Genomic DNA, 144,179 nt, shown 5'->3' with positions numbered 1-144,179 from the left:
TGCTGGCACTGATGGGGAAGAGAAAAATTTGTATGTGTTCATAAGTTACTTAGCAACTTTTATGCAATGTCCATTGACATGTTGCTGGACAGTATAGCCTCCATTTCAGCTCGAAGCTCAGGGTAGCTGTTGTAAGTTGATGGCAGCTCCACAGTTGGGCCATAAGTATGGGCAACTGGCCGCCGTGCTAGCCCTTCCAAAGAGGTGAATGTGACTTGAATTTCTTTTACACAGATGACATCATATCCGATAAGAAATCTCATCAGCTTCCGGAGACCTCTTTCATCCAATCCCCTTATGTACTGAAGTAAAAATCTCAAACTTTGGTTCTCTGCTGAGTGTGCTGGAGAAGCTGTTATCATCTTAATCACCTTTCGTGTTGGTGGTTTAATGTCCTCATACAGTTTCTTCATATCCTGTACACTGGGAAAAAACTTCCTGAGTATTGGTCTCGCAACCTTTGCTATATTATCCAGTGCATATTTTGGGTGCTGGATCATTTCCTTGTGGGCAAGCTGAATAAGCATGGCTCTCAAGTTATCTTGTATTGGTACTGTTCTTACTCCCATGCAATCCATAAGATCAAGAAGCTCTTCTTCGTCATTGCCGACAACAGCATCTTGCAAAGCTCTGGACAAGAGATCACGTTCAGACTGACTAAGATACAACATCAGGGAGTCAAACAGTAAATCAGCTGAAACAGAGTGTTCACCAAACACGAATGCTGCTGTAAAGGCCTCTGCCAGGCGAAATGGAAAATACCCATGGTCTTTCAGTCCCTTGGCCAATATCCTGCCAACAGACTTCCATTCCTCCTCTTGCCATTTTGGGGATAGTGATGGCACCCTCACATCTGCACCTTCTGCTGCACAGTCTAGAAATTCTGTCCAGAAGGCAGCATATACATCCCTGGAGACACCATCAGCATCTGCCCCCATTTCATCAATGAAGCTGTATTTCAAAGAGTAGGTCATCAGTGCTTCATCTTTGAACTGGGCAATCAGTTCATCTACAAGAGTCACTCTGTGAAGTTTCACTGTCACATGCAAAAGTTCACCAGCAGGACTCGGTGGTCTAGCTGAAGCTGTCTCAGCATCAGTAGGAGATGAGGTGTAGGTGGGGGTGCTTATTTGCTCCTCTTCTATTGCAAGGACTGGATCATGCATGAGTGTATCATCAAGATCACCTAACGGCCCACCTGTCAAGGGACCAAAAATGACCTCTGATGTATCACAAAGAGATGTAAGATCAATAATCTGAAGAGCTGCAGAAGAAAGAACAGCTGACAGTGTGGCAGTGCCTTGATCATCATCTTTGACTGTGTGTGTACTTGATTTTCACTGTTATCTCTTTTCTGAGGGCTGCATGGTGGTGCAGTGGTTAGCACTGTGGCCTCACAGCAAGAAGGTGCTGGGTTTGAGTCCCGGCTCGGGCGTGGGATCTTTCTTTGTGGAGTTTGCATGTTCTCCCCGTGCCTGCGTGGGTTCTCTCCGGGTACTCCGGCTTCCTCCCACCGTCCAAAGACATGCAATTGGGGACTAGGCTGATTGGATTCTCTAAAAATTGACCGTAGGTATGAATGTGAGAGCAAATGGTTGTTCGTCTCTGTTGGCCCTGCGGTGGACTGGCGACCTGTCCAGGGTGTACCCCGCCTCTCGCCCGTAGATGCTGGGATAGGCTCCAGCCCCCCCGTGACCCTTACTTGTAAGGAATGAGTGGAAGATGACGATGGATGGATCTCTTTTCTGTGTGAGCTGGCCACCCTCTTCCATTGCATCTCTGTCTTGTCCAGATTCAGTTGTGTTTTCATGTTACTCATCTGTTTGTATATCAGCTTCTTCCTGGGTCATCTTCACTGGTCAGGGTCTTTCTGAAAAAATAAAATCTTAACAACCCCAATTTGTGTGTCTCATAGTGCTCTCCCACACTAACATCCTCATCAACTTGTGCTTCCTGAAAGTTAACTATATCATGACTGAACTCTTCCCATTTTCCCATCATTGAGTTTTCCATCCATCGTCATCTTCCGCTTATTCCTACACATTCAGGGTCGCGGGGGGGCTGGAGCCTATCCCAGCGTCAACGGGCGAGAGGTGGGGTACACCCTGGACAGGTCGCCAGTCCATCGCAGGGCCAACATAGAGAGACAGACAACCATTCACACTCACAGCCACACTTACAGTCAATTTAGAGAATCCAATCAGCCTAGTCCCCAAATTGCATGTCTTTGGACGGTGGGAGGAAGCCGGAGTACCCAGAGAGAACCGACGCAGACACGGGGAGAATATGCAAACTCCACACAGAAAGATCCCGCGCCCGAGCCGGGACTTGAACCCGGAACCTTCTTGCTGTGAGGCCACAGTGCTAACCACTGCACCACCGTGCAGCCCTCATTGAGTTTTCATTTGGGAAAAACAGTGTTTTAGCTTGTGTCAAAATCTCAGTTTTAGTGGCACTCTTGTTAATATCAAGAACTCTGAAAAATATCCACAGACCATCACCTTGGGGGAGCCCAGGGGTTGAAGATGTAGCCATTGCTGGCTCTGCAAAAATAAAGAAAAGAGGCCGACTCTATATAAATATTTGTTGCCCCAAAAATTAACACGTTTAAAACTGTCAAGGCCAATTATGTCATTATATATATATATATATAAATATATAAATATATAAATACATATATATATATATATATATTTCATTTTGTGATGAAAGCCTTCTCTGGTTATTCATAAACAATAACATTACTCTGATAGTACAGAGGACTAAACTCAGCAGCTCAAAGTAAGCTGTTATTCAGAGTATTATTGTTATTATTATGATTACTATTCAAATATTCAATAAAACCCAGATTTGAGCTTTGCAACATAGGGTATGAATAACTCGTTTTACCTGTAAGCAGGTGCAAAAAACGTTTTAAATTGTTTTATTGAACATAATGGGCCTATACAAATAATTGTATGCAAGAACGTTTCAGGCAGGGTACTTCATCACTGTGTTTCAGGTATGCATGCATGTATGTATTAAATGCATAGCAAAGGAGATGGACCCCATGTGCAAACCACAGCAACTCAAAACACTTGTCATGCTGCGTCAATGGTGTCAATAGTAACTAGTCTACTGGCAATGTTCTGTTTGTTTACATGTTTACGTGCCCCATGTTAAACAACTTCTGAGTTAATATTCTCATGTTATGTCTCTAGTGTTAGCGTATGGATTACTATTAGCATATAACCTGACGTTATAACGAATGACTTGTTCTACTTGTGCCAAACCAATATAGCTAATGAAAGAAAGGCGATTAACTTTTCATGAGCAACAATATCCAGCATGATGGACACAAAACTGTTAGCTTAGCTGACAACTGAAATCATACCCATGGACATTTTCGTCTATTCTTGGCTGCTACATTGAGCAAGGCTTACAATAGAAGGATAAAGTCTAAAACAAAAACAAGACCTACCGTACCCTGTGTTGACCCGGTATGGTACAAAGTTGAAGATGGGGCATGTGCGGGGCACCCAGTTGCCTGGGTTACCATACATCCACCGGGAGTCTCTTGCAGGGTTTTCTCACGGGATTTTGAAGTATTACGATAATTCAGAAAAAAAAAAAACAAAAACAGGGCTTAAAGCGGAAGAAAATGGATTGATTGATTTAAGTTTTGATTTTCCCCTTTTATCCATTCAATTTATGTTAAAGTCCCTAAACAGCATACGTTCAAAATAGTTATCAACAACAGACAGAAGGCTACACAGTTCTTTGTAGAAATTTACATCATGAGGAGTATTATAAAGCATAACTACATTAAATTTCATATTTGATAATTACATTAGATTGCATTGAATATCTCAACTCGTCTTGTCTCATCTCGTCATCCTGCACTTATCTGGGTCCGGGTCGTGATGGAAACAGCCCCAGCAAGGAAGCCCAGACTGTCCTCGCCCCAGCCGCTTCCACCAGCTCTTCTGGGGAATCCTGAGGCATTCCCAGGCCAGCCGACGTACTGTATGTAATCTGTATCCTGGGTTGGCCCCGAGGCCTCCTCCCGGTCTGACATGCCTCGAAGACTTCCCGAGAGAGGCGTCCAGGAGCCATCCTCACCAGATGCCTGAACCACCTTAACTGACTCCTCTTGACTGGAGGAGCAGCGGCTCGACTGTGAGTCCCTCCCAGATAACTGAGCTTTTTGGCCTGTCTCAAAGGGAGAACCCAGCCACCCTGCGGAGGAAACTCATTTTGGCCGCTTGTATTCGCGATCTTGTTCTTTCGGTCATTATCCAGCGCTTATGACCATAGGTGAGGGTTGGAACATAGACTGACCCTAAGGACCCTAGGAGCTATGCTGTCAGGGGCATTTTGCCCCTGGTGAGGTCACCCAATGCAGACTGGTCCTAGCGAATGTCCAGACAAAGAACGGTTCAAAAGACCCTTCTTAGGAAGGAAAACAAAGAGACTGTGTACCCAGCTCAGGGGCCCCGCCCTGGAACCAGGCACAAGGTTTGGGGCCCGTGAGTAAGCACCTGGTGGTCGAGCCTTAGCCCATGGGGCCCAGCCCGAAAAGGTTACATGGACTTGTCCCCCCTTGGAACCTCCACCTACAGGAGTAAGCAGAAGGGTTTGGTGCAGTGTGGTTTGGGCAGACCAAGGTGGGGGCCTTGGCTTTCTGATCCCCAGACATGAAAGCTAGCTTTTGGTCAATCTACATTGAATACATTCAATCCTAGACACTCCAAGTTCACATTAAAATCAAGCTCTAAGCTCTTAAAATGTGCCACATGTTTAGTTACTCCTCTGCCTCCTTTAGTGATACTTATTAGTGTGTTAAATGTAGTTTGTTTGTAGCGTTGGAGGCGAGGCTTAGCGGGGTTGAATTGGATCAGTGGCGGCTTCACACCGATGGATTCAAATAATTCGTCGCTAGAGCTAGCCAGTCCCTGTTAGCTGGTGTGGACCTCCTTAGCTTAGCTCCTAGCTTAGTCCTGACTAGCGCTCCCATGGCAACTCCTGAGCAGCCAGGAAACCAGGGCGGCTGGGTGAAGGAAGCATAGTCCTAAGCAGAGGCCTACTGTCAGTGACCAGCTACCACTTCATGTCTCTAACACTTGGCAACACACACGCTGTGAACTCTGGTAATTGGAAGTTCCATTCTGAGAAACGTGAAATTGGCGACACCGGCAACCATAGTCGTGTATTCCAGGGGCCAGAGCGGATGACATCAAGTCAAATTTAAAACTGCTGGCTAAAAGTAAACATAAATACAAAGAAATTATTATTCATGTCAGCGGTAATGATATCCGACTATGCCAGTCGGAGGTCACAAAAATTAATATTGAGTCAGTGTGTATGTTTGCAAAGACGATGTCGGACTCTGTAGTTTTCTCTGGACCCCTGCCTAGTCGGACCAGCGGCAACATGTTGACCCACATGTCATCGTTCAACCGCTGCCTGTAGAGGTGGTGTCCAGTAAACCAAGTGGGCTTCATGGATAATTGGAAAACTTTTTGGAGGAGGGTCTGATTAGGAGAGACGGCATTCATCCCACGTTGGATGGAGCTGCTCTCATTTCTAGAAATACTGTATGGCCCACTTTATAATCAAACCAAAACTCTGGCAACCAGAGTTCAGACCAGGAAGCAGAACTGTCATCTTACACGCTTCTCTGTGTGTCTACTAGTGCAGTTACCCACCCAAAACGCCATAGAGAATGTGTCTGTCCCCCGTACATGTCAGTTTATTCACTCCAATTCTACTTGTAGAGGAGTCAATCAGAAAAACCTAATCAAAATTAACACAACCACCAAATTATCTCAAAAGAATATAGACCTTAGATGTGGACTATTAAATATCAGATTTCTGATGCCAAAAACTGAATTAGTGAATGAATTAATATCTGACAATTGTATTAACCTGCTCTGTCTCACTTAAACCTGGCTGTGTGTTCATGAGTATGTTCGTCTAAATGAATCCACTCCTCCCAGTCACATTAACACTTATATTCCTCTAGGCTTTGGCCGAGGAGGTGGAGTTGCCGCCATTTTTGACAGAAATTGAGTAATAAAGCCCCAACCCAAAATAAGTTTCAATTTATTTGACAGCCTGATCCAGCCTGGAAAACTCTATAGCCGCTTTTATTTATTATTGTTTACCGTCCTCCTAGTCCTTACTCTGAATTCTTATCGGAATTCTCAGAGTTTACATCCAGTTTAGTTCTTAAAACAGATAGTCATAATTGTAGGTGACTTCAATATTCATGTGGATGTTGATAATGACAGTCTGGGTGCTGCATTTATATCTCTTCTAGACTCAATTGGTTTCCATCAGTCTACACATGAACCTACTCACTGTCACAACCATACCCTCAACCATGTCCCAACATATGGAATTGAAGCTGGACATCTAGCTGTATTTCCACAGACCTCTTTTATCTGACCATCAATTTATCACTTTCAAATTTGTACTAATCAACTACACTCCACTAAGGAAAACTATAGTTAGGGCCTGAGCCTGAAGGTATTATGTTTGCTCGTCAGAGCAACACATTAGCAGCACTAAAAACACTAAAAACACACACTAAACAGTGTCCCAGCCCCCCCCCCCCCCCCCACCCCAGCACCCATGAGGCAGCTCAGCCAGATGGCTTGGAGCCAGTTTTCACATACACACCCATTCAAAACCTGGTACCACACTGTTGTTGCTGTCATTATGTGCATAACGCGCATAACAATGCGCATAACGTGCATAATATAATTTAACCCCCTGAACACGTATGAAATTTGCTGAAATTCGGCACACTTGTCCGGTCTGGCGAAATATTCACTAATCCAAAAAAAAAACACCACAAAAGTCTACAGCGCCACCTATAGAGCCACACAACTAAAAGATAATTTTTTCTAATTTGGAGCGCTATAACTCCTCCCACGAAAGTCCCATAACCATGGGACCAACATCGTTGGACTCGTCTCATGAAGACGCAAAATTCATACACTCCGACCCCTCACCTATCTACAACAGAATGTCCACAAATTGGACAAAACTGTCAAAATGAGGACTTTTTTACTCCCCAAACAAAATCTATCTCCTCCTAGGGCATTAATGGTATCGCTTCCAAACTTTCACACATTACTTTCCCAACTGTGCTGATTAAATTTGCTAAAGGTTTTTCTATGAATTACTCGGTTTGGATTTTATAAACCATCATAGTGGGGGAGACACGTTTCACGCTTACAATGGAAGCCTATGGGGAGACCGTGTCCTCTCAGGGTACATACTGTCAAACAAACCCTTCTCACATCTACACCATACATCCCACAGCTTTAACAAACACATCACTGCATTCCTGATAAAAATCCCTACAAAAATATGGTATTATGTGTCACTTTTGACCAACGTATGCTGACTTATTCCACTTTTCCACACTACAATTCTGTTCATCCTCCTCTGCTCTCCACTCTAGCACAGATCGAAGACAGAGCAGCGGGGGAGCGGTTCTTAAAGGGCCAGCTCTCAGCTCTGCTCTCACTCTCTGCATCAGACTCAGGCTTCTAACTCCTAAACTACAAGGCCTACAGATTTGACCAAGACACCATTGGATTCGGGCTGGTATCAGCAATGCGGCCGCAGGCCCTAACAACGCTGCTTGCAGCTTTTATTATATTTTCCAGATGTTTTTCTGATTTGGCTGTAGCTAGATTTAAGGAAGCAATTCCATTGGCACTAAATTCAGTGTCATGTCCCATTATAACAGAGGATGCTGTTGTCATCCTTAGTCCCTCCCAAATAGATAATTTTATTGATAATCCAACAGGCACCTTATGAACAACTCTGAACTCTATTGCCCCACTAAAAAAGAAAACCATGAAACAAAGGAAACAAGCACACTGGTACAATTCTAAAAGAGAGGCCCCACAACCATGAATCCAAACAAGTAGAGGTCCTCGATATCCTCCATGGAGAGTGGCGTCAAGCATGCGACACACCAGCTTTCACAGGAATCGAAGACCTAGCCCGCAGGATGGGTTCCGTCCAGGCAGGCATGCTCCTGCGATCCTGATTTTCTTGTCGAAATTATGGTGTCAATCACGTTGAGAGACCAGCTGATCAATTTCATGATTATTCAAGAGTAATTTGAAGTGGAGAGTTCACAGCTGAGTTGAGATAGAAGTTGAGACAGAGATAGAGACAAGACAGAAAGGAGGAAAGAGGAGGAGTGCAACTGCTCTCGCCAAGTCCCAACCCACAAGAACATATCATTGGCATTAAAGGAACAGTACGAAATTGGGTTAGGTCATACATACTAGGTCGATCTCAGTTCGTACTCACTAATGATAATCCCTCTGAAACCACAGTCAGTTACAGTGTTCCAAAAGGGTCTGTGTATCTGCTACCACTAGGTCAAATAATGAGGAAACATTCTATTAGTTTTCACTGTTATGCAGACAATATGCAGCTGTACTTATCAATGCATCCACATGAAACCAATCAGCTGACTAAACTGGAGGCCTGTCTAAAGGAAATAAAAACATGGATGACCCATAATTTTCTTTTATTTAACTCTAATAAAACTGAAATTATTGTGCTGGGCCCAAAACACCTTAGAAACACCCTATCTAATGAGATTGGTACTCTGGATGGCATTACCCTGGACCCCAGCACTACTGTAAGGAACCTTGGAGTTCTCTTTGATCAGGATCTGTACTTTAACTCCCATATTAAGCAAATCTTTAGGACTGCTTTCTTTCATTTACGTAATGTTGCTAGGATCAGGCACATCCTGTTTCAAAAAGATGAAGAAACACTAGTTCATACTTTTGTCACTTCCAGGCTGGATTACTGCAATTCCCTCCTATCAGGCTGCACCAGTAAGTACCCAAAGACTTTCCAACTTGTCCAAAACACTGATGCCTGCATATCAACTAGAGCAGGTAGAAGAGACCATGTCTCTCTTGTACTGGCTTCTCTGCATTGGCTCCCTGTCATATTCAGAATCGAATGTAAAATTCTCCTTCTAGCATACAAAGTCCTCAACAGTCAGGCAAATTCATCTTTGACAGAGCTCATAGTCCCCTATTATCCAAATAGAACCCTTCGCTCCCGGGACTCAGGGTTACTTGTGGTTCCTCGAGTTTCTAAAAGTAGAATGGGTTGGAGAAACAATTTGGTTTTCAGGGCCCTCCTTTCTCAAGAAAGACATCAGAGCTAACCCTACTCAGTCAGACTCCTTTGCTCATTGAAGTCCCCTCATATCCAGAACCCTTCGCTCTCAGGATGCAGGGTTACTTGTGGTCCCCAGAGTAAAGTAGAATGGGAATCAGAGGTTTCAGCTATCAAGCTCCCCTCCTGTGGAACCTTCTCCCAATTTCGGTCCGGGATGCAGACACCCTCTCTATGTTTAAGAGCAGACTTAAGACCTTCCTTTTTGATAAAGCTTATAGTTAGGGCTGCTTAGGCTGGCCCTTAGATCAGGGATAGGCAACTGGCGGCCCACAGGCTGCACACGGCCTGTACCCTCACCTGATGCAGCCCTTAGATTAATTTTTGAAAATGATAAAAAAAAGTGTCCTTTGCGGCACTGAATCAGTTGTAATGACACACTTTTTCACATTTCAAAATTTCCCATCCTCCTATCCCAGACAGTTGCCAGCATATCACCTTTAGCATACTTCATTCATTAATACGGCCTCTTTCAGCAGAGGTAGAAGCTATTCTACTTTTTGATCTTTTCTTGTGGTGTGGTGAATTTGCAATCTCCTCCTCCCATTCATATGCATCCACGATCTCTGCGACTCTAATATTTCTTTTTCTCCTTCCACATTCATTGTTTTCTTCAAACACTCTAAAACCTATATCCACAGTTCAGGTCACTCCATCACAATTGCACACGATGACAAATGCATTTCCTCTCACTAAATATTGGTCCTTTAAGCACCTTCACTCACTACTTGATGCCTCTGGTCTTTCACCCACAAGATACTCATGTCATGCTCTGCATTTTGGCTTTCACTGCTGGTCAGAGCAGTATTCCTTGCTTCTGGAGCAGTATTCCATTAAGATATTAGATAGATGGGCCCAACTCTACTTTCCAGGGTAGACTCAGACACCTTCCTACAGAGCACTCTGCCAGAATCTTCTGCAGCTTGAATCGCACTGTTCACAGAGTCTGTACCAACACCTTCATCTGAAAAAAATCATGTCATTGCATATCCTTTTGGTGAAGTCTCATCTAGTTGAACTAGGAATTCCCCCATCCTCAAAAGAGTTTGGAAATTCATTTTTTTAACATAGTACAGTGTATATCAAATTCTTAAAATTGTCACGTCTTGTGCTCCTATGAGGCTCCTGAATGCAGCTTTTAAAAGTAAAATTAAACATTCTTAGTTACACTAAAGACCCAGTGAAAGAGCCTCAAGGACCCCTGGGGGTCAATTGGACCACACACTGGAAGACACTTCATATTATTGCCAAGGCAAGTAACAAAATATAAAAGAGGAAAGAAAAAAAACCATTTAGGCTTAACCCCAAAATTTCAAAATCCACCAGTTGGTGTAAAAATGCATGAAAAAGTAACAAAATAAATCTGATTATAATGATGTCAACCCATAACAGGATAAGCGGTAGAAAATGGATGGATGGATGGATGGATATTGATGTCACATGTGGCAACTTAACAGTAACAATATAGCAAAAAAATGAAATTAAAATGGCAGCATATGTCCAGTAAATGATTTAACTGGATCAATTGAACCTTAAGATGCTCCTTAGAGGTATTTTTATTGAAAACCTTGTCAGCTGTTCAGGCCAAATCATATTTTCCCTCCTCCTTTCTTTAAAAAAAAACAAAACAAAACACACTGGACCTAAAAGAAACTGATGAAAATCCATCTTCGGGATTCTCATGTGAGGAAACAAAGCTGATCCTGAATTAGTGTGGGAACTAACCTCTGGGCTGTTTGTTGATCCACTGAATCTACTGATCTTGCAATTATCCTGAAACACAACCTGCCGTCACCTGGGCTCCTGCTGCCTTGTCCAATGCTAATGCCAAACATTCTCACTGTCAGGTAGTAGGCAGGAAACTCCCGGTGGACCTCTGTCCTTCCCCAGCATCTCCAGCATCTCCTCTGGGTCTTTATTTGTAACAGGAGAAGCTACATATGTTGAGGGGGAGGGTTTTTGTCTGTTGCATGATCCGAATAAATCTTACCAAACTTGAGTCATAGTAAAAACACTTTTTCATTTTTTAATAATTACTGGCTATTAAAAAAAAAAAACATCATGCATGAACCCAATGATTTACTTCATGAAGTAGAGATGCAACCAGATTCAAATATGATGCCAGATAACCATGAATAATTGTTTTCCTAACTAATTTTTACATACTGCTACTATTAAAATCATTTTGTTATCATATGCCATTTTTTCATCGTTGCATATCAATGGCCCCCAAATAAAAAAGTAAATCATTCATGAGATATATAGTGGCTGTACGGGGGCCTTACAGCAAGGAGGTTCCGAGTTCGAGTCCCTGCTTGGGCGTGGGATCTTTCTGTGTGGAGTTTGCATGTTCTCCCCGTGCCTCCGTGGGTTCTCTCCGGGTACTCCGGCTTCCTCCAACCGTCCACAGACATGCAATTTGGGGACTAGGCTGATTGGATTCTCTAAATTGACCGTAGGTATGACTGTGAGTGTGAATGATTGTTAGTCTCTGTATGTTGGCCCTGCGATGGACTGGCGACCTGTCCAGGGTGAACCCCACCTCTCGCCCGTAGATGCTGGGATAGGCTCCAGCCCCCCCGCGACCCTTACTAGTGAGGAATAAGCGGAAGATGACGATGGATGGATGGAGATATATAGTTGTGCAGGCCCAGTCATATTAATATTCACAACTATTTCAGCTACGGTGATACAACACAAATTCAAGTCTACATCATCATCATTTTTAATCACCCATGCTGGTTTGAAATTTAGTAAAGAACAAAAATTTAAACAGATCATTTTCAGACTGAGCAGAAACAGATACAGAGAGATACAGATAATATCTTGTTACACTCTTAAAATGTAGCATGTTCATGCATAAATTATTTTCTTTCCACACAACATCTCTATGAAGCAAGGCATTTTATTTTATTTTTAAAAACCAGGATGTGATTTCCGGAATGACACACTATCCTTGGTTATTGTTTCATACTCTTAATATTAAATTTGAGTGCCCTAGTGACCCTAGGAGCTATGCTGTCGGGGGCATTTTGCCCCTGGTAGGGTCACCCAAGGCAGACTGGTCCTAGGCGAAGGGCCAGACAAAGAACGATTCAACAGACCCTTCATGGAAAAACCAGCAAGTGCTACATGTACCCTGCCCGGAGGGGCACCGGGGCCCCGCCCTGGAGCCAGGCCCAGGGTGGGGGCTCGAAGGCGAGCGCCTGGTGTCCGGGCCCGGCCCGAAGAGGAGACACAGGCACGTCCTCCCTTGGACTCACCACTCATCGGGGGAACCGGAGGGGTCCGGTGCAATGTGGTTTGGGTGGCAGTTTCAGGCAGGTGCCTCGGCTGTCTGAACCACAGACATGGAAGCTGGCTTTTGGGACATGGAACGTTACCTCTCTGGTGGGGAAGGAGCTGGAGCTGGTGGAAGAGGTTGAGCGTTACCGGCTAGATATAGTCGGCCTCACCTCGACACATAGCTCTGGGTCCGGAACCCGAGTCCTTGAGAGGGGTTGGACTTTCTCTTTTGCTGGAGTTGCTCCGGGTGAGAGGCGGAGGGCGGGGGTGGGCTTTTTGGTTGCCCCTCGACTCTCTGCCTGTACGTTGGGGTTTACCCCCGTGGACGAAAGGGTTGCTTCCCTGCGCCTTCGGGTCGGGGAACGGGTCCTGACTGTGGTCTGCGCATATGCGCCGAACACTAGTTCAGAGTACCCACCCTTTTTGGAGTCCTTGGGAAGGGTACTGGATGGTGCCCCGGCTGGGGACTCCATTGTCCTACTGGGAGACTTCAACGCTCACGTGGGCAATGACAGCATGACCTGGAGAGGTGTGATTGGGAGGAACGGCAGGCCCGACCTGAACCCGAGTGATGTTCAGTTATTGGACTTATGTGCAAGTCGCAGTTTGGCCATAACGAACACCATGTTCGAGCATAAGGATGCCCACCGGTGCACTTGGCACCAGGACACCCTAGGTCGCAGGTCTATGATCGATTTTATAGTCGTATCATTTAACCTGCGACCACATGGTCTGGACACTCGGGTGAAGAGAGGAGCTGAGCTGTCAACTGATCACCACCTGGTGGTGAGTTGGATCAGATGGCAGGGGAAGATGCCGCGCAGACCTGGCAGGCCCAAACGAGTAGTGAGGGTTTGTTGGGAACGCCTGGCAGAAGAACCAGTCAGAACGATCTTTCACTCCCACCTCCGGCAGAGCTTTGATCACATCACGGGGGTAGTGGGGGACATTGAGTCCGAATGGGCCATGTTCCGCTCTGCCATTGTCGAGGCGGCTGCTGTGAGCTGTGGCTGCAAGGCTGCTGGGGCCGGCCGCGGGGGTAATCCTCGAACCCGCTGGTGGACACCAGAGGTGAGGGGAGCCGTCAGGCTGAAGAAGGAGGCTTACAGGGCATGGCTGGCCTGTGGGTCTCCAGAGACAGCTGACCGGTACCGGCAGGCCAAACGGTGTGCAGCTGTGGCGGTCGCCAAAGCAAAAACTCGGGCGTGGGAAGAGTTCGGTGAGGCATTGGGGAACGACTATCGGTCGGCTCCAAAAAGGTTCTGGCAAACCGTTTACAGTGGGGGTGGGAGGCTGCTGACGTCAACTGGGGAAATAATTGGGCGGTGGAAGGAATACTTTGAGGAACTCCTCAATCCCACCAGCACGTACTCCGTGGAGGAGACAGAGTCTGGGGAGTGCTTGGGGGGGGGTCGTCCAATCTCTGGGGCAGAAGTCGCCGAGGCAGTTAAACAACTCCGCGGTGGCAGAGCCCGGGGGGTGGATGAGATCCGCCCTGGGTATCTCAAGGCTCTGGATGTCGTGGGGCTGTCTTGGCTGACACGTCTCTGCAACATTGCGTGGACATCGGGGGAAGTGCCTTTGGAGTGGCAGACCGGGGTGGTGGTCCCCGTCTTTAAGAAAGGGGACCAGAGGGTGTGTTCCAACTATCGGGGGATCACACTTCTCAGCCTCCCTGGTATGGTCTACACCAGGGTACTGGAGAGGAGGGTCAGGGCAATAGTCGAACCTCAGATTGAGGAGGAGCAGTGTGGTTTTCGTCCTGGCCGTGGAACCATGGATCAGCTCTTCACCCTCGCTAGGGTGCTGGAGGGGGCATGGGAGTTTGCCCAACCAGTCCACATGTGCTTTGTGGACTTGGAGAAGGCTTACGACCGTGTTCCCAGGAGCATACTGTGGGGGGTACACCGGGAGTACAGGGTGGATGGCCCTTTACAAAGGGCCATTCGGTCATTCTACCGGAGGAGTGAGAGTCTGGTCCGTGTGGCCGGTAGTAAGTCGGACTTGTTCCCATTGAGGGTTGGACTCCGCCAAGGCTGCCCTTTGTCACCGGTTCTGTTCATAACTTTTATGGACAGAATTTCTAGGCGCTGCCGGGTGGTGGAGGGGGTTGAGTTTGGTGGCGGGAGGATGTCGTCTTTGCTGTTTGCGGATGACGTGGTCCTCTTAGCGCCATTGGGCCACGACCTCCAGCTCTTGCTGGGACAGTTTGCAGCCGAATGTGAAGCGGCTGGGATGAGAATCAGCACCTCCAAGTCTGAGGCCATGGTCCTCAGCCGGAAAAGGGTGGTTTGCCCACTCTGGGTCGGGGGGGCGGTCTTACCTCAGGTGGAGGAGTTTAAGTATCTCGGGGTCTTGTTCATGAGTGAGGGTAAGATGGAGCGGGAGATTGACAGGCGGATTGGGGCGGCATCCGCAGTCTTGCAGTTGCTAAACCAGTCTGTTGTGGTGAAGAGGGAGCTTAGCCAAAAGGCGAGGCTCTCGATTTACCGGTCAATCTACGTTCCAATCCTCACCTATGGTCATGAGCTTTGGGTAATGACCGAAAGAACAAGATCGCGAATACAAGCGGCCGAAATGAGTTTCCTCCGCAGGGTGGCTGGGCTCTCCCTTAGAGATAGGGTGAGAAGCTCAGTCATTCGGGAGGGACTCAGAGTAGAACCGCTGCTCCTCCATGTTGAGAGGAGCCAGTTGAGGTGGTTTGGGCATCTGGTGAGGATGCCTCCTGGGCGCCTCCCTCTGGAGGTTTTCCAGGCATGTCCAACTGGGAGGAGGCCGACCCAGGACACGGTGGAGGGATTATATCTCTCGGCTGGCCTGGGAACGCCTCGGGATCCTCCCGGAAGAGCTGGTTGAAGTGGCTGGGGAGAGGGTAGCCTGGGCTTCCTTGCTGAGACTGCTGCCCCCGCGACCCGGACCCACCGGATGAAGCGGAGGACGACGAAGACGAAGACGAAGACAACATCTCTATGAAGCAAGGCATTTTATTTTATTTTTAAAAACCAGGATGTGATTTCCGGAATGACACACTATCCTTGGTTATTGTTTCATACTCTTAATATTAAGTTTCACATTGTTTAATATTCTCAAACAGCACTGGTCAGCTCAAGCTGTGTAAATGTGGTTCAAAAATAAACTATATGTTAGAAACTGTAGGTCTGTGACCTCCTGTCCTCCCAGAACCAAGGAGGATGGGGACTTGAGCACCGCCCACTGTTCCTCCCACTTTACAAACAGAGGCCTGGATGAGGCCTTCCCTCCTTTCCTATGTCTCCAGACTGTGTGTGTGTTGGTGCTCACCTGAGTTTGCCATACGTCTTTGAGTTTGTTTCACTGTGAGTAAAGTATATGCACTATGATGTTCATGATATGTAAGTTGTTGGTTAGTACATTAACATGCCTAAAGTTAATGAGTAATGTTTGGTTTATTTGCCTTATGGATATTGTTTCTTGCATGTTGATCTAGAACAGCGTTTCTCAAAGTGTGTGGTGTGCCCCCCCGGGGAGGCGCGGAGGCGTTCCAGGGGGGGCGCAAGTCACCCGACATCCAAACATTATTTCCCCCCTCACCTTTCGCTTTGTTTATGGTTCCGCCGGGAAAAAAATTTGACGTCCAAACATTAATTCTCCCCCTCCCCTTTTCCCCCCGGTGAGGGGGGAACTAATGTTTGGACGTCTGAATTTTTTTCGCGGGGGAACCAAAGCGCACTTTAAATCTCTTTCATAGCAACTGTTGTCAGGTCTGTTTTTAAAATGGAGAGATATTTGACAGGGATGAAACACATTTTATTACATTTTTCTAGTTCTGAAAAACTAAAGGAATGTTTGTAATTTTTAATAGGTCAATAAGGTTAAACATGGCCTATTTTGTCAAAAAATTTGGTGTGGGGGGAATGACAGAAAAAGTTTGAGAACCACTGATCTAGAATATAAACTCTATTTAATTTGCATGCATCAGGCATAATTTATCACTTAATTTATTTCTTTTAGAACCATGGCACTCAGTGGCATCACTTCTTAACAAGCTGACAAGTAAACAAATAAACAATTATTTATTGAAGCTTCGTTTCCTGGTGGTTTGTGGCTCCAGTTGAACCATAATATCCAACAAATTGGTCCTTCAAGATGGACACTGAGCCACACTCCACACAGTGACCTAAAATGGCTGATTCAGAGACTGTTAGTATTAATCCTGATGAACCCACTGATGAAGCTCAGGCTCATTCTACTGAGTTTATGCATGGAGACCAAGGTGGAAAAGACTTAACCCAGCCTGACATGGATAAGGTTCCCCCTGTACTGTCTCAAACATCACCTAGGCCATCTTCACCCACTCACCAAACAGAGCCTGCCCTTCCACCTGAAGTATTAGTTGGCCCTTTGCCATCAGTATATCAAGCAATTCTAGATAACCCTCTCACAAAGTCCATCAGCCATGAGAGACCCATGTTTTTGTCCCAGTCTCTCACCCAAAGGCTGCTGGGATAGGCTCCAGCACCCCCCCCCCCCGACCCTTAGCAGGATAAGCTCTATGGATGAATGAATGAAAATGTTTTTGTTTTGTTAATGTACTTTGAGCATCACAGGAATTTATCTCAGGCCCTCTTTCATGACCCTGTTAAAATCAGTTATGATTAGCAGTCAGTCAATTAATATCATCATGTAAGTCAATGATGTTGAGGGGTGCAAAACGTGGTGAAAATTTGTGGTGACAACAGTTTTGCTCTTCTGGTGCTGCCTTCATCATTTCATCCTGACATAAACTGCTCAGCTGCTGTCAATGACAAGATGGCAAGTACTCTGCTTATGCAAACATATCCAATGAACAGACCCTAAACATATATTTTTGTTTAAAAGTTAGGTTTATTTGAGGCTTTAAATTGCCCATAAGTGTGAATATTACTGTAAATGTATGTCAGTCTGTATGTGTTGGCCCTGTCCAGGCTGTACCACACCTTTTGCCCAATAACAGAGGGATAGGTTCCAGTCCCCTGTATAGACATTGAGTGGAAGTCTGTGTTTCTAAATCAAGACCTGTGTTGTTTTGTTTTAATGTTATGAAAATTGAATGTAACATTTTAGAGGTGTATGTCATGGCGATACCTGTGATTCCGCGTCACCTGGAGGGTCCCACCTGCAGTGAGAGTGTCCAAGACAGTTATACTCTGTACGAGTGGTCACTAACAACCTGATCAGAGGTTTAATGACTGCCTGGCAGGTCTGGGAAAAGATTATTGAGGTGTTTCTCAGAGCACCTTCAGGGATTTCAGACTTGAGGCTGCTGCAGCAGCGTGGCCAAAACCACAGCTGGTCCCTGGGGAAGAAAAGAGAGGTACTCACCTTGAAGACCTGGAGGAAGAGGTGGTGTGTGAATGAAACCTGCGGAAAACACACACACACACACACAGAAACATGTTCCGTGGGTTCATGTACAGTTTCTATCATTGCTATTGGTACAGTTTGGCAAGGTAATTTAATTGGACTTGGATCGTTATTGTATATTGACCCAGTAAACAAGAACTGGGAAACAACTGATTTATTGAGGGACATACTGTATGTCTGCCTCCAGAGTGGTATGTCCCGTACAGTTGTTGTAATCAATCATTGACTCATCATTTGAGTCTTACTTGAAAAATACAGATTTCAGTTGAACTAACATATTTACGTACGTTTTTAAAAGTCTAGATTTAGTTGGACGAACAAAAGAAGTCAACTTTTTTCGCATCATGTAAACATGAAATCTCCAATGCAGATTCAACAGCCACCAGAAACTGTCCCCAACTACAAACCTTCAGCAGTAAGTCAAATATCGGCTGAACAGAGAACAATAGTTTTCATAATCAGTGAAATGTAATAAAACATCAAATCTTGATAGCCATAGCTGCTTTCACAATAGATTATATTTTTTATGATTATGTAATAAAACATAAAATCTTGATAGCCATAGCTGCTTTCACAATAAATTATATTTTTTATGGTTTTGGTCTGAACCAGGGATGTGAAAAGACATGTTGAGAGGATGTTAACCCTGAGAAAAAGCCCCACCAAACCCCACTACCCCATCATTCCTGATCTATCAGCATGTGTCTGTGTTGTCAAATATGGTCATTTAACTGACCACAGTTCATTAAACTCTCAAATTGTTTTAAATTCAAAGGATGAATTAAATAACAAAGTACAATTGCTCATATAATTTCTTATAACTGTTTCAAGGAGCACAATGATTTTGTGGTGCTTAACATCATTTGATAATTAAAAATGTTTACCTGAGGGATGATCAAATCATTTCACCATTCATGGATGAATGGTCATTCATCTAATTATTTGTAATCAACAGCAGAAGCTTTGTAATACATTAAAATATTTTGAGTAAACATCTTTTTAAACCAGTAATGTTCAAACCATAATGTTCAAATTGAACCATAAACTACTTAAAAAATTATAATTATGAGCTGATAATCATCATTTAAAATAAAAAAAATTGGAATAGATTTAGTAAATCTTAGTAAATCTAAGTAAGGGTCATGGGGGGCCTGGAGTCTACATATATATATATATATATATATATATATATATATATATATATATATATATATATATATATATATACACACACATACATACAGTATATATATATACAGTATATATAATGTGTATATATGTATAAATATAAGTGTGTATATATGATATAAGTGTATATATGTATTATATATATATATATATATATATATATATATAATACATATATTATGTGTGTGTGTGTGTGTGTGTGTGTGTGTGTGTGTGTGTGTGTGTGTGTGTGTGTCTCCTCAAGGGAGTGAAGAGCCAATGATCCACTGGACATTTGTGTTGAGGATGAAGGTGGAGGATGTGGAGGAGCCCATCCTGAGGTGCTGGGGACTGTTGGTCAAGAAGTCCTTGATCCATAGACAGAGGGAGGCACCAATTTGCAGTGTCTGCAGCTTGTTGATCAGTCAGCTGAAGTGATTGAGTTGAAAGCCAAGCTCAAGTCAACAAACAGCTTCCTGGCGTAGGTGTTGGGTCTTTCCATGTGGCTGTGGGCAGTGTGGAGGGTGAAGGAGATGGTTTAGTCTGTGGACTTGTTGGACCTGTAGGTGAACTGGTGTTGGTCAAAGCCAGGTGGGATATGGGCCTTGACATGTTGTAAGGTAAGGCAAGGCAAATTTATTTGTATAGCACCATTCATACACAAGGCAATTCATTTACACATTAAAAATTACATTTACAGAGGTAAAGAGAGAATTGAAAGTTAAAAACAGTTTAAAATCGAATACGTGAATTAAAACATTCAAAAGTCATTCAAACAAAAGTCAATAAAACAGTTTAAAATCAATTCGACAGCAGACAAATCAATATTAAATCAATCCATCAATACCAAATCACCCAGATCAATACCATATCAATACTATAAGAAGGCTGCAGTAAACAGCAGTGTTTTCAGCCCTGATTTAAATGAGCTCAGAGTTTGTGCACACCTCAGAGGTTCAGGGAGTTTGTTCCACAGTTGTGGACCACAGAAGCTGAAAGCAGCTTCACCCTGCTTGGTTCTGACCCTGGGGACACTGAGTAAACCTGTCCCTGATGACCTGAGGGGTCTGGATGCTTCATACCCAGTTAGCAGCTCTGACATGTATTTAGGCCTAAGCCCATTCAGTGACTTATAGACCAGTAACAGGATTTTAAACTCAATCCTTTGACACACAGGGAGCCAGTGCAGTGATTTAAGGACACGTGTAATATGGTCCATTTTCTTACTGTTGGTCAGGACTCTGGCGGCAGCATTCTGGATGAGCTGCAGGTGCTTGATTGATTTTTTACTGAGACCTGTAGAGACACCATTACCATGAGCTAGCCTACTAAGAATAAATGCATGGATGAGTTTTTCCATGTATTGTTTAGAGAGAAATCCTTTGATGCGTGCAATGTTTTTGAGATGATAATAGGCTGATTTAGTGATAGTTTTTATGTGGTTCTTAAAATTCAGGTCTGAGTCCATAACAACACCAAGGTTTCCAGCTTGGTCGGTGGTTTGTAGTGTCATTGAGTCAAGTTGGCTGCTGACCTCAAGCCTTGTGTTTTTTGGACCAAACACAATGACTTCTGTCTTTTCTGCATTGAGCTGGAGAAAATTCTTGCCCATCCAATGACTGACCTGTAGGATACAGTCAGTGAATGCAGTGGACTGTAATCGCATGGTGACACTGTAATATAAAGTTGTGTGTCATCAGCATATGAGTGGTAAGAGATGTTAATGTGCTCTATGACCTGGGCCAGTGGGAGCATATAGATGTTGAACAAAAGTGACCCAAGAATAGAGCCTTGCGGGACTCCACGTGATCTTTGTTCGCTCAGATTCACAGTTTCCAAGCAAGACAAAGAAGTCATAATCTTCTAGGTAAGATCTGAGCCAATTTAGCACCGAACCAGAAAGTCCATCCCACCTCTCCAGTCTGTCAAGCAAAAGGTTGTGATCGACTGTGTCGAATGCGCAGTAAGGTCTAGTTGTACCAATACTGATATTCTAGATGCACCAGTATTAAGGCGTATGTCATTTAACACCTTAATAAGTGCAGTTTCAGTGCTGTGGTGTGGTCGAAAACATGACTGGAAAGCACTGAAGAGATTGTTTTGGGTCAAGAAAGAATGAATTTGTTGATAGACAACTCTCTCAATGATCTTTGACAAAAACGCAAGGTTAGATATGGGTCTGTAGTTACTTATTACTGAAGCATCCAGATTAGGCTTTTTTAAGAGGGGTTTGATTACTGCAGTTTTCAGTGCCCTGGGAAATTGCCCTGACAGAAGAGAAGCATTTACTATCTTCAATACATCTGATGAAATGCAATGAAAAACACTTTTCAGCAAGCTTGTAGGCATCATATCAAGGCAGCACGTCGTGGATTTTAAATTCTGAACTGTTTCTGTCAGAGTTGCATGGTCTATGGGTTGAAATGTTTCTAGATTTCTGAGAAACTGAGGAGGAACTGGTGACATAACTAAGCTGCAAAGTCATTGCATGACTTGTTGGACAGCAGTTCAGCAGGAATAGATGCCAAAGGATTTGTCAGTCTGTAGACAACCGTGAATAAGGTGCGGGCATTGGTGTTATTTTTGGATTATGGTAGCAGGCAAGGCACATTGGGATTTTGGCTTGCTACAGTGAAAGGTTAAAGATGTTGGTGAAAACTGTAGCAAGCTGCCGTGCACACAGTTTCAGCACCCTCCCTGATACTCCATCAGGTCCTTTCCATGGTGTGACATTGTCTGTGCAGGAACTGATGTATGCGAGTACAGAGCATCTGTGGAGCTCAATGTCTGGCTCCTCAAAGAGCTCCCATATGGTGCCCTCAAAACAGTCCTGCAAGGATAGTGTGGCCTCCTAAGTCCAGCACTGCACTGGCTCATACTGTTGCTTAGACCTGCAGATGAGGGGCTTGTAAGCTGGTGTCAGGAACAGGGAAAGATGGTCTGAGTGTCCAAGGTGAGGGGAGGAGCAGACTTTGTAGGCTCCAGAGATGTTGGTGTAGACCTGGTCTAGTGTTTTGCCCTTCCTTGTTTTAACGTCCACATTCTTATCACAAGCTAAAAAGCTTTAGACATCATACATAATTAAGTTATCTCTTATCTAGTATGATAAAACAGTCCTCATAACACAGAGGTGGAAAATTATCTTGCATGTAGCCTGCTATGTTATCCAGCAAGCTAGTTAAGGTTTATTCATATAGTAGCATCATATAAGAACATCATAAAAAGCAATATTGCGCAACTGTGACCACATCATCCCGTGGTTGTAGTGTGCCATTCATCATTTACTTTCATGTCAGGAAAATACTCGCCCATAGGGCTCTCACAAGAGCAACAAGTGACACAGGCATCATCTGGGCCAGGGTATCCACCATGCATAAAAGTTCCCCATAAATGTTTGGGTTATTTAAATTGGCAACTTACTACTCCTTTTAATCTAAATACAGTAATTTGACTTAAAAAGAGGGCTGCACGGTGGTGCAGTGGTTAGCACTGTGGCCTCACAGCAAGAAGGTTCTGGGTTCGAGTCCCGGCTCGGGCACGGGATCTTTCTGTGTGGAGTTTGCATGTTCTCCCCATGCCTGCGTGGGTTATCTCCGGGTACTCCGGCTTCCTCCCACCGTCCAAAGGCATGCAATTTGGGGACTAGGCTGATTGGATTCTCTAAATTGACTGTAGGTATGAATGTGAGTGTGAATGGTTGCTCATCTCTGTATGTTGGCCCTGCGATGGACTGGTGACCTGTCCGGGGTGTACCCCGCCTCTCGCCCGTAGATTCTGGGATAGGCTCCAGCCCCCCCGCGACTCTTACTAGTAAGGAATAAGCGGAAGATGACGATGGATGGACTCAAAAAGAACACACCAACTTTTCAGGAAATGCTTTTGTCATCCCCAGAGCCAGACAAGAAGTTAAAAGCCTTCTTTCTTCTGTGCTGCTTTTCAGAGCTGAGACCCTTAGAAACCAGCTTGCCACTGGTTAACTGAGCACAGTAGTTGGTAGTGGGTGGTTTATGTAAGCATATCTCTATTAAAAGTCCTCAAACTGATTGGGTTCAGCATTTTGATTTTTCCAGGCGTAAACCTCCTCATCATCTCTTACTAAAGCCAGCCATGATTAGTTGCAGCAGTCAACAAATTTGGTTTTGTTGACCGAAGTTTTACATCACAACACCCAGTAGTTTGTTAGGAAAGTAGTTCTGACTATAAGGAGAGAAGGAAAGAAATGTATGGTTCAACATAGGATGGAAAATAAAAGCATTTCTAAAAAAAGTTGTCATGTTCTTTTGTATCAATAAAACTTCCACTGTGTACCTGAATTGACCTTGTTTCAAAAATATGAAAACAATTTGTATAATAATAACACGGGACACTGATGTATTGCTTTGATTCGTATCTTTGTTTACTTTGAACCAGGTAGAGCATGTTACACGCATTGCATTGTGGGAGCTAAGCATCCTGGGAATAGTAGTCCTACTACTACTACAACATCTTCCCCTTAAAACTAAACTTTTTCTCCATTTAAATAAACTGTTGTGCAACTTCTCTGTGTTTTACTTATGAACTAAAACTGAAACACAATATATCATTTTTATCAACATTTTAACTTTAGCATAATTTTGTGTTTTAACTCAAGACTTATGAACTGTAACATCCCAAATCTCTTTTTTTTCATGGGAACATAACCTGTCAATATTCAATTCATTTACAATTCCAGTTTGTCAGGCGGCTTTGTCACCCAACCAACTCTGGTAACAGTCCCTATAGGTTGGAGAGGACTTCTGTTTCTCCTGAGGAGACCCCTGTCAGTCTCTACCATATAAGACCTCGGAGTGTTGGCTGATCTGACAACTGCTCCTGTGGTTAGGGTTTTTTCAGTGGAAATCCTGACCTTTTGACCAGCAGTCAGTTCTGGGAGAGATCTTGAGCGGTGTCTCAGGTTGTAGTTTGTGGCCTGCCAATGCCTTCACTTCTCTTCCTTCATGCCAAAGGCCTGCAGGTCTGGCCACTTAGGATCCAGCTTGGTCGTTGATTGGGTTAGAGATGTATGCAGGTTTCTTCCCAGCAGCAGCTGTGCTGGTGAGAACCTGTGCACTAATGCGGTGGACCTGTAGGCCAGCAGTGCTCTGCTGTAAACGCTGTCTTTTTTCCACAAGTCTTTGATGGTCTGTACAGTGTGTTCCGCCTCCCCATTCACTTGAGGGTAGCGGGGGCTGCTTGCGATATGTATGAAATTGTTCTCTTTTGCAAACTCTCTGAACACTGATGATGAAAAGTGCGGCCCGTTGTCTGATATGACAAACTCTGCAGTCCCGTGCCTGGCAAAGACCTCCTTTATAGCCCTGATTGTCACCTTAGCCGAAGTGCTTCTTAGCTCTGCAATCTCAATGTATCTTGAGAAATAGTCTATGAACAACAAGTAATCTCTCTTGGACCACTGAAATAGATCCATACCAATTTTCTGCCACGGATGGTCCGGCAGAGGAGTAGGCACCTGTAGTTCTTGGAGCTGTGATCTGTGTTTCTGACATAGTTCGCACCTTTCCACCATTTGTCCTATCTGGGTGGAAATGCCAGTCCACCAGACGGATTCTTTTGCCCGCGCTCTGCATTTTGAGATCCCCTGATGTCCTTCATGCAGCCGCTGTAGCACATCTGCTCTTAAGGGGGGGGGGGGTGGAATAACAAGTCTCTTTCCTTTCATAAGGAGGCCGTGAGTGATGTGGAGATCCACTCTGTCCTGGCAGTACGGGTTGATGTGTGGGTCAGCCTCACCATTCTCCAGCCACCCTGTGAGACAGTGTTCTGTCAATTTTGTGCACACTTTATCTTGTTTCTGTGCCTTTTTGATCTCCTCCAGCCTTGTCTCTGTAGCTGGGAGAGAAGATAGAACACAGTCCACAAAAACCTCAACCTCCTTCTCCAGCTGTAGTTCTCCAGCTGTAGGTGGACCCTCCAGGGGAGCTCTGGAGAGCGCATCTGCTGTGATAAGTTGCTTCCCTGTAACATGGATGATGGTGTATGAAAACCACAGCAGCCGCAGACGAAACCTCAGGATCCGAGGCGGGAGGTCGTCTAACCCTCTTGTGCTCAACAGTGGAACTAATGCCTTGTGATCTGTCTTTAGCATGAGATGCAGACCTAACAGGTAAGATGCGAGTCTCTGACAAGCCCATGTAGCTGCCGATGCCTCTTTTTCTATTTACGCGTAGCGCTTCTCTGTGTCTGTGAATCCTCTAGAAATATATGTCACTGGTCGCCATGAACCATCAGTCTGTTGCTGGGTGAGAGCATCTCCCAAGCCGTATGGTGATGAATCTGCAGCAACCTTTGTCTCAGCAGTGTTGGAGTACTGGGCTAACACATCTGGAGAGCTCAGTATTTGTTTCAGTTTCCGCAAGGCTGTTTCCTGGGGCTCTGCCCATATCCATTCATTCCTCTCTTTCTGCAGTTGTTTTAGTGGTGTGGTTAATGTGTCCAGCTGCAGCAAGAATTTGGCAAGGTAATTTGCCATGCCCATGAGGCGCCGCATGTCCTCCACACGTGGCCTGTGGTAGCTGCTGGATAGCCTTGACTTTACTCGGATCAGGCTCGATGCCTTTTGCAGAGACTTTGTGGCCCACAAAGATGACTTCTTCTCTTGCAAATTCACATTTTTTATTCAGCGTGAGACCCTCCTGTTGTATCTTCTTATGCATGCGGTGCCATCTTTGGTCATGCTCCTGCCTGTCCCTGCCATACATGAGGATGTCGTCCGCATGACAGAGCACTCCATTGCAACTGTCCAACATCTGTGACATTCTCCTCTGAAAATGTTCCTGAGTGGATGCAATACCAAAAGTGAGTCGGTTGAATTGGTATCTCCCGAAAGGAGTGATGAAGGTCATGAGGGGCCATGATTCTGGTGTGAGAGGAATCCGCCAAAATCCAAATCAAGCGTCCAGTTTGGTGAAAACTTTGGCATTTTTCATCATTGCCAGTGTTTGGTCCACAGCTGGAAGAATGTGACACTCTCTTTTCACGACTGAATTCAGGGGTGTGAGATCCACACAGATCCTTGGTGGTTTCTTTTCTGGTTTGGGAATGATAACCATTCTTGAACGTCATTCAGTTGGCTCCATCACCGTGGAGATAACTCCCATGTCTTGCATTCTTTTCAACTCTGCCTGCACTGCGTCTCTGAGTGGCAAGGGGAACCTTCTGTGTGCGGAGAGAGCAACTGGTGTGGCACCTTGGACAAGCTCTATGTGGTAAGGCTCTTTTAATTTACCTAGTCCCTGGAAAACATCTGGATAGGCTGCTCTAAAGTCTGTCTCTGTTTCCATGACAGCATCTACTCTCTCTACAAGCTTTAAAGCTATTAGAGCTGGTCTACTTAGAAGTGCACGTTCCTTCCCTGACACTATGTAGATGTCTTAAGAGGTGCTGTGCCCTTTTGCTGCCATTTTTGCTTTGAAGCAGCCTTTTACCTTAAGTGGGTATCTACCTGGCTCTAGCAGGAGACTTTTTAGGCTCCTGCAGTTTTCCGTCTCTCTCTGGTACAATCTCTCAGTTACTAATGTTAGATCTGCCCCACAGTCTAGCTTAAACTCAACATTCTCCCCATTTATCGGGATTCTTTCCATCCATGGTTCGGATTTTTCAGTTCCTATGTCTCCAAGAAAATAATAGTCATCAGTGTCTGTGTCGCCCTGAATTTCTATGACTTTGCACAGGCCTACCGCATCCCCTGAGCGACATACTGCAGTAAAATGTCCTTTTTTTTCCCACATTGGTGTTGATGATGACATCCATGTTTGCTTTGTTGTCTCCCATTATTTCACTGTGGAGTATAGTCTGTTGTTTCTTTACTGTTTCACTTTGTCAGACTTTTTGTATGACTTTAGCAAGTGTCAGGTCAGAGTCAATTTGTAGCTGTTCAGACAGTCTTTTGTCTCTTATCCCAGCTACCATTCTGTCCCTCATGAGCTCTTCTTTCAGTACTCCAAAGCCACAATTTTCAGCAAGTTTGTGCACTGTTGGGATATAAGCCTCACCGTCATGCTGAGTCTGTTGTTGAACTGTGCTCTCTCGAATATTATGTTGTGCTTTCCGATGTAGTGCTGATCAAATGCTGCTTTGAGAGCCACTAATTTATTTTTATCTGCATCAGTCAATGGTAACACTGCTAGCACATCATCCGCTGCATCACCCATTGCATGCAAGAGTGAATTCACCTGGCATTCTTCCTCCTTTTTATCAATGGCCGTTGCGATCTCAAACCTGCAGATCCACTGCGGCCATTCTGCTGAGCTTAAAAAGTTGAGCAGGTCTGGGGTTGTTAGTTGTACAGCTGTCGCCATCTGCGTTGATTCCCTCGTCCTTTCACGTTCGTAGTCTGGGTCCTCGGATGTGCCGTCTCTCTTGATTCACTCACCGGTTTGCTGGTGCTAATGAGGTAGTGCTCCGCTCGGGGCTCTGCCGTCATCTTCATAGCGGTCAGTTCCGGTTTAAGCTGCACGAAATGTTTGTATTCGCCAGCTAACACTTACTGAAACTACCTCGGAGACTTACAGTTCACGACTTCTGACACCATGTATAATAACAACACAGGACACCGATGTGTTGCTTCGAGTCATATCTCTGTTTACTGTGAATCAGGTCGAGCATGTTACATGCATTGCATTGTGGGAGCTAAGCATCCTGGCAAGAGTAGTCCTACTTCTACGACACAATTCACCCTGTGTTCACTTGTAAATCACATGATGGAGGTTCAATAAAATGATGGTTATGGCGGTGTGTCACTGTTCCTGTTAGACTTTTAGTTTTCTTGTTAAATACCAACCAAGGTTGGTCAGTTGTATTTGGCAAGCAGGCCAAGAAAACACATCAGTGAAGAGTCAGTGATGTTTGCCAGCTACCAGCTAGAAACCATAAATATTTTAACATTGAGACCTAAACAACAACTAGGAAGTAAAACAGCATGAAAAAACAAAAACATGTTGTGTCCCATAACATCATATTGTTTTATCTGAGTGAGGCATGCTGCTGTTTAACATTTGAACTCACATGATTATAAATGTGATTCCTGATTAAATTCCCAGTCTTCCATTTTGGTGGTGATGCGGGCAGTAAGCCTTATTTATCCCACAGTTGAAATGAAATTATCCCTGCTGGAACGACGCTTGATTCAGAGATGAAGAAAGGAGTGATGAGTATTTTCAGGACCAGCTGATCTAAATATTCTCAGATTCAGAAACACACAACTCCTTTTTCTTCTGAATGTCAATCATCATCTTTTTTATTAAGCGATTAGTTAAGAAAAGAAAAACACTGTGATTTGGCGGCAGGGATCTCCAGGAAGCGAGCAGCGACTTGATTGCAGCGTGGTTCGGCCCCTCGCCATCGACGGCCCTCATCGGCTGAATGCCGGTAATCATTTGTCTGATTTGATACAAGGGGGAACAATCTGAGTCGTCATGATTAATGCTGATTTGGATGGATAGATGGCTGAATGGACCCCCACCCTTCTTTCTTCCATCACCAGTATCACCACCAGTCGACCTCCCTGAGGAGACAGTGGCCAGCTGAAATATTATTACTCACCAACGACCTCCAATCAGCTAATGGCTAGTTAGCAGTCAGGACTCTGGAACAAATCCAACTTCCTACACAGAAACAGAGGCTGAAAGCTGAATGCTTGTTTGGATCCAAATAGGAAGAGAACACCTAGAAACACAGAAAATGCAGCAGATCTGAGAGTTTATTAGATTCAGTCAGACATGTTTATTTAGAAAAGTTAACTAACTAAATATGCAAAATGCAGACTTTGTAGACAATTTTTTTAAAGTTATTTTTTTTCAACTTCATTTTAGCTGCCAAGGAGGTGATGTGGTCATGTGATATTTTGATGAAGTTATAGAGCTTATGGTGAGGAACAATTGAGCAGATTTTGGATTTGAGCCAGATGATCTTATGACAACATGTTGCCAAGGGGGCAGGGGGTATATGCTCCTAATGCCCTCTAACTGTTAATGTAGAGTATGATGAAGCTATACTTCAACTAACCCCATGTTACCAGCGGCAGCACCAATGGAAGCGTGCTGCTTCAGGTTTGTATTTAGTCCTGGTTCTAGTTGAAGCTTTGTTGTGTTTTTGTCTGAAGCATGTGTTCTCCTCATGGCCTTTTGGAGGCATCAACAATATACATAATGTTAATATAATTCAGTGTTACTGGTAATATGCCAGAGTTTTACATGTTTCAGCTGTTTAAATGTGAATGCTTGACAACTGAATGTGTTGAACTCACATCATCATATTTCTATTCACTAAAGCAGCAGTCCGATGTGACGGGCAGAGGCCCCTCTGACTCGGCCTGCGTCAGCTCCAATCAGCTGCTGGTTGACGGTTGTCAAAGCAACGGGTTGAAAAGGTGTTTGATGTGGGGAAACACAACAGTCAAGCTGCCCTCGCTCCCCAAACCAACCAATCCACTGCTGCCCCTGACACTAACATGTGACAGTGCTTAGCCCTGCCCACCGCAGGCAGAGGCCTATCTCTCAGTCACGAGACATTTTAATCTCATGGAGCAGTAGAGAGGAAGTTAGGAAGCAGACAAAAAAAGTTGCATGGGAACAAGATAAAGGCAGGCTGAAGAATGTTTCATGTCAATTTGAAGAGGTAAAGGTCACTAGCATTTGTTAAACCTGAATGATTCATGATTTGATCAACTGTTTCTTTGTGTTATTTATGGTGTCAGCTTTGTTCATCTATATGAAATAAATGTAAGAATTTTATGTGCTTCCTGTTCTGCATTTTCAGCAACTGCCACAACACACAGCAGTATTTAGATACGTGACATCATTAAAATGTCAAAGCAGTAAAGCGAACGAGGCAGTCTGACTGATGAAGAGTCAGAGCTGTTATTTCTCCTCCACTTGTCTTTGTGTCCTCATCGTCTCGCTGGAAAGGTCAATTGTTTCGCTCTTTTCTGATCTAAATTATTTTTCACCTCAGTCACACAGGCAGTTGCAAGAAATAAATGTCTCCTAAATGTCTGATTTTGTCATTCAGGACTAACAGTGTGTTCTGAATTTCCTCAGCAGAAAACAAGATTCAGCGATAAAATAGCAATGTGCCAAGCACCAGTGCATTTGGCTTTTAAAGGGAGTGGGAAATGATGCTGTATTTGGTTACATTTATGTTGCCCGTAAAACACACCTATGAGTAATGTAGAGATTAAAAACATCCTCCTTGTGCCCGGATGATTTATTAGCATTGGACATGCCAGTGCTATGTGCTTTACAGTGTTTAAATAACACTAGGTATTCACATAAATGTTCCCAGTGTCGATAATTACAACAAATGTACAGGTTATGCTATTCAGAAATAAGTTTTAAGGATGGATAGAAACATCATTTGATTAGCCAATTTTTTGGGAAAGAGATGTGTTGAATATATGCATAGAAGAATATAGAGTTAGCTACAGAAATTGCCTGCCAGCTAAATCTTATCCTTTTAGCTTGGGTTTGCTAGCACACGGTGTCTCTACACAGATCAAACTTCGCAGGAAGGTTCAATTTGTCAAATATATTCACTACTGACTGGAAGAAAAGGGAATAAGGAGCATCACAAACTCATCAGAGATCACAGATTTTAACAATTAACTGACTTCCAGTTGACACAGATATGTTATCAAAGTTTGAAATTGAGGCTTAAGGGCCTGTCAGACCAATTGGACAAAAAATCTGCCTGATAATGCTCAAGCTAACATCCTGTCAGGATCAGGAACAATTTTTGTAAGTCATGGAACAGAGTCATAAAAATAACCCCCCAATTGTTTGTCTAATAAAATCCTGTTATGTTTTAAGGTAGTTCTTGGCTATAAGGTCACATTAGCTTCCTGATTTAGCCGCTAGCTGATCTGGTTCACTTGCGGATGGAAAGTAGAGAGACAAAGAGTAATTTAATTGCCTCGGTGAAGGCCGCAGCAGTGTGAGAAACCAATCTGAGAGCTATTATCTTCCTTCTCTCATCAAATTGGAAGCAGGTCTGATTTGGCCTTAATCGAGCTAATCTCCCCTGCTGCTCCTCCATCAAACTAACTGCAGCTCAAATAATCTCCCTGTCACACCAAGAATATTGGTCATTTTCTTTTAGCACCAGGACTCTTATTATGAGCCATCACTAATTTTCTCTCTGTCTCACTATGGGGTTCTTAGGAAGGAGGAGATGGAGGAGGGGGCCTGAGTATCACCACGGTGATTACAGTTACCTAGACGACGATCCAGCGGTGGTCCTGGGGTCACGGCCAGGTGGCGTAACAGAGAACAGAGGCAGAACTGAAATTGCATTCCATTAGTGGTAATACAGAGACATTAAGTGTCTGGGCTGCTAACGGCTACAGTCGCTAATTCATCCAATCAGCTTGTAAGCAGACGCCTCGTGAAGTCATAACGATCTTGCCGCCTCTCTTTGCTGGCTATTAGTGATCATGCGATTGACAACAGCCAACGCTTTGTTTTAAACAGACAGAGAAGAGAAAGGCCAAGAGGAGAAACAACTGCAAGAAAGATTTGTCATGTTTTATTTCTTCCCTATATTAAATGTCTAGTGTGTTGTTTTAAAGGTTTACCTTGAACTTTTATTGTTGGAGAGAAAATCAATTACAATATATATGTAGCGAACAGGGTTTAGTTGCAGACAAGAATTAATAGTGATATTATTTGCAATGGTATGGAGCACAAAACATGCCATACTGTATTCATAGCTTCAGAAACAGAAAAAGAAAGCTTCTTCATCCAACCCATTTTGTATTAAGATTGAATCTGCTTCATATGAATAAATGCAGAAAGGACAATTCATGTGCAATGTGATTATTGTTAAAATTTTAAAAGTGTCAGACATATTCAGCTAAAACAAATTAAGAATATGGAAAAAAAAAAAATTTTACCTGCAGGATAATTAAATTGTTGGATTACAATTGTTCATACGCGGGTCTAAAAAAAGAGGAAATAAGGAGAGAGCTTATTATCGTTCAGATAGACCATCTCTTTCTTCCGTCAACCTCAACAGCAATAAAATTAACCCAACCATATGGTCAAAGATACATAAAATAAAAACTAAATGCTGTCATATCATCATCCACTAAACAGCCATTGAGCTGTGTTTGGACACCTGCCAAAATAGATTTTACTATAATCTAAATGTAATAAACAAATCGAAATAATGACATCACAATGTTTATTTTTAAGTCATATAAATTTATACTTCATCAGATGTGTCTGTGAGCTAACAACTTCTAAACATGGTATATTTATAAATCAAGTTTGTGTACTTTGATAGGTTTTTGCTTTGGGGACCCAGCTCTCTAACTTCAACATTCTGGTCCTCATTTGTATCATAAATTTCGTGGGGGTATCTGATGTTGTGGTTGCCTCACTAACTGATGGGCCAGCTTCACGATTCAGCACTGAACTTTAAGACCACGGTCTTTATCATCGTTGTAGGTATCAAACGCATGATGTTGATGCTGAATGATATCCTAGTGTATTTACTTGCCTTGAAGCCTCAGATTCTGTCACACTGAAAGTGTACATATATCAGGCTAATGATCGTACTACTCAAGGTTAATAGATTTGTGCTGCATAGAGTGGCTTCAATAAACCTGGAAGATAGCAAAAATCAGTCACTCAATGTTTAAGCCTACAAGATGGCAAGGCAGCAAAATTCTGCCTGTTAGCATGATTGCTAGCATCACTGTCTCCTACACAAATGTTACCTGACTTGGAGCTTTCAAACAAATCTTTATTGATCATTGTCAAAAAGTAAAGTGGGTGATATGAGACTATAAAGCGTGAACTGTTGTTCTACCTGCTTTTAAAACCAGCCACCACTCTAATTGCTTCGTCCCCTTTGCAATGTGTCTTTTAAATTAATTTTTTTTTTTAATTATCTATGTGACTCTAAATCGACCCTAGGTGTGGCTGTGAGTGGTTGTCTGTCTATATATGTTGGCCCTGTGATGGACTGGCGACCCACGACCCGTAACAGGATAGGTGGTAGAAAATGAATGGATGGATGAATGAATGGATGGATGGATGGATGGATTATTTTGTATTATTTGTACATCGTCTCCCTTATGTGCAACTTTTAGCTTTTCTGGCTGCATGGTGTACAAGAATGCTTAGGTACTGTTAGGGATTGTTTCGGGACAATCTGTTCTTAACTAGTTGCCTGTGAATACCTCTGGTCATCACTACTGTATGGTGCTTAATATTCCCCTGGCCAGTGTGGTTTCTGGTTACCAAAGTTGTTTTATTCATGAAGTCTAAAAATTCCTCCGTTTAACGCTATTATCCCAGTGTGCTCCATGTCCCACACATGGATCTATACTGCAGGTTCACCATCAAGCGATTTTGGCAAGTAAACAGCGTAAACTGTCAGGTGGTGTGTGTGTTCAAAACCAGCCAAGTCTTTTCAAATCCTCCCCTGGGAGCAAAACAGCAGCAGTGACAGAAAATCGATGCAGCTGACAGAGCATGAAAGAGTCAGTGCACACAGCAAGAGAGAGGCCACATGGTTGTCACACGCAGTAGTTAAACCTCCACCTCTGAAAAATACAACTTTGAGCACACAGAGATAAACTTAGAAAAAACTCAGGCCCCCTACACCATGAAAAATAGATACTGTAGGTCATGAGAAACCTCAAAAATGATGACCAAGAATGTCAAAGCAATGTTGTTCCTCCATGTAAGGAGAAGCAGACACTATTGATAATCCAGATCTCAAAATTTTAAATAGGGCCCAACTGATTTTGGACTTTGGGGCTGATGCAGATTGTTCTGATGGAATTTTCTGTTTGTCCCTCTGTATCTGCAGGTCAGAAAGTCAAATTATTCCCAGTGTAAGACAGCTCCTCCTGCCTTGCATAACACGGATGAAAGGATCACTATCCTTGTAGCTCAAATATACTCATATTGCACACTGTAGGCTGTACTTCAAGGACAACTGACTGATGAGAGTCAGGTCAGTCAAAATTGGGCACCAGTTTCCAGGTGTTCAGATGGATAGATATATAGATGATATATACATATAGTTAGTGATAAGGCAGGGCTAGAGCTTACATGGAGACAGAAGTGTTTTTGATACTTGCAATAACCAGTAATTTCTCAAAATACATTATATTATATGGGCAATATTTAAACCATGGGAATGATAGACAACTCAGATTCAGTAGTGACATGCTTAAGTTATTTGGCTGATGTTTGCATTGATCATAGATGTCTGAAATGACATGAACAAAAATAAATATTCATGTGAATAATTCAAATAAAAATAAACAATCGAACAACCAAATTCCCAAAAATGAAGTGAGCTGTGCATCTGCTTTGTGTTCATTGTGAACATGGCTTCAGCCTGACCAACTCCTGACACTTAAACAGCATCACTTACTGTAAGTTATTTAGCATGATAATGTTGCCACAGTGTCATGGTTTGTGGCTTTGGTTTCGTGGATCAGTCACATGTCCTTGAAAGAGAGAAATGCCTTAAATCAAATAGATAATGGTCTTCAATATTGATTGGTGAGTCATACCTATTTTCAGCATCTTTGTACATTAGACAGTTACAGCAGATAGCTTCTTCCATCCTAAATAATGACTCTCATCTCTTACAGAGTGAGTCCATAGTCCCTAGGTAGGAGGTAGATTTTTAGTCACCAAACCCAAGACTAAACGTCACTGAAACAACATTGTTTCTGCTTCATCAAATTTAACAAGCTGTAGCTTATTCCGAGGTTGTTGTTTTTTTTAATCAGGTCTTTTAGTGGTGAGACCTTTAGTGCTGTTTGCACTTTATGGTTTGTTGGGTCGTCTTATGTTTATGTTAGTTTCGTCTTTGGATGGATGGATGGATGTCATCTCACAGCAAATCTAAGTTAACCTGAACCTGAAACTGAACCCCGGTGGGCCATAGGCACAGTCAACATTATTTTACATCATACTGTGACAAATAGTGACATTTATCAAGTCTTTGAGATTACCACTTTAAGAATGTCAATTATCCCAAGCGCAGCACAGTGGTGTATTGGTTAGCACTGTCGCCTCACAGCAAGAAGGTTCTGGGTTCGAGCCCCGGCTCGAACACAGGGTCTTTTTGTGTGGAGTTTGCATGTTCTCCCTGTGCCTGCTTGGGTTCTCTCTGGGTACTCCGGCTTCCTACTACAGTCCAAAGACATGCAAGAGGTACCTTGGTTCATTGGATACTCTAAATTGACGGTAGGTGTGGCTGTGAGCGTGAATGTTTGTCTGTCTATATATGTTGGCTCTGCAGTGGGCTGGCGACCCGTCCAGGGTGAACCCCGCCTCTCACCCGAAAGCTGCTGGGATAGGCTCCAGTCCCCCTGCGACCCTTAACAGAATAAGCAGTATAAAATGGATGGATGGATGGATGGAATTATCCCAAGCATCTTTTTCCAAATTATATTCTGTAAAAAAACAAAAACAAAACAAAACAAAACAAACAAAAAAAAACAGTTTACTTGTCAGACAACACTTCTACCAAAATATCTATCTCTAATCTAATATCTAATATCTATGATCATCCAATATTGACTGATATATTAGATGTACTGATACAGTACAGTACTCAGGCTCTTCTGAGGAACTTTTTAAAATAGTAATGAAATATTTCGGAATGACTTCACATTTTAAAAATAGATACATGAAAAAAACGAAGCCAGAAATCATGAAAACTTTTTGAAAATGTCACTAGTCCCAAAATAATTGCTATGAATCTCTAAATGATGTCTAGGTATCTAAATGAGGACACTAAAATTGTATCAATTTTCTTAAAATTACAAAATTAATCGCAATATTGATAAGCTTAAATTCCATGTTGATTTATTTTAAAAGCTGTGTGAAAATAATGAGAATCCATCAAAATATTTACGTAGGATCAAAAATAATGAGTTCCAAATGACTTAAGATATTGACTTCTAATGCGTGAGTTCATTCATCTTTAAATTTTTGGTCTTTGTGGATTTTCAAAATCTTTTGAAACTTTTCTTATCTTCATTTCAGTTTACGAACTGCATCTCATTTTTATTACTATTAATCATCCATTCATCTGTCTGTCACAGGGCCAACATATATAGACAAACAACCTTTCATACTCATAGTCACACCTATGGTCAATTTAGAGTCACCAATTAACCTTGCTTGCATGTCTCTTTAGTGTGGGAGGAAGCCAGAGTACCTGGATGAGCACCCACACAGGCACAGGAAGAGCATGCAAACTCCATCCATCCATCCATCCATCCATCCATTGTCTATACTGCTTATCCATTAAAGGTCGTGGGAGGGCTGGAGCCTATCTCAGCTGACATTGGGCGAGAGCTGGGTTCACCCTGGATGGGTCATATTACTATGATCGTTATTATTATATTATTTTTATTTACTTTTTTCTTTCTGAATCCATAATATAAGAATACTACTTATAGCTCACCACAGGGCCTAAAATACTACATCAAGAATGTGATAAAGTCTGTTGTTACCACCTCCTGGATTCTAATTGGACAGTAATCTTTCAGCCTCAATTACTCGGTTTCATAGCTTCCTCAGTGGAACTGATGTACACAAGCTTACACACAAATTAACAAGGACCAAAAGAACTGACAGGAACCCAGTTAACCCATCAGTCTCAAAGAGGAAAATGAAATGTAAAAAGATCTCCTCATCTCATTTTTCAGTGTTTTCTGGTAGGTTCTTCCTCCTCTCCTCTTGTAAACCACCATCTTAAGCTGTATCAGCTCATTTCTGTTGTCTCTCTGTGGCGATCAATAATGTTTCATCTCAACCAAACAACAAACATCTCCGAGGACACAAGAAGCAAGCGGGCGGTGGAGTGATAATTGAGAGTCTCGATTTGTCTTGTTTTTGCTTGTCTGTTGTCTTTTCTGCTGTTGTGTGTAATCAACATGTGAGCAAGCACAACGGACAGACGGAGGGATAGAGGGAGGGCTGCTCATGTTGTCTCATCTCATTTTGTTTCCTAACAGACACAACTAAACATTCTGACGCTGGGAAACCGTCATTCAGTGTGCCGGCAGAGAGTGGCTGAAGGATGAAGTTACTACGGCAACAAACCCATCATCCCTCTGTCTACAAGCGAAGCGAGATGAGCTGATACAGAGTAAGGATGAAGAGAAGCGATAAAGAGAGATGATGGTGGGGGAAAGAAACCACAGCAAAAACACAATGGAAAATTTTCAGATTTTGTTCCATTTCTAAGAATAAACTTACGCGCGTTTTGGATTTTCAAAATCTTCTGTCATTCCTGATTTGGTTTATTGTAATGCGAAGAATTAACAAACTTCTTAAGTGTCTCTTAAATTATCATGTATTTGAGGAGCAAACAATCTTGGACACTCAACAAAAACCACAAAAATATACATTTGGTACAAGTATATGTGTGTGTCCACTTGGTGGGGCTAAAATTAAGATAAACTCATTTGCATGAAAAACCCTGGCAGGAATTCATTCCACAATGAATAAATATTTCATGGTATAGGCCACACCCACCTCGTGCTTTTTCATGTGTTCTCATTTTATTCCTATGAATTTTTTTTTTCAAATTAAGACAAGCATGATCATAGATATTCAGAATTTTGTGACTTAACGTTTCATTGAAATCTCACCATTGTAATTTAATTGAGAATAGAAGATAAAGACGTTTTTCCTCCTCTGGACAGTTTTTTGTTGTTCCCCATTCATGCACTTTGCAAAATATGGTGCCACTCACCCATTAGTTGGCACTTTGACACAAATGTGTACAATTTAAAAACATTCTTTTCGGCTGTGTCTGAGGGTCTAAGTCAGACCTCCGCAAAATTATGCAATAAAAACGCAAAATATGCAAGATATAATGGAAAGACTTGCGAACAAAAAAAGTTCTGTCAAGCCTTAAAGGAACATGCCATCTTGTTAGGAAATGCTCTTATTGTCCATCGCTCCCAGAGCCAGGCAAGAATATAGATAACCTATTCTCTAAAATACACTGGCACTGAACAGCACATCAAAACAGCAGCCTCTATTATTCTCTATGTACCACCCACATTGGTGGCAGTATGCTCACGGCCCCAGCTTTACTTAACACCACTGTTTCAGCTCTATGTCTTGAAAAAATCACAGTAAAGCAAGTCTACTCTTGTTTTGTCTTATACCATCTTATTTTATTTTGTCTTGTTTTATCTTAAGTTATTTTTCCTCACCTTATCTTACTGCCATCACAACAATGCAGCTTTGGTTTGTTTTTAAACTGTAGGTAGCTGAGAGCCACATAAAACAAATAGTTTTTTAAATAGTTTGCTTAGCTTAGTTCAATGAATAGGAGTCGTGTTATCATCTGTTTAGTACGAAGGTCATCTTAGTGCTCCCTACCTTCCTACCTTCATGACCCTTTATCATGAAGATTATGATTTTCTGTCAAATTGCCTTTTTCTGGTGGCAATTCAGCTTTACTAGTTTTGATATTTGACCATTCAACACAGTGAATTTGACTGAATCTGTGTATTGCAAAATTTTATGAATCTGGTGGTCCTGATATTTTTTTTCATCATTATGTGCAATAGAAATATGTTTGTAATGATTCTGTGACCCCAGAGACATATTTTTCACTCTTTGTAAGGCCCCAACCCGTATGTTAAGCACTGCTGTTGGTCAAATAGAAACGATCCTTTCATGCACAAATAGATCCTGGTTCTGATTAAGATTTTTCCATGAGAAACACGAGCGGTCCTGGTTCCTGTCACAAAACTCCAGCTCATCCATAGTCTCTGACACAGAACTGATTAGAAATAGGATACTGAGTCCAGATCAGGATTCTGACACATGCAAAAACAATGTGTTGATGTGATCTGATAAGAAAAAGAAAAATGCCCGATTTGCCTAATAAAGCTGCAAGGTGCTGTTTTATTAGGAATGATCATTTCAGGCCAATAAACCTCTTTGAGTTGAAAAAGAGAGGAAAAAAGAAATAGAGGGGCAATGAATCGTTGAGAGAGAGAGAGAGAGCGAGCAAGAGAGAGAGAGAGAGAGAGAGAGAGAGAGAGAGAGAGAGAGAGACATATGGTGGCTGGTTGTTCTCGGAGTTTTCTGCCTGGCGGCGTCAACCTGACAGCTCGCCTCACCGCTCGGAACAATACGCGAACACAACATGTAAAAATAGACGTAAAAGGTAGAGACAATAGAATCAGGCTGAGGAAATATAGACGGAGATGATACCCCCGGTTGTGTCAGTAATGGCGAGGAGCCCAACTATAACTCACATTAAATAATAGAAATTTGAATTAATTTAAAACTATACATGGAATTTAAATACAAAAATCATTAAATACGATACGCAGTTAAGTGATTATAATTCAAAATTAAGAGGAGATGTAAAATAGTTTTCACAGACTTTCGTCATTAATATGCTACAAACAGACGGACACATACATTTTTATTAAACTTTTTGTGGTGGCGCATGTGCAGAGGATGAACAAACATGCTGGAAATGCATTTTCATTTTTGTCACATCTTATAAATTTGTAATCGTTTTGTAACAATCTTTAGACTCTTTTTTTTTGCCTTAATGGATAAAGCGTTTTCATTATTCTCTCAAGAAATAGTTTATCCAGTAAAATCGGAAAGCTTGGCAGATCGTTTCATATGTCGGAATAAATTGAGAATGAACGTTTGTAAACCAAAAGAATTTAATTACATAGTTGGTCATTTAATCAGAAAATTAGTTTTGGACCAAGGATTTCTCATTTCATCGCTTTCTTAAAATAAACGCCTAAGTCATTTTTTTTTCAGTTTTTCAAAAAACAAATAAATGAAACAAAACATCATAGGAGTTGTTTTAGGCAAAAAAAATTTTTTTAAATTATTTTACGAAGGTGACGGTTTGTATTATTGCAAATTTTCATTTCCCTGTAAAATTTAAATTTTGTATGAATATAATTGAAAATTGTCCCTTGTGATTTATACTTAGAGTATATTTTCTTGTAACTGATTCTTTTTTCATTGATATTTTTTCTATATTCATTCATGGAATTATACATTTTTGTGAAAGAAATCAAGTGAATTTGAGGCAGGTAAAAAAAATGGATGATTAAGACCTGGAAATCCACAAGAAAAAAAAATATCACAGTTACAACAAAAATAAATCCATAATTATATAACCAAACTATCTTTGGTTATATAAATTCCTATGCTGACCAAAAACAGTTCAAACACGGCTAAATTAGGCTATATTTCACAGAAAAGCTGAAATAATAATAATGACAACCCCTAACTGAACTTCAAATTGAAAAAAAAAGGATCAATGTTAATTTCTTTATTCTGAAATTCTTCAGATACATATTTAATTGGCGTGTCCAGGTTGAAACCGCAAGGCTTCCGTTCGACTGATGAGGTGTTGCGTGTTTGGTTGTGCGGTTTCCTCGCCGCCTCAGCAAATAGGAGACTCTCAACACAAAGAAGCAAGGCATATTCTCCAGACTTAAGCTTCCATCTGCTGCAGGAAACAGACCAAGAGAAACGAGGAAGCTCGTTGTGAAAGCGGATGAAAATATGGAATTCAAATGTGTGAAATAATGAAAAAAAAAATTAAAGTACAGCAAATACTGTTAATAATGAAAGCTGTCTTTATTAGTTTTTCTCTTCTTTAATATAATGTGTCATATATTTCTCTATGTTTAATAACAGCTGCTTACAAATAGTCATTTGTGGATTATTTTTAATACAATAAATTCTTCAGTGTCTTTCGGGATTTATACCAGTAAGTCTTTGACACTTTTGAATTTGGACTGTTGCACTTGATTATTTTGAAAAGCTCACATTCTAAATAAAAATGAAATAACAGAATGAATAAATATATCACAAAAAATTATATTCTCATTAATATTCTTATTATTCTTCCTGTTAAAATGTTTGAATAAAATTATTCATAAAATTATAATGACAAATTCTGTGATTACTAAATATTATACGAATATGCATTTTTGGAAATTAAATATATCGAGAGAACATAGCTTTCATACAATTCTCCTATATTAAATATTTAATATATATTTAATATTCCAATATTATTACACATTTGATAAACATAGAGTTACAATGTTCAATATCTATTGAGTTAAGTATGAAAAACATATATTAAATTGAGTTAAAATATCGAAACTGAATTGCTGATAGATGTAAAATGTAATATGGAGTCAAAGATGATACATAGCCCCAGTTTCACTGGAAGGTTTCGGTCATCGTGCGATTCTGCTGCTGCACAGACGCAAAGATTTTACACTTAACAGTTTAAAAGTCACTTTCTGGTTTCACGTACGTGATCTGAAGGTACAGGATGTCAGATGCGTGTTATCCATTATATATATATATATATATATATATATATATATATATATATATATATATATATATATATATATATATATATTTGTATATGTATGTATAGTACTTCGTCTCGAAAATAATTCCCTGTGTTTCCCTCTCATGGCGTCAGTGTGCTTTTTAAAATTGGCATATAGGGTGGCTTGTTTGTTTTTGTTGTGTGCTGTTTCTTAAATGTGTGTGTTCGTGCTCATGTGGCCTCCGGTGTCCCAACAAGCACCGCGGTAGGTGTTGCGAGGCGCTTTCCACGACACAAACACACACCAGAAAACACACTCACATGGGAAACACACAGCATAACATGGATGAGAAAGACAGAAATACACATAAGCAGAGAAACACACACAAGGACAACAAACATAAAAATAGCTACACACACACACACGCACGCACGTACACGCACACACACACGTACACAAAGCGAGAGCGAGTGACAGCACGGATGAAGCACTTTGCCTCTCGTCGGGTGCCATCTTGTGGCGGTAGCTTCCTGGGGAGGCACTGAGGTTTTTGTTTTTCTGGTAAAACATAATGAATCCAAGGACCTATTTTTGTGGGTCAGAAAATGAGTTCTAACCTGCACTGCCTATATAAAAGTATGATTTTTTTTTTTATCCTGAATTCTTAAAGTCTATATAGTTGGAAAAAGAAAACAAAACAATGCTGAGGTGCTGAGTGCTGAAATACTCCACAGATGAGAGACCTTATTTGAAATTTGATTAAAAAAAGACAAAAATACACTTACTTGAAATTTCAATTCAAATTAAAAATACATCAAGATTAGGGCAATACTTTAACGCATTCATTATAAATATTAAAATATTTCGACATGCTATGTTATGTGAGCAGATTTTTAGTTTTGTTAAGGATGCAAGAGACAACATTTTGACAAAAACAAAGGTGCAGAATGAAAGTCTTAATTTACTTGATAAAAACATGACCGTTTCTTAGTGGTTAGTTAGTTAGTGGTGAAATAATTATTTAATAAATATAATCGGGTCCAGAATGTTCATTATATTTACATTCCACCGAGTTGGCTTACAAACCGTTAAAGATCCCTGAGACATTAACATAGACACATTGCTGTCACGTGTTATTATTGTGTCGTCACCAACCACAGGAGCTCAAGAGGTGCCAGGTGTTGGTTGCATTTCTGCAGTTTTCTTAGCTCAAAGACCAAAAAAGGCTAGAAAGCCATGCAGTGGTTGCTGCTTTTCTGCTGACAGGTAAACTAATGTTTACTAACTAACAACACCAATTGTTCAAGTTAGCAACTTTATGTTTTTATTGTAAGTGTGTGACAACATCACAAAATGTAGTACCACATTAATTATCAGTCTTATTGCCGTTTGTCCAACTCTGAACTAAAGTGTCTGGCTGTGTTAACCTATGCAATGAATAGATAGTACAGCAAGCTAGATAGACAGTATAGCAAGAGCTAGTGAGTAACCTTCTAACTGGCAGGTATAATTGTTGTTCACTGCACCTTTAATGTTCAGCAATTATAAATTGCCAATAGATTTTTTTTTATATTATCAAAACTGTTTAACCATCATTTATTGTCAAATAAAGTCGTATTAAATATGTATAAGACTGGAATACCTCTCAGTTCTTTACCTCAGTTCACCAGAACTACATTTCAGATTCTATGAAAAGCTAATATAATTCTCATGAATCGAGGAAAAATTGCAGAAATGGAACATAAAACTGTTTTTCTATGTGTCAATGGGCCAACTGGTCAATCATAATCTTACTTTTTTAATCAAATTTATATTAAAAAAAAGCTATCTTGGAGAGGGTTTAATTCACTGTTTAAATTAGTATCTACATATTTTTTCACTACAGTCTGTGACATCAGTGTAACTGCTCACAAAAATGGAAAAACAATTTAAAGAAATCGTTAAAATTTGGCAGAATATGTGATGATATGATGAAAGACAACATATCCATTTGTAGGATTATCAGTATCAAATTATAATCCAACATAATTTATTCATGGCTTTTTCTATGTGATTTTGAAAAAAAAAATCAAGTGAAGTTGTTTGGGAGGGTGGTGATCAGCAAATAAATAAACAACACAAAACTAAAACGGCAACAACTGGACCCTTGTGTACATCTGGGTGTGCAGCAGTTGAGTGGGGAACCAAATTGTGTGCATGTGAGTAAAACACAAAGGCAGGTTGGCATTTTTTTTGACAGTTTGGCCTGGTGTTATTGCAAAATTTCATGAGGCTTTGAGCATTTTTCTCAATTCATTGTTTTTTTTCCAGGGGGCTCTCGCATCAGTTTACGGGCCCTAATTACTGAAGAGGACTAAAAGAATAATTATTTTTTAATATTTAGAAACACACACACACACACACACACACACACACACACACACACACACACACACACACACACATATCCAAAAAAGGAATGAAAGAGGGAAAAAATGAAAACAAATTGCTAAAACAATATTTACTATGTGTGTGTGCAGACATGTTTTATGTTTGGTATATAATCACTATTTACGTCTCCGTTAGAGTGTTGGATGAGTGATGGTGGATCTGACTTCTTGTGTTTAAAAGCTCATTAAACCAAAAATATCTCTTGACAAAGGAGTCTCTATTGATTCCTTTTTTTTGGGGTACAGAGCATAGGAGCATTTGAAAACCATGTTGTCTTAACACTATGGTGAAACCAAAGACATTAAGTACATAACTAAGCAGCAAAAAATTGAAGAAGTAAGCAGAAAAGGATATACTGTCAGAGTGGTAATGCTCGTGGCTTGGAAGTAAAATGTATTATAACAGCTTGTCTATTGGTGTTCTACTAGCATTGTAGCTGAAATAGCTTTACACTTTCGGCATAGTCTAGATAGTTGAGCCACACACTCATGGATGAATGAATAGATCTGACAGCAGTCAAATTCAATGTTCTATTCTCTTTACTGTAAAATATGTGAGATTCTGCACTGAAATGTCAAAAAAAATGTTAAATTTAAAAATTGCAGTTGTTCTAAAAGGTCTGTATTTCTGTAGAGGCCTGTGCCATGGATTTATTTGTGTGTGCTGCACAGATTATGATGTCTAATCCGTCACTCAGATCTGTTGACCCTCTCCACTTGTCTCTCTAAAGAGCTGCTTCCGCTCCCTTCCCCCTGAGACCTTTTCTTTGTCACCGACCATCGCAATCAAACCTGCCCTTGCAGGAAAAGTAAAAGCTCTCACAGGAAGCAATCCCCCCCCCCACTGACAGAGTTTTTTTCTTCATGACATTGGTAGACTTCATAATAGAGGCGTGGAAAACATGGATCAGAGTCTGGTTCATCACAATGGAGCTGGGAAAGTGCCAAAATTATGACCATCAGGGAACCTTAATGTGAAAGCTGATTAAGTCTCTAATAAAATGGTAATGATTATCCCATCCAGTGAGGTCACCTGCTTACCAGCAACCTCCTGGATCAGTAACTCATTTCACTGGTCAATGGTATAGCCAGCAAGCAGCAGAGCAGGAGCATTCCAGCAGGAAAGTGAAGCCATCATGGAAATGCCAAATACTGCAGTTCATCCTGTGACCACTTGAGGCTGGTTCTAAGAATGAGTCAATCCACATGTGCAAATGCAAAAATATAAAAATATTATTGAATTTCCACTATTCTCAAAGCAAGTTATGATTCCATGATAACAGTCTACAACATAGTGAAATCAGCACATAAAAATAAATTGCTGTGCACACAGTCAGTATCAGGGAGAGCAGCTAATCACTAATATGAGAAACATAAGTATGGTTCGTGGTCAGTCTTCATCTCCAAACATCCCCATCAATAGTGTTGCAGTGTTTGCTCCTTTAAGAGTAGCCCAGCACATTTGATGTGAATAGTGTGCAGAAATCGAGTGAGATGCTCCAGCTGCAGATGCCGTCAGCATGAGGACTAACAGGCCTACCTCTTCACTTTAAGCAGGCAAAAAATGTGATTTGGGTGGACCTAAGTTTTTGCATTCACTTAAAAATGGTATGCCTTAACTGTACATATATTCCCTCTTCATATATGGTCAATGATTGCCTGGCTAGTCATTACCATTGCCAGGAAAGTCTTTTGCATCCTCAGGGGAGGGACTAATCATAAACATTCCCAGGGTGTTGACTTGAACTCCAAGTCTCGTGACTAGTGACTAGTTACTGCCATTCCATGGCTAGTCAGAGTGGTAGTATCCCAAGGGTAATCACTAACCATATAATGTTAGTAAATAGTGTAGTCAGTAGCTTTGGAGTCATAGTTATTGATAATGTCAAGTGGAGTGGCTGGCCTTGGAACGCTTATCTTCAGCACTAGTGGCAGCACGGTTGGAGGATGTGGGCTTTAGTACTGTACACTTGCATATGTGTGCCAAGTGTGGTTTCACACACTTGGCTGAACATAAAGCAAGTGAGTTAACTCTAGCAAAGGCAAAAAAAGTTTGTAGATAGAAGACTTGCAGTATTTCAACGTGATGAGCACAAGAATTTTTCAACAATTTTTTCTTATGTGCTGTCTTCAAATGCCAGATTTTCAACCATAACTGACACAGAACAGGTCACCTTAAACTCTATCTGCAGCTATGCTAGCTGATAACACACTGAAACAAAATTATGAAGTTATGAAATTTAATCAATATTAATTCAACCATTTTCTAAAAGGCAGTCTACACATACACTTTGGCTGATTCAAATTTTAAACAGGGGGGCGGCATGGCTTGGATGTAGAGTGGCAACTGAAGGGTCACTGGTTCGATCCTCACTTCCCCCCATGACCATGTCATAGCATCCTTGAGCAACATACTGAGCCCCTAATTGCTCCTTATGCTCCTGATGGCCCTGTGATGGATTGGCGACCCATCCAGGGTGAACCCCACCTCTCGCCCAATGTCAGCTGGGATAGGCTCCAGCCCTCCACGACCCTTAACGGATGTAGAAACTGGATGGATGGAAAATTCAACAATGTTAAATTATTCAAACTTTTTTATTTACCGAAAAATACTTTGTTTACTATTACAAAAAGTTAATGCTTGCCTTTAAAGCAAACCTCTCAAGAGTTTTCTGCTGAATTAGGCCAATATCTTAACAGCACTTGAAAATTTCAAATTAAAAATGCAACTTGCACACTGTATTAAGATGTCAAAACCAATAAAATCACCCACTATACACTAAGCCAAGTATCGTTGGAAAATTTAAAATTCTGTTTGTTGCTTGTTTAAAATAACCATTTCATTTTCAGTATGAATAAAAACAAAGAAAATATGAAACGATATTAAATAACATTAAAAATACAACATAAAACAGGCTCTTTAATATTCAGATTTAATTTAAAAAAAAGAAAAAGAAAAGATCTTCAGGCTATAACATTGTCAGCTGTTGGCCCAAAATAAAAATGCCCCCTGCAATCGAAATGTTAATAAAGTGGGGCTACGGAGGTTGTACTAGACAGCTACCAAGGTCAATGTGATCAGGACATATTCCCACAAATAGGAGGCTTCTTTAAATATACAAGTTTGAAAAATTCATGATAAAAAGACCTCAAGATTGATTTTCAAATATCTTTATTTAAATATAATCAAGAAAAAATACATCTTTTAAGGTTCCTGCAGTTAGCAAACCCTTTGTGAGCATTAAAGGTGAGTTATTAGGAACATTAGCGTACTGAATCCATGAGACACCATCTGTTCAGCCCACGGCACACTTGAACACCAGAGGTAAGGTTCCCCTAATGCCTGATTCCATAGGGCTGAAACCCATAGATATAACCCCACCTTTCACTTTGAGGTACCTGCATTCACCTAATAAATCAGAGCATTTGTAATTCCAGTAATATCCTGTTTCTTCACAATATCAAACACGCACAAACAAACACACAACACTGCTGCACCATTTGAATTTACATTTTCATCACATGTATTTTAGCAAATGCTTGATGAGTCTCCTTCTTGCAGAAAAATAGATAAGACAGATGATGTTTCTGATTTAGAGAAGATAAAAGCTGAGGCACAATGAAGACAAGGCCACGAAGGCTTCAAAAAACAGCCCTTTTTTCAGATCTATGGCACTGTAACAATAAAGTTATAACCCTGATACATGCTGTTTCCCATGTATTAGAGGTATTCAGACAGTTCAGCCTTGCCTCGCTTAGATGAAACCACCACTGAGTGACAAAATATTTTGAGTGTACAGTAATGTGCTGTTGTGGGAAAAGCTTGTAAGGAGAATATTAAGAAAACTGTTTGTTGGAATGATAATGTATAGTTATGATTTTTAAAAGTGTGAAAAAAAACAAGAATAAAAAGTATTCATCTTTATGGTTTGGTACAGTATGGTTTACATTCCAGGCAGTAACTTGTCTAATGGAGAAAAGTAGATACTTCTTGAAATTTTCTGGTTCCATAAGTAAATTTCCCATTCATTTTCTCCATTAACATTTAAAAAAATTTAATATTAAGAGTTTTAAATCTGGAAGCAAGCCAATAAGCATCAAACATTACGTCAAAAGAAAATTCTGAAATGCAGGAAAAATGATAGAGTTATAAGACTTTGTACATAACTATCTCCTCCCATAAGCCATCACAACAGATATTTCTGATTGCAATATTGAAATAAAATAATTATATTACCATATAACATTTTGGTTGTTGCGAGGTGCCTAATAATACTTGACATTTCTTATCTCTAGAATAAGAGTGAAATCATGTTTCAGCAAGCAGGGCCTGAACTTCTGTGACAATTACTTGTAAACTCAAAATGGCTGACAGTGACAAAGAGTGTAATGAACAAAAGATCTCCAGAGATGTCACTATTACACATTAAGTTTGAGGGTAGTGCAGTACCTCTATGCAAGATCACAAATGAAACATGATGCAAATAATTCTTTATCGTCCATAGAAAATTTGACTGGGCTATTACCTTCTGGAACCTCACTGTTGAGCTTGTTGCTGTTTCCTACTTATTCTCATTCCTTAGCTTGATGATAGTTAAAGAATGCTTATGATTTCAGTCACTTTAGCTTCCAAACTCTGCTGTTGAGTATCAGGTGAGACCATGGAGTGACACAGTAATACTGTTTCTTACATTTAAAGCATTAAACAGCATCAGCAGGTCAGGCCACATGTAAACCAGCCAATGCAACATTACTGTCTATGCAACTATCTTGCCAAGTTCATTAGTTTACAAGCTAACACACATATCCAAGTGACATATGTGCCTCATAATTAAATTCAGATCATGTGGAGCAGCAAAAACCTCACCACTAATGCAACTCCATTTCATCTCTATGTTGTAGAATAAAGACAATCCATATAAACCCTTAAAGATCACCATTATCATAACAGCTTAGAAGTGGTATGTAGTTGAACTTGCTGTGATAACTTTCAGTGTATATACTCTTTGGAAAGACAATGTCTTTTATTGTCGTTGAACAATAAAAATAAAAATTAAAAATATAGAAATCTATCATTGTGTTTGAAAGCTTGAAGTATGTTGGCAAATACCACACTTTCAAAGGTTTTTATGTCTAAAAAAACGGCAGTTGCTAAACAGTGGCTAAACAAGACATTTTACTACCTGGGACAGAGGTTGTTAGGACAACTAAGAAGTGTAAAACTCAGTTGTGGTGACTGCAGATGTATGTGTGTTGTATTTGTTTGTAACCAAAGGTTAGCTTTGTATGTCTAAAAATTCCATTTACGTTTAAAACATCACACAAAGGATTCGCATTAGTTAATAATCTTGCTGTACAAAATGTGGAAGTCTCATCAACTTTTGTTTGCCACAAAAAATCCTCAAATCAAAGTAAAATACCTATCCACTTCTCAATGCCAACTTCTGGATTGCAAAATTTCCTAATTCTTGCATTGGTCTTTAAATTGTGTAACAAAGTTAAACTGTGACTTTGAAATTTGATATATTTTTTAGCCTGATAGCATAATTGCCTATTTTGGCCAAAATTAGGTATCTGCCAAACTCACCTAACCAACTAACCCATGTTTTTTTTTTCTTTTTTTCCAAAAACCCTGAAATATGACTTATGCAATTATGCTATGAGGCTAACGATATCAAAGTTTAACCTTATTAAATAAACACATTGTCAGATTTCTTTTTTTGTGTTCTAGTAAACAAGGCAACATTGGAAAGGTTTCATAAGAAGTCACAATCAGATATGACATTGGCGTTTTTGAATGAAACGTAAAGCACGGTGATGTCAACTGAAACAAAGAGCAGGCTGCTAGCTGTCTTAAGCTGACTTGAAATATCAACCTTATTCTCTGTTATTATCTACCATGTGGCTCTAAATCTATGATCCTTGTGAATTTCTGCATTTCAGAATCATGAACTTTTCAATGTTTAGAGCGTTTAGCAGCAAAATTTAGAAAAAAAACCCATTTGAAAAACCTTCCAATTTTCTCTCATACAAAACCAGAGGAATTCTTTGGTTTCATGAACATTGACCAAGATGAAAATTTGATTTGTTGACAGAGGACAATTAACCATGCGTGCAAGGTGTCGGGTGACCATTTTGATGTTGAACCACAGTGAGCAACATGCTTTGGAAGAGAAGCTATGCTATTGCTGTGCATCTGTGGTCAAAACTGTGACTGTAACAAAAGAAAACTTTCACAAAAACATTTTAAAAAGGAACAGAAGAACATATAAATTCTGGTCATGTATAAACATGTATGTCTGGATAACAGAGGCACACAAAACTTTTCTCTTGCTGATTTTGTGATCTCATTGACAATGACTTCTGACCAAATGAGTATTTTCATTCTGAAATGGTTAATACTTTCTACTGACTGCAGCAGTCGCTTGATCATTGAATAACATCATTAAACAAGATCTTTTCTATTGGAATAAATCTTCTTGCCCTTTCTCTGACATCCTACCGAAGAAAATCAGGAACTATATTTGTGTTGCGAAGGTCAGCTGTCTTAATTTTTAATTTCAGGAATAGAAGATGTTCATTTTTTAAAAATAATAAATTGCATGCCAAAAAAGACATATTATTTGTGCTGACCACTGACCTGTTAGCAATGATTAATTTAAGTAAAAATTAATTTAAAAATGTAATATAAACTATGTCAGCTCTAGCAGTGTCTAAAATGAGGACCAAAACAGCTCTAATGAATAAATCAATGATTTTTTAAAGAGACACAAATGAAAGAACATAAGCCTCCTTCATCAAATATGTGTGCAGGTTAATTTGAAAACAAATAAAAAAGGAAACAATATTTTTTTTGTTTTGTTTAACAACACATTCATGTGAATATTGAGGCCCTTATTTATTTAGGATAATTGCAGTTTAAGTCCTCCATAAAATGTAACATTTAGTATGCTTTGATTCATGTTTCATGATGATCTTTAATCTAAGTAGAAGCCAGCACCATTATCATCAAAAGTCCCAATTATGAAATCAGTCTAGGATTAAGATGATGTCACAATTTCCAAGAAACCTGCTTGGCCCGACTGTCTCAAAGAAGAAATACCACTTATGAATGTTTTGATTGTTTAAGTAAATTGCATTGCAATCACCAGAGAAAATGTATTTTATTCACTCATTAACGATGAGCATTTCCCAACTGCAAGACCTGTGTCTTGTAATCAAAAGATTCATTAATTATAATTATATATTCTTGTTTCATGATTACAAGGAAGGATCTCATAATTACTTAATGTATTTCATTTAATGGGGATGATTCAGAGACATTAATACATAGGAAACAGAAATTATGAAACAGGACACAAAGGACACAATAAATAGATCAACCCACTTGAAGTAGCTGGAAAAGTTCCACATACAGTACTGTATGTAAAATTGATGTACACTGCAAAAATCCTCATCCAAGACATTTACAATTCCTTTTCAATTTATTGTCACGGCTGATGAATCAAATCTAAAATTAATTCAGCAAAAACCCTGTGGGGTTAATTAAAAAGTAGTTACATTGGATGCCCTAAAATGCTACAATTTCAGAAGCTCTGAATTTCTAAAGCCAATCATAACTTGTACAAAACAAAATATATATATCAAAATGTATGTGGTTTCTGTCTCGAAAGATGTTTGGTCATCTCCTTGCCAATGTTGGTGAGGACATCCTAAGACTTCAAAGCTGTGTTGCAAAAGTAGAATAAAGACAATCCGTATAAAATCAGTTTGTTTTGCCTTACATTTTTGTAAATTTTATTTTAAGTTACCAAAATGAGATCATCATCATCGTCAAGAAATAAAGTAATTTTGTGATTTATCATTTAAACCAATAAAATAAATTATTACTTGCCTTGAACTTACAAGGATATGGTGACTGGGATATAGTTATTGAGAGACCTCAAGCTGAAGCTATTCACTAACTACTAAATCATTTGTGTATAAATAGAGAAAACATTATTACGAGATGATTTACTTTTCTTTGGTGAATGCAAAGCATAACATAGGAAAAAGACATTACATTCCAAGTTCTCTGATTTGGTTTAAAGGATGGTGAATCAATTTATATCATGTGCTATTTCAAAACATGGTTGTGTTGTTAAGTCATCTTTCAAATGTCAAAATTTGTGCATTGATATTTCTTACAGTCACTTATTTCTCTGTTACTTTTTTCTAAAAGAACCCTACTCATCAAAGTTCGCTGACCCTCTCACTGAGGGTCTCCAGCTCCTCCTCCTGTTCCTGGTAATGCTCCACTGCTTGTCCGCTTTCACCACAGAGCCCTGTACCAAGGTAGCTGGGATAGTCAAGTCCCCTTAGCTGGGCATGATGATGCCAACGCAGGTCATCGCTCTCATGGGTGATGTAGCGCTCGTTCATCCGGCACTCCAGATTACGCAGATCCAGCCACATCTGGTAGTCCTGGTGGAGCAAACAAGAATACTTATCTTTCATGTCTGCAGACATGATGTTCCAGGAGCCATGACCAGAAAGTTGGTGTGTTCACTCATCGCGTAAGAAACAGAGAAATGTTAACTTCCTTAGTGTGAGCTTGAGAATGAGCTTGTGAATATAAATTGCACTGTGCCACTGCATTGAGTCAGTTTGAAATGGAAATTTATTGCCTTGCTCTGTGGAAAAGCCTTAAAAAGTTCTGAAAATGTTGCTTTGAACAACCTTTTATGATAATGGAATTTTTGGAAGGGGAGGCATCAGTGTGCCTTTGTCATCTTGTTAGCTAACATTAGCTAGTTGCCTAAAAGAAGACAAAAAAAAAACCCAAAACATCATGACACATTTTTTTGGTAACAGTAATAAGGTTATCAGATAATTGTTTCTGTGTGACGTTTCAATAAATGTTAGAAAAAAAGCTTTTTTCTCTCCAGAGTTTGGTTTGCCAATTTTGCTTATTTGCCCTGGCTACTCAGGGCATTCTCATTAGCCTGGAAATAAGGCTCTTTAGTAGATGTATTTCCATTCATAAACTGAATACATTACTGGACAAATAAATATTGTGTTATCAAAAGTATTTGCTTCATCCCACCCTTTGAAAAAAATATTTAAGTTCATTAGGTCCATGCTTTCCAGCTGCTCATTGGAAATGTGTATCTCAGTCCCTGAGACTGTACACCAGGGAAAGAAATACATGTAACCTCACTATTTTCAGTTTACCCTAATAAGAAAAAAAACAAAACAGCTTGTTTGGCTTAGTATTTCGCTGTCAGTCTGACATTGCAGAAGGTCCCATGATCCTCCAGGAATTGTGTTCAATCCTGCTTCAAGCAGGCATATTTTCCTTATATATTTTCCTTATATTTCCATATATATCCTTTAATAATATAATCTAATGTGGAGCATGTTACCTGTAGCCAGGGGTGACTAAGCGTCTTGTCGACGCTATATCTCTTTCTCATCTTCACTTGCAGTAGGTTGTTAATCAGGTCGATGGCTGCAGAGAAGCACAGAGAGAGGAAGCAGGAATATGTGATGAGCGAGAACACTCAAGCGAGGAGGGAGGAATGAGGAGGATGTGGGGTCGGGACCTCCCCCCATGGCGAGGGTCCAGCCAAGGCTAATGAGCAAAGCTAACATGATGTTAACATTTCTTCAGGGGTCAGCAGTCTGAACAGCTCTGGGACCCCAGGACCCTGGGACCCCTCAAGTCCAAAGGGGCCTCCATCGCTTGGCATTATGCACATGAATGCACCACCACATGAAAAGACCCCAAATCTGTCTGTCTAACTTTCTCCTTCCAAGAACTTTGCACCCTCCCTCACATCACATGACCTCCCTCTCATTGGTACTGTAAAGCCCAGGCATAGAGATGTCAGTTCGTCCAACACTTTAGATCACAGCAGGAAGTCTGAACCTCCCAGACGGACCAAGCTGGAGGTGATTATTTCCTGAAAATGTTCTACACATTTCCAAGAAATTGTCACTTTGATTCCAAACACAACTGTAAAATAAACTATAAGAAAACAGCATCATTTCTCATTTTCTGTTGCTTCTCTTACAAATACAATTGAATACATTGGGTTTCCACAGGGATTAAGAAGTCTTGAAAAACATTTGATTATTACAATTTATGGCCATAGAAAGTTCTGAATACAATTCTGAGAAGTCTTAAAGATGTTAAATGTGTTTAAGGAGAATATCTGGGCTGTGAATTGAGTGCTACAGAAACTTAATGCTTTCCTCACCTTTTTACATTTTCAAAAATTGGCAACTATTGACAACATCTTTGTACATTTTCAAGAAATTGGCCCCCAGATTATTTTGTGCTATGGTATAATTTAACATATCAAAAGGATGATGTAAGCCTATATTTTCATTCAAATAAACCTTGTTTCCTTGTAAAGTGTATTTGTTTATTTATTTCTAATTAACACTTAAATGAGGGATGGTCCCATGAAAAAAAAATGTCTTACACCCTTTCCACACTGAAAAACGCGTGTCACCGCAGGTTTTTGGACCCACGTTTGCTCGTCATTTGGGCACATTCAAGCTTCCAGAAGACCTGGGTCTGTGAGGGCTGCGTGCCTGTGTTTTTCTCTCTCGTACGTAATCGCGCTGACAACGTCATCATTTCACATAAACGTGCGCTGGAACACTGAGAGGTAAACAAACAACAACGTGGACGTCGCCGATGTCGAACGTTAGTGTTGCCGTTGCATGCATTGCAATGTTGTCTCTTTTGCAAAGCAAACAAATTCAGCGCAGATTGGAAAATGTCCGAGCTCTAATGCAGCGAAGGAGGATGGAGTTTTTGGCAAGTCTGATAGGGAGCTGAAGAAGCTACAGGTGGAGAAAAATGCATTTCATTAAAATATGGGACCTCCATATATAAAATTGATATTTCTATTTAATAATTAGGGCCTGTGCCCCAAAGGGGGTGAAGCCCCTAATGGATCTGTTCTGTTTTTTTTTTTCTTTCTTTCTTTCTTTCTTTCTTTCTTTCTTTCTTTCTTTCTTTCTTTCTTTCTTATTATTCCACCACTTTAGACTTCAATTTGACCCCCTTAAAAATCTCAAAAACTCACCAAACTCCAACACGCCACTTAGTTTTCTAAAAAAAGGGGCACTATTGCCATAGGAATGTCATAGAGACATTGAACCAAAACTCAGTTATTCTTCTCATCAAGACCTACAAATCGTACAGTAACATACATTAACATACACCCCTGACCTAAATCCAACAGGAAGTCCACAGTATGCACATGAAAGTAAAACTTTTCACCAATTTTGGACCCGAACAAATGCTATATCCTTCTCCTTCTGTTGATGGTATTGCCTTCAAAATTTAATACATGATTTATGACACTGTGCTGCACAAAAGTTAGCAAAAACTTTGTAATAATTCAAACGGTTTGGTTTCTGTAAGCCCCAAAAGATGCTGTGCCACAAGTCTGACCACTTTCCAACCTGTATCACTGGATTCAGGACAAATTTTCCTGCTAAAATGTGAATTCTAATATAAGATTTGGCCAAAGGCATGGGATTTACAAGGATATTCCACAAAAAGAGTACTCTAAAATCCTCATCAAACTGACAGGGCAAAGGAGAGAAGGAAGGGGGGGTGGGTAATGTCAGAGCTGTCAGTGCAGGTCTGACAACATCTACATGCCTGTGACAAAACCCCTACAACCCCGCAACCTGACGCGCACGAGGGTGCGAAGGCCCATTCAACTCTGCTTGTAACTTTAATTATTGGGTTGTTTCTCACTACCACATGGTTACTTCACTTGTATACTATAAAAAATAGACAATAGTAATCAGCCTGGTGGTTAACATGGTGAGCTGCATGGCCTCTCCTCCCACAAAACCAGCCCATCCAGTCCCCTACCCTGCCTGACCAAAATGCACCAAAGTGGGCCTGGTGAAGTGCCATAGTCCCTCCTGGAGAACTGCAACATAGATCAATCTACAGAATCTTTCAACACAGAAAGTTTCAAAGGCTTGTGTATTGCTTGTATTTGGACCTTGATGTGCAGACCTATAGCACTCATGATCAAATACAGTGATAAAAGATTGTTGGAAAATCTTTCCAATGGTTGGGAAGCATCCCTCCATCCATCCATCCATTTTCTATACCACTTACTAGGGGTCTGGGGGGGGGGGGGGGGGGGGCTAGATCCTATAGTCACCCTAACTTACACTTCTATGGACTGCAGGATGAAGCCGGCGTAACCGGTGAGAATCCATACAGGCACAGGGAGAACATGTAAACTCCACACAGAAAGATCCCGTGCCCAAGCCGAGACTTGAACCCAAAACCTTCTTGCTGTGAGGCGACAGTGCTAACCACTGCACCACCATGCTACCTCAAGCTAATGTGTTATTTTGATTATTATCATTCGTAACACCTGCTGAGCTAAGGTAAACTTGACAAGCATCAGGACTCAGATAGTCCTTTTAACCTTTTAGGGTCCCCGGGAAAAATCTTGTGTCTATCACACAACCTGGGATGTGCATGGACATTTGGAGGAGCTGTTGTCACTCAAAACCAGTCACCCCTGACTTGTCAGCATGTATTTGAATTTTTTCAAATATGGTCATTTAATTAACCACAAATCAATTTTAAACTCAAAAATTGATTTAGTTAGATAGATAGATAGATAGATAGATAGATAGATAGATAGATAGATAGATAGATAGATAGATAGACAGATATTAAAACTTTGTTGATCCCAGAGGGATATTCAATTTATTACAATTTTTTAGATTATTAGGATCAATGAAATAAAAAAAAAAAAACATTTTGCTCATACAGTTTCTTCAATAGCAGGGAAATGGCTGAGAAAGTCAAATTAAGTCAAGTCAATTTTATTTGTATAGCGCCAAATCACAACAAAAGTTATCTCATGACACTTTACAAGAAGAGTTGGTACAGTATCACACTCCTTCAATGAATTTACACCCAACAATTCTCCATGAGTAAACACATCCTGCAACAGCAGCAAGAAAAACCTTCCGTTTAACAGGCAGGAACATTGAGCAGATCCAGCTGCATGGGGACGGCCTTCTGCTTTGACTGGTTGGGGGGAAACTTTGACCGGTTGGGGGGAACAAAGGGGTTCATTCTTTTATCTGTTTCAAATATTGCCAGACCAACAAAGAGGTGAGTCCAACTCTGATCATATGTGGTTAGTAGTGACAACCTGGCAACTAATGGAATAGATAGAAGAGTAAGTGTGGCACCTACTGAAAGGCAGGTAAAGATGTTGCCCATTGCGCCTTTAAATTGCTGATTTATTATTTACTAATTTCAGCAGTTATGGGCTACTTGCATTTATACAGCAACAACAGCAAAGAAAAGAAGTTATAATTTTTCTTTCTTCGGAGGGGCAGCTCAGCCAAAGAGAGAAAATTGTTTGTCGTCCCTTACCTGTGCGCATCCTTACAAAGACCTTTTGTGTTTCCATACCCCTTTAGGATAGTCAGTCCGCTCAAAGATGTAGGCAAGTTTACTGCACCCTTCATGAGTTTCCTGAAATTCCCATTAACCGGGTCAGTCCCTCCCACTTCAGGTGGTTATATTAGGCATTGTTTTTCTGGTTATTATTGGAATACTAGAGTCCATGTCAACCCAGCTAAAGTTTCGAGCTTGCTGAACTAACAATCAGAGTGACAAAGATGTGGGTCTGCTTCACCTGTCTGATGAGTCAGTGGTTATTTGACATCAAATATACAAGTTATCATTTTTATGATCCAACACATCCTTGAAGTTTCTTCTCTGCTGCTGTGTGACTCATGTTGTGTCATTGTCTATAAATGTGTCCAGATTTAAATCAGCCTGACTCACTCTCTCCTCAGCCGGACACCCTGAAGTGCTCTTGACCTTCCCTCCCAACTCCTCATCCCACCAGAGCGATTTCAATGGCAGCTGAAAATAAATTTCTAAAAAACAGAGAATGAGTGGGTTATGTGTGTCAAAGAAGCCACTCAGTTCATTAACAGATCTACATTTTCAAAGATTTCAGAGCTCCTGTTGCGATTTTGTCTTCGAACCAGTACAGTTAAGTTTTTAATGGATATGACTAATTGAATTTCCATGCTGGCACCAGACACCAATTTAACATCAAAGAGAAACAACATTTTAGTTAAAAGTGAAAATGAATTTGACGTCATAGTCCATCCATTTTCTAAATGTTAAGGGGCGACGGGGGGGCTGGAGCCTATCCCAGCTGACACTGGGTGAGAGGCAGGGTACACCCTGGACAGGTAGCCAGTACGTCACAGGGCCATCAGGAGCAATTAAGGGTTCAGTATCTTGCTCAAGGATACTTGGACATGGTCATTGGGGGAAGTGAGGATTGAACTAGTTTACAGGAGAATAAGTGATTCAAAATATGGCTTTGAGTGCAGTGTACACTGGAAAATACAGTTCCAAAAGTCAAGCAGTTCTGCTTGTGTGTTGCTGCATTGTAGGACCTGCCAGCAGGATCAATAAGTTCCGACTTTTAAGATTTTCTGGGTTGGAGTAATTAATATAAGATGAACAGGCTTTTTTAAGCTGACAAAGTCGTTGCAAAATGCCTCCAACATTTTGTCTAGCAAAAAACCTGTTGTGTGGTCCAAGATTACCAGATGCTATCATTTTTGGTCACTATTGATGACTTTCTGTGGCAGCCATATTGAACTCTTGATTTTCAAATAATCTTATATAAACCTTTTACTACATGTCTTGATGGATTGTGTTTAACTGTTGAGGAGGGCGGGTTGGTTGAATAGCGGTTCAGCAGATACGCTCACTGTTATAGGAAACAGACCATGCAGAGTCTACTCTGGACTACATGCTTCTTTGTGTCATTTTTGTTATTTTGAAATGTTGTCCCACTTACACTTATCCTTGTTTCAGTTCTGGCTCATTATCATCTTCATCTACACTGCGTTTCATAACTTGATTCGGTCCTCCTAACCCTGCCTTTCTCCCAACTCACGCTGATCATTATCTCAATTCATTAGTTTAGTTCATCAGTTCCAGAGACTTCATTTAGTACTATATTCTTCACTTGCAACATTTGGTTGAGATTAAAAGCACAAACAGTTGAGATTCATTTTGACCTGTCACCTAGATAACCAAAACAAAAATAAGCAGCAGCTGATATGATTTGTCGAAGTGCCCTGAACAATAAAATGCTGCCAGCTGAATGTTTCGCTTTGCTTCTGATGGTGATTTTGTGCATGTTATTGTACCTTCCTGGGAAATCTTCTTCCAGGGATGAGGTGGGTACATGAAGGCAGCATTCTGTATCTGGTCGTTTATGTCTTCATCTTCGTTAAAGGGGAAGGTCCCACTGAGGCTGCAGCACAGAGAAAGCCCAACAGATGTTAGATTTTTGGAAGACTTTAAAACTTTGATCTTGTATGTCCTACCTGACATAGATGATGACCCCCACCGACCACATGTCCAGGGATCGGTTGTAGCCTTTGTTCCGCAGTACTTCAGGAGCAAGATAAGCTGGTGTGCCAACCACTGAGCGTCGAAATGATTTCTCGCCAATTATTCGTGCAAATCCAAAGTCACATAGCTTCACCTGGACAAGGGATGCAGGTCAGTAACTCTAAATTAACCCAATCTGACTTTAAAAATGCTGTCTAAAAATCCATTAATTCTTTTTTAAAAAAATCATTACTCAAAGAAATTCTCAAGCACAAGAAAGAAATCCAAACAGCCTTCAAGTAGCTTTTAGGAAGAAGTTCACATAGCTCTTCTTCCCAAAAGCTGCTGCGGCTGTTTGGATTTCTTTCTTGTTCTTGAGAATTTCTGTGAGTACTGATTTTTGAATGAAGTTCACATAGCTCTTCATTGTACCTGTGGCAGTGGATCAGCAGAGGCCAAAAGGACGTTTTCAGGCTTGAGGTCACAGTGGACAATGTTCTTGAAGTGCAGATGACGCAGCGCCACTAGGATCTGATGGATACACAAACATTGATTTGGCAGGTTTAACAGGTGACACTAAAGGAAAGGTGGACCAAATTTTTGAACAGGGTGATGCATAAAGTCAACATAAAGACACAAAATGAATAAATAAATACAGATTCACAGTAAGTAATGCAATAACGCAAAGGTATATTCACAGTTGATCATTTTCACAAGAGATGAGAAATTCCACTGACAGTCTACATACTTGTAACCCATATGATCAAAACTCCTTTCAGAACACCAGTATTTTAAAAGCTAGCCTAATGGACAGACCTGATTTATCATGAATAAGTATTTTGAACAAATCTCCATCATGAAGTCTATATTTTCACATCATTCCAAATAGTTAACAACAACTAAATTACAATCAGTCCTCCAGACAGTTTCAGGAGATGATATAATGTGCTTATAAATGGATACAACATTTTCTTTAATGAATCTTGTACTTCTGCAGATACAACAGTGATATGATTACATCATTCATTGCTGTTGATGGACAAGAAGGATGAATATTTGCGGCTTGAGTCTAGTGTGACATGTTTTACAGAGCTGTGGCTACAGGAAGATACTCTGGATTCTTCATCACTACCATGAACAGCTTTCAACAGTTTGGAAAAAAAAGGAAAAATCAGAAAGGATGGAAAAGAGGCAGTAGTCTGCAGCTTTTATCAACAGACGGCAACACCCTGGTCAAAGCAAAGTAAAACTCAGGTGTTGGAATGCTACTGTAGCTGTGGGGTTAATGCTGCATCAATGGAGTAGAATAAGATACAGGCATTCATGGCTATCTCAGATGTTCATATTGCCATTGGTTTCCTTCAGAAACTTCTATTACATCAGATTGGACAATAACTTCCTCTTTCCTAACTGCGTTTTCAACTTTGTATGAAGATACAAAAAGATTTCTGACTGTCAATATGTAAGAGAGGCTGACAATTTTATGTCGTGTGAAGACAGAAAAGACAAATTTATGACAAATGTAGGATATGTAAATGATCCTTCAGGCTATTGTAGGTTCTTTTACACTTTTCAAAAGAGAGGGATGAGCTAAGGAAATGTAATCTGCAACTTAACCACTAGATGTCATTAGGTTTGACATACTAGCCATTTAAAGAAAAGATAAACCATTCATTTTAACAAGACTTTCAATTTGACTTATTATGTGTGTGTGTGTCTGAGTGCTGGAGAGTGTGCGCATCACTTGTGTGACCAGGAACTTTGTGATTCTCTCGGGCAGTCGGCCCTTCTCGCTGGACAGGATCATCTCCAGCATGTCACCATGGAGCTTCTCCATGACAACGAATACTCGCTCGGGTGTCTCGAACATGCAGTCCAGGTTAACCACGCCCGGGTGGTGCAGACTCTGGAAAGAGTTTCTCTGTTTTATTTTCTAATTGATAGGACAAACAGCATTCATCTGAGGAAATAAATAGTGATAAATGACAGGAAACCAGACTGGCATTGTGTTACATCCATTCATCCATTTTCTATAGTGGTTATCTGTTAAGGGTCCCAGCAGACATTTCGCAAGAGGCAGGGTTCACCCTGGACAGGTCAGCAGCCAGTCGCAGGACCATAAGGAGCAATTAAGGGCTCAGTATCTTGCTCAAGGATACTTCGCTTTGGTCACCAGGGTAAGTCAGGATCTACACAGCAACCCTTCGGTTGCTAGACGGCTACTCTACCACTGAGCCATGCCGTCCTCACTCCAGATGTTGTGTTGTAAAAGATAATGATGCTTCTAGATTTGTGTTTGTTGTACCAAATTTATAAGAAAGACATTGTGTGTTATTCAGCAGCACTTGCTGGGCGCTAAATCAAGATACTGTTTCATGTTACAGTTTGTTCTCCTCTGTGCTAACAACTGTATCAACTTGGGCTGTTGCTCAGTAAAACAAACATTTGTGTTTCTTTCATGAATTCATAAACATGGCAGTGAAATGCAGGAGCTAAAATCACACAATGAGCTCTGCAGAGGTGTGAAGTGCAGGTGTGTGTTGAGGCAGCATCTGCAGGTTGAGCAGCACTGGAATATGAGTGGATGTCACACCCCTACCGTGTTGTCACGGTAATGAAGACATTTACAAGAGGGAATCTCACTCACTACCAGCGTGTTCCTGAGCAGCACAAGCAAGAATTGAGACTGGAGGGAAAGCCTTAGTAAGTACGACAAAGTGCTTCAAGGGTGATTGGTTGCAGGTGCTGCCATCTAGTGGCCGAATAAGTGCCAGTTTTGTTTTTATATAATTCAGCCATTACTGACCACAACCAAAAATTCAACATCAACAATATCTTTCAACTTTCAACACATTCAATATTCAACATTGTCAGTGCTAAGTATTCACTAAAAGCTGGATCTTAAACCTTCTGATTCATTCTACCCCTAATGACAAAGAGGAGAAGGGTCAGATTTAAGTGCCTAGGAGTTCCCTGAACAGCTAAGTCTTCAAACATCTCTTAAAAGTTGAAAGAGACTCTGCGGATCACATGGAAATGGGTAGTTCATGCCACCATTTGGGAACAACAGAGGAAATTTGAGTCTAGCTAGAGATTTAGAGCCATGCTGGGTTGGGAGCACCAGCCATCTTTCACAGGCAGAGCGTAGCGGGTGAGAGGGCATGTTGTATGAGGGATTCCAGGTAGACAGGAGCCATTCTTGTCATTGTTTTGTAAGCCAGAAGAAGAGCTCTGAATCTGTTTCGATCTGCCACTGGAAGCCAGTGAAGACACATTACCAGCGGAGTGACATGTATAGTTTTGGGCAAGTCAACCTATTATCCAATTAATCAAGGTCCTCATATCTACATGAAAGACTTGTGTGTGTGTGTGTGTGTGTGTGTGTGTGTGTGTGTGTGTGTGTGTGTGTGTACCTGCAGGATAGCCACCTCGTTCCGCAGCTGACTCTCCTGTTTGGTGGGGAAGCGGAGTTTATCAATGATCTTGATGGCAACATCCCGGCTGGATTTCCTGTGTTTCCCTCCAGACAAACACAATGATCAAAAAACACAAAGCTGTTAAACTTACATAAGCCAAGCTAAAGTAAGTGGGGACAAGGATTTTACCTCCATAGACGATGCCAAACTGTCCTGAGCCGAGAACCTCATCTGGGAAGATCTGATAGATAGTGTTGATGTCCTGACACAACAGGACAACACAAGTTTTCAGTGACACAGTCGTTCAAACCTGGACAGAATGTTGGTTGACTCTAGTTTGTTTTACTCCATTGAATTTTTTTGAGCAGATCAGATCACAGCTGTCACACTCAGCAACAACTCTTGAGAAGTCCAACACAAATAAACTCAAAATTTGACCTACTCCAACCATGTGCATGCTGAGATGGGTAAAATTTCAAGTGACATGACTTTACTTTTTTTTGGACATACAGTAGGTCACATTCTGTCTGAGACAACTTGTGCAGCCTGAAACAAAGAACGCTAAAGTTCTAATACAACTATAGATGAAATCTGTGTCTGAGTCAACATACTTGCACTGGCAAAAGGAGACGTACAGAGCATGTTCTATGGGCAGAGCAGCAAGTTTTCATGCTTGCTGAGCTGGCTACTTATGGCTAGCCCTCAAATTTGGATCCCGTGCCCGAGCCGGGACTCGAACCCGGAACCTTCTTGCGGTGAGGCCACAGTGCTAACCACTGCACCACCGTGCAGCCCTCAAATTTGGATCAATGGTTTAATTGTGTGGGTCTTCTAGACTTTCCAAATGTTATTAGTGCAAATGGGTCAAATTCTGATAGTGTAACAAGTCCTTTCACAAAGGTTATGACACACTTAACAATGTATCCATGGTTTTATAGCTGCAGAAAGCAGAGCATGGTTTCATCAGCGTTTTGAAATAACCTACTGCCAAGAGATAGAGAAAAATGTTCCACACAAAAGCTTTGACATTTACGCTAAGTCAAGCCTATTATCGCTGATCAAATGAGAACTTTATTTAAAAAGTAATAATTTAAAAAATTTGCTTGCTTGTCCTCCTATGGACAAGCATAGCAAATCATGAATTAGTATTTTTGTGACAATCATAATCACATGTTGTTGCTTCCACACCATTGATCCGTTTAATGCAGTTAAATCGCTGTATAATTTCAATTGGAAGTGGCAGCTGCTCAATGAAACACTCCAGGCTGTGTGACCTCACATCGTCTCTACTGCTGCTCACAGTGAATCCCTTTTCTCCCGATTTTCATCATTATATGCCTCTCAATCATGTTACAGACTTAATCGCGGTTACTTTTCTGTTGGGGCTTCCGCCAGCACAGGGCACCATTATGGTCATTTCACTCATGGTTGCTAAGAAATGGTAAAAGGTGTGAAAGAAAAAAACTGTCCCGATGATGACAGCAACAGATAGGTTGGTGACTGCTGGTGACATTGTGAATTTTTTTAATCGTTCTATTGTCAAAAAGCCTGACAGCACACTGGTTTCTGACATTTGTTTTGTTTCAGAATTGTTCTTTTAGGAAACAATAACACATGGATGGACTTCATTAGATGGATGATTAGTTGGATTTGTGCAGATTTTTCTGAGACAAGTTTGTAAACTTTCACATTGTCAAGCTCCACTGATTGAAACCTAGTACAGTTAAAGTAGACAATCTTGATGGAGAGTAGGTTCAACAATGAAGGAAACTGCACCAACTGATCACCTGGTAGAGGAGGTTTTTCCGCCTCCCTGAGTGTATGTGCCACAGCTTTGACACTAAAACTGCTAAATATTTTCTCCTTCATTTGTCTGCAATCACGTCTCCCGATTCTTCCTACATAGCTGACAGCCTAATATCATACCTCAACCAGAGGACCGAAATACAATATTATAACCCTCCACCCCTTTTCCCCTGCGTGCTGCCTAATTACCATCTGTCACTATGGAAACCGTTTGGCTGAGTGAGTAATCACAGTAATCTCCATTTGAGGTGCTTGAAGACGTGCTCACCTTGGAGACGGCGAAGTGCCCATCTGCATGGAAATGGGACTTCATGTTCTCTGTGGCTACATTTGCATAAGCAGAGTTTGCCGATGTTTGAGCCTTATGTAAATCTTTATGATGTAAATGCACTTAACATTTGATGCACATCAACCCAGTCTGACAAGTCTTCTGAATCAAATGAAGGAGGGAGAGGAGAAAGAGAGAGACAGAAACAGAGATGTTTAGAATGATCGATGGAGATGTCACAGCAGGATGTAGTTTGAGATGAAGTTTCTCCATCCTGTATAACACATGATGGCAAACCTGAAGAACCAAGTCAAACTGAAACCTGAATTTTCTTTTTTGTGACAACTTATCAATCAAGTTTTTTGATTGTTGACTTGGATTGAAAAACTAAAACATGATTTATATGTTTTATTTATGTCCAACAACGTTGGAAAGACTGATCATGACACTAGACAGCTAAAGATCAACTTTAGTCATTTAGAGCTACACCCGATGATAATTGAAGCTGTAAATGCTGTCCAAATCGGGTCACTATCTTTCACATAAAATACAATGGTCCAAGTGCCATTTGAATGTGGAACTTAATCTTCACGTATCCATCCATTTTCTACCGCTTATCCTGCTAAGGGTCGTAGGGGGCTGGAGCCTATCCCAGCTGCATTCCGGTGAGAGGCGGGATTCACCCTGGACAGGTCGCCAGTCCATCGCAGGGCCACACATATAGACAGACAACCATTCACACTCACAGCCATGCCTATGGTCAATTTAGAGTATCCAATTAGCCTAGTCCCCTCTTGCATATCTTTGGACTGTGGGAGGAAGCTGGAGTACCTGGAGAAAACCGACACAGGCACAGGGAGAACATGCAAACTCCTCACAGAAAGATCTTGTGCCCAAGCTGGTGCTTGAACCCAGAACCTTTCTTGCTGTGAGGTGACAGTGCTAACCACTGCATCACCATGCCACCTATCTGTGTATCATAAAGTAGAAATCATCTGATTCCCAGTCACACGTCTGTGTCCATGGAATACTGGATCTTGATGATGATGAAATGACCTGTTAACTGAATTCAGGATGATAATCGATGGGTTTGTATTTCCCCTACTGAAGGAGGTCATATTAGAGTAATATTTTGTTCCTCAGTCTCATAAAAGGGGCATGTCCCAGGGCAAATGTACATAAGTATGTACTCTGTATCATACTGTTTTTGCAAGAAGATGGGCAGAGCCCCTGGGTCAGATCTTGATGAAACCACAACTGTTCTCAGACAAGAACCAGGGCCTGAAACTCAAAGATTAAGAAGAGACGTTTCTGTCTCGGTTAGAGCATGAGTGTAAAACTTGCAAGAAATGGCAGAAATATACTGGGGATTTTGCAACACACATAATAGTGCCAGTTGTTGCAAGGCTTTGGCTGAATTTTGATGTACTGTAACAGATAGGGTTAAAGAATGTGTGGTCCTGTAGTGCTGCTGTGCTGATTTTGTTTCTGCTTGTTTACAGTTTACTTACAACTGCCAAACCTAGCTGTGTTGCTGCCATAGTGGCCACTTGTTACATTCCCTTTCACTCTCATTATTGCCCTTTTCACACTGAAAAATGCGTGTCAACGGGGGTTTTTGGACTCGCGTTTGCTCGGCATAAGGGCACATTCAAGCTTCCAGAAGAACCGGGTCTGAACTCCCGCTGTGAAGACTGCGTACCTGTGTTTTTCTCTCTCGTACGTCATCACATTGACAATGTCATCATTTAACATAAACGTGCGCTGGAACACTGAGAGGTAAACAAACAACAACGTGGATGTCGCTGAGGTCAAACGTTAGCGTTGTCGTTGCGTGCATTACGATGTTGTCTCTTTCAGCAAAGCATACAAACTCAGCGCAGATTGGAAAATGTCTGAGCGCTAATGCAGCAAAGGAGGATGGAGTTTTTGGCTAGTCTGGAAGGGAGCCGAAGAAGCTACAGGCGAATCCTGACAGGCGGCACAGTGACAAAATCAGGATGTGACAGGAAGGTCGCGTGAAACCTCAGACGATGCGAGTTGCCTTTTTCACACTGCAGGCGAGCCGAGCCGAGCTGCTAAAGACCCGGGTCACTTGGCGGGTCGGTCGACATGGGTCGAAATGCAGAGTCAACCCTTTCAGAGTGCCGAAAAACCCGTGTTGACCCGCATTTTTGGTGCAGTGTGAAAGGGGCTTAAGTTTAACTCCAAAGCAGCTGCTGACTGCTGATTTTTTGTGTGTACCGAATTTTGAATGCCAAGACATTTCTCTCGTGCATTGTAATTGCTTTAAACAGTAACACTGACAACATTAGTCATGCATGATGTGCATGACTCATGCAACGGATTTCTACTTTTTCACATCAGCCCATTCTGTTTTCTAGTCCTTTTGGCCATTTCACAGAACTGTGTGGAAAACATATTTGGAATTTAAAATGTATCTGTGTTTTTCAGGAGCTTAAAATGCAAACAATTTGTTGTAGCAACTGGACTTCTTGGCTCAGATTTCATGTGGTACCTGCATCTGAAGCCACTTCTTCACCTCAAGCACAATTGTTTGTGGGAAATGTGGTTTAAAGAAGAAAGAAAGAAAGACTAATATAGCAGGAATGTATTCTACTAATAAAGCAGGAATGTATTCTTACCACATTCTCCTGGATCTGACGATTGGAGACAGAAATACTGATGGACACTTCTTCTGTGGATGAGACAAATGCATTTTTCCCAAATAAATAAAGCATGCAATGCAATTTTGATAAAAAGAGATCAGAAAAGAACACTTTAGAACATTTCTAATTGTGTTTGAGGAATTTCCTCTAGCCTGCTTTTATGTATTTAGGTGTGTATTCATAATAATAATGTCTCACATCTGAAGCTGTTTGGAGTAAGTATTTTCATTTGACCACAGGTGATCAGCAACACTTAGAAACTGCGGTGAGGAGTTAGTCATGATCAACTTGACGTAAGTGGAGATCTGAAATATCTCTGTTGGATTTGTGTGGGAGTTGACGTCCACAGGAGCATTCAGTATAATACCTAGGCTACAAAAGAGTGACAAGTTCTTTCACTGGAAGATGAAAGAAGATCAAAGATAGACTGCTGACATACTAATAGCTGGAGAGAAAGTGAAACCTGTTCATGTTACATTGTGTCAAATCAGCATATGTTCATGTTCAAGTGACAGCTCCCTAGTTATTATGGAAAGCATGATGAGAAAGTTGAATTAAAATTTAAGACTGCAGCCTCTTTTGGTTGTGTCTGAGTATGTGTGTTAGCCTGGGTTTTAAGCTATTTGCTTTATTAGCAGTTCTTAACTGCCTATGTTAACTGTCTTATATTATCCGGTGTTGGCAGTTTACTAGCCTTTTTTTAGCTGTATTTTAGCATATTTGCCGCTGTTAGCTATGGCATATTCTCTCTAAGCAGCTTGTTTGCCTCTGGTAGTGGTTTATTCTCTGTTTGCCTCTTGTAGCTAGGCCTACTCTCTCTTAACAACGTTTGCCTCTGTTAGCCGTGGCTTATTCTTTGTTTTTAGCTTGTTTGTTTGTTAGCCATATCGGCAGTGCATTTGTTCCCATTTTTCACTTCTTATTATTGCTTAGCTGTATCTGTGTTTTGGCTCACTCACATTGAACATGGCATCTTTATATACTGAGTTTACACTAGGCGTGATCAAAGTGCAATGCTGGCAGTCCATAATAAATAAAACTGAGGTAATCATTTTTGGACCTAAACACCACAGGGACACACTCTTGAATCGGATCTCTACTCTAGATGGCATCACCCTAACTTCGAGTACAACTGCAAGGAACCTTGGGGTCATTTTTGACCAGGACCTTTCCTTCAGCTCCCACATAAAGCATGTGACTAGGACCGCCTTCTTCCATCTTCGAAGTATCGCTAAGATTAGGAATATCCTTTCCCAGAGTGATGCTGAAAAACTGGTGCATGCATTTATCACTTCTCGGCTGGACTACTGCAACTCTCTCTTGTCAGGATGTCCTAAATACTCTCTAAAGAGTCTCCAGCTGGTCCAGAACGCTGCAGCGAGGGTTTTGACGGGAGTTAAGAAGAGAGAACACATCTCTCCCACTTTAGCTTCTCTCCACTGGCTTCCTGTAGGATCTAGAATCGACTTCAAAGTCCTTCTGCTAACTTATAAGGCTCTCAATGATAAAGCTCCATCCTATTTGAAAGAGCTCATTAGTCCCTACTGTCCGACCAGAGCACTCCGCTCCCAGAATGCAGGTCTTTTAGTGACTCCCAGTATCAATACAAACAGACTGGGAGGTAGAGCTTTTAGTTACCGGGCTCCTTTACTGTGGAACCAGCTCTCTCCATGGGTCAGAGAGGCAGACACTTTAACTACGTTTAAGTCCAGGCTTAAGACCTTCCTCTATGACAGAGCCTTCAGTTAGGACTGGTTCAGGTAGCTCTGAACCATTGATAGCTATGCTGCTATAGGCTTAGACTGCTGGGGGACACATCAGGTTACATTGAGCCCTTCCCTCCTCTCCTCTCCTCTCCCCCTCTCTCCTCCTCTCCTCCCTGCACATTTTACTTGTTGCACTTTGTAGTTTGGCCTTGGTGTCTCGCAGTCTCTCTGTGTTTCCACAGATCCACCGGAGCCCCAACCGCCGCCTGCATCGCCCCCCCCCCCCTTATTCCCTACTGTTACACCGGCCTGCGCTCCCCTTCCATGAACAAGTCTGCCATCCAGTCCCCCATCAAGCTGGCTTGCTCTCCCTGCCTCCCCTACCAGAAGCTTCCTTCTTCAGCTGTTATTAACATTTCCGTGTTTCCCACATTTTGTATTGTAAACTGTTTTCTTGTCTGTAACAACATCTACTGCACGTCTGTCCGTCCTGGGTGAGGGATCCCTCCTCTGTTGCTCACCCTGAGGTTTCTCAGATTTTTCCCTGTTAAAAGGGTTTTCTATGGAGTTTTTCCTCAGTCGATGTGAGGGTCTAAGGGCAGAGGATGTTGTTATGATGCCATGTGAAGCCCTTTGAGACAAACTGTTTGTGAAAACGGGCTATACAAATAAAATTGCCTTGCCTTGCCTTGCCTAATATGGCTCACTGGTAGCATGCCACTTATACCACAAAACCCCATCAACTTGCCATTCAGTGTTATGCTTACTGGTTCTAAGCATAAACATTTTTTTAATAACACCTGTGGCTTGGAACACTGTAAGGTGGATAATGTTACACCAAATGCAGATGCAAAAATTAAATTTTGGAGAGGAAATATTATTACACATATTGTCATGCTGATTTATAAGTAGTGATGGAGTCTTACTGTGTCCACTTCGGTGAGAATTGTGGGAAAGTCCTGTAGAAACAGCGGGCATCAGGGCATGCTGGATAGCCATCTCCCACATTTGAGATACATCCTGCCCCACTCCGCTGACCTAGATCACCAGTAAGACTTGTGTTTGTATGGACACTTTTTTGATGTTCAAGAAATAGCATAGTCTGTTGAATACCATGTTTGTAAAGATTTAACAGAAATGTTGCTTTTTTTCCCCTGAATTGGATCTCAGAATGTGAACAATCTCTGGCGTCTATGATTTGTACATCTACCTATCAGAAAAAACAAAAATCCGCTAGGGATGTAAACTTCCCCCTAGAATATTAAGAGAAAGTCTGTAGTTGTTTAATGTATTTTATTTTTTCATAAACATTCTTGGACAGTTGTGATACGTACTTCTTTCTAGGTGATATTTTATGAGAATGAATATAAAATTTTCTGTCTAGGTTTCCTATAGACAGTCCATATTATGTAAATTAAAGTTGTGTTAAATGTGTAGGGAGCTGATTCAAGAACTTAATCCATCCATCCATTTTCTACCACTCATCCTGTTAAGAGGAGGGGGGGCCGGAGGCTTTCATGAGAGGCGGGGTACACCCTGGAGGGGTTGGCAGTCCATTGCAGGGCCAAGACATACAGACAACCATTCACACTCACAGCCACGCATACGGTCAATTTTGAGTATCCAATTAGCCTAGTCCCCTCTTGATGTCTTTGGACTGTGGGAGGAAGCTGGAGTACCCAGACAGAACCCATGCAGGTACAGGGAGAACATACAAACTCCACACAGAAAGATCCTGTACTCCAGCCAGGGCTTGAACCTGGAACCTTCTTGCTGTGAGGCGACAGTGCTAACCACTGCACCACCGTGCCGCCTCCAAGAATTTGATGAGAACCAAAAAAATTATATCAGTTGTTCCCTGAAAAATTCCTGTAATGTTACTGGTTTTGCAAATGTTCTGGGAACCTGGAGGTCATGTCCTATGTACCTTCTATGAAATTATTCCTTGATGTTCCTTGACCACTCTAGATGTTCTCTGAAAGTCCTATAACGTCCCCCTATCTTTGAAAGAACACAAAACATTCTGGGAAGATTCATTAAGTTATTCAAACCTTTATAAAGAGGCAGGGAATCAATTCAGTGAGGTCTTCAATTGATTCCTCATGCACAGCATTGATAGAAGCATTCGACAAAAGCAAACACACGTAACGTTAAGACCTCGACAGGGTGTCTGTTTGTTATCATACAAAAAACTTTACCAGAATATTCTGAATGTTACCCTGTTGATCCACCAAATAGCATCCCCCTATCCTTGAAATAACTATAAGAACATTACAAGGTAATATTCTTTCCACCAGTGTGGATGTCTTTGAATGCTCGAAGGAACTTTTACCCTTAAAAAGACCTGTATTTTTCAGAAAACAATGGCATAACCTCCCAGGTCATGTAAAGTTGTGTTTGAGTGCTTATTCTACCACAATACACCAGTCTCTCACCAGGAGTCTGCTGCCAGTCATAGAAGAATCAGCTCTCTGCAGATTCTCTCCGACATAGTAAACTAGTGACATGGTTTCAATCTCAAAGCAGTGTGGATTGGCTCCGTCAGGAAGCAGAGAGAAGGTCTGAGCAGGTTCCAATGATAAGATCTCTGATAGAGGGATCTCCTGTAGACAGATAAAGATCAGAAACTTCTTCTTGACATGGCAGCATGCTGTTTCATGATAGCATTTTTACAAGTCAGCAGTTCAACACAACAGTTTGTTGCTGAAAAGCACAATGACAAACTTCAAGAGGAACTCTGTCTTGACTGATAACAGTGTATCCATCTGCCAAGTAGCCTACTCTTTGATTTGAAGCATATTTTGATTTGTCATTTTCCCATTTGGACTACTGATATTTTTAGATTGGGATTACTTTACTTCAAGTCCATTTTTGTTTCCATTCAACACGAATTAAATGCTGTCTATGTTACCAAAACAAAAAAAATTAATATGATCTATTGAAGCCTATCTTACTTCCTTTGTACAAACAACTCATCCACCTGTATAATTATAATGTCATGTATCTTGAACCCTAACTACCTCTTCCAAAATACAAATATTTCTTTAAGAACCTGTGTCAAGTAGTGACCAATTAATGAAATTCAATTCATGATAATTGCTCATACCTTGTAGTATTTACTTCCTGTTTCACTCTGGAACAGTGTGATACATTTACTGTCCAGTCGCCAGTAATGTCTCTTCCTCTGAAAGGGGATGATGAAGAAAAAAGAGGTTAGATAACACATATTCAGAGTCAAATTCAAACAGGGACAGTAATAATGCTGAGAGTAGAGGGGCTGTGAAATAAAATAAAGCTTCCACCAGCAATTTGTGGTTTCAAAATTCATGCTCAGCAGAAGCAGAATTACCCCAGATAGTTTGGTTATGTAAAATAACACACAGACACAGACACACACATCTATCTATCTATCTATCTATCTATCTATCTATCTATCTATCTAGATATAGATATAGATATAAGTATAAAAGAGCTCTACTGTCATGACACCTAACCAAACATGAGTGAGAGTGAGGTTCTGTCTCACACCAAGCAGTTAAATTTTAGGGCCTTTTAATGAGATGTCAGGTTTTTCAACCTTGAAATAACCGTCTTTGAAATCGCTCAGGTATTGTGCAAGGGCAGAGCAGCTTGCAGCCCTAGAACATGCTACAATGTAATCCAATGGGCAACTGGCTAGGTTCAAAGTATGGCCACTAAAGGACCATTTTTTTTCATACCTACAGGCTGAGATTGTTATTAGAAATGGCTGACACCATGATGGAAAGGAGAAATATACGTCAATCCATAACTTTGGCTAAATCCCGCCATATTTGTTATGGTCTGTGTCCAACTCTCACTCAGGGAGAAGTCTCACTCTGAAATAGACTTCTGTTATTAACACTGGCACTCTGAATTTGTGTCAGTTGTGCCACATAAGATGCATACACACCTGCTGATACACTGCACCTTGCTCTGTAGGGACTATTTTGACCAGGATGAGTACCAGCTAAAGACTAGAACAAGTCCTAAGCACCTTTTCCTAAAGACTAATGCTGTTCCAAGAGGGGAAAATTTGCAATATTTTTCTTTCCATAAATGCAATTATTTAGACAATAATAATTGAAAGTGTCACTATCTATGTGAACAAAAAGCACTTTTGGTGGGCATGAATTGATGGTAGGCAGTTAAACATCTAAAACTGATTAATAACATCTGAAAAAAATGCACTTTTTTCTGTTGTTACATTATTAATTAAACCACAGCCTTGCTGAGGACTGATGAGAGCTGCCAACAGCATGATGGTTATCGGAATACTAAAACTGACTAAAGGTGTGTAAAAGATGGTGACAGACAAGGGCAGTACCAAATTGTCCTTGCTGGTGTAATGCACCATCCAGCCCTCCTTCATCACATTGCTGCTCTTCCTCTTGGTGTGTTTGACAGACTGAACCACGCGCATGAGCGGGATGTTGTTACTAGTCGAAGGGCTGCAGGGAGCAGGACATAGCACAATCTCAGAGTTGTATGTTGGTGATGAAGAGTACATCACATGAGGCAGCTCAGCCATCAGCTATTATCAGAGCCAAACTCAACTAAATTGATAAAATCAGCACCGGTTAATCAGTCAACCCCTTATGTGACTGTGTGTTTTACCTGATGGCCCGATTGGACTCATCCAGATCAGGGTCATGCAGATCACAGAGGTCCCTGGGCCCGGCCTCCAGCAGTAGACCCCCGTCTGATGTCAACGCTCCATCCATGTCATCGAGCAGGCCGCTGCCCCGGTCACCATCATGGTCATCAAGGCAGCCCTCCACCATAACAGCGTCTGACTCAGCCCCCGGACTCAGAAGTTCTGCAGACCAAAGACACTTCTAGCTTTGTGTACTTGGCTATCTCTGCGAGGAAGTCTAGTGATGGTTGGACATGTCATAATGGTTGCCTAAAGAAGTCCTAGTAAGTATAATACAAGTATATTGAAACTTACCTCCATTTATGGAAACCTCTCCCAGGCAGTTGTTTGGCACTTTGGGAGCACATCTTTTATGACAATTAAATCTACAATCTGAGAGAGAAGCAAACTAAATGTCAGCATTGGATATGATTCCCTGAATAGGTGAACATGATGCTGACAGCTACTGACCTTTGCATTGCAGGCCCTGTCTGAATAGGCCTTTGAGCAGCTTTTTGCAGTGTTGGCAGACGGTTGGCCGAGTGTAAGAGTGGATCAGGAAGGTGTGGGGCACCTTCATCTTTGACATCAGGATCTTATCCAGTTCAATGGGACGGCCAACATATGACTGAGAGCTGGAACGCCGCTCACGGCCAGGGAAATACTCTAGTTGGTTCTTCTGCTGTGAGAGAAGGCAGAGACAACACTCAAAAACCAAGCAGTTTGGTTTTCCTTCATTATTACAAAATATCTGATTCTCTGAACATTGGTTCCAAATATTGTAATTTTTTTTCATTTGCTAAATAGTTGGTAGAAGTGCTGGGACACACCTCCATGCTGGGGCTGACTGGAGACTGGATGAGAAGAAACAAGAAAAGAAATAAAGATTGTGAATTTGTTCTAATAAAGATATCACCAGAAAGGTGTTTCTTGACCTTCTCTGAACAACTTATACACTCTGACAGCTGATTTCAACCTTTGAATATGTGACCATTATTTTTTTAGCTTCATTAAGAACATATAGTAGCACTTTAAGGACTTGGATTTCACTGGGGAACCAGTGAGGAACCTGTGCTTATGTACCGACCAATAAAGCCTCGTCAGTGTAGTGGGGGGGTGATGGCTCAGCGGAGAGGGGGCGAGCCATGTTGACAAGCCCCCCTGTCAAAGAGACATTGGACGCACGACGTCTTCTTATGCCACTGCAGTTATTTGGGATCTTAAAGGCACAACGTTTGTGATAGTTTAGACCACAGCCTGCAGAGAAAAAAAATGATCATTAACACAGCAACTTCTTATTCTAATAACACACTAACAATAAATATATCTTCAGTTTCTGTGTTTATCTGTTTGGACATACTAACTCTGTCAGTACCTTCACATTTGAGTCCCTGTCGCATGAGTCCCCAAAGCATCTCACCACAGTGGTCACAGAAGGCTGGGGCTCGGTATGAGTGAACTAACAGACAGTGTGGACGGATCTGGAAGTCCTCCATTGTGGCCGAAGCTGCACAGAGCAAATCAAGATAGAGACTAGACTAGACTTGCAAGCAAGCATGAGCAGGGTCCAAGCCAAGCATAACTGAAAACCCAGCGCTAAGGGAACATGATGCAAATCGGAGCCCCCTTTGTAAATTTTAACAGGACTACTTGTTGCCAAGATTCCTGTCTGGAAAGATTTTGTGTTTTATATTTTTTTTGTTTTTCTGCACTTGCAAAATTATCCATCCATCGTCATCTTCCGCTTATTCCTTACTAGTAAGGGTCACGGGGGGGGGGGGGGGGGGGGGCTGGAGCCTATCCCAGCATCTACGGGCGAGAGGCAGGGTTCACCCTGGACAGGTCGCTAGTCCATCGCAGGGCCAACATACAGAGACGAACAACCATTCACACTCGCGTTCATAACTACAGTCAATTTAGAGAATCCAATCAGCCTGGTCCCCAAATTGCATGTCTGTGGATGGTGGGAGGAAGCCGGAGTACCCGGAGAGAACCCATGCAGGCATGGGGAGAACACGCAAACTCCACACAGAAAGATCCCGCACCCGAGCCGGGACTCAAACCTTGAACCTTCTTGCTGTGAGGCCACAGTGCTAACCACTGCACCACCGTGCAGCCTCTATCAAAATTATTTTACAGCTATAAATATTCAGTGTTATATACAATGTATGCCCAATTTTTTTTTTCCAAAATGGAAAAATAGCCTAAGAGTAGTTGGAAGTTTCTCATTTTTCTTTTACTGCAGCAACACCTACGGTATAGACGTACTGGCACCAAATTAGGCACAGAGGTCCAGGGGCATCATGATTAAAATTTGACACGTCTCATCTTAATCTGACCAACTTTTGCTGTGCAATGTTCTGTACACACTTCTGTGATATTTCACCTTGTTTGCTGTAAAATATAAATTCTAACAATTATATAACATTACAGAAATAACATGAAATAAAAGTTTTGCATCAATAACATGCTGTCCCACAGAGAATGTTTGCAGACACTTTTCTTCCAGTCAATTATTTCTTTATAACATGACTCAGAGTTATTAATGTGGGAAATGATTTTAATGATAAATTTAAGATTGTCAAGTATGTCTACAAATCTAGTGTAACAACAACTTTAAGGCTCAGAGCCTGATCATGATCCTGCATATTCAGAAATTGGTGAATGGTGTGATGATAATCATCTTGATCTCAAGGTTTTCAGAACAAAGGAAATGATCATTGACTTCAGACACAAAACTGAACACAAACGTAGTGTCATACACGGTGAAGATCTTAAGCTTGTAGAGCCATATAAACACCCTGGAGCTGAGTTTGATCATAAACCTAGGTTTCATTAATGAATTTCCATTAATTATGGATTCCATTGTCAAACAACGTCAAGGGAGAATCTACTTGTTGAGAAAGCTGAGCTCTTTTATTGTTAGTGAGAGGATCTTAAAGCAATAGTCCACCAGAAAATGAACCTTTTTGCCCTCAGCTAACTCATGGTGAAATATAATGTCTGCAGTGTATGCAGACAGGTAACTGACCATCTAATGAACAAGGCATTCCTTGCCAAGTCATAGACAGCCCCATGGGCCTGACAATACAAAGCCTCACCGGCCTGGGGTAATCAATGAGGAATATAGAGCCAGCAGGGAACAGACGGACTGAAGTTGATTCATTTACATAAAAAAATATAAATAAACATATGTATACATATACAATCATTGGCATAATCTTTGTCCCTATTGATACCTGAGAGGGAACCTTTTTCATTCCACAGTTTCCTGCCTCCCATGTATGATGTGCTTGATAAACTTCTGTTTTTTTTTTTTTTTTTTTTACATATTTGTATTTGAACATATTTGAACTTATATTTTGCAATTTATATCTATTCTGGGGGGGGGGGGCAGGGCAATTGTAGTTAATCTAATGGGATATAGCTTTACCTTAACTCTTGTCGTTGAAGTGGAAAAATGCCTTTACATCATATCAACAGTGTATCAGAAAGTATGCTATGAGTGTCAACAAGGTGCATGCAAAGTGTCTCCTTAATTTATTTATTGTATCAATATATGTACTTATTTTCATTTTCGATTTGATGTTAGATCAAATTGCTTTATTCTTATCCAGTGTGTCTTGTATGTTTATTTATTTTGGGGTAATCAAAATGATTTTTGATAACTTGTCATCTGCGGTGTACATAGTATGTGCAAAATGTTTCTACTTTTCAAAATTTTTCTTCTATGAGACAGTCAAACAGCTTAAGAGGAATTGCTTTTGCATGCCAATTCTCGTTGCTAATGTTAATGCTGAGGGCGAGAGCTTTTCCAAAGACAGAAAAGCATAATATTAACATATGTGTACATGCTAATACTGTTACTATGCCATGTTATGTGTTACTGTGTGACATCATTCAACAGCGAAAGTCTTTTAAATTCATCCAAGCTGAGCGAGTGGTTACTTCAAATTTGAAGACAATTTCTCAAGTCATTCCTGAGATATTGCCATTGTTACATTTGACCCTGAACCTTGACCTTTTACCTTAATGACCAAACTCTTTCAGGCTCAACCTGGAGTCCAAGTACAAGTGATCACCTGAAATCCAGTGTATCTGTCAAGTCTTCTTGGGGAAGAGGAAGTGCTTATTATCATTGAACTGAAAAAACACTAAACCTCTCCTCAGCTTTTTGTCCATCCTCTACAGAGCATCTTTCTGCCAGTGTCCTGGTCAGGTTCACCTACAGGAGTGTTAACCTTACATACATGTCTTTGATGTTGAGGGAACAAGCGAGAAGAAAGAAGAAAACAAACAAACCCCAAACAGAAAGGACTTTGTGGCTGACAGACCAGTGTTACCACTGATCTGAATTTGAAGCTGAAACAGCTGTAAAGTTTCATTTGACATTTAGTAGCATAGGGTCTCTACATGAAGAACTGTTAATTGAGTTGTAATTATTGAGTTTAAGTGTTGAAACTGAAGTACTTTGTCGTATAGTGACACTGAACCAGAAGTCAAGTCAGTGGTAGATTCCGTATTAAACCACAGCTACTTCCAGTGGGATTAATTTTGAAGGTTGTAAATACAAAAAATGTATACACATTCAGATACAGATGACTGTGTACTTGCTCATTTCTCTCCTCAGGTCAGTGACCTCAGCTATCAGAGAGTTTCCTGCTTCCATCATGATCCCTCTGGGTCTGACGATGATAGTGATTTTCTAAGGCCTCATTCTGATACTGTTTCTTGTAGGGTTAATGGTAACAGGAGCTAAACTTTTCATGACACCCCTTCTTCAAGTCTCATTCAGCATATGAGATACACTGGGCTGTGGCTTTCTAAGCCTCTTAAACAATATGAGGTTCTTCTGTAAACCCAAGTCCTGAATTAATCTCGTCCAGTGTAGTACAGATAATGTCCTCTTCTTTTCAGTTACTTAGATGATACAGTTGCTACAGCTCTCTCTCCTGATGGAGTCTCTTTGTGGTACCTTCTTCTCACCTCATTGATCTTTCATGGGTTCTTGGTCTTGGCCAAGCATTCTTACTTCATTGTTGATTACAGTGCGTAGAAGTGAATCATGGGTGAATGTCTCTTCTTCACTTTTTTCCAATTCCCCTGCCATCACATCAGGGCTACCCACTCTGTCCACAACAGTGTAGCATGGGGAATTGTCCACCTCTTTTTGTGGATTGCAAATGTTGATGTTGCAGCTCTGAGTAGCTGCCGATACTGGATCACTGTAGATCACATAGCTGCTCAAGTTTCCTTAGTCCATCAAGGTTTCAGCAGGAATGATCATCACTGGGAGAGAATCAGTTCAAATACCTACTCCGTTGACTATTGCTGATCAGGTCAGGATACCACATCAGAAAATATCATGGCACAATTTGGACACTCTGATGCTGTTTCTTCTTCAAGTGTACCACTACTATGATTGTTTCATCTTCCTCCAGGTGGGTGGAAACAACTTCTAGGCCTTGTTGATCTGTTCAATGTTTCACATAAACTTTGCAATAATTTCCTTTGCCACAGCTAACGGTGCCTGGGACTCCTCATTTTTTTCTTCTTCTATGAACATATGACTATCTTGAATTTGGACTCTAGGTCAGGTAACTGTTCCATAGTTAGTACTCGGAGATAATAAATAAAATAAAGTCATCTGAATCTGAATCTGAATAATCTTTAATTTCTATTCCAGTGTTGCAGATAACACCTCTTGATCGATGGACATGAAAAGTGTTTTTGCCTTTTCAACCACATTAACACAGTGACCATTTAAATTAGGCCCAGACAGTTAGTGTGCAGCTTGCTTTGTCCCTACAAATACATCATAAAGAGGAACATGACTGGGTGTCATACATTCTGATCAGGTTGATGTAGAATAGCTCCATGATGCCTAGAGGGAGAGCAAAAATTTCCAGGCTGTATTTCTGACCAGCTCTCCATACAGCCATACAGGAGCAACAGGCTGGTCAGCAAAGCAAATTCTGTATTACTCACTGTGTATAGAGCAGTAAGCTGGGTGGTACAGTGAGTGGTGTTTTTAGTCTTAATCGTTTGCATATTCTTCTTCTAGGTCCAAGTTTTCTTTTCTTCTCAGTTGTTCTGCCACAGCTCCTTTCCTGTATAATCTGGAATTGATAATGTCCAGGGCCAGATGCATTCAGGGTCATATGAGCTTGGTGGCTCCTCTTCCTTCCCCAGGAGGGGTGTCTTCACTTGGTCAGTCTCAGAAAAATCCATTTGCCAGGTTGGAGAAGAATGAGAGTAAAGTCACTATAACCAGAAGTGAGTGCCAGATCATTATGACCTGTACCAATGCCAAACATGTCAGCCCATCAAACAAAACAGGAGACATCTGGAAAATTGGGAAAGGAGCCAAGTACACTACACACACACACACACACACACACACACACAGCCTGTCTTTGGTATAAAAAGATATTTCACATTCCATCACGTTTAAAGATATCTCTAGCAACTTATAACTTCAACATTTCCTTAGTAATTGTGTCCATTTCTTCAACTGCTCTGGGGTTCCACAGATATTGCCTAAGGGGTGTCCACTCCTTTCAATGTTTGGGTATATTTCATCCCCAGCTCTACACAATGATTCTTGAATCAAGTAATATTAGCTTTTTCAGTGATCTCTCTTAACTTTTCTTTTTCCTGCAGTTGAGATATCACTTTCGTTTATCTTTTTTTTTTAATTGTAGCTGCCAATGGTTTATACCCTTCGTCCAGCAGTTTCACTAATTTCACCATAAGCTCCTTCAAGCATTCTTTGACTTTTCTGGCTGAGTCTAGATTCTTGTTATTTCTTTTCATTTCTCTCAGGTCTCTGATACAGATAGGATCTTCTGGTCCTTGTAGCCATACTACACCATTCCAAACTCCATATAGCAGTTTGTTTTCTGTTTTTCCACCTGCAAATTTAATATTCTTGTGCCCTTTTGTTTCAAGGATTCAGTGGGTCATCGATACCTCTGCCCCAGTATCCACTAAGAAGCATGACCCATGAACAATTGTGTAGATTTCATCTTCTTTCCAATAGGCACCTGCTAGAGTGACCCATGCCTTTGAAGGCCTTTATTTCTTCGGCCCCCCTGGGCCTGTGTCTGTGTCTCAGTAAGGACCATCTTCTTTTCAGTTGTTAGATTATCAAACTTTTCTTTAAGTACATACCCTGACTGGCCAGTTAGGAAGATGGGTTTAGGTTGAGATGAGTTTGCTGGTGTTTTCAATGACCCAGACTGCTGTTGTGATTTTGGTGACTGCTGCCAATTTACTGATCTGGATTGTTGAGCTTGATGAACAGTAGCAGGCTTCTCTTTTGTGATTTTGATTAAGCCACTCTTGTTCTTGTTCACCACTCCAGATCTATCTTATAGGAGATTGTTCAATCTGTTCTGGTGTCATTCTGATGAGCATGGTGGGGAATGTCCCCTCTCCCTGTTGCCCCATGTTCTCATGATCTTGACATGGCAGTTTTGAGGCACAATTTCTTTCAGCTTGTGCCACAAATGAACCATTGTATGGCCTTCAGAGAACTTCTCACAAGCCCTTACCTTAAATATTCATAATACCCTCAACACACACACTGTACATGATCTGTACCTGCCCTTTCACTGCAAGGCGATGCTGATGAAGGCCTTAGATCATTCATATGGACTTTTATGTATTTCTTTTTCATTGTCCACATTATTCATTCATGTACAACTCTTTTTTATAATATTGTTTAGGATTGTATGTGCAGGATATGCGTGCTATTTCTGAAGTACTGGGACCTTGAATTTTCACACTGAGTACCAATAATCTATCTATCTATCTATCTATCTGCAAAATGAAAGGTAGGCCACATGTCTCATCTCATCCTCTATCTCTCCAACCCCAACAAAGGGGTTCTGGTTCTGGGTCATGACTGGATGCTAGCAGCAGGCACTCTACTACAATATCTGACCTAGCCCTTTTGGATTTGTTCTCCCAAACTCCATTTTTAAAATAGCACTTTCTGTGCTCAAAGCACTGTGTATGGCACAGTTCACTTTCACAATGGTAACAAAAGCACTGAGGTATTTTCTTTGGTCTCATGACTCTCATCGATCAACTGACAAAATATACACCGTTTTGGTTTAGAACCATATCATAATGCTAATCTAGCTTTATGATCTCGTCTCCAATTCCATTAATATACAACATAATAGCATATCACAAGTATTAATATAGTATTAATGAATAAATATATATTTTATTATTAATATTTTATTATTGCAAGGGAGGGGTTTACATTTGTAATGACCCAAGGGGAACCAATAGTGACTGATCTCTCAACTAATGACGAGTGATTTTTCTTATTCAAAATGAGTGGTTTCATCCAATATTGAGTGAGGAAATTCAAGCCAGTCCTGACATCATTCTCTGGTCAGCCGTGGTTTCACTGCTATTCATATGCGAATCAGAGGTTTCACGAGCTCTCTTGGTTTGATTCTGACAATTCGTGGCACAGACGAATGTGATGTTCGCAGGCTATATATTGCCATAAATGTAAACAAAACCCCACTTTTCATGCAGTGAAAGCTCATTCTCTTTCAATGCATTCAGATTGCTCTGTTGGTACTCTCTCTCCCACTGCACATGGATCAGGTTTCCTGCCCATGCTGATTACTAGCTGAGGTGGCTCTTCTTCATCCTAAGAAATGTATTGCAGGTCATCTCTTTCAATTTGCACAGCAAATTTGTGAATCACTTTCTTCATGCATCAAAGCAATGATGAGTTTCTTTCAACTTATTGAAAGGAGGGCATCATGTGAATAATTGCTGATTCTCTCACTGTGACTTCTACCTCCCAGCTTAACCTTCTTATCTTGTTGCTTTTGCCAGCTGGGTTGATGTCATATAGAGATAGATAGATAGATAGATAGATAGATAGATAGATAGATAGACAGATAGACAGATAGATAGATAGATAGATAGATAGATAGATAGATAGATACTTTATTGATCTCCTGGAGAAATTTGAAATTTGATGAATGCTTTACTGTCATCTTGAGCAGTTATGGCCTCCAAGGGCCCTGGCGAATTTCAGACAGGCATCAGAATCATATATTTCCATTTGCTTCTTCTCTTCCTGTCCCTGGCCAGCCTGAGGACCTTAAGGGTCACACTGTTTCTGCCACTTCTCAGATTAAACTCATGCTGTCATCCATGTCTTCACCTTGGGCAGTGGGTTTCTCCACTGATTCAGATCCTCAGGGTTCCTATCATTCCGCACCTTGAACATGCTGTGAAGTACCAACATTGATTGTTTGCATTCTCATATCAGTATATGTCATCACAGTTCTGAGGGAGTTTTTTGCCCCTTTTCTGGTTGCCAGGTAGGTGTCTGTGCTTCCACGTCATTCTTCTTGATCTCTTGGTCAGCTGTCTCTACTTCTACCTGCTCTCATTACATGTATGAGGGATTTGACGTATTCTTACTTTTGCCCTTTTAATCTCCACTGTTAAATCCCATCTTTGATGGCATGGGTATAGTGGATATTGCCGTCTATATGTGATCAATATCTTAAATTTGTGATATGACAACATCACCTCTTGGATTAGACTCACTAATTGCTTGGTCTTCATATGCAGGCAATTTACTCTCAGGACTCTTCTTCATTTTGATGCTTGTTGCTTTGTCCATGTATGATATTATAATGGACAGTCGTGCCCCCACTTTTCACCACTACTTCTTGGCTTTAGGCAAGGCAAGGCAAGGCAATTTTATTTGTAGAGCCCGTTTTCACAAACAGTTTGTCTCAAAGGGCTTCACATGGCATCATAACAACATCCTCTGCCCTTAGACCCTCACATCGACTGAGGAAAAACTCCATAGAAAACCCTTTTAACAGGGTTAGCTTCCCTGCTCTTGACCTCTTTCATGAGGTCCTTCTTGTAGGGTTTACCTTTTCTGTGGGGCAGGGCTCCTCACAAAAGCTTTGTTGTGGGCTCTCTGTATTTTGTTCGTGATCAACACAATCAGCCCATGGCTCTCTGTCTCCAAAGGGGTTCCCACCAGGGGGTAAATTTATTTTACCACCTTTTGAGAGTAACAGGTTGGTCCCCTCAGGAGTAGCAGTTAGGTCTTTGTCATCTTCCTCTTTTGCAGTTTTACTTGGTTCTTCTTTGCTTCAACTTTCTGCTACTCAGGGTCCTTGGAGTTATACATTCCAGGAATATATTCAAACTTCTTGACTACTTTCATTATGATAGGGCTGGCCATGGTTGGTAGATAAACAACAACAACACACAGATGAGCTGCTTGTTAGCATGTATTTTGTAAATGTTTTGTACATTCTAGAGGTTCTCAGTGAGCACAGATGGACCCAGTGTTTGTTTGCTTGGCCAGAAGGCTTGGCAAAGCATGATGGGTAGTTTGGGATATTTTTCCCCCCTGCATGTAATTCCGAAGCCCTCTCGCCTTTTCTTTCACACACACGTCTTCACACACTCTGCAGCATCCTCAGCAGAATGCAGCTCTGATTAGACATTCTGCTGTCACAAATTATCTCCATTTATTCAAATTATTGTTTATGGCTTTTGTTTGGAGGCCCAACATGCATTTGGAAATCTGAACAAGCTGCCGAGCTGTTATTATATGCTTCAGAAAATGACTTGTATGTGTGTGTATGTGTGTGCCTGTGACGGTTTCCTAGTAAGTCCTTGTCTGAATACAAATGCTTGTGTTTGTGTGTTATGGAATCAGCAGTGGCGGCTGGTAGCTTGTTAACCCACAGCCAGAAAACAAACACTGCGGGCAGAGTGGCTGTAAATCAGCATTGTGCTAATATTTACATCAATGTGTTTGAAGAGTGTGAAAAAGGAAAGTTTGCAGACATTAAGTGGTGAAGATATGGCCTTATTTTCGTAGAGGTTTTCATTGTCATTGCATTTGTGAGCTAAAACGTTCCTCTGACATCTTTGAAATCAGTTGTCAGACTTTTGAGCATTGACACCCGATATCATGGTCCTTATTGGACATGGTAAAATTTAGTTATGGCCATCTAGTTGTGGAATCAAAGTTTGCATTACCATGGACTTCTTGGTTTCGTAGCTCTGATCTTACTTGTGTTTCTATTTATTTCTTCAGTGTGTTTGTAGGTTGTGTTTCTCCTTGTTTTTTAGTCAACTTGTCATTTCCTGTTTTCGGTGACCTGTGTATTAATCTTTTTTTCATCTTTGTCGTTCACCACCCCATTTCCTTGTGTTTCTTACCTAATCAGTTCTTTCCCTGCCGTCTCCCACCTGTTTCTTGTTGTGTGAATAGTTGAGTGTGTATTTAAGTCTGGCTGTCTGAGTCAGTCTTCACCACTTCTCTTTACCTCACTTCTTTGTAACTGCACTGTTTACCCATCAGCTTTTTGCTTCCTGCTTTTTTTATTAAAGGTGCCATCGAGAGGTTGAATGGGGTACTAATTCTTGTTCTGTGATGTGATATATAACCCCACAAAAAATGGTTGGATCAGTAATGACTCAGAACCTTCCTAAAAGGCTCTCTGAAACCGCTATGTTACCATGTTGGGTTTAGACTGCGTCATTTGTCCCTATTGGCGTCATTTCTGACCTTATCTGGCAACCTCATTTAACTACTACTCGGTGATTGGCTGCCCTCACTGTCACTGAAAAGAAAGTACTCCCACTTTCTCGGCTAACTGTCGCCGGTGTTAACTGTGACTGCTACTGTCAATTGACAACATTCCATATCATACAACAATATTCGTAAGATAAGATACCAAGTAGCCATGGCCCATTCGCGGATCCAGCCGTATATGCAGTGGCAGGGTGGCCGTCGGGACAACCGGGAGTTTTCCCGGTGGCCTGGCCCCTTGGTAGCCTGCCTGGCTGGCGAGATTCCTTCCCCCTCAAGCCAGGCCATGCCAGGCCAGCTAGTGACAGACAGTGCAGATAAAACAAAGGTCTCAATTCTATCGAGGCCATTCGTTCAATCTATCTGCTCAGTCAGTTAGTGCTGCTGCTGCAGTCTCCAGTTTGTGTCGCACGAGTGAGCAACACGAGAGAGTTGAGAGAACTGCACTCACTCGGCTCGCTCGCATAATCGCCCCTTCCCGAAATATGTCGAAAGGGCGTGTGTGAAAGGGTTGGCTTCAATGTGTGTGAGTGGGGGGGCATTGATCGAACTGTGACGTAACACTTCAGCCAAAAACGCATTTGTCCATTTTCCCACAGCAATTCAAAAAAGGGGAGATACTTCAAACAGAGGTAATGACACTGCCTCACACTTCACATGTAAACCCCACAACTGGGGGACGTTGAATAAACACCAAAAACACGAACACAATGATTTTCATTCTAGGGGACCTTGAAGTTTATTGTGTTTAATTTCACCTTTTAGTTTGTAGGGTTTTTTGTTTTGAATAAGGTTTGAGTTCTAGACATCCAGCCTCCTCTTTGTTTTCTTCATCCTGGTCACTCTTGCATTTGTGTCCATCTCAACCACCTCAGCCTGGCACCCATTTTTTTTACCAGCTATGTCAGCCAGTTCAATTAAAGTTTCAATTGAGTTCTCTTGCAAATGTGGACCTGTTCCGCAGGGGTGGATTGAGGTCCAGTTGTGTAGAATAATTTGTATTTTACTTTCTCAACTCACTAAATTTCCCCCCAAATCCAGTTAGCATTATGATAACCACACCCTCTAAATAACCACAACTTATGTGACTGTTCGCTTATATGACCTTTCTCGGGGAGGGTAAGTGAGAGAGCATACTTCTATATACAACTCTGGCAAACACTACCATCTTGTCCTCCAATGCCGAAAAGTCCTCCAGCATCTGCAGGACTGTGCTTCCTTTTCCCTGGAGAATTTTGTTTAGCATGTTAAGGTCATCTGTCATATCCACCTTGAAGTGAAGCTTCTCTAGCCAATTTGGATGTTCCAGTTCAGGATAGGCAAGTCCCTTGCTTTCCGGAAAAGTTATCATGTGCAGAACCCATTTCAGAACCTTTCCCCTGGACAGCCACAGGACTTCGTTATACTGCCAGAGATCTGAATATGCCTGCTGACTTCAACAAACAATATATAAAACTGTTGGGGGTTTAATAATTTGCCAGTCAACTATCTGAATGGTAAACAGACGTTTTAAGTATACACCACCTTTCTACCTTAGTGGCACTCAAAAGTGATTTACAGTGTCATCTCATTCACCCATTCACATACACACTGATGGCAGAGGCTGCCACGCAAGGTGCCACCCTACGCATCAGGACCAATTATGGGTTCGGTATCTTGCTCAAGGACACTTCAACATGGTCACCAGGGGTTAGTATTGGCAAGGACCTTGCAATACGATCTGTATCATGATACTTAGGTCACGATAAGATATTATATATAATATTTGCAATATTTTGCCCAGTTAATATCAAAATTAAAAGTAGAGACGAAAAAACCAAGTTGCTGTATATGTTCATCAGATGACATTGATCATTCAAAGGGACAAATTGAGTCAAAACGATTTGCTTCAACACAACCTATTTATTATTTATCATTAGTTTTTTGCAGACTTTCACTGAAAAAAAGAAAATGCAGTGTTACACACTGCCATCATCAAATAAAGTGTCACAAGTTTCTTTTCATTGAAACTACTATGTGGATGTCTCAAAGTCACCATTACAACATACTGAAAGCATTGTAACCACTCTAAGTGAGAACATGAAGGATAAAGTACCCTGAGTTACTGACAATGCACAAAAATAAGTAAAAATGTATGCTATTGTGTCAATCTGAACACTGACCTGAACAGATCATATGAAAATAAAATGCTTGTGCATCCATATTGCATATGTGCTCTATATCAGTGCACATTGATCTGAAAAGTATGAGGAAAATAAAGTAATGTGTATATATATTACACCCCACACATGTGTAACCATTTCCCACTCATCGGAGATATACTGTAGTGAGACGTTATGGTAACATATGACTCGGTGGCCCTGGAATTCCATCCGTCATACGTCAGGGCAACTCTTTGTGCTGTGTTTAGAGATGTTTTAACAGCTGTCTTCACCTCGTCATACATCTTGGGCACAGCTGTTTCTGTAATGTGGATGTGTTGCAGTATCCTGAAACGAGGCTCCAATATACGTAGCATCCACCAGAAGCCAAGACTGTCAACTACACTATACGGGCGCAAATCTTGACAAATAAAACGCACCATGGCCTCAGTGATACGCTGAGCATGAGGTGAGTTAGATGGTAGTAAATTATCCAGCGTATTTTGGTTTGGCTAAATACGCCTCTGCAGCTGTTTCTCTGCTAACACCTTGGCATGATGTCTTGCTATGTGTGCTCGTAAATAGTCGTGTTCCCACAATATTTCATGGCAGTGAGGCAAAGCTTGTGGCGTTGTCTTTATCAAGCTTGCTATTACTCCCTTTAAGTTGGAAGCCAAAGTACTTCCAAACGTTGATTTTGTACTGTGGAGGCATTGTAATTTTGTTGGCCATGTTGTTTGGGATTTGAGTCAGTCCGCGTTGGCCACTGTGACTGCCTCTACTACAAAGTGGCGCAGCGCCGCACAGCAAATTGGCTCTACAGCACCACCTCACGTAATGGAGATGTGGAAGTGGTGCAATTCACAATGCATCTAATACATGAATTTTCCTAAAAAAAAATCAATATTAGGAGCTGAAAAATCGATATATGTCAGGTGGCTGAAAATCGCGATATATCGCCAAATCGATTTTTTTTCACACCCCTAATGGTCACCTGGGGAAGTGAGGATTGAACCAGCAACCCTTCGATTGATCGATGGCAACTCTACCTCCAAGTCATGTTGCCCAAATATCTGAATGACAAGATTAATCACCTTGAGGCATTTGGGGACAGGGGGGGGCGATTTTTGTGCACTAATTGTGCAAAAATTCACCACAGCTTAAGCAACCTCCCTTCATGTTTGGTCTTTTAGCACTGTCATTTCAATGATTTCTGCCTGATCAAAGTTCACATATCTGCACAACAGCATTGTTTATTTTTCCACATTTTTTTTTAAGTCCTAGAACAGATGTTCTGACATTTTAATGTATGATTCTTTCATATGTTCTCCATCTGTAAATGGGTTTCTGCCCCTTACCATCTCCAGAGCAGCCAAGAAACTAGCAATCGCAGCTGAGTTTGGGGACTTGAAAGTATATTTGTGAAGTTCTGTAATTGTTTTTCTCCATCTTTTTAAGCAAATGATTCATGCCTGTTCTTTTAAAATTATTCTTTTTGGTTTGCTGATTTCTAATCATATACTAAGCACAGAGGTATCTGGCAGCATGAAAGTGAATTCACCCAGAATTAAACTCTCTATTTCCCTCAGAGACCTTTACCTTTTTTTGTTTTTTTAGATTTATCCCGGTCAGCTTATGGAAGGTCAGAAACTCAATAACAGCCACTTAAGGTGCCAGGCAGAGGTGGTGGCATTAGATGCTATAGGATGGGAAGCATATTTTAGTTTCTTTTTTTTTCAGTGGCACAGTATAACCTTGACCTCCGACCCCACGTAATAGATGTTTCCTTTTCAAGAAAATAAATAAATACTCCTGTTATTTATTTTCATATTGTTTTTCCAAAGTTACAGGAAGTAGTGATGGGAAACTTTTGCCTGATTGCGAAAGAATCTAGTTCCACTGACCAATGACATTTGCTGGAGTGGATTCAATTGATGGACACAGCACACGCACTCATCATTTTGGGTCTGCTATTTTAGAGCCTGCGGGTTGGAATCCCGGCTCAAGCACGGCATCTTTCTGTGTGGAGTTTACATGTTCTCCCTGTGCCTGCATGGGATGTCTCCGAGTACTCCAGTTTCCTCCCACAGTCCAAAGACATGCAAGAGGGGACTAGGCTAATTGGATACTCTAAATACCATAGGTGTGGCTGTGAGAGCAAATGGTTTTCTGTCTATATGTGTTGGCCCTGCAATGGACTGGTGACCCATCCAGGGTGAACCTTGCCCGAAGGCAGCTGGGATAACACCAACCACCAGCCCCCCATGACCCTTACAGGAAGAGCAGACTTGTTTAAGAGCAGACTTAGATATGCTGCTATATGCTTAGACTGCCAGGGGATCTCCCATGGTGCACTGGGATTCTCTCTTCTCTGGATGGATGGAAATTAAGAAAATAAAGTAAATATTAAAAATAAACAAAAATCCACATAACCTTAAAAAAAACAAAGTGTGCAATGTGCAAATCACTCAAGGGTTGTAACAAAAATAAAATACAGTATACAGGGTTTAAAGTAGTCATAGTAGTAGTATTTAAAAAAAAATGACTATAGGTCTATAGCCTACTTTGAAAAGCTTCTGAAATTGGCATTTAAAAATGCCAACTGACTGTCAGTTCTGAGATAGCTTCTCATCTCTTGTCAGGATTTGCGCTGATTTAGAAAAGACCCACTGTACACTCAAAAAAGAGAAACTGCCTGTTAGTCCAAGTTTTTAAATTCAAACATGTAGTTTCTACTAAAATAAAATATGTGGTAAGATTTACATATTTAATTTGTGTATATTTTACTTAAAACCTTACAACTCTTATATTACTTGATTAAATCACGTTGAGCTAACATGAAGCAGTCAAGGTCAAATGCAGATGTGAGAAAATCTCGGACCCTATCGCGAGACTACAATTTCAGGAGGGAAGAGATAACGGTGTACACGAGGAGAGGAGCACATGAAAGGATTAAGGTAAATTTATAACCTGTACATTTTTCTTAGATGTTTTTATTTATTTATTTTTTGCTATTTACATGCACCCACATTTAAATATTTCATTTATCGAATTATTACTTTGTTAAGAGCCGAATTATGCTAACTATCGGCCCCCACGTGGCTAACGATAAGATGTAAGGGCTCATTTAGCCTAATTAGACAAGTTTGTTACTGCAGTTTATATCAGCTGGTGTTTGTGGTACGGTAATTTTTCCATATTGATGACATTTACGTATTTGTAATGTGCAAAAACGAGAAAGTAAGAAGTTAATTTTTCACTGCTGTAGCTAGCGCCCCATGACCAGTAGTTAACTGTCCCAACAAGCCGCTGATTTTAGCCAATCAGAAGGCTTCGTCTAGGTGCCTTCGTCCCCTTTTGTCCTACATGTCCTCTTATTGAGACCTAAAATGTACAGACCATATGAAGTCGTTTAGCTAAAAGTCTAGTCGTTTCAGCTTCCATTCAGCTTTAATTCTTATATTTAATATCGCGCAGTGTGAGTGAGGCAACTGACTGGCGCACATTAAGTATGGCATAATGTTTTTTCCTCGTCTCCGGCCGTACGGGTGAGTCGCTTTTTTTTTTTTTTTTCAACTCGTGTGGCTGCGTGTGAGTTGCGCTCCGCAGTGGTTCAGCTCCGGGTGTCGTCGTCCGTCTCTTTTATGCAGTCTATGCTCAACAGCCAGTTGAAGCTGCCACATCGACTAGAATAAAACGTTGCTGCACGGGCGGAAACGCGACGCTCGTGCATGACGTGCGACCTGAGGTTTAAAACAAACAAACAAAAGAACAAGTGACTGGACTTATCAAATGGTGTATAAATTATCTTATCAATATAATGTCATATTCACACTGCAATGTTGTAATAGTGAGGCTACATAATTTGAGCTGTTTGTGAATACATTAGAGATTTGACCTGTTTTTTTTTTTTTCTTTTTTTTGAATGTGATTGATTACTTGCTGGTCTAACTTCAATTTGTTGTTCTCTCTGCATTACAGGATTTTGTGACGGTGAATGTGTCCTTTGGTTTCCTGACCAACCCCACTAATCTTGCCTAAATCTGCCACACCAGTGACACCTGTGATGTGCTAAGTAGAAGATTTAATCAGTTTTGACCTACAGATACTCTTAAAAGGTGATTTTTGCTAACATTGTCAGTTTTTTCTGCTTAAAATGTTTGAATTTATTTAGTACTTTGGTCCAACAAATCTCATTCAGCTCAGTTCTTTTTAAACTACAATTTCTGAAGAAATGTGGAGGTGTAAGGAATGTTGTTTGTCTGTATCTAGTAGACCTGAACTACTAAAACATTTCAGATTACAGCACTATCTGAGACAACACTATCTGTGTCCTCATACAAATTGCCCTTGTTCTTTTAAGACATGGAATGCTTTGCGTATTCATTTGAGTAGAATTCATCCGAAACCAAGCCCTCCAGTGATTCAGGAATTGTCCACCTTCAGTTGTCATTTGTGTCCATGTAGCAGCCTTCCTACAGAGAGAGAGTACTTTGTTCATATTGGGACTCATTTAAAGAATAATGAAACTGTTAGATGTATGTTTGAAGGTTGTACTTTTCAAACCAACATGTATGGAACATTCCACTCACATAAGAATAGAAAGCACAACCCACACACACTGAAACATTTCAAGCCAGGTATAGTTGCAAACACCCAAGTTTTACCAGAAGACTCTGAAAGTCCTGGAGAGATTGCAGATAATCAAAATGACCCTGAGGCACCCGGTACATCTACAAGCTGTGATGCAGACATGACTAATAACTTGCTTGATGTATTTGAGCAAAATTTTGCTGCAGCGTTGCTCAAGTTGGAGCATTTTTCCCATGTCCCGGGATCAAAACTTGATGAGTTTCTGGAGGAACTTAACTACTTGTTAAGATCAACGACGTTGCCATTCTCCATTAAGATCCTTGAGGGATTATTTAAAAAACATGGTATAATAACTGATGAATCTTTGATAACAGAAGTAGCGTCTGTGGTCTGTGAGTCTAATCCTTTGCTCAAAGCTATAGGGAAGAGTGGTGCCTTAAGCACATCTTATCTCCGCAACCATTTTTACAAAAACAAATTCAATGTGATACAGCCTATTGAGTATACACTTGATGGCAAAGAAAAGAAGACTTTTCAGTATGTGCCTGTACTGAAGTCACTGCAGCAGATGCTTGAAAGAAAAGATGTTGTGGACAAGGTAGTAGAAAATCACAATGTACAGCAAAGTAAGGTGTCTGTCAAGCAGCATGCTTACAGATCTTCTCAAGATGGTTCACACTTGAAAGAAAATATCTTTCTGTCAGGTGGCGAGTTGAGAATTTTGTTAAAATTATACATAGATGAATTTGAGATTTGTAATCCACTGGGAACATCTCGCAGAAAGCACAAACTTTGTGGCATCTACTGGACTTTAAATAACTTACCTGCATGCTTACATTCCTCACTACCCTCAATTTGTCTGGCCATACTGTGCAAAAGTGATGATTTGAAGAAGTATGGTTATGAACCTATTTTGCATCCTCTTCTTCAAGATGTAAAAACTCTAGAGCAAGATGGACTTCACATTCCACTGCTTGGAAAATGTCTTCAAGGAACAATCCAGTTTGTTGTGGCTGATAACCTGGGAGCTCACAGTTTATCAGGTTTAAATGAGAGCTTCTCCAGTGGTTATATTTGCAGATTTTGCACTGGAACAAAAGCGGACATTCAGACAAATGAAGTGAAGTCGAGTGCATTCAGTCTTAGGAGAAAAGAGCTCCATGCCTTTCATGTAAAAACAGCTACTGAAAATGGTGCAAGTTCTTTTGGAGTGAAAAATCATTGCATTATAACTAAAACTCTCACCCACTTTAGCATTCACACAGGCTATCCTCCAGATGTCATGCATGATGTTTTTGAAGGTGTTGTGCCAGTAGAGCTTGCATATTGCTTGGGTGTCCTTGTAAAAAAGAAAATTTTCAGTTTTGAAACACTGAACAGAGCCATCTTGCATTTCCCTTATAAGTGGGGAGACAAAAGAAACAAGCCACATGCAATCCCACTTACATTTTCTACTCGAAAAACAATCGGTGGGAATGCCCATGAAAACTGGTCCCTTTTAAGACTACTTCCATTTATTATTGGGCATTTGGTTCCTGAAGGCGAACCAGCATGGGAAGTTCTATTGGACTTAAAAGACATAATGGAGCTTGTGGTTGCTCCAACAGATACAGATGAGTCAATAGCCTATCTTGAGGTGAAAATTTCAGGACACAGACAGAAGTTCCAAGAACTCTTCCCAGATGTACAGCTAATCCCAAAACATCATTACATAGAGCACTACCCTCAACTAGTAAGGATGTTCGGTCCTCTTGTTGAGCTCTGGACAATGCGCTTTGAGGCAAAGCACAGTTATTTCAAACAAGTTGTCCGACACATCAACTGCTTCAAAAATGTGCCTCTAACTCTGGCAAAAAAGCATCAGCTCATGATGGGATATCACATGAGATTGACAAGTCTGAACAAATCTGTTCCAAAGGTCACAAGTGTCTCCACACTTCCGGTCGCTGTTTTAAAACAAGAAATAGTTCAGGCAATTGATCAGAACTTCCCTGGAACAACAGAAGTTCACCTTGTTAACAGTGTGACAAGTAATGGGGTGAATTTCAAAAAAGGAATGCTAGTTGTTCATGGCTCCACAAGTGGATTGCCAGACTTTGCTGAGATTCTTCAGATTTACATTGTCAATGACAAACCATGTTTTATTGTGAAGAGAGTTTATGGGTGGTATAGAGAACATTTCAGAGCCTTTGAGCTAACGTCATCTTCAGCCTTTGAAATTCTCTTGATTAGGATTGATGAACTGGTTGATGACTACCCTTTGGCAGATTATTTTGTTGGACCCACCCGAATGGTGGCACTAAAAAGATTCATCAACTTGTAAAATGTGTTAATGTGCTTATATTGACACATATTGAAATTGTTCTAGTTGTAACATGTCTCTATTTTACATATTTAGATTGTTGGAAGATGTCTCAACCAGCAAAGCTCCGAATAATCTTAGGAGAGAAGAACTCACAAAAATTGACTCTACCAGATGGAATTCCAGAATCTGTTGGAGAACTTGCAGATGTTATAAAGAAGCAGTGTGGAATAGAAGGACACTTCAGACTTCAGTACATGGATGCCGATTTTGGCAACGAGTTCACCAACTTGGACTCAATTTCAGATGTCCTGGATAAAGGTACTCTCAGAGTAGTCTTTAATTCAGAATCACCTCACCTCACTGGATCTCCACCACCATCTTATTCAGCGGCTGCAGCCTCCCAGTCTCTAGATGATAGCTCTTCATTTGCATCTGGCAGCTCATCTGACACATATATCTTGTCTTCTCCTAAATCAACCTCCTCAAGGACCTCCAGTTGGCCCCTTGTTTTCAACATTCCTCGGTTTTCTTATGAAGCTGAGCTGCAGCTTGAAAAAGCCAACACTGCATTTAGAGAGAATGGAACCTTGTTGAATCCTGATGTAAAACTTAAATCAGCTATCATGGATGGTTTGATGGAAATGATTGTTAAGTACAAAGTCTACCTATCTGATGCAGAGTTCAGTGAGATTGCAGAAGCTCTTATAACAGCACATCCTTGTTTGAAAGAGCCAGGCTCCACCAGTGGATTCGGTGGTTGGAAGACAAGTTTAAAATATAAACTTGGGAACTACAGATCAAAGCTCAGGCGACTTGGATGTCCAGAAGTGAGTGTGAATTCTCTGCAACAAAAACCTGATGGCCGGCGCAGTCCTGCCTACAGTGTTAAGAAACCTAAAAAGGCTGAAGTGAATTACTGTCCACCACATCCGGCAGGTGAATCAGCCGAGACTTTGGAACAAATAAGAGTGAAGCTTCTGTCTGAGATAACAATCCGAAACAATGAAGACAAAGTAGCTGCCATGATGGACAAAACTTTTTCACTTAGACGCCTTGAGGTAGTTCAAGATGCACCCATGGTAGCAGATTTCAAAGCAAGGTGGCCAGGTCTCTTCAGTGTGAGGGAGGTAAGTAAATAAAATGTGAAGACTTTGTTTCTTACAGTGAACAACCATAATACATTGTTTTTTTTCTCTTGTTCAATTTCAGGTGAACGCAGAATTCAAGAGGATAACCACAGTAGAGCTGCAGTCCAAGTACTTCTCACAACTAGATGCACACTCTGAAAACCTGATGAAGGTTTTCGCCAGAAAAGGAGGGGTCCTCGGCAAAAAGCTGAAGGCGATGATGGTTCCAATGACTCGGGTAAGATAACCTGGCCAGGAAATTGTTAGGTTTTGAAATCTAGGAACAAATTGAAAGTAATGATAATGCAAGTATCATAGGTATTTAAACAAAGACAAAAGATACCATAACTATTATTAATTGAAAATTTCAAGTTTAATGTCATCCAACCATGTTAAATCCATTTAACATGTGTGCTTGCACTTCTTGTCCTTTAAGATAAACAAATAATATTGAACATAGAATAACAACAAAAAACAGATGCACAAGCTGCTAATGTAAATATATATAAAACCTAAAATTCATAGTGGAAGAGATTTAGTTGCCTCAACTAATAATGGGAGCACTACTTTCACAGCTGCCATTACACATCTTTGGCTCCAGCTTGATTTAAATAGAGGATTTACAGGTGTTTTTTTTTTATACACACAGTTGCATTGAGAGTTGACAATGCCAAAAATACCCAACAGGAATTTTATTGTGGACCTTGTAAACTCAAACCTAAAATAGATTGGTAAAAGGGTGCACCCATGACAGGTTATCAGTGTCTTCATAGGCAAAAACAGAAAATGACACACTTGAACTGCTGAATGAATATAGTTTAGAGCATCTTGGTCTAATTATATACTGTAGTTTTACTTAAAGTCGCCTCTTAAAGCTGCATCTAGGTTAGTTTTTTAGAAATGTTCTCTGCTGATTGGTTTTGTTCCAAATGTTTTAGTGTGCATGAACATCGTTTCTAAATTTCTCTTAGGTTGACAGCATTGAAGTTAGACGAGAGTGCATCCTGAGAAGCCTGAGCGTCTACTTAAATGAGGATCCACAAAAGTTTGTCAAAGACTACAAGGTAAGTTCAACAGGCATCAAACGTAACATAAATGAAAGAGCAATTATACAATATAAAAGATTTGGGAATCAGTCATAGAGGTTTTATTGTACAAATGTAAATGGGAGGAATGTTTTTTTTTAATTAAAAATCTGACAGCAGAGCTCTAGCTCTCTGCTTGAGAAAGAGTTCTGCTGCCCCTCCAGTAAACAATGTAATGGGTGTAAAGGATTGTCCATGATGGAGACAAAATTGGTCAGAGACCTCCTGTCTTACAGTCACAAGGATATGTCCAATGACCATACAGCCATATGAATCAGTTTATTGATCCTGCTGGCATCCCTGGAGTTGATGCTGCTCCCCCAGCACACCACAGCATACATGATGACACCAGTCTGATCTGCTCAGGGCTCCAGACCAACTTTTAGCATTGGTTACACTGATGCGTCTAACTTTTTTAGTTTTGTGGCATGTCAGATCTCCTTGTTTTCTACAAAATTAAATAGAAGATTCCTCTAAGGCTGGTGATTCCATCAATTTATTTTGTAATCTACAAGTCACATTATGTATTTTTTAGGGTCAATGATAGGCTTGGCACAAGAGTGATCTCTAATATATTTTAATGAGTTTAACCTTTTTAATTGTTCTCTTACAGACTAATAATGACTGCATTGAGAGAGAACTGGCAGAAACAGTGTTCGGGATCTATGTCATCCGACAGGAGGGGGCAGATCCTGATGACCGCCCTGAGGATATAGGAGTCATTTTGGAGGGGGTGGAGGTACTGAGTGGTTTGAGAAGTGTCCCGTTCGCAATGGCAATGTTTCTGGGACTTGTGTACGCTCTGAACATTAGTTACCCTCCTGAGCTAAAATACACATTCGAGGCTGTGCAGAAAATTATCATGGAAATGGAAGGAAACAGATTGTCAGCCAAAGTACAAAATCTAAAAACACTGCTGGCACGTTAATCACTAAAAAAAGGGCATTTTAGTGGCTGCCCAACCCTCTGTTCTTGATGTTTAAGTTTCATGTTCTACTTATGAGCGAAAATCAAGTCTGACTTTCTGAGAAGTAGTCTTATTTATTTTGAACTTTTTTAGTTTTGTAACATGCCAGCCAAAAGCTTTTAGCTTTTAGTGTGCTGTATAGATTTAAGCGTTAGCCTCAATACCTCATCAGCAATGTAAAATACTAAGTACCGTAGTTAATATGCTTCTAGACATATCTTTTGTCCCTTTTCTGTAGACAGTTTGTAAGGATGTGTTGCATATCTACCACAAAGTCAGACTTAAAATGATTTAATAATTTATTTTAAGAATGTCAACCTTGTTTATGGTTATGTTTTTTTTTTTTTACCTTTGTCAGACCTCTTTTTTTTTTTAGGCGTAAGCAAAAAAAAAAAGTGTTTACACTTAGGAAACTGAGAATGTCTAATGTTTTTATAATGCACTTACTCAGTTTTTGTAAGCCAGAGTAAACATTTTGCAAAAATAAATTGTTAAAATAATTTGGTTAAAACATTCTAAAAACTGTGTGTACTTCTATTTTTGGCACCACACATTGTTTTGATATTTTTATTTTGTAGAATGAACTTGAAGAAATCATGGAAATCATTTCTACCAAAAGAATTAATTTATTTTCAACATTAAGCATTTTAGTTGTTTAAACCAAATATCCTTGGTTTGGGTCAACCAAATATATCTGTGTTAATCAAACTTATTCTTGATGGTTTAGTTTGATCCTATTTAGATAGGTCTCTTTATCTAAATTCCAATGAGTTGAGATTACACAATACCCTTTGGTTAATCTTACCTATGGAAATTAAGTTGAATTAACCTTAAGTATTAGTTTAAATCAAACTGATGTAAAATTAGTTAGGTAGTCACAATTTAACTAAGTTGAACAAACTCAAATAAATTAAGTTGACCCAAATAAAGTATATTGGATTGGAACAACAAATTGTTTTATGTTGATGATTGTGTGGAAATGATTTCCATGATTTTTTTAAGTTCATTTAACAAATTATTTCTTTCAGTGTAAGGGCACTGAAGCTGTATCAATGCAGAGCCTCCACTTCATCACAAAGCACAGGTTTTGATATACAAGTGCTCACACCCTCTACCACTCAAAGGGATCAGCTGTGTGGGGGCATAATTGTTCTGACAAATAACCCTCGACCTCAATCAAGGCCTCAGTTTGGGGGCTCTGCATGTTAGGCTTAGCTTTTTCATCCTCTCCTCAAAGTCATTCCAATCCATAAGCACCGGCTCACTTGCAGTGCTTGCAGAAGTGCTGCTTGCAGAAGCTCTGCCAGCATCCATCTCCTCTCAGGCTGTTGATTGAGTTACTGCTTTGTGGTTCTTCTTTCCACTCTCCCATCGCCTGTTCTGCATTCCAGGCATTTACAAAAGCATGCTTTTTGAGGCTTGGGTCCAAAAAAATAGCACCAGTATGTGGACCTTTCAAGGTTTGAAAGTTTTTATTCTCCAGTTCAGCTGCAAGAGTGTTGATCTGACTCCACAATTATGCACTGTTTTTTTTATACTGTTCTCTCTCTTTGGGCAATAAATCTCTGGAGCCCTCATGCAATCACAATCGCTTTCAAGCCTGTCGCAAACCTGTGAGTAAATAAAAAAGTAATCAGTGGTAATTGGTCAGCCATAATTAGTGAGCTTTGTTTATTGTAATGTAATTGCAGCTTTCTACAAAACATATTACTTAAAGGTTCTTTCAACAATAACACCTTCTATTGAAGATTTTCTCTCAGTATGTACCACAAACATGTAGGCCTGGAAAAATTGTGCATGCATACCTCTTAGCTCATCTTTCTTGTGATCTCTTCAAGGGCTGAAGGACATATCAGGCCTCCTTCACTGTTTAGCATTAATATTGGCAGCTGCATGTTTACTAGTGCCAGTATTGAGACCAGGGGCTCTTAAATCAGTAACACATGTAAAATCTTAAGTTCCATCATGTTACAACATCCTGTTTTAGTCGAAACTGGGCCTGATCCATCTACTGCTGTCTCACACAGCTTTGCTGTGGTTACTGGGCTGTTGCGTACATACTCTGAGATGGCTTTGACTTTCTGTATTGCTGACTGTATGTTAGGCTCTTCTAGTGAATGCCTGACCAACAAATTTAGGCTGTGTGCAAAACAACTTTCCATTTGTTCCATTTCAGCAATGACTTTACAGCTTTCATGATGTTTATAGCATTGTTTGTGACACAGGCTGCAACTGTATCCTGGACACCTTTGTCACTTGGTCCACTTTGTAGGAAAGTTGTTGAGTTGTGTGCTACTCAGACATAATAAAGCTATTGTAATGAAGCCTATGACGGTGGAGAGGACTGCTCAATGGGACATGTGTCTGTGCGCGGGCAAAAGCACAGACACATGAGTAGACAGGACTCAGGGGGAAGTTAATGTCATTCTTTATTTTATTGTTGCAAATTTAACGAATGCGACCCAACAGATTAACAGACTTGTCTTCACTGTCAGATGATGTTCTGCCTGTGTGGGTAGCTGACAGAAAACCACACACACACACACACACACACACACACACACACACACACACACACACACACACACACACACACATCATATGTAACCCATTAATGTTTCTCTGTATTGGGTCTGCTGTGTCGTATTTAAAGGACAATCTCCAGAAAAGGGTTAAAGCCGCATCCTGTCTCTTGGTTTTAATGGCCATCCAAGAGTGAGTGCTGCCCAAACCTTATACAATGAGAACACCCTATTCAAAGACTATTCAGTAATTTGCTTTTTTAGTGCAAAGCCTTCAATATAGTGGTGTGTCACCAACACATAGTTCACTGAGGCTCTGGAGATAAAACAGTCAGTGGTGAGGCACACTGCTGGAGCATCCTTGATTTTTTTTTTCTTGAGGTCTGCTTCTGACCCTTTTGTAAAGATATTGCAGCATCTGATTTGAAAGTGTGTCTAGTGTATGATGGATCCAGTGCATGGGTGTATCTCCTGAAGCGCTCATCTTTCACCTTTCTTTTTGTTGTTAAGGTTGGATGGGCCTTCTCTCAAAGGCCCCCATTGTTGTTTGCCTTGGCCGCATTCTCACAACATGGGATGCTGTGGCTACAGTAGCTGTTGTAGTCGTATCTGCCTCCCCTGAGCTGGCTGGTTCTGCAGATGTTGCTTCTGTCTCTGATGTTGTTGTTGGTCCTGCTGCTGCTTCTTCTTCTCCTTGAATACCTTCCACCAGTGGAGTAGGGTGCTTGGTCCTTCAGTGCCTCCTCATATACAGCATGCTACTCCATGGCTGGAAATCAATTTTTTTGTTTGCAGTATTTGTGTTTGGCTTGTGATGGTTTTTCTGAACTGAAGTGCATCCAAACATTACTCTTCTTTCTGGTGCTCATTTTCATCAAATAGGCTGAAATCTTTATCTCTTGTTGACATTACTTACATCACTTCTCTCTAAGACATTGTGCAAGTCAATATTGTGGATGGGGAGGGGGAATGGGGACTATCTCCTTATTCAGTGGGTTTGTTACCGGGGAAAGGGCTGGGGACCCAGTGAAAAATTAATTACCATGGCAAGGCACGGTTGTTTAATGAGTTAGGTCGGGCCACAGAGTGGGTATTACATCAAATGGTTGTGTAGATGTTTTGCCAACAATATTCAGAAGATTCAAAAGACTATAGCTGCACTGGCTACAATGCTGTTTCTACTTCTAATATCGCAAATCGAGCATTAGCATTAGTTCTGTCAGGCCGTGGTAGTCAAGCGCTATTGGCTTCCCGTCCATCAATCAAACTGATCAATCAGCTGATCACAGCTGCTCAGCATCAGCTGATCAGATCCCTTGCTTCTGATTGGCCCCTCTCAACTTAAATGTCACCCGGCATCAACTCCCGCTCTGCTAGCTTCTGGCTGCTGCTCTGCCTGCTGTCATCGCTGCTATCTGCTGCTACCTACTGCAATCTGCTGCTGCTGCTGCTGCTATCTACTGCAGCCTGCTGCTGCTATCTGCTGCTGCTATTTGCTGTACAGTTGCTCCTGCTCGCAACTTGGAACCCTCCACCTCCCCAGCTCCACCTTGTCGTGTATACATGGCATTGATCGTTTCATGTCATGTTGCTGCTCTGTTCACGGGGGTATGTTTGCTCTTCCAGTCTTAAACTGGGAGAACCTTCCCTCACGCTGCTGGTCCCCTGTTTCATGGTGCTCATGAAAAATTCGCAGGGGACTCCTCTGAACAGAGCCATACCGCCAATTTTTACTATAATAAACAAATCAAGCTCGTTATCATCTCTTGTGTATCTTGACGTGAATGGACCTGACAGAAATAATAATAACAATAACAACAACAACAATAATAATTATAATGAAAATAGGAGGTCAGCACGATGGTGCACTGTCACCTCACAGCAAGAAGGTTCTGGGTTCGAGCCCCGGCTCGAGCACATCTTTCTGTATGGATGTTCTCCCTGTGCGTGCATGGGTACTCTGGCTTCCTTCCACAGTTCTAAGACATGCAAGAGGGAACTGACAGTAGGTGTGAGTGCGAATGGTTGTCTGTCTATATGTGTTGTCCCTGCAGTGGACTCAGGACCTATCCAGGGTGTATCTGCATCTCACCCAAAGGCTGCTGGGATAGGCCCTAGCCCCCCCCCCCCCCCCCCCCCACAAACCCTTACAGGATAAGTGGTAGAATGGATGGATGGATGATAATAGACCAAATCAGAATCAGAAGTCTGTATTTTCACTGTATACCATAGACTATACAACAAAATTACTCACTCTGAATGGTAGGGTCATTCACTCATACAAAACATTAAAAAAAAAGATTTTGTTGAAAGGATAAGGTGGCATGGTCATCTAGTAATTTTGATGAATAATTAAAGAATTAGTTAATGTACACAAAAGCTTTAAAGTCATCATCATCATCATCGTCATAATCGTCATCATCATAATAGTGTAGTCTAGGCCTGATATGATGGATTAATAACATTAATAGCCAACTAATATCAGCGTTGATTAAATGTAGGCAATAGTCCAATATTTGTTAATAATATCATGATATTAAAATTTAAGGGGGGCAAGATAACGATGATTCCACAGTGATGTTGGGCTATTTTTTATTTTCATATGGTCTTAAATTATATAAATTACATTTTCAGCTCCACTGACACTGCAGATCAACATGCTGCTCCAGAGTGTTGGGTTGCCAACCTCCAGATAAAGTTAGGCCATGGTGTGACCAAAAAAAAAAAAAAAAATCATGAAAACAAAGCCTTTCAATTTTCAAATTTTCAGTTTTCTTTACTAAAGGCAAAACTTTGATGATGCTTAGACTAAGATGCTCATCGTCCATTGTAAAGAAATAAATTCCATAAATAAATTAGCCATCATAACTCTTTGCATGTGCTGTTAACTATTAAACATATTCCACCACCATTAGTCGCTGCAGCCAAACATGGACACAAATTTGGACAAATGTCAACTTTTGGTAATATCATAATTGAGAATGTGCCAAAATCTATTGCTTTAGCATAAATAATTTCTGAATGAAATGATATTCATCACAAGAAAGTCTTTTTGATCGTATTAATCTAGCTTACAGGTCGGTCATCTCAAACATACAGTCTTGACTTCACAATTTTTCCAGACATATGAGGTTGATAGGGGAGGGGATTTATTTCCTGAATGAATGTGGAGAACAATTTAGTTGTTCAGCCAGTTTTATTATGTCAGCCTACCTTAAATATTGTTTCTGATGAACAAATGTAGAAACTGATTTTAAATCACACAGAAAATCCACATCATTGTTTTAACACAACTCATCAATACTAATGATCACAACATAAAAGGTTTACCTTAAGCAAGATATTCAATGTTTATCTTGCAACCAGGCATTTACCTAAGTTGCCAAAAGTCCATTGAATAGCCTTTTAGTTATAGTATTTTAGACCCCCCCAATAAACCCATAAGAGGGATTTAAAAAAATGACATGATATAATTAGAGGAATGTCACTGTCACTGACTTAAAAATAGGAATGAAAAAAATCAACTGACCTCAGAAACACAGTGGAAAAACCTTCAATATCAATAACAACACAGAGGAGCACACACATACACATACACAGACACACACACTCACACACACACACATACACACACACTGCGGTGACAGAGAGGTAGGACGTTGGGAGCCAGTGATGTCAGGCTGTTAGCAAAGAGGCGTGTGAACACCTGAGTCCTTAGATGAATGGTGGCTGCACAGATGGCAGCATCATGATGCACATCTGGGCTCCGGCGAGGACAAATGTGTTTACATTAATTTCCAGACCAGTTGGTTGCACATTGCCCAGAAGAGGAGAGTTATTTTTGGCTTTTTTGTATTTTCATTCAGAAATGACACATAAAACAGCTCTCAATTTGGGGATTTTGGCCTTTCTTGTTTTTTTTTTAACATGGATTCTTTGACCCTAATGATAAAAAGATCCAAAATACATCTTAAAAATTTTCTTTCTCTCTGCAGATGTTTGTATAATCCAGATGAAACTGATCTAAAATAAATTAATAAAGTGTTCATAATTTTGCAGCTAAGTACCTCATAAAGCATCCAATTAGTGATGCGCAACCACCCAACCCAAAGTATCTCAATTGTCAGGAACCAGTTTTATCACCAGAAACCCACCTGAAAATTTTCAGACATCTCGATGTGAACATAGTTTTGTCACCAGAACCAAGGCTGTAAATGTCCCAACATATCGTTTCTAGCTCACAATTAGGTATGAATGAAATACAAATAATATTACTTTTTTAAGTAGGAACTAGGAACAGTGAATAAGTACACCCTGCAGGACAGACTCTGGCAGATCCTCTCTATGGTTCTGATCCTACTGCTGTGTGCTCTTTGTCCCTCCCCATAGCTAAGATGAGGCTAAATATAATTTTATTGTTTTTAAAGCAAAACAAAAACTCTTCAATCAAGGCATGAACTCTGTCCCTCTCCCTTTTGTGCACTAGGAGCAGACATGAGGTGTGTCTAAATGTGCCATGTCAGAGTTTTCTTTTGTGATCCATGTTTTGCTCATCACATTGATCATCTAAAAATATGGCAAATTAGCAGCCTTTGCTAAGAGGTCCCTTTTCTGGATGAATAAAATTTTGGAATAAAGCTTTATGACATTAAATCTTTTGGGAGATTTATCCCATGGCTCAACCTCACTTGAAGTTCAGCATGACTGAAACCAATTAGACAAACAAGATGGCTCTCACCTAGTTGTCAGGACCCAACATCCAAAAACTAATCAGGTCAGAAATGCTTCTGACAAAATAAAATTTGCATTTGATTTGTCCAATAATCTCACTTTTCATTGCAGTCAACAGTCCCTCCCTCTACTGTTGACTTCGGACCATCCTACCTGACAGCACAGCTTCCACCAAGTCTCCCTCCTGGATCTGGGAGGTGGAGCGCAACAGCTGCAGTAAGTTGTCTGAGCTCTGGTCATGACGGAAGAGCAGGATCTTCTCATACATCCCGTAGAATCCACACTCTGGTAACTGATGAAGACAGAGACACACTGCATCAAGAGGATGCCACAGACAGGAAGTCAGGAAATGTTTACACATCAAAGAATTACAACCAAATAGCAAACACATGAAACTGTGTGTTTGTAATAATAATAATAATAATAATAATAATAATGGTCATACATTTTATTTAAGGTGCCTTTCAGGGCACTCAAGGTCAACTCACAAGCAATGGTAAAAAGGATACAACATTATAAATGCAATGATGCATGAATCTGCAATGTAATGTAGAAATAAAATCAGAACTATGAAATGGTAGGTAACAAATTAAAGTGAGTAGGCAAGTTGCAAAAGGTGGATTTTTGAATGGGATTTGAAGATGGATAATGAGTTAATGTTTCTGATGTCAGGGGAAGGGAGTTCCAGAGGTGGGGGGCAGAGTGGTTGAAGGGTCTGGATCCCATGGTGGACAGACAGGCAGAGGGCACAGTGAAGCCCATGGAGGAGGCTGACCTGAGTGTCTGGGAAGGAGTGTTGATGTGGGGTTATGTTTGTAAATCTTCCAATTTTTTTTTTTTTCATTTGATGTCAATTGTCATCTACAACAAAAAAATCTGGGGTTTTCAAATATTGGAGGGACAAAAGCATACATTTGACAATGTCTTTTGAACAATTTATGATAAGGGGTTCTCAAATTTTCATGATATATTTTTAGGATTCATTGATTGATGATCGAAATAATCTTCAGATTAGTTGATGATTGAAATATTTTTTTGTTACAGCCCTAGTTCATTCTTTTCTCTCTGTCTCAAGAACAACTCATAAATATCAAAAATAATTGCCCTTTCCCCTGTTGTTTTAGCGAACTAATGTTTGGAACTGATGCACTTGTAAAGGCCAACCTTATTGGACAAATATTAAGTGCTCTGCCATGCTGCAAGTCATGAGAGAGAGTCTCATGTAGCACACAAAAGCTGTGTCTCACTTTGACAAGTGATACAAATTATCCCTCACTTTTTGTTCATGACACTTCCTGTCTCTGTCTTGGTCAACATGTTTGAGGGCGTGATCATCTAGTTTTAGTAAACTTTAATAAGGTCATGTTTTGTTTGGCATTTGTCAGTAGATTACACAAAAACTAGGAGGGTATTTTCATCGGACTTGGTGTAGGGGTGTCAGACTGGGGAAGGACAAATTTATTAAATATTGGGGCAGAGCAGTCTAATCACCAACTGGTAGCAATAGGGAATTTCATGTTTGAACAGATTCATGTCATATTTGGTCAGAAACACCTGAAGATCTTGGTGATGGATTGCTGTGAAGAATGTGAGTTTTGTGAGTGGCTAGGTGGCCAATTTTGATATTTCAATCATAAAGCAGGAAACAGTTGTAACTGGAGTCCTGACCTAAAGACCTTTACAAGCTGAATTTAAGTCACAGTCATAGCGCCATCTAGTGATGGCAGGAAGTAAGCCCGGTTGAACAAACATTTGTTCTTCATCCAGATCACATTGTGTTTTCTTCAGTGGTGATCAGCAACACTGAGTGTATGTTCTCTGGTGCCACCTCTCATACTAGGCACAGGAAGTGAAATTACTCTATCGTGTGGCATTTGTCTGCTCCCTCATGCAAAATAACTTATCAGGTTTCACCTTCCTCTTGCTTTATGGAATAGACACACTACAAAGGGACCACTCATCGCTGCTTGCAGCTCTATTCAGGACTTGTATTGGTGGAGGTGGGCACTCACTTAAGTGTTTTTTTTAATTTTACACAGGGTTTGGCTGAGGTTGCAGTGGTGGCGCTGCAGTTGCAATTATTGCTGAATGAACTGTCAAGGGTTTTCATGTATGCTATGGGGGGGTGAGGAGGGTGGGGGTAGGGGGTGTTGATTTCAACAACAGTTGGAAGGGTAAAAAGATGAGGAGATGATGACAGAAAGATGGAGCTATGCTTCACTCATCAGACCTTCACCTCTCTTGCTCTCTCTTATTCTCTGTCTCTTTTCCTCTTCACTCATCCCTCTCAACATCCTTGACAATAGTCTTCATAGCTACGCGCATGTGATTTTGTCACCATAGCAGCTGAGTCTTGTTGTCATGGCAGCGAGAACTCAAGGCCAATTGCGCTCTATCCCTCTTTTACCTCCCTTTGGATCAGTTTATTAGTCTATACTAGATGTACTGTGTCAAACTGAATCCCTGCAAGGCATTATGGGTACTGGAGTCTCGCTGAGCAGAAGCTCAGTGGATCTGAAAAACATCTTCTGTATTAAACAGGTTGATGTATCATTTTGAGAGCCTCAGTGGTGACATCACTCCCTGTCTCCATCACATCCTGTGACTTAGTAAAATACAGCATTTCATAGTTGACTGCAGAAACCTCAGAGGTACATGTATAGTACTGGGCATTAAAAGAAAACTGTTGATCATTTCCTGAACTTAAAAATCATCAAACATGGCACACTGTCAGGAGAGAGGGGCATCATCATCACAAGGACAGATTATGCTCTATGATGTGTGTCTTCTCATGTTCATTTCTTTACCCATGGGTTACAGTCAGCATTACATTTTCAGAAAGATGAAGATCACAGTCATCACCTTGTCAACCAAGAGAGGAATGTTATGACAATACTGATATACATTACTTTTACCAATCTATTGTCATGAGATTCAAAGGAACACGCCAACTTTCAGAAACTTCTCTCACTGTCTATTGTTCCTCGAACAAGGCAAGAAGGCTCTCTAAAATATCTAATTTAATCTCATTTCATGACTTATGTATATAGCTAGTTCATAGCTGGATGCATATTATAATTCTTCCTAAACTGTACATACCTCATCATTCTACATTGACAATTAAATCTGCATTTTACTGCTAGTTGAGCGTCTGGTTAGATCCTACTGTAACATGCAACATGGCTCAGGGGTCAGGCGGCATGGCTCAGGGGTAGAGTGGCTGTCGAGCAACCGAAGGGTCGCTGGTTCGATCCTTAACCCTGCTGACCATGTCAAAGTGTCCTTGAGCAAGATACAGGACTCATAATTGCTCCTTGATGCCTTGCATGGCAGCCTTCACCAATGTGTGTGTGAATGGGTGAATGAGATGACACTGTAAAGCGCTTTGAGTGCCACTAAAGTAGAAAAGTGCTATATAAAACTGAGTCCATTTACCATGCATTTCATTGTCTCAGTGCTTGTTCTCTGTACAATGACAATCAAATTGAATCTAATCTAAGGTATTTTCTAACTCAAATTATTTAAATTGACAGTCTTTGGTATTTTTAATCATTAGTAAATGATTTTTAACACGAGTTGCACATGTACACCTGCTACAAAAATGTACAGTACATGTGATGGGGAATCAAGTTTATATTAATAAATTTATAATAGTTTTGTGCTCTGCCTCTGTCCTTTTAATAGGTTGATGAGTGTGTTCCAGTGGTAAAGAGATGTCTTGACCAACTACTTCAGAGCAATCTGAAGTAGTTCTTGAATGCCTGTTAGCCTTTGTTCCTTAGTTATTTAATTATTTACTAAATATTGGTAGTAAAAAGTTATTCCATGAGAGGTCTCCCTCTTCACTGGCGTAATGGTTCATAACAGTACATTGCATTAAGCAGTTGTTGGTTTCATTGATTTGCGATTCACATGCAATAATATTCATCAGAATCCAAGATGTGAAGTCTTTCTTTTTTTTTTTTGATAGAGGCCCATGGGCCCCTGATTAAGAATCACCCAGGCTGGGACTCTATTACACACTACATTCCCCAGCCTGAATGACTGCCCCAGCCCTGCCATAAGGTATGCAAACAGGCAAATAAATTACTTAAGTTTGTAACGTTATTAATTGGTGGTGACATGCATGAGTACGTCGCTCAGAATGCAAATCTCCAAATGAGTTTAAAACATGTTTATTTAAAATGGCAAGACATTATAATTTTATAATCAGAGTCATAGTCTCAACTACTTTCCTAACAAAATTACTAAGTAATGATTGGATGGCGCATCCTAAAAGCCTCATTAACTTTGGCGAACAAAACCAATAGACAACCTATAGAAGAGCGAATTCCATTGCTTCTCATGGCTTGACTTTGTAAGAGAAGATCAGGAGGAAAAAGAAATTACATTTGTTGGGTGAAGAATCAATTTCACTCTAGATTTTCACAAAAGCCCTTGAAAGAACAAGCCAAGCTGATGACCATCAGGCTGGATTGCAACCTCATACCTTTTTTTAATTTCTCTGAAATACAAAGGTAGCCTACAAGCTAGAATATACTTGCTTTGGAGTGAGTAATAGCCTCAGCCTTTGTGCTTTCCAAAAAACTTACAGCAGCCTAATTCTTGCTATGACATGACCTCCCTCCTCAATATGTTTTAATCAGAAATATGTCATTATAATTAAATCAAATTCTCTCAGAATGTTTCATTTAGTCTGGAAATCTTGTTTTTACTGAAGCTGTTTGATTGGGTAATTCTTTATGTGATTTCTGATTCAATGTCAGATGTCCTGACCATTATGCGGTTACAATATGCCTAGAGCATGTCTCACCAATCACTGGCTGCCTTGACTTCAGTAAAAATGTGGCACTTTAATTTACATGTGTGTTTTATTTCAGTTCCATCAGCTAGACACTAATTTTCAGCAGAGGATTGGGGACACATGAGGGTCTCTGAGGTTCTTCCATTTTTAAAAAAATCAAAAAATGATTTCCTATCATCTTTTTAACAGATGTTGTCCATAAATTTTCTGATAATTACATGGTAATTTTTGCAAACTTATTGCTAATTTTCAGGTGACAGAAATCTGAATAGACTCAATACATGAAAACAGGAGATGAAAGAGATCTTTCTCTCTCTTTCACACACAAACTCAAATAAACATACACATACACACACACACAACAAAAAAACACGTTTTCCTCTCTTTCTGTGTGTGTGTGTGTGTGTGTGTGTGTGTGTGTGTGTGCGAGTGAGTCTGTGTCATAATGGCCATAATCGCAGGAGGACACTTCACAGCCGCAATCATCATCAGTTGCCAAGCAACAGGAAGAACCTGCTACACACAGAAACACAGTTTTATTATTACTGCTAGGTGTGTGTGTGTGTGTATGGGGGGGGGGGGGGGGAGGAGGGACGTTGAATGGCAGTGTCATTAAAACAAATTCATCACTTCATCCACTCTCGTGTCTCCTGGAAATGAAGCCAGAATATTGTGTTTTCCACGATGAAACAACTGTCTTGAGCTGTAAAAGGCAGCACGAAGTACCACTAGCATGAACAAAACATCATATCCTGACTCCATTCCAGACTAATACACAGGAATCTTATATTTTTCTACATGTCAGAGGAAATATTGCATTTTTATTTACTTAAACCCTTCCTTTTATAATCTGACTTCCTGCTCTGGGGTTCAGGTTTCTATTTGACTGCAGGCCATACACTGTATATTGGTTACGAATTGAATTATCTGGAAAAAAAAAAAGGATCCAACTTATCAGGCTGCATCTAACAATTATTTTTATCATATAGTAATCTGCTGATTTTTTCAACTTTTGAAAAATTAAAGAAAATGTGAAAAATAACAAGTCTATGTGGAGTTTGCATGTTCTCCCTGTGCCTGCGTGCGTTCTCTCCGGATACTATGGCTTCTTCCCACAGTCTAAAGATATCAAGAGGGGACGAGGCTAATTGAATACTCTAAATTGACCGTAGGTATGACTGTGAATGCGAATGGTTGTTTGTCTATATGTGTTGGCCCTGCGATGGACTGGTAAACCATCTAGGCTCCAGCCCCTCGTGACCCTTAACAGGATAAGCGGAAGAAAATGCATGCATGTATAAATAAAGAGATAATCAGCAGTTACTTTTTTATCAGCCTGGAGTTGCAAATGCCCCCACAGTTGCTTAGTGATTTGAATCAGACGCAAAATCAAACAAATTATTCCTTCATGGGTGTTTTCTACCATAATCTCAAATCCCATGTGACAATCCCTCATTTATTTAACAAATATATGACAAGACATGAGCCTATACTAACATAATTCCCAAGCAAATCTCAAGATTCATCAATATGGACATGAGCCGAGGCTAGGTCTGAGATCATGTGTGCACATTTTCAACTCAGCTTTACATAGCGTGCAGCACACTACACCTGGTGGAGTCATGACACCATTCTGTCAGTCACCTAAAAACAAAATGCCAAATATTCATTTAAAAAAATTTAACAAATGAATATATAGCTTATCACAGGGACACAGGTTCATTCATAAAGTATGAGAATATTAAACTTCACACACACCCTTACCCAAACATAACCAGAACCTCAGAAATTTGGATTTGCTGCATAAGGACTATCATTGGTCCCAATGAGGACTTGGGGTGCTGATAATGTTAGTTTTTATAGCTCCAGAACATGTCCAATATGTAACAAAAGCCACGTAAACATAAACCACAAACACATACTCAGACACCTGTTTTTACACACACACACACACACACACACACACACACACACACACACACACACACACACACAGTTATCTCTTTTAATCAGTTCATGTGTCGCTATTTGAAGTGTTAAGTGTTGCATGTTGTGAGTGAAGTCACACACCTAAAACAGGTGTCAAGGTGACCTGCTGTATATTTCTAATAAACACTTTAATCACAACCTGTATGTGTGTGTTTGTGTGCGTGTGTTTGTGCATGTGTCGATCCTTAGCGACCTCAGTAGCAGAATGAGGCGTGTGACGTTCAGGTGTAAAGGAAAATGAGGTGATTTTCACCTGAAATGAGATGATTAGTGAAGCTGAACCCAGATAATGGACGTGTGTGTGTGTATGTGTTTCATAAGAGGCATATTATATACTTTCATACCAAAGTTTTGCGTGGCTTGATTCCATTCAAAGTAAAACTGACATATAGGAAAAAATAAGACAATGAAAATACATACAAATGTAGACTTTAATGGCACAAATTACAAGTTGCAAAGGACAACATTTTTACCTCCCTTCTCACTCTTGCTGCACCTAACTATATAGGGTCAGAGTTGGAACAGCAGTAATTAGACTAACAATTCATGCTGTATATTTCATTGCCATACATTCTATGATCGACCTGTCAAGGGGTGTACTATCCCAGCTGCCTCTCCCCTGAAGGCAGCTGGGATAGGCTCCAGCCCCCCCCCCCCCCCCCCCAACAGGATAAGTGGTAGAAAATGGATGGATGGACATTTTTTGTGATGTTAGCACGAACTAGCACACCAGCACTGTCAGGCTCCTCTCCCTTGAAACTGTCTCCTGGTTTCAGTCTGGGATGCAGACACCCTTTCTACATTTAAGAGTAGACTTAAGACATTTGGGCTGGCTGAGGCTAGCCCTTAGATATCCTGCTATTGGCTTAGAATGCTGGAGATCTCCCATGATGCACTAGGCTTCTATCTCCTCCCCTCTGTCTTCCCTGTCCTCCTGTATTCATATGCATATACTATTTTCACCTCTTCCCCTGAGCCTTTGTTTTTCCCCTTTCCAGATCCCTGACTGCTGCTGCTGCTGGAGGAGGCCACAGACCTTAAAAGGGTCAAGCTGCCACCCTTAGTATCAGTATATTATGAGTACTACTTGTATTCATATCAGTATTCTCAATACTGTACAAGCATCAACATCAGCGTTGTGTTTGTATTGTATTTGCTAGCACATAATTGCTCATATTATGCTGAAATTGACTGCTTGAGTAACCTGTAAATGTTATTATCGGTAGCTTAGTTGTTATTGTTTGCTGTGTGTCCTTCATCCCCATCTCTCTCTCCGCTTATCTTTCTCTCTCCAGCCTGTTCACATTCCTGTCCATCATTCTCTCTCCCTTTCTCTCTCTTGATCTCTGTCCCTCTCTTTTCTTCTCTCTATATGTCTTTTTCATTATTTGTCTTTATCTTTGCCCCACTTTTCTGCTCTTTCCCCCCTCCCTAAAACAGATGGCATTTCCATCAAGTCTGGGTTTGCTTGTCATTCCTATCTGTTAAAAGGAAGGTTTTTATTCGTGAGTCTCAGATAACCCGTCTGGCAGAAAAGTTGTAACCTCTGCATGGCTTTTAGCCCTTTTTTGTTCTTTCAGTGTAGACCATCATAGAAAAGCTCAACTAATACTGACCTTCATCTTGCTTCTTTGTTGGTTAAACAGTATTTGAGATGGATAACGGAATGAACTCTTATGTCTCAGCCATATCTCCTCCTACCTGGTGAGTCCTGTGCTGTCCAGTCACTGACAACACAATTATAACATGTGATATCAACAAGTTAAATGCCATTGTCTCAGAGATCCTTAAAGGTTTGTCAGCCAACTCACTGGAATGTAAAATATTTTGAAGCAGCTAACAAAAATTTTATAACATTTTAAATATTTGCTTTCTGAAAGTTGTTGTCTCGTGCACCTTTGACATACTGTAATGAAAAAATATTCAAAGATTTATAGTTCCTACCCCAAAACAAAACATTCAAACACAAACGATGCATTTTTCCTCCAACACAAATTGCGACGCTTTATAGCCATCATACAGTAAAATTGTACAGAAGAATGAGGTGTAAAAACCGCACACCATAGGTCCATTTACTTACATAAAACCCACATGAGAAATTGTTCAGAAATCTTCTGCAATGTCATGTTGTGCTCGCATAGACAGCTTGCAAGCTTTGCACTGGCCAGGTCCCTCACCAACAGCAGCCTGACTTCAGCAAATCATTTCTCATTGACATTATAGATTTGGTGGTTGGTTCATAATCGTCACCTGTCCAGTGCTACATTCCTAGACTAGGGGTGTAAAACTGTCCTGTGTGAGCAGGTCAAAGAGGTTACTTTTTTTGTCATCAAGTGATAGTGAGTGTTACTATAGAAAGCATCATTGCCTGTGGCGCTTTGCATGATCCATACATGTCACTGATTGGATTTTCCTCTGTCCCTCTCTCATTAACACACAATGTTTGCGCAGCTATCCTTGTTAGGCCATTCCACTGACATACATTCATGTTGAACAGTCTTACCCGAGTCCTAATCCCTTCTCCTAGAGTTAACTAATTGATGCCTAACCCTACATTGTTTTGTGCTACAATAAGATGGTCTGTGTTGCCCTTGAGGACAAGGGGCCCTGATTAGGTTATTGTTTGTGTCACAAAAGGTCTCCAGCAGGTAACAAAAAACAAATACATACATTCACATATCAAAAATGTTTAAAAATAATACTTAGAGGGTGGACTGGATTACACACACACACACACACACACACACACATATATATATATATATAGTAAATATGGAACGCCTAGTGTGTGCAGAGTACCATCACTCCAACTTTGTATCTGATAGGTGGAGATATCATGTGACAATGGTCCCAGGTGAAACTTCCGGTTTAAAAACAGTTATAGTTAAGAGACTGAATTATTAAATCGGAATGACTTGTATTTTTGTTGTCATGGTAACGTTAACGCCATGTTAAGTGATGTAGAACAAAATACCTTAATTGTACGGAGTAAATGAGATGCAAAATTAAGTTTAAAGTGGGAATACTTAAGTCAAGTACATTAAGACAGCAGTATTTGCGTGAAAGTACTTGGAGCATGTCAACTTTCCGGGAGTTGTTACCTTCTGGTCGACGATGGAGCACGCCATCTCCCGGAGCTGGCTAAGGCTCAGCTCCGCGGCGTCCAGCAGCACCGGCTCCCGGCTCAGTCCGATCTGAATGTGAAAGGAGACTATACCGCCACCTCCTCCTCCTCCCCCGCTACCGGTAGTGTTTGTCCCCCCTGAGAACGGGAGCGGGCTGGGCGCACGGATAACCGGAGTCGCACTCATAGGAGCCTTTTCCCCGGTGGCCTCCAGCACTGCCGGCAAACACAGACAGGAACCACGATGGATGGTGACCACGGAGGAACCGATGAGGGATTAACGGCGAGTCCAGGTGGAGTAGCAACCGCTTTAGGATTCACACCGGGGCGCTCGGACACACGGAACTCCCCAAATAGCCAGAAGAGCGCAAACACGACAGTTAACCCAATTAAAACTATAAAACTAAATGTTACAACAGAGAAGCGACTAGAACACAGAGGGAAGTAGAGGAAACACAGTGACTACATGACTAAAGTGGGGAACCGCGTGGAGATTGGTGATGAAGGTGAGAGAGACACGGACGTCAACTGTGGCTAGAGAGAAAGGAGAGGGAGGGGGCGGTGGCGAGGGGAGGAAGCAAAGGAAACGAAAGTGAAGAGGAGACAAGAGAGCAAAGGATACAGAGGAGATGAATTAAGAGTAGCGGAAACAACAGAGGAGAGGATTTGACGGAAGAAACGATATAAACCATGCAGAGAAGGGGAGGAGAAGGAGACAGGAGATGATACGAAAGGACATTAGACAGAAGAAGGGTAGTGGAAAGGAAACGGCAAGAAAGGGGAGAGGGCATAAGAGAGGTAACAGTGGAGGAGAGGAAACGAACGAAGCAACAGGAGACAGGAAACGAGAGGAAATGAGAGAGATGAAGACACAAAAAAGGAAAGGAAACAAGGAGAGGAGACAACAGGGGGAGAAACAGGAGATGAAACTTTATAAGAGAGGAGATCATACGAGGAAGAGGAAGCTGGAGATGAGGAAATTAGATGGGGAACTTCCAGGACAGAACTGGGTGGTGACTGGTGCAGCAGCTTGATAAGTGCAGTCCTGGTGTTGTTGAGATGGTTTCTTCTTCTGACTCCATCACTCATAAAAACCTCACAAAAATTAAAAGTTGCATTTGTGTCTGTCACAATCATCTGATGAACACACAAGTCATATTAAGGATGACTTGAATTTCTCAAGTATTAATGACATCTTATGTTGAGTTCATCACGACATGATGTCAGTGGTCAACGTGAAATTGACGCTGATATTACTGCTCATCTTGATGCTAAACTTCGATCACAACCTGAATTAAAAATACATCTTAATATCTAACAACCCTGATTGCTGTTGGGTGTCTTCTTTACTTTTTTAAATTTATTATCAGAATCAACTTCATGGCAGGTAAAGTTTACACTCTGTTTGGAAGTGAGAAAAGCTGTACAGTATACAAATAGTGATGTACTGATGCTGCACTTGTGAGAAATAGTCTTGTGTCGTACATGAGTAATCATGTTGAGGTTTGCTGTTGCCTTGAATGTCTGTGTAGTTTTCTTTACGATGCTTTCAGAAACGTGAGCTACTGGAAGCAAGAACAGTTAATTGGCAAGCTGTGACAGGACAGAGTGCACTGTTGATGACCAACCACTTCTCTTAAGGTCTGCACATTTTAAGTATCATCGAGATCAGTGGTTCCCAACCTTTTCTCATCTCATTTGCTTGTCACATGTCTAATAGTTGAAGGGAAAAAAAACAAAATAATGAAAATAATATTTTAAAATTTTAATATCCTTTTAAATGTAACTGATTTTTAACATTTAAAATGTTATTCTGGGGCTGCACGGTGGTGCAGTGGTTAGCACTGTGGCCTCACAGCAAGAAGGTTCCGGGTTCGAGTCCCGGCTCGGGCACGGGATCTTTCTGTGTGGAGTTTGCATGTTCTCCCCGTGTCTGCGTGGGTTCTCTCCGGGTACTCCGGCTTCCTCCCACAGTCCAAAAACATGCAATTGGGGACTAGGCTGATTGAATACTCTAAATTGACTGTAGGTATGAATGTGAGTGTGAATGGTTGTTCGTCTCTCTATGTCGGCCCTGCGATGGACTGGCGACCTGTCCAGGGTGTACCCCGCCTCTCGCCTGTTGACGCTGGGATAGGCTCCAGCCCCCCTGCGACCTTTAATGTGTAGGAATAAGCGGAAGATGACGATGGATGGATGGATGTTATTCTGTATATTTTTATTTTTATATAATTACATTTCTACCCCCCCAACAAAAATCACACATTTCATACATTTCAATTCCATTTTCGATTCTGCTTAACGATCCATTTCTTTATTGATTCTCTTATCGATTCTCATTTGGTTGGTTAGTTACCTGCAATATTATGAGCAGAGGACTTGCTAATGTTGCCGCTGCTCCTAGGTTGAGATTCACTCCGGAGCAGATTGAAAATGCGACATTCATTCAACGTTATCACATGCTGTGTGTGTAAATGTTTCTGCATATTGATAGTATTTCTTCCCTTTGATGAAATATCCACTTTGCAAGTATTGCAAGTTGCCCTGTTGTCATCCTTTCTCATGAAATGTAATAACATTTTTGAGTGTTTGTGCCGCTTGGGCAGCATGATTCCTGCTGGCTGCACTGGTGAATGATGTCGCTATGCACTTGCATGGCAATGTCATTTGCGCCAACTGGAATCGATAAGGGAATTGTTTGCAAAATTGGCTAATGATTCCAAGGAATTGAAGCACTCGGAACTTCTTGTTGTTCAATTCCCATCTCTAGGATTCAATGATCTGGATGAGACAATTAATCATTAAATGTCAAAACAAATTGAGCATTACTGTCAGTCACAAACTGGAAATAATCTGCATTTTGAGAATACAACAATGTGATTTCAAGATTATACGAATGATTAAATCAGCAGAACTGCTTCATCAGCTCATTGGCCTTAGTGCAGAGAGAATCAGATTAAAGGATGTGTGTTAAGCACATAAGAATCCCATCGGAAATGTTGGAAACATCTTCCCTCTTCACCACATGAAAACCTCTCAGTTCTGCAGTGACCAGACGGATGCTTGTTTCCCACTGTGACTCACACGGTTTGTTGTCAGTGTTGTAATAGTTCTTATTTATAGAGCGGAGTTTCAGATGATGAGTCACAGCAGATGAAGCTTTGACAGAAAACTTTTATTTGCCAGAAGCAAACATGGAGAAAGAGAAAGTCCTCATTGTGAGGGAAGTGTTCTTGGCATGCAAACCTCTGGTGAACATCCAGTTTCAGATGGCCCTCACAAAGAAAATTCCCAGATAGACAGATAAATATGTGTCCAAAAATGCTAATTTTATGAGGTGTTCGTGACAATGTGGGCATAGAACTATGTGAATGAATTCTAAAGGAGAGAGGGTAGGTCAGTAGCATTAACGCAACAACAGAAAAGGTGAAAGTCTCCTAAACTTAATTCAGTCAGGTATACGGTCATCATAGACTAAACCGTTCGTGCAACATATTGATATAGTTTGGCTGACAACGCCACTCTAAATGCTCCTCAGGTTAGCCAAGCAGCATGCTTCACCAAACCAGGAAATACAGAGAAAAATCCCCTTCAGCACAAAGCAGAACATAAGCTCTGCCCCAAATCACATACTTCTGTATGAAACACGAGTGCACAAGTTTGCAAAGTGCATTAGCAATGAGATGTATGTACTTCAGGCATACTCAAATTTGTCCACAAACTGAATAGAACAAATACAACTATCTAACCTATAGTTAGGTGACTATAGATGACTTCATGGAGAGTCAAATTCCTCTCAACATTTGCAATGGGCCCAGGGATTAGTAGCAACCTGGCTTTTGCATTAAGTCAAGTCAAGTCAATTTTATTTGTATAGCGCCAAATCATAACTAAAGTTATCTCATGACACTTTGCAAGTAGAGTTGGTCTAGTACCACACTCCTTCACTGAATTTACACCCAACAATTCTCCATAAGCAACCACATCCTGCAACACCGGCGACTAAAACCTTCGTCTTAACTGGCAGGATTGGGAGCAGACCCAGGCTCAATGGGGAAGGCCTTCTGTTTTGACCGCTTGGGGGGAAAGAGAGCAAGAGAGCAGGGCAGAGACAAAGACAGATAATGGAGGGAAACAGATATACAGAAGGAAAAAGAGGGACAGAGATAAAGAGGGACAGAAATGGAAAGAGACTGATGGACAGACAGGGACGTGAGCAGGTGGTGCTACAGGTGGCAGCTTGAGCCCCTTCAGGTCTGTAGCCTCCTCCAGCAGCACCCGGAATCTGGGATGTCAGGAGCCTGAAGGCTCCGGAGAAGAAGATGAGTTAGTAACACATATGAGTAGGATTTATGTACAACACATAGAGGAGGATAGAGAGGAAAGAGAGGAGGAGAGAGAAGCTCAGTGCACCATGGGAGATCCCCTGGCAGTCTAAGCCTATAGCAGCATATCTAAGGGCTAGCTTAAGCAGCCCTAACTATAAGCTTTACCAAAACGGAAGATCTTAAGTCTGCTCTTAAACATAGAGAGGGTGTCTGCAGCCCGGACCAAAACTGGGAGGCGGTTCCACAGGAGGGGAGCCTGATAGCTGAAGGCTCTGGCTCCCATTCTACTCTTAGAAACTGAAAGAACCACAAGTAACCCTGCACCAATATGTATATATGCTTTTGTCAGGGAGTTACTGTCAGTCATTTTTGTTAGGTCTGTAATGACTTTGTACTGTTAGCATGGCACTAACTAGCTAATGTGTGCCGAGCTACATTGGAACATTTTGTTCAGGCATTAAAGTTGTGGTATATGTTTGGTGTATCTGTGACATATTCCGATTCGCAGGCATAAAAACCATTACCACTTCTGGTAAGTGCAAAAGTATTGGAGTAGATATATTGGTTGCACCCCCCCCACCAAAGAAAAAAGAAATGGCCAAAAACTTATCCATCCATCCATCCATCCATTTTCTACTGCTTATCCTGTTAAGGGTCGCAGGGTGGCTGGAGCCTATCCCAGCAGCCTTCAGGCATGAGGCGGGGTTCACCCTGGATGGGTTGCCAATCCATCGCAGGGCCAACACATAGAGACAGACAAACATTTACACTCACAGCCACGCCTACAGTCAATTTAGAGTTTCCAATTAGCCTAGTCTCCACTTGCATGTCTTTGGACTGTGGGAGGAAGCCGGAGTACCCAAAGAGAGCTCACATAGCCACAGGGAGAACACAGAAAGATCTGAGATCTGGGCTCGAATGCGGAACCTTCTTGCTGTGAGGCGACAGTGCTAACCACTGCACCACCATCCCGCCCCCAAAAAGTTATTTTGATCTTGATTTTTTTTAACCACTGATTTTGATGGTAAATTAGGCATTTCATTTATCTTGAATATTATGACTCTTTATTCATGGCAGGATTGTCATAAATTTCATTTCATGTTTGTGGGATGAACTATAAAATAAAGTAGGATTTAATTCCAGCATGTTGAAAATGTGCAGAACAGTGTTTGGGTATGCAAGTGGGTGTTAGCGTATTTTTTTTTTTTTTTGTTTTGTCTACTTGTTTGTTTTTGGATTGTGGGAAAAGGACTTCACTGCTGCTGGTGTTAGTCAAATGGTTCTAGATACTGTCTTGTCCAAGATATAAAATCAATTTTTGAGCTTGTCATTGCAAACTTCACTGGTTGTGAATCTTCTTTGTTTTCTCAAGACCACTGGCAACTTATGTGTTGAAGCTTTCTCTGTCTCACAGGCTGAATTTTTTGCTTTGAAAAGACCTGAATCATATGCAGATCATCAGTGCATCTCAGCCCCTGGAGACATGACAGGTTAGACAATCATTTCATAGAACCTGTTGCCATGGAGATGCAGGTAATAATACCAGTGTGTGTGTGTGTGTGTGTGTGTGTGTGTGTGTGTGTGTGTGTGTGTGTGTGCGTGTGTCAGCTGGGTAGCAGTGTGGAGTGGAAATGATTATCATCCTTTCAGGGCTGCACTTTCTTCAAACCTTTCTCTGTTACTTTCTTTCCTCCAGCAGCATCATTGGATCATATTAGTCAGGTGGTGAGAGGAGCAGCCAATCAGATGACCTCTCCAACAGGCTGTTACTTGGGGTCTGTTTAAAGGACTGCTGCTTTTTTGCCTCCCTGTCTATGTAGACCAGTGTCTCATATGGCATCACTTTTAAGTAAAGGAATAGCCTAAAAGCATTGGTTTCAGTTGAGCTTTTAGGAAGAAATTCATGGAGTAGAGGATGTAACTAATTACAGCACACAAAGTGTTTTTGAGATGTGTATAATTTTCCACAGAAGGCCTTTAGTGCAGGCAGGTGATGAGAAAAATGCTCAAATGCAAAAATCCATTGTCTTCCGCTTATTCCTGTTAAGGGTCGCGGGGGGGCTGGAGCCTATCCGAGCGGCTATGGGCGAGAGGCGGGGTTCACCCTGAACAGGTCACCTGTCCATCGCAGGGCCAACACATACAGACAAACAACCATACACACTCACACCTACAGTCAATTTAGAGTATCAATCAGCCTCATCCCCTCTTGATGTCTTTGGAAGCTGGAGTACCTGGAGAGAACCCAGAAAGATCCTGTGCCCGGACTCAAACCAGAACCTTCTCACTGTGAGGCGACAGTGCTGACCACTGCACCACCATGCAGCCTAAGAGAAAATATATTCCTGACTATATTATAGCAGTAGAAAATGATCTTAGTCTGAGAATTTCATCTGCACATTTTCCCAGTGTTTTCTGATAAAAACTGCAACTCCTCTCTAAAAAATATGTGTAAATCTTGAAGTCTTTGAAGATTTGAACATACTGAATAATAGATTTTTTATCTGGCATTTCACATCACTTCTCTCCTACAACGTGACATCTGTCTGCCTCGCTGCAGTGAGCATGTTCAGACTGCAACACCTCAAAACACACACACACACACACACACACACACACACACCACATATAACACTCAGCTTCTAAGTTATTCACACACAATGGTAGCAAACTGAACACACGCACACATACACACACAGCACACTTGACAGATTTGACACCCGCCAACCGTTGCCATGTCTCCACAGCCCCTCCTCCCTTCATGGGTGCTATTCCCGGGTGCTGTGGGGTGTGGGAGATGCAACAAAGTGCTAAAAAGCTGCCATCTTGTCTTAGTAAACTTGGTGTTGCTGTTTTATGTTGTTGTGCAAATGTTTTGAGGGGAAGTTTGCAGATGCCAGTGTACAGCGAGGTACAACAGTAGTCAGAGGTCTGCTATAGGAAGCTGAGTTGTATCTGTCTGCTGGTTACAGTTCAAGCTGCCCACCTTTTACAGTTGTTTCTAATTACTTTCATATCCTCTGTAATTGTAGCTAATTTTTGCAAAACATGGAGGGAAGTTACCTCAGGATCCTTCATTTCTTTTGACTTCCCCTTTCCGTCCAGGACCTACGAGCTTCTGGCTCTGTCACCAAACAGACAGTCGGAACTTAAATGCCTCAAAAACCATGGTAGACTCTACCCATTTCGTAGGTTTTTTTTTTTGCATTATAACCCTGACATATTTGATTTGACTTTTACAAATTCTCCTTTACTTAGTTTGTGAGAGAGAATAAGCGGAATGTGTTATGACTGATCCATTTGAAATGATCAATGTTGGGGAGGGTGAGTGGAGTAATGGATTAGCTAACATGTTTGAATAGTTAACATGTTTCTAATACTACCTGACGTAGGGCAAATAGTAGGGATGAGCCTGACACTGGATGAAATGAGTATCTGGTGAGATACAGCAGTCATGACAAAGCAAATGAGTCATTGTCTGTTCTTGGATGTTTTTTGTGGAGGGAAAGTCCTCATTGCCTCCCTGTGTCCCACAATGTCCCTGATAGGCAGCTGGCCTGTCTCACACACACACACACACACATACACAAACACATGCGCACACACACACACACACACACACACACACACACACACACACACACACACACAAAGTCCCTCCCCCCACATAAATGCACACACAGCTGAGAATAGCCATTTGCTGCTGCTGCTTCCGTAATCAGTAATCACAAAGAAGATTCGTTTCCTCCTCCATGAGTGCAGACACAACTTTGTTGTGTACACAATCCACTTCTTTCTTTGCTGTGTCCACACTGTTTGGGATTTATTCCTCCATCAACCTGCTTCTATTTGGAAAGTAACAGATAAGCAGACTGCTATAGGTCAACAGACCAAGTGCTTATATACGACTTTGCTTTATTTCTACATTGGATATAGGGTTGCAGATTCATAAAAAGTAGACCTGGTGCTTTTATTGAAAATAAAACAGTAAGCACTCCATCATCCCTAGGTCTACATTCACACTGTGAGTTCATTGAGACATTAAAAAAATCCCTAGCCATTATCTCACTTGCAAATAATTGAAACTTCCCCCTTTCATTAAAAGGCACTCTCTCTCTCTCTCTCTCTCTCTCTCTCTCTCTCTCTCTCTCTCTCTCGCTGTGTCTCATTTAATTAGGGGTCTCTATTGAAATTGCCAAGGTCATTATTATTATTATTATTATTATTATTGTATTTTTTTACATAAAAATGCAACAAAATTCTGTAAAAAGACTGCTGAAGGAATAATAATAATTAAAGCTGCAAGCAGCGTTGTTAGGGCCTGAGCCCCTGCGCGGCCTACGGCCGCGTCCTTGACACCGGCCGGAATCCAACGGTGTAATCGGCAAATCCCTAGGCCTTGTAGTTTAGGAGATACGAGCATCAGTGCGCTGCACAGTGTGAGTGCAGAGCTGAGAGCCGGCCCTTTAAGAGCCCCTCCCTTCTCTGCTCGCTCTCTGCCATCTCTGTCAGAGCTGAGAGCAGAGCTGAGAGCAGAGCTGCCAGCTGGCCCTTTAAGAACCCCTCCCCCGCTGCACTGTGTCTGATCTGTGCTGGAGTGGAGAGAGTGGAGGATTCAGAGAAATGTAGTGTGTAAAAGGTGAATAACTCGGCATACGTTGGTCAAAAGTCACACAAAATACCATATTTTTGTAGGGATTTTTGTGAGGAATACAGTGGTGTGTTTTTAAAAGCTGTGGAATGTATGGTGTAGATGTGAGAAGCATTTGTTTGAGAGTATGTACCCTGAGAGGACACGCTCTCCCCATAGACTTCCATTGTAAGGCGAAAAGTGTCTCCCCCACTTTGACGGCTCATAAAATCCAAACCGAGCGCGTAGTATATTAACCTTGAACAACTTTTAATCAGCACAGTTGGGAGAGTAATGTGTGAAAGTTTGGAAGCCCTGGCATTTACGGTTTAGGAGGAGATAGATTTTGTTCGGGGTGCAAAATTGTCCAAAATTAGACATTCGTGTCCAAATTGTGGACATCCTGTTACAGTTAGGTCAAGGGTGTGAGTGTATGATTTATCCGTCTTGATGAGACGAGTTCAATGGTGTTGGTCCCATGTCTCTAGGACATTCCTACAGTCTGTGGCGTGGTTTTTTGTGTATGTAGGTGGCGCTATTGAGTAGAGCGCCTCTTTTTTTTTTAATTATCTAATTTTTCGCCGCACCCGATGTGCTTACCAAATTTGGTGAGTTTTCAAGCATGTTTAGGGGGTCAAATTAACTTTTGAAGTGGCGAGTGTGACTTCGAAACATAATAGGGTCTTCGCCAGGGACTGGCTCAGGCCCTAATAACTGTGCCTGCACTTCAGCAGTGACACTTATGTGAGAGATGCTGCCAAACACTATTTCCTTATACACCTGTGTATGACAACAAAGCTTTTTCTTATATGTAAATTTACATACACAGAAAAAGAAAGAAATAATGATTCAAATGTATGTAATTTTGGTGGTGTGAATCTGGTAATAATGGTTAAAAACTTGTTTTATTGTGTTGTTTTTCTGTAGAATTTCATAAATCTGACAAGTCCTTGAAATTGATTAAATTAAAAATTCCATCTTCTCCATGTTTGTGGGAATAAAATGATCAAAAATGAGGCTGTGAATTATAATTATTATATTGTTTTTGAATGTCTTGTCATACAGCTATTTTGGTGAAAGTAACGCAAAAGTATTGTAATCAGTAACTTATTACTGTACTCAGAAAATTATACTGTCGATGAATTCATTACTATTAAATGAAAGTAAAAAATTTTTTTTTAAAAAGGTCACCCAAATAAGAAATGGACAAACATTTGCAGAAGAAGAAACCAGCTGCACCTGGGTGCTGCTTTTGCCGGACACTGATCACATTCAATGTAAAATAACTGGATCAGTTTTGTGTTTTTATGCCCAAAAATTAATTTCAGAAAAAAGAATTATCTAACCTCATCTCAGTAGAGACTATCTAAATTGACTGGGTTACCGTATCTACCTAATAGAAAAATTGAAGCTGAATGTTATACACATTCTTTCCCTCACCTGATATTTTTAAAGTATATTGAATGTGTAACAAAAGGCCTCCTCTGGAGAAACAGTGTGTTTCACACAACATGTGTTCCACTACAACACTTTGGAATAAATTACCAAACAGTCTATTTAATCATCTCTGAGGTTGTCACCTTCCTTTGCTGCTGGTCGCAGCATCACATCCCCATACCTCTACTGTAAAAGGTGAAGAGATTCATGATTTAACTTGTTGTCTACAAGCTTTTCTGGAAGACCAGCTCCACACTGACCTACTAGGATTTCTTTAAGCATGAAATGGTTTTAATAGATGAGACAGCCCAGTGCTAGTTCATTATCATGCTAACCTGAGTACATATCTGCAAGACAACATTACACTTATTTGATTGGTGATCAGATCATTAATCAGCGATTGATTGGACCTACCACAACTGTTTTTTCCAAAGACAATTGGCTCGCCTATTAAAATTTAATGGGAATTTAGGAATGTGAATGCCTGTTTGGGAGTTTTTGGCTGTGCTAGAGATAAAAAATTCTAGCTATGCTACACACGAGTAAAAGGTTGCTAAAAAAATAAGACAAGGAAGCCTTGCTGGATCAAGGAACAGAGTGCAGATTTGACTATTTTCCAGGATGTCTCTCATTTGGATGCTCATTAGGATTCATAACATCTTCTTTCAATATTGTAGTGTCAGATTAGGCTCCAATACGTAATTGTACAGTTGTCACGTGACATTTGTTTTTCCAGGCTATCATGTCGAGATGCTTCAGTGGGAATCCAATATTTTAAGTTTCAGCACTCTTTACCCTTACAAATTTTAACTTAAGATAAAATCACATGAGATATGCTTCACCTTTTGCAGCGCGGCCTCCTCCTTCCCGCGCATCAACATATGGCAAAGGAAATGAAACATGAAAGCTGTCAGCTTCTGCACCGTTGCTCGGATGCAGGCACTGACACTCCTCAATATTTAAATACGACTCACCAGGGAAACGTATAACGTGTAGGAGCAGGTGTCATTGTTGTCATGGTATTCAAACAGTCGGCAAAGTCAGAATTCCCCCCAAAAAACTGGGAGAAACTTGATGGCCAATCATACTTATAATCCTCTCATAAATCCTCTCATATAGTACACTGCTGCCTCAAACTGTAGTGACATCCCTCATATGACATTGGTACCAATGAGCTGACCCAAATGACACTTTAGAGTGCGAAACATTTCAGTTTTTCTGGTACCATCTGCAACTTAGTGTACCTTGGGAGCAAGGATAGATCGTGAAGTTGATGAACAACTCAACTTGTAGTCTAATTTGATTGCCCATTTTAGGCTGCACGGCGGTGCAGTGGTTAGAACTGTCGCCTCACAGCAAGAAGGTTCCGGGTTCGAGTCCTGGCTCGGGCACGGGATCTTTCTGTGAGGAGTTTGCATGTTCTCCCTGTGCCTGTGTGGGTTCTCTACATCTACTCTGTCTTTCTCCCACAGTCCAAAGTCATGCAAGAGGGGACTAGGTTTATTGAATACCCTATATTGACCGTAGGCATGGCTGTGAGTGTGAATGGTTGTCTGTCTATATGTGTTGGCCCTGCGATGGACTGGTGACCTGTCCAGGGCGAACCCCTCCTCTCGCCCGAAGGCTGCTGGGATAGGCTCCAGTCCCCTCGCAACCCTCAACAGGATAAGCAATAGAAAATGGATGGATGGAAAATAGCTACGCTGTACTTGAATATCACTTTGCACACTCATGGCATTCTCTTAATGAGCTTCATGAAATGGTTTTCCAACAGCATTGACGGAGTTCCCAGAGATGCTGAACACTTGTTGGCCCTTTTGCTTTAATTCTGCAGTCCATCTCATCCCAAACCATTTTGACTGGGTTTTGGTTAGGTGACTGGAGGCCAGGTCTTCTGGCGCAGCAGTCCATCACTCTCCTTCTTGGTCAAATAGCCCTTACACAGCCTGGAGGTGTGTTTGGGGTCATTGTCCTGTTGAAAAATAAATGATTGTCCAAATAAATGCAAACAGGGGTAGTAAGCACCATCATCCCCAGGTCCACATTCACATTGTGAGTTCATTGAGACATTAAATAAAACCCTAGCCGGAGTACCTGAAGAGAACCCACACACTCATAGGGAGAACATGCAACTCCCCACAGAAAGACTCCGTGCTCAAGCCAGGCTCGAATCTGAAGCCTTCTTGGAGTGCAATGCTAACCAGCACACCACCGTGCTGCCCCAAAAATATTTGTGTTCAACTGATAGTTTTCTTCATTATCTTATAAAACACACTGATATACAGTATTTTTGCATTTCTGTCCTATTTCTCTCATTAAAAATGTCATTTGTAAAGTTAAAAACCAGTGAGATGTCAGTGTGTCAATATGAACCTAATGGTCCTTTTGTCAAAACTGCAGCACATTACGCCCAAAGCTTTACCAAGTGTAAAATGTGCAGATCCTGTATGATAAATATTTCCCTCTGCAAGCGTAAATCAGTCGATGATCCTGCTGTGTGTGTCAGCAACTGCCATCCGCCCTGCTGCGATGCATTTATCAATTTGCAAACACTGATACATATTTCATATAACATCAAAACAAAAGCCCGAGGCTCATTGAAGGATCATATTTCATTTATCTTCATGTGGAAAAACGATTAAATAACAGAGGTTTATCACCTGCTGCCTGCTGTTGAATTATATATGTGATTATACAGTATATTTAATGAATATTTAACATTTACACTCTATAAAGAAGGAAGGCAGTAGAGTGGATGTGGAGCTGTAATCAGGCTGTTATCAATGTTTGAGTGATTGTCTTCTTAAGAAACAGACCTCCGACTGGAGATGCACACTCTCCCATGTTTCCATCACTTCAGAGGACTTTTCAGTGATTTTTATTCCTTCTAAAGTAATTTAACCCAAACTAACCTCAAGCTTAAACCCAAAACTTTATATTATATTATATTACATTATATTATATTTAATGTCTATTGTATTTTTACATTATATCATATTAAAATCTATGTTATAGAGATTTCTTTTGTTCCAGGAAGGGAAAAGAGTCCCCTCAATGGAATTGTTTTAACAGCTTGGTTTATGTCCCTGGAACATGAGGAAAAAGCAGCACCACACACACACACACACACACACACACACACACACACACACACACACACACACGCTCTCAGAGACTTGTTTACAGACAAACACTTGATGTAGAATTGTGATCAACACTTGTTATCCATCAAAACATTTCACAAACACATGATTTATTAATTTGTTCTAATGTGTTTTTTCTGCATGTGTGTGTGTCTAATAACATACTAGTATATACATTTTAAGAATAAAAGAATTAGCATCTAATTATCATTTAATAATCATCTTACAGGCATCAGATACAGCATAATGTACTCAAACAGATGAATCATCATACATTCTTCCAGGGTAAAAGGAAGAAGATGTGATGAATTTGAATTAAAATGCCTGATGATGTCTCCAATTCAGGAAAAAAATATTGCCCCTGCATGACTTCATGGTGGGGCAGCTCGGTGGTGGAGTGTTTAACACTGTCACCTCACAACAAGAAGGTTCTGGGCTCAAGCCCCAGCTTGAGGATCTTTCTGTGTGGAGTCTGCATGTTTTCCCTGTGCCTGCACTGGTTCTCTTTGGGTACTCCAACTCCCTCCCACAGTCTAAAGACATACAAGAGGGGACGAGGTTTATCAGATACTCTAAATTGACCATGGGTGTGACTGTGAGAGTGAATGGTTGTCTGTCTACATGTGTTGGCCCTTCAATGGACTGGTGAAAATGGATGGATGGATGGACTTCATGGTGAATACAGAATGAATACAAGGTCAGCCCTCATATCTGTTGGAGGCAACTGGAGACAGATTAACAACAGCAAAACTATACAAAAAATCTGTTCATGAAGTCAAATACCTTGCCTTTATAATCAAAATTTTATCGAGTAACACTCAGTACTAAACATACACTTTGATTTAAGCTAAAACTGTTCTGCTTGTATGTGATCAAGCGTTATCAGCATATAGCACTTGTCCAAGCTTCCACTCCCTGCATTTCCAGACCCTGCAAGTTGTCCTGCTCACCATGAGGGCGATTAGACACATTACAGTATACACACACAATCATAAGCAATATGAGTGACATGCATAATAATAATGTTAATAATAATAAAAAATAATGTAGTGTTTAACTGTACAACAATTTACAAAAATTTACACAGATTACATGATCTCATTTTGAGTGTAAACCCACTGGTAAACAGAGGGTCTAACCCCTCAGAAAGAAAAGAAATGTCTTTGTTTTTTTGGGGGGGGGGGGGGGTTGCTTCTTTTTTTTTAACAGTACAAGTAGACAGAGCTTCTTTCTGGTCATATGCTGCCCCCCATTGGTGGAAGCACATGTTTCAATCACCTCCAAATAGAAGCTTTACATTTCCCAATGGGAGTCATGGGGTAATGCATGTCTCTCCAATATGAGAGTAATGACACACACACACAGACACAGACACAGACACACACAGACACAGACACACACACACACACACACACACACACACACACACACACACACAAGCACTCACATACACACGCAAAGTGGCATCATCAACAGCAGACACAAAGCTTCATTAATTATTTTCCCTTTCAGACAAACAACTTTAATTGGGACACAAGCACCTCGACAGTTGATAGCTGCAAATTGACCTGCATGTGTGTTTCTTGTATTACTCCGTTAATTTATGGGACCTTAAAATTTTATTTTAGGATGAAAACCTGGAATAAAGGTTGATTTATACCATGGCCAATGCTGAATTGCCCACCTTGAGGTGAGAGCTATTTAGCTCCCAGACCACTCTGAGGTTTGGCAGTTGCTAGCCATGTCATTACTTCTCATAATCACCGTTCTTCTGAACTCTGTGTGAGTGCTCTCTGGAGTCAGTTCTTGGTAAGCTCACTGTCACAAATGGATATGTTTCCCTCATGCATTGTATAGCATCAACCCATCACCCACATATTATGTATAGCATGGAACTATGGACGGTAGTGTTGTCTGGTTTGCAGTAGTGTACACCCACTGTGAAGATTCCCACAACCCCTTCACCACAAATGATTACACAACCCAGAACAACACCCTACAATCTCAAAATAACCATCATAATCACTATAAACTACTGTATATGCATGTGCACACAATTCCAGCCATTACTTTGGTACAGTTTGTCTTATCAAAACCAATGTTTCCTAAGGGAGGCTTTCACATTACAGGCTTGTGTGAGAATTTTGTTGGAAAACTATGTTGATATAAATCTTTGCACAAATTTAGGGGGGGTTACTGAAATTCTAGAATTCTTTTGTGTACTCAATAGTCCCACATGTGTTGTGTACTCAATAGTCCCACATATCACATAGACCAGTGATTTGCAAACTATGGTACATGTAACACTGATGGTAAGCAGGCTCCCTCAAGTGGTCCGCAGAGGAATCCCTGAGATATGTTTTTGAAAATTTAACAAGTCAATAACATTTAAAACAAAAAATACTATCAAACAGCAAATATTTTGGAATGAAAATGTTATTTTAACAGAAAGTTTTTCTTTCTTGTAATATTCTTGTGTCTGTCTGACCACTGGTCATCTACATAGATGTTGTGTGTATGCAGCCGAAGTTTGATGTATCTCCCTCTGCTAATGTTTGCCTCAAGCGATGCAAGATGGTAAGGAGCTATGGCCCTAATAATCTCCAATTTGGATTCAGCTGGACTGAGGAGCAGCATGGCTCGGAGGTAAAGTGGCTGTCTAGCAACCGAAGGGTCATTGGTTTGATCCTCACTTCCCCAGTGACCATGTTGAAGTGTCCTTGAGCAAGATACTGAACCTATTATTGCTCCTGATGAGTAGGTTGGCACTTTGCAAGGCAGCTTCCACCATCAGTGTCTGTGTGTGTGTGAAAGGGTGAATGAGATGACACTGTAAAGTGCTTTGAGTGCTGCTAAGGTAGAAAGGCACTATATAAAAAATGAGTCCATTTAACATTTACCAAAGCCCCAGTTTGTGGTGAAGTTCTCAGCAGTGAATCTATGAAACCAGTGCATCTTCAGATGACTCCTCTAAACCAGAAACCAGGGCTGAAAGACAAACTGCTGGATTTCTTTCTGAGAAAAGCCTACACATTGAATCAGTCCATGTTCACGATTCCAACACTTTTTTTACACCCACAGCTGCATTTCACATTTTTTTCCCTCTTTATGGATTTCTCCATCATGCTGGGTAAATAATGTAAAGACACCACCCAGTTATTTATTTTCATATACTGATAACAGTGATAAAAGTGGATCTTCTCAATGTATCCTCAGATTTCAACAGAGCAACACTCACAGTCGAAAACAATTTCAAATTCATGAACATATTCCAGCATGTATGTTTCATGTTTCCTTTCGATTGTCTATTTTACAGCCCTCCCTTACTTTGTGGAAGCCAATGTGGCCCCCAAGAAAAAAAAATTGTTGTCTACCCTTGCTGTACCTGGCTAGAGTTGCTGCATTACTGAATACTTCACACATACAGTAATGATGGTAATAGGGTTTTTATTTTTTCTGAGGTGGTACTTGTTTAAAATGTTTAAGAACCACTGACATAGACAACACCCCTATCTAAAGCAGAGCACACATTGCATGTATGGCAACACATTGGTAAGTAAGACCTCATTTGGCACTATATACCACAATTGATGCTCATTAATCTCACAGCACTGATGTGAAGGATGCACATTGAACAGTTTGAAAAGAAAGAGATCTGTCATCTGTCAGTGCATGCATCACTGAAGTAATTGACAGCAATTATCATCTGACCTGACCACTCATTGTATAGAGGCACTGCATTCGACCAGCGCTGCAGGTAGAGAGAAATCATCAGAGATGGAGAAAGACTCGGGTTCTCTTGGTTGGGCTATGTATCTCACTGTTTACTTTGTTTGCTCTTTTGTGATTGGCTAGCGATGTTTGTGACATAGATTTAGGTAGTGTCTTTCAATGCTATTGGCTCTGATGAGTGGTTGGTCATCCATATTAAACAATAGGTTCCTGAGGCACAGTGTGTAACACATAATATGTGTGAGTCAGTGCGTGAGACATTAAGTACCAAAGCTCAGAGCGAATTAGCTTCCCTCTCTCCATTCACATATTTTTTATCCTTTGTAGAGCCTGTGTACCATATTGTTAATGTTATGAACAGGTTCAAACTAGTTTGTTTTTTTTTGGTCAATTTCCCCCATGCAGGATTATTTACCCAACTGCATTGTTGTGGGTTAGGAATGAAATTTTCTCAACTGTAGGCCAGTGGATGAATATGTTTTTGAAGGAATCAATTCAAACTGGTTTATCTTTCGATTTCACCAGCACACAACTCTTTACCCCAACATGTTGTAGTGTGTGTAGCAACATTTTCCATTGTAGACCTGTGAACGAATACATTTTCATAATTAATGTTATTTACAATATTTTTTCTCAACAATTTTTCCACAGTTATGATGAAGATGATGATGATGATTACGATTTTACACCAAAGTCAGGGCCATCAAAGTGTACTTCCACCTCACAGTCATAAAAAGTCTTCAAGTGATATGCTTCCCTTCCCATTTCTTGGCCAAGTTTTGTTTTGATCCACCAACTGCACTTTGTAGAATTTGTGTCATACTGTAAGCCTAATGAGCTGGTTCAAATAGGTCAAAACTGTCCAGTTGTGTCAAAAATTGCACATTTGATTTTACTTTTTTTTTTTACATGCTTACAGTTTGCACATGAACATTTGCAAAAATTTAAAAATCAATCCACTAAAGTTGGAGTCAAAAGTTATCTCCTTTTTTTTCTTTTTTTGAATGGGTAAATATATCAAAACAAACCCTTAAAACAGTTGTAATTTAATGGAATGACACTTTTTTTTAATAAAGCGTTTTAATGCTAGTAGATATATAGTAATCATTTCAAGAGCTTGCCTTAATATTTCTTGACTAAAACCTCACTGAAATTTTTCTTTACTGTTTTAGCACCACATTTGGTACAGGTAATGGTCAGATGTTGCACTATAGAGGCTCTCAAGTCTTTCAAGAGGCATTTTGGGTGCAACTGCATCATTTGAAAGGGATATGCATTCTAAAAGGGTAAAAGGTTTCTAATTATAATAGTTACAATTATAACAAGATAATACAAATACACCTTGTAATGAGATATACTCATTTTACTTTGGGCCTGTCACTTTTAAGCAGAGGTATAAAAAAGGCCTAGACTTTAATTAGTGTCGCTGATACAGACAGAACTAAATGTCGATGCCCTGACCCTGTATGTACTAATCATAATTATAATTAATATTTGCATGCTATTTTATTTGTTTATCTGAGCAGAGGTTTTTTTTTTTACTTAATATGTATATGTGTGTGTGCGTTTCATAATTTCAAAATGTTATGTGGTCAAAATCATTAAATAGATTTTATAGACATGAAATATTCTACACGTCAGGGCCTTAAAGATAATAACTGTTTGTTTATGAAAAGTTGTTGTCCTTCAGATGGAACAATGAACCACCATTAAATTATCCTCACGTCCCTTCCACTTGTCATGTTGTTTTGGAAATAAACCACACCCGTTTCAGCTACTGAATGACACGGAATGACGAAGCCAATCAGAGGGGAGGAGAAGGCTGAGCAACATTTGAGAATTGTCAAGAAAAAAAGCTTGTTGTACTGAAGGTGGTGTGAAGAAAGAGAGAGCATGCCAGAATGTGGGTTTGTATTTTATTGGATTAGATGTGTGTTTTTATGATTGTTTACACACCTCTGCTCCCTACCCCAACCCCACACACACTGATGCATGTTGTTGTCAGACTGTGTACACACTTTACTGCATGTTTGCATAAGATTCTGCAATGTTTTATTTGCTACCATGTGTGTTTGCGTGCTGTTTACCCACCTCTGTGCCGTGTGTGTGCATGATTGTGTGTGTGTGTGTGTGTGTGTGTGTGCCATCAGTACACGGCCCAACACACATTGTAATAGAGCCCACAGGGACATAAGCACATGAGTGAGTGTACAGTTGCTAGCTGTAAATTGACCTCCCACAGTGTGTGTGTGCATGTGTGTGTTTGCTTGCGCACGTGCTTCCACATCCACAGAGAGCCATAATAACTATTATCTCTCCCCACAGACCCTTATCATTTCACACCGCTTTTTTCACAGTTACACAGCAGCAGTAATAATTAGAGGGCTTCGCCATCATTGGGTCAGAAGGACACTCAAACCGTCTGTGTTCAAAAATATATCCATAAATAAAACATAAGCATCTGATTAAAGCCACACTGAGAAAGATTAAAAGATGTTTAACCAACTACCTGTATAATAATTTGAGAAGGAAAATATGATACTGCATCAAAGTAAAGGAAACATGAATTTGGTCTCTAGTAGGGTGTACCTTTCTGAAATAGCTTGTAGAGGTCTAAACAATATATGAAATAACATACAAAAATTTCATTTGCACTTCTTCATCGTTCCATTGTGCAAAATTTGAAAAGACTTCCTCAAATTTCCTGATAGACTGTTAAGCAACAGACACACCATATATTAAGGTATAAGGTTTCTTTTATTGTCTACCATAGGATAAACTGTCTTGACTTATGGGTCGGCTGCATCAAACAAGATATTACTAGATAAACAGATGAATACATTAATATATGATGCATGTGCTGAGAAAAAAAATAAAGAAAACATCCTCACAACAAACACTCACTAATCAAATGTATTGCAGTGTTTAAATGATACATTTGGATCATCATTGATAGACAATTATTAGATAGTTGGAGAGGCTCTATTTCATAAGTCAGTAAGTGGAGGAGACATAGAAGCACCACTGTGCAAATTCACGAATACCCTGTTAGGGACAATATAATGCAGAAATTCCATAGACGTCATTGACTTTCTCCGGTGTGTCTAGTAGAGTCCCACCACTGATCTAATACAGCCATCTGTCCAGCAGCAGCCTGATGTGGTGTTTCACCATCACAAGTGTGCATTCAGTGCACTGTTGAACCTGTACTCTTGCTCCATTTCAGAGTTTTACATGTATAAATATATGAACATAAAGCAGTGTATTTTCTCAAGAGGAAATGGCTCCTCCATCCTGTAACTGTGTCCCTGTGATCATCAAAAGCTATATTTCTATTACTTGTTTTTTAAATGAATATGTATGCTCTCATGGCAATCCTCCAGCTCCATTAGGTCAGACCTGCTGCACTGCCAGGTCAAGCTGACTTGAAAATCCATGTACAGACACATCAGCATTGTTAAATGCTGAGATTTGCATGGAAATGATTGTACGCCCAAAGCACACTACATTCCTTTGAAAAATAAGGGCCAAAGTGTTATGTCACCATCTACCAAGCAGAGTGTGCGAACAATTTACTGTACTATAAAAACAATCTGACATTGTTGTACAGTATAAAATATAGAAAATTGGACAGAGCAAAAAAAAGGTATGCTAATTGATTCCATCAACATCTTTTGGAATAAACTATAAAAGTTATCTTATTTCTGGGAAAAAAAACTAGCACGCATGTCTTTGCAAGAAAAATACAAGAAAAATGGAAAGTAGACATAAACTTCAAACAGCATTACAGTATTTCTGAGGCTTAATGAGGCTTTGTTTTCTAGGTTGGTGTGCAGGGCCAGTTGAATCAGAGAAGAAACGTATGTGACCCTTGTAAGATACGCCCCCTCCTGACACATCACCTTGTCTCCTGTGTGTTTAATTGCAGCAGCTGTGTTGTGTCCACGTCCGCAGGTTGCTACTTAATTGGTACTGGAGGCTCGCTTGTTAACTCGGCTCTCATCTGGTTCCTAAACAAGCTCACGCCAATTACCAACCTCTCTCACCATGTTTGTGTGTCCCTTGCAGCCTTACTTTCTAATTTTGTAAATTATATGAAATGTTATATAGTTTGTGTGTACACTGTGCATTATATATATTGTTCGCTACTTCTGTGCCCCCAAAGAGTGTAGTGGATGTTCTAAAATCATATCATCATCATATCATATTAGTCCTGTACTTCAAGATCTTATGCTCTCAGAATTGTCTGAGAATGTCTCTGCATGTGCTGTAACATCCCCCTGTAATGTAATATAATATAACATAATATAATGTATATATCAGAATTTTTCTGGTACCAATACCTGTGTTAGAAAAGCCTCTGAAACAGCCAAAAATGCCAGATTTAGAATTGGCCAGCACATGAGTCTTGAACTGATCTGATACCACATCTTTAATACCACGTAACTAAACAAAGTGACAGTTTTCCTTTCAGGGAATTATGTCTTTATTTCTCTTAAACAGCACAGTATTGCCACTGGCAACTACTAACTAACTAGGTAAAGAAGAAATAGCAAGTGTTTGCTGTTAAGAAATCACTACTCATTCACCATTTAAAAATCAGTAGGTCCAAAGTCACGCATTTGGTGATATTTTTCATTAGAAAGTGCCTCAAATAAAACTGTGACATGTAGAGAGTACAAGGTTTTAGTTCTGAGGTCATGGCACCAACGTTTGGAGGTTCAACAACAGCAACCTTTTCGAGCATTTGTTTTTGTTTTTGTTTTTGTTTTTTTTCAACCTGTCCTGTTCAGTAGCTGAGGCAAGCAGCATCAATGTTCCTGGTGCCTTGTACTGAAGCAGTCTTATTCTGCATAGGAGGAATCTGATAAACTGTTTAATTTTATTAGGGATGGTATTGGTTCATTGATAACGCGACTGGACTGAGGCTCAGGAGTGGACAGGAAGAGAGAACAGGGACAGGACAGCAAAGACAAGGGGGAGGGGGGAGACAAAACAACAACAACAGCAGAAAACAACAACAACAACAATAAGAAAACACAAAAAAACAAAACGAACAAACAAAAACCAAATAAACAAACAAAGAAAAAGTAACAACAACAAAAGAAAAAGAAAGAAAAAAAACATTGGTTGCAGAATTTCGAGTGCAGGCTTACCATTTGGTTTAATATAATTTTAAGATAAATATCTGAGTGTGTGTTTATGGGTCAGTTGTGCGCCCCATGCGTGTATGTGTGTATACGCGTGTGTATGTGTGTGTGCTACAGGTTTGTCTTGGATGCTGTGCGTAGCTGGCTGTAGCTGATGTGGGGGGCCAGGACATCGCACCCCCAGTCCAGAATAGCAGGTAGGTCAGGATCAGGTCACCAGAGCACCCCGAAACCCCCAGGACACTGGGAGCCCCAGGACACCAACCCCCCCCCCCCCCCCCAGGAAACAGCCACAGGCCCAACCCATGCCAGGACCCATAGGAAAGCATAGGAGCAGCAACCCCCACCCAGAAGCAACCCACAGAGAGAGCATTTGAAGATGCATCATACCAAAGAACACAATGAGTTTAACAAGGCAAATAAACTGCAGCAGAACATGCATCAAACTATCAGTTGATTAATTAATTAAAAATAAATAATTAATTCCAGAAAAACAGCCTTTTGTAAAAGTATTCTTATATATTCCTCAGTTTAGATTCAGGTGTTATTTTTCTTTTAAGTCACTCACTGTTCACTACAGTTGTAAAATTTACAGTAATGGTATAAAAAGCTTTTATTTGACCAAATTGTATAAACAGATGGCTCAACGTGTTTTATTCCAAGATTTGTGTTCTGTCTCAGTTATGATTGCATGTCAAAGTAGAAAACAGAAAGCTTAAAGGCATTAATTCCCATATGCAATTATTTTACAAATGGATAGGTGTATTATCACATCAGTACAGGGTTAGTAGTTTACAGCTCTTAAAGATTTTATTAAAATATGTTTGTTTTTTTATACCTAGTGCATTAAAAAAAACATGTTTTTTAATGCAATACCTAGTGCATTAAAAAAAACATGCTTTTTTTTTAATGCACTAGGTATTTGATTGGAACTCTGGATCAAAGTTCAGGAATCAGAATCAGAATTCAAATCATGTTGGAAAATCTCCAGCAAAAACTAACAGTCCCTTTAGTTCTCCATTCACTTGTGTTCCCTGAATGTTTGAAGAACCTTTAAGGACATCACTGAAACCTTAGTTAGGGCCTGAGCCAGAAGGTACTTGTGGCGAAGACCCTATTATGTTTGCTCGTTGTATTTAGGTTCTTATGTCAACTTCCTAGAATGCAGGCACAATTTAATTAACATCACAGGAACTTTCTGCAGCACACCTGAAGGAAAAATTCTCTGTATGTTACACTAACTTCCCTAATATTTCCAGAACATCCCGAATAATCCCTGAAAGCCTTACTAACATTTAAAGAATTCCACTTGTTGACTGTCTTCAAATGTTCTGAGAAAGATAAAAGACAGTGTCCTTTACGATAGCAGAGATATTTTCAGAATATTCTTAGATGTGCAATAACATTACAAGCTGGAAACTGCTGATGTGCTTCCATTTCATGTTTTTATGAATTGACCAAGTCAATGAATTAAGTAGATAGCCTTCCTTTAGCACCTATATGTTAAATACAAATTGAAAAAAAAAATCACAGAGGTTACCTATACAACAATAAAATAGGAGTATGATCTTCATAAAAAACACATCAGATATAAATCCACATAAATTTGACCGCTTAAGAACATCATTCTATAGCCTTCATTTTATTGACTAACTACAGTGACACCTTGAAATACAACAATATAACTCCAAAAATAGCATAGTGTATGTGTACACAGCTGTCACCCTCATAATTATGATGCATTTGGATGTTTCTCATCTTTATGCTTGTCAGTAAATAACATGATGAGGTCAACCAGAGATGCTGTTTTTTTTAAGAGTTAGCACTGTGTAGAAAGCTAGCCCAGGTAATACAACCTGTTTGTGGTCAGACCACAGTACCTCAAATCTATACCGATGATCACTGATTATGTTCAAACTAGAATACAAACAGCAACCAGCATTCTGTAAAGTACTGTAAATGATCGAATGATGATCCAAGTCAGACCTTCTGAAACAGTCATTCAGGAACCACACAAAATGTCAACATCATTTGTTCTCTATTGTTTCAGTTTGAAGCCTGAGGACAGATGGGAGCTGAAAGCTTCAAGACCTCTCCCAATGCTTGTTTGTCAGCCAGAAAAGTGTGAAAACACACCAGCAGTATGATAAAAACTGGTGTTCCATCACACAAGCAGTGTGTGTGTGTGTGTGTGTGTGTGTGTGTGTGTGTGTGTGTGTGTGCACGCACATGTGCATACAAGCAGTCCTTATCCTTTCTTGCCACTCGGATCTCCCCGCCAGTTCATCATCACATAGAGAACCCATTGAAATCGTTGATATTTTTTTCACTCACGGAAACACTGAGAGATTATACTTAGCAGTTTCTGTTGAGTTTGTCATCATAATAAGCATCCATGCTAATTCAAGTTTATCATATGTTCCTTGCAAGTGTAGGCTATTAAACATTACATGCTTGACTGCTACAAGCTTATACTTCTCTATGATCACCTACAAAGTGTGTGCTTATATAATAAAACATGCACCTGTGAACAAATTTCAGTATTCTACCCAGAATGCATGATGTTTGCTCACTTTGCTCCAGTATCGTTTGCTCGATACTTGACTATGGTTTGGGGAAGTTCCACACAAGTGATTGTGACAGCTATTGCTAAAATCAGCACTGTGGTAAACAAAGGTTGACGACATGATTGTCCAGCGAGATCATCTTCATTAATGAGCACTACATTTATGATTTTTCAAGTATAAATGCAATCACTGGAAGTACAAATTATAATGTTAGGCGATGAAGGACCTACACTGTGAATGCATGACTTCAACATCACCATAACTAAGCTTTATGTTTCTCCAACCATCACTTTTTAAGACGCATAAACACATGAGATTTTGACTGTGATATTTAGGGATGTAGTGCATGTCATACAACAAACCGCGAATTTTAGGCGTTCAACTACAAACCAATTGATTTGAAGATTTAGAAATCCAACAGTTTAAACAAGCTGATACAGTTTCATCCATCCATCCATTTTCAACTGCTTATCCTGTTAAGGGTTGCAGGGGGGCTGGAGCCTATCCCAGTAGCATTCGGGCCGGAGGCAGGGTACACACTGGATGAGTCGCCAGTCCATCGCAGGGCCAACATAAATAGACAGACAACCATTCACACTCACAGCCACACTTACAGTCAATTTAGAGTATCAATCAGCCTCGTCCCCATTTGCATGTCTTTGAAGTGTGGGAGGAAGCTGGAGTACCCAGAGAGAACCCATGCTGGCACAGGGAGAACATGCAGACTCCACACAGAAAGATCCCGTGCCCGAGCAGGGGATCAAACCCAAAACCTTCTTGCTGTATGGTGACAGTGGTAACCACTGCACCACCGTGCCGCCGATACAGTTTCATTTACTGAAATCAATATGACACTAAACAGAGTCTAAACCAGAGGAGGAGATGTCGTAGAAATGCATATACGGGGAAATATTCTGGCATATAAGGGGAATATAATGACTGGTACATCACAAGATGTACCAGTCATTGCGACATATACTGTAGTTACATTACAATGTAGGTGCACCACAGGCTACAGCACAGGGGACACAGCCATGAGTGTAGGCACTGTAGGTTACAACATACATTTGATGTCCACCTTTATAGCTTTATACATAAGCTTTAATTAAGGATTGTTCAACTTGGTCCTGGTCCAACTGTGTGTTTTCAAATCAAACTGAAAATATGGACCAAACAAGGTCACTGGGGAAGGTCTTTAGATTAAAATAAGCAGTGGAGGCTTTTTAAGCATTCCAATTGACAAGATGATACCACAGCAGTCTCAGTCAGCTCTACCCTCTACTTCCAGTGAAGTCAGTACTGACAACAATGCCAGACTTCAATAGGATTCAAAAGGGATGGGCGACATCAACCAGGCAATGACCACTTCTGTAAAATGGTTAGTAGCGAATTAAAAATTATTGTTCATGAATTTATACAAATATAGTTGTTTTTCTCTTTCTAACCAATAAAGTAAAGTATTGAATGTCCAGTTCTCACAAATTATCTGCAATATATTGATGTTGATTGGTCTGTTAATTAATCCCATCCATCTCCCTGTGTTACATGTCTCATTAAATATTTTCATTTGATGTCACAGTATTTATTTTAAACGTGTGTATGTGTCTGTCTCTTATTATTGGGTGGCTGAGAGGCCGTGTGGGCTGATTACAGCCTCTTAAATGACATCCTCCTCTAAATGGGAAGGTACAGCTGCCACTGTGTGTGAGTGTTTGCACGTGTCACACTAAGTGTGTGTGTGTGTGCATGTGTGTCTGTGTGTTTGTGTGAGTGTTTATTCGTGTGCTTGTGTCGAGTGGCCCATTAGCAAGCACCTGATTGACAGACTCAAGGATGGTGTGGTGTAGCTTCATTAAACAGATGTTGGGAGTGTATGTGTCCTTTCTGTTTTTCTCTCTATCTATCTATCTATCTATCTATCTATCTATCTATCTATCTATCTATCTATCTATCTATCTATCTATCTATCTATCTATCTATCTATCTATGAGTCTATGTGTCTGTATCCAAATCCTTCATGCATAATCCTACAAATGTCCAACAACATGATTGGTCAGTGCCCTGTTCCTCCAACAAGTAGGTCAAGTTTTCAATGATATACTGTATATCTATTTTTTTCAGCAGGATGACGCAAAAAAATATGGGGTCAATTTTCACCAAACTTGGTAGAGGACTGTAGAATGAGCCAAGACAGACCCCGTTCAATTTTGGAGCAGATCCATTCATACAGTTGTATGCAAACTTTGGGCAACCCTGATCAAATTTTCTTTTACTGTGAATCTTTAAGTAAGTAAAGGACGAACTGATTTCCGAAAGGTTTTAAGTGAAAGTCACGTTTTATGCAGTGGTCTTGTATTACTTTTGCTTTGTACAGTTCTACAGTTAAAAAAGGAATGGAAAACCCTGCAAAAATTTGGGTACCCCACGAATTTTGACCTCTTAGGTAACTTGAACAATGGACTCAGACCTCAATGATGTGGTTATGGCTTGTTCACAATCATCATTTTGGAAAGGCCAGGAAATGCAAATTCCAAAAAGCTTTACTCAATTGCCAAAATCTTTTAACCTTGTCTCAACAATCTGGGGTCCTCTAAGCTGCTGCCAAGACCTCTGAAAATCAAAATAATTGATGCCCGCAATGCAGGAGAAAGATATGAGAAGATACCAAATTGTTTTCAGGTAACCATGCTCTCTGTTCATAATAAAATTAAGAAATGGCAGTTAACAGAAACCATCCAGGTCAAGTTGAGGTCTGGAGGTCAAGAAAACTTTCTGACTGAACTGCTTGTCCTATTACTATAAAAGGAAATCAACACAGCCATTTAACCGCAAAAGAAGTTCAGGAAAATTAAACACACTGAAGTCAAGGTCCACTGTTCTACTGTTCAGCGACACCAGCACAAAAAAAATTGTAGATGAATCATGAGAAGGAAACCTTTCCTATGTCTTCACCACAAAATTCAGCCATTGAAGTTTGCTAAGGAACATCTAAACTAGCTTGATGGATTTCAAAAACATGTCCTGTCGATCAGTGAAGTTAAAATGGAACTCTTCTGCCTCAATGAGCAAAGGTATGTTTGAAGGAAAAAAAAAAGAGTGCCATGTTTCATGAAAAGAACAACTCTCCAACTGTTAAGCGTGGGGGTGGATCAATCATGCTTTGTATTACAGCCAACAGCACAGGGAATATGGCACCAGTAGATGGAAGAATGGAATTCAATTAAATTCCAGCAAATTCTGGAAGAAAACATCCCACCATCAGTAAATAAGCCAAAGTTGAAAAGAGGATGGCTTCTGCTGCAGGATAATGATCCAAATCCATAACTGACTACCTCAAGGGGGTCAAGCTGAAGGTTTTATGATGGCCCTGACAGTCCCCTGACCTCAAGATCACTGACAATTTGTGAGTAGATCTCAAAAGAGCATGCTCAGCCAAACAGAACAAGAAGCATTTGGCAAGGAAAACATAGAGATGAAATGGTGAGGCCTCAGGACACTTGGCTTACTTCAGATCAGTAGCATGGATTAAGTTTATGGTTTTTACATGTAATTTGTACAATTAATTGTTAATCACTTCAATTGTTTGTAAGATTACTGCAGCCTTTTTCCTGTGAAACTCTTAACAGTGTTTTGTAGACAAAAACTTCACCCTTCCATCAGCACTACAGTGAGTAGATGGTGACAGCAGTTTAATTTTTTCGTGAGGTTTCCCCTTAAGGGTTCAGTATTTTGCTCAAGGACTCTTCAACACAGTCATCAAGGGAAGCAAAGCTAAGATCAGCAACCAGTAAAGGGCCACTCCGAGCCTCCACATACCAAACAAGTTCCCAGTATACCTCTCAAATGGCAGACTTAAGCTGAGACAACATCAAGTTTATCTCATTGTCTATCCACAAATGCATGAATGTCATCTAATTTTCTACAACAACAATGATACTTTCTTGACTATATGCTGTTCGACACAAAGGTCTACAGCAAGACCTATGGAAGATGCATTTATTAGAGTGCCTTGCCAATTTTGCGCCAACTGAATTGTGTACAGACAAGAGTAAATCAGCCCCCAACTGTAATAAAAATGTTTTGGAGCTCATATGTGGATGAACACAATAGATTAACATTTTGTAATTTACAGACTGCAATGTATGTAGTGTATTTTTTGACTACCAAGGAGGTTATTCGATAATGGCATTATTTGTCAGGTAGCAGATTATCTAAAAAACAGTTAAGGACTGATTTTGATAGTAGAACTTAGGTTGAGGAGCAATTGATTCAATTTTTTTCAATCTGATGACATTTTGCCTTGGCAGAGTGCTGCACTCTTTCAGTGAATGTTATGTTTTTGCTGTATGTTGTCAGTCCATATTCTCAGTATGTATTAAATGTGTGTCATTAGTGT

General features: G+C 40.6%; 2 protein-coding genes, 1 long non-coding RNA gene and 1 pseudogene across 3 annotated transcripts; 2 read left to right on the top strand and 2 right to left on the bottom strand.

Annotated features, from left to right (window-relative positions):
* Window positions 1-1,998, bottom strand: part of LOC147246153 (uncharacterized) — a 2,053-nt pseudogene extending 55 nt beyond the window's left edge.
* A 47,616-nt stretch (window positions 1,999-49,614) lies between these two features.
* On the bottom strand, window positions 49,615-115,325 carry prkd1 (protein kinase D1). The gene is made up of 21 exons (XM_086182555.1): window positions 114,774-115,325; window positions 105,033-105,171; window positions 75,170-75,301; window positions 74,882-75,051; window positions 74,625-74,648; window positions 74,266-74,473; window positions 74,110-74,187; window positions 73,776-73,977; window positions 73,486-73,609; window positions 72,247-72,324; window positions 71,576-71,743; window positions 70,067-70,178; window positions 67,411-67,463; window positions 62,881-62,953; window positions 62,689-62,795; window positions 61,020-61,181; window positions 59,708-59,806; window positions 59,269-59,429; window positions 59,089-59,195; window positions 53,256-53,341; window positions 49,615-52,314 (listed from the first exon to the last, which is right to left on the bottom strand). The coding sequence occupies exons 1-21, from the start codon at window positions 114,981-114,983 to the stop codon at window positions 52,084-52,086; spliced, it is 2,724 nt and encodes a 907-aa protein (XP_086038681.1). The 5' UTR covers window positions 114,984-115,325; the 3' UTR covers window positions 49,615-52,083.
* LOC147246152 (sterile alpha motif domain-containing protein 3-like) lies at window positions 90,336-98,229 on the top strand. The gene is made up of 6 exons (XM_086182559.1): window positions 90,336-90,506; window positions 91,531-91,667; window positions 94,541-95,574; window positions 95,657-95,812; window positions 96,546-96,638; window positions 97,273-98,229. Exons 3-6 carry the CDS (start codon window positions 94,552-94,554, stop codon window positions 97,585-97,587), a joined length of 1,587 nt encoding a protein of 528 aa, XP_086038685.1. The 5' UTR covers window positions 90,336-90,506; window positions 91,531-91,667; window positions 94,541-94,551; the 3' UTR covers window positions 97,588-98,229.
* An 897-nt stretch (window positions 115,326-116,222) lies between the features above and the next one.
* LOC147246150 (uncharacterized) lies at window positions 116,223-120,860 on the top strand. Its single transcript, XR_015109889.1, has 3 exons — window positions 116,223-116,437; window positions 120,539-120,614; window positions 120,821-120,860. It is a non-coding gene; the product is annotated as an uncharacterized LOC147246150 (long non-coding RNA).
* Window positions 120,861-144,179: the final 23,319 nt, after the last annotated feature.

Source organism: Aulostomus chinensis, chromosome 17 (assembly GCF_037954235.1).
Source record: "Aulostomus chinensis isolate RoL2024-O1b breed Wild chromosome 17, RoL_Achi_v1.0, whole genome shotgun sequence".
Classification (NCBI taxonomy): Eukaryota; Metazoa; Chordata; class Actinopteri; order Syngnathiformes; family Aulostomidae; genus Aulostomus; species Aulostomus chinensis.
Note: the sequence above shows the minus strand (reverse complement) of the source record. Positions and strands in the feature narration are given on the sequence as shown.

Bases quoted from the DNA above. Each gene is read 5' to 3' on its own strand.
- LOC147246152 (XM_086182559.1), top strand. From the start codon at position 94,552: ATGTCTCAACCAGCAAAGCTCCGAATAATCTTAGGAGAGAAGAACTCA. The intron at 95,575-95,656 runs GTAAGTAAATAA...GTTCAATTTCAG, and splicing joins GTCTCTTCAGTGTGAGGGAG to GTGAACGCAGAATTCAAGAG. The intron at 96,639-97,272 runs GTAAGTTCAACA...GTTCTCTTACAG, and splicing joins AGTTTGTCAAAGACTACAAG to ACTAATAATGACTGCATTGA.
- prkd1 (XM_086182555.1), bottom strand. From the start codon at position 114,983: ATGAGTGCGACTCCGGTTATCCGTGCGCCCAGCCCGCTCCCGTTCTCA. The intron at 105,172-114,773 runs GTAACAACTCCC...TGTCTTCATCAG, and splicing joins GCTCCATCGTCGACCAGAAG to TTACCAGAGTGTGGATTCTA. The intron at 59,807-61,019 runs GTGATGCGCACA...TGTATCCATCAG, and splicing joins CAAAGTTCCTGGTCACACAA to ATCCTAGTGGCGCTGCGTCA.